At 44.5% G+C, this 144,179-nt stretch overlaps 2 protein-coding genes and 1 pseudogene across 6 annotated transcripts; 2 read left to right on the forward strand and 1 right to left on the reverse strand.

Annotated features, from left to right (window-relative positions):
- Positions 1–7,082: 7,082 nt before the first annotated feature.
- LOC141026101 (uncharacterized) lies at positions 7,083–37,858 on the forward strand (annotated as a pseudogene).
- Positions 37,859–38,605: 747 nt separating this feature from the next.
- Positions 38,606–40,332, forward strand: LOC109778744 (protein MODIFYING WALL LIGNIN-1). Its single transcript, XM_020337320.4, has 3 exons — positions 38,606–39,224; positions 39,347–39,558; positions 39,689–40,332. The coding sequence occupies exons 1-3, from the start codon at positions 39,108–39,110 to the stop codon at positions 39,996–39,998; spliced, it is 639 nt and encodes a 212-aa protein (XP_020192909.1). The 5' UTR covers positions 38,606–39,107; the 3' UTR covers positions 39,999–40,332.
- Positions 40,333–55,631: 15,299 nt separating this feature from the next.
- Positions 55,632–60,992, reverse strand: LOC109778743 (uncharacterized methyltransferase At1g78140, chloroplastic). Of its 5 annotated transcripts, XM_020337318.4 has the most exons (11): positions 60,572–60,992; positions 60,415–60,500; positions 60,201–60,338; positions 59,470–59,551; positions 58,924–59,114; positions 58,637–58,748; positions 57,965–58,072; positions 57,526–57,722; positions 57,380–57,427; positions 56,829–56,997; positions 55,632–56,391 (listed from the first exon to the last, which is right to left on the reverse strand). In XM_020337318.4, the coding sequence occupies exons 1-8, from the start codon at positions 60,803–60,805 to the stop codon at positions 57,582–57,584; spliced, it is 1,092 nt and encodes a 363-aa protein (XP_020192907.1). In that variant the 5' UTR covers positions 60,806–60,992; the 3' UTR covers positions 55,632–56,391; positions 56,829–56,997; positions 57,380–57,427; positions 57,526–57,581. The 5 variants fall into 5 exon arrangements, with proteins under 5 accessions (XP_020192907.1, XP_073358013.1, XP_073358015.1 ...); XM_073501912.1 differs by lacking the exon at positions 55,632–56,391 and having other exon boundaries at positions 56,449–56,997; XM_073501914.1 differs by lacking the exon at positions 55,632–56,391 and having other exon boundaries at positions 56,673–56,997; positions 58,311–58,748.
- Positions 60,993–144,179: the final 83,187 nt, after the last annotated feature.

Here is a 144,179-nt window from a genome sequence, read left to right on the forward strand (position 1 = left end):
CACCCGACCGCAGGACTGCTCCGTCTGACGAGGACCTTTCTCGGACTCCGGTCCATGAGCCTCCGGTCGCAGATCCTTCGTCCCACCAGACTCGGGTCGCCGATCCTTCGCCCCACGTGAGTCCGGTCCCAGAGTCTTCGTCCCAGAAGACTCCAGTCATGGGGTCTTCATCCCAGAAGACTCCGGTCACGGGGTCTTCTTCCCACGAGACTCCGGAGGCTAGTAGCCCGAAGGATGGTAGCGAGGACACCTTTTCAGATGATAGCTACAGCGACGACGAGCTGGTTGAGAAGGGCAAGAAGGTCTACAAGCGTGGCTGTACAAAGCTCCCGCCCGTGCCAACGACCCCCGACCAGAGGTGGTTGATTGCGCCTAAACGGTTGAAGTAAGTGCATTTACTATTTTTTAACCTTTTGCCTTCATGTTCCTTCAAATTAATATCTAATGCATTGGCCTTGTCATACTGCAGGGGCTAGGTACACCCCCGTGGTGTCCGCAGGCCCAACCAGGTCCTTGGTGTGCTTTGCCGGCAGCACTTCCCTGGGTGGGTCACGTTGCCCGGTGAGGGTTAGGTTGCACAGCTAGCACTGACCTTGGAGCTGTACTCGGTTACCCCGGCCCCGCTGGAGGAGAGGGTCGACGGTGTCTTGTGCGAGACGGTGGCCGACATTGTGTTCCGTCAGTTTTGGGTAATCTCTCCTTTACAGAATAAAAAATCAACACTACCTAGTGATTGTACTAATCAGTGTTGTCTTGTTTGATTGCAGACCTTCTACAGGGTTTCAGAGGGAGAGTAGGAGGCCGCGTGTATGGTTGTCGAAACTGAGTGCAAGCGCCTACTTCAGAACTTACGGCACGAGGCTCGGGTGTAGGCCGTTCGAGACTACTACGCCTTGAAGGGTATTAGGAGGGCCAAGAAGAAGTGTCGCGACAAGTTTCTGAGTAAGGAGAAGTACATGCAGGTAATTACCTATTCTTAAGGCCTTGAACTTAGTTTTCTTGATTTGATTCGTAGGCGTAGCACTGAAATTTCTCTTGACTCGCTTAGGTGCCCCCGAGATGGTGTGTGGATAAGATGGACTGTTGGGAGGCGTTGGTGGATGCGTGGTGCTCTCCCGAATGGCTAGTCGACCACCAAAGGGCCAAGGATAAGCGCGACCAATGGAAGATGTGCCACACCATCAAGGGAGCTCCAACCTGTTTGAGTACGGGGATAACTGGGTATGTGGTTTGCTACATGATTCATGCAATTTCATTCTTCATGCTAGCATTTATCCCTTCCTAAATGACTTAATATGCTTAGTTAGTTAAAAAAGGCATAACTACCTTGGATAGTTCATTTATGACATATATTTTTTTTGAATATTTACTGTGAGGCAAAGCCCCACAGCCCTTTATTAAAAAAAAGATCCACTGTACAAGTATAACAAACTATACAAGGAAGGAAAAGAAAAGGGGAAAGAGTCTACCTATTAGCTAACTAACTGTATTTACTTTACAACAAAGAATCAATCCAAGCCAAAAGTTTCGGCCTGTTACAATCCTTCACCCTGTGAGCAAGCAAGGAAATGTCATGGATGAAATTACACTTCCAAGCACTGAAAGTAGCTCTCTCAGCTCTGAAAATTCTGCCATTTCGCCGGATCCAAATATTCCAGGCTGCTGTGAGTATGACTTCAACGAAGAAAGGGTGTGTGAAGTTAGACCTGGCGTGCAGGAGACATTGCAGGATATCTGAACCTCCAGACCAATCAATACCCAAATAGTTCCAGATTCTACAGCTGAAAGTGCAGCGAAAAATAGATGTATCCTATTCTCATACGCCAACTCGCTGCAGATGAGGCAAAGATTATCATCCTGATTCGAACGACAGTGTCTCCTAACCAGCATATCCTTGGTGTTAAGTCTATCAAAGAACATAAGCCAGCCAAACACCTTGATCTTCATGGTGCATTTTCTTTGCCAAAGCCATTTGCAGGGTTGTATTGTAGGCAAGTGGGAGTGCATGATCCTGTAAAAACTTTTTGCCGTATACCCTCCTGATTGACCAGGCCATATCCAAACATCAGGGATGGTGGGGTCTCTGTCTAACTGCATGATCCAATTTTCCAATGTGTGCAACTCAGCAGCAGCTTCCTGAGAAAGAGGCAGATAAAACATGGAGAAGAGATCCTGGGATTGGAGAAATTCCCTCACAGAGATCCTGTCATTAATGACAAAAGAAAACAACCTTGGCAATCTCCAACAGAGGGGTCTAGCAGAGCCCCCAATGTGCCAGGAATTAGTCCAGAAAAGGGCAGAATCACCCATGTTGATGTGGACTGAAGCAATAGCAGTGTAAGCCTCATGCAGCTTCAGAATATCTCTCCACCAGAAAGATCCAACAGTAGCTGTTGCCTGTGGGACCCCGTGATCATAGTAACTATTCCATATGAGGGTCACCCAAGGAACATCAACCTTGTTATAGAATTTATGCAGATGCTTGAGAACCAGCCCTTGGTTCTGAATGTTCAGATTAATAATGCCTAAACCACCCTTATCTCTTGGCCTGCAAACGAGCTCCCAAGCAGCCAGGGACTGTTTTGGAACATCATTATTACCCCTCCAAAGACATTGCCTGAAGATCCTGTCCAGTTGCTTAATGATCCCCGCTGGGATATTGAGGGTACACAAAAAGTATATTGGCAGAGAGGTCAAGACAGAGGTGAGAAGCTGCAAACGAGAGCCTTGATTCAGCATAGAAGAGCTTGCAGTTAACCTCCTTTCAAGACTGTCAACTAAGGGCATGAGGTCAACGATCCTAGGCCTTGTAGTTCCCAATGGCAATCCAAGATAAGTAAATGGAAGTTGGCCAATTTTACAACCAAGAATAGCAGCAAGTCTGTCAGCCTCCTCATTAGGCATATTCAGTGGGATCATTGAGGATTTAGCAAAGTTGACCTTTAAACCAGTGGATTGTTGAAATGTAAGCAGCATATTCTTGAGGGCCACAAGCTCATCATCCTTAGCTGCAAGAAATAGGATCGTATCATCCGCATATTGAATGATGGGAAAATCCCTATCATGTGTCTGAAGAGGCAAAGAAAGTGTGCCAGACGCGAGCATTTGATTAACCACAGATTGCAACAGGTCGGCTGCGATGACGAACAACAGAGGAGAGAGTGGATCACCCTGCCTGACGCCACACTTACACAAGAATTGCTTTCCAGGAATGCCATTTAACAGCACAGACGACGAGCCTGTAGACAACAGTTGTTTAACCCAAAGAACCCATTTGTCATCAAAACCTTTATGCTGCAACATCTGAAGAATAACCTCATGCTCAACTGTGTCAAAGGCCTTAGCAAAGTCCAACTTAAGGATTACAATTGGGCGCTTGGATTGCTTACATTGATGAATATACTCAAAGCTCCAGGCCAGACAATCCTGAATCGACCGGCCCTTGAGGAACCCATATTGATTTTTGTGGATGCACTTGAGGATCACCCGCTGCAATCTGTTGGCCAGTAATTTTGTGAGGAATTTAAGACATGTGTTGGTGAGGGAAATCGGCCGGAAATCATCCGGCCCTTCTGGTGACATGATTTTGGGAATGAGCGTAATGAGTGAGGAGTTGATATTTTCCAACGAGAGTTTCCCCTCATAAAAAGCCCGAATCATCCTCAAGAAATCCCCCTCAATGATAGGCCAACAGCGCTTGACAAACATCCCATTAAAGCCATCTGGGCCAGGTGCTCGATCCGCCGGCAAATCCTTCAAAACTTTGTGTATTTCTTCATCAGAAAAAGGCAAGGATAACTCCTCCAGCCCCGGGATGGGTTGAATTAAATGATTCAAATCAAAGCCCATAGAGATCCCTTGGGCCCGGCCCATCCTAGATTTGAAAGAGGCCCACAGGATTCCCGCCATCTGAGCATGATCAGTCACTGGATCAAGCATGGAGCTGGTTTTGAGGCTGGAGATTGAGTTTCTCCTCATACGCTCAGAGGCCATGGCATGAAAAAAATTTGAATTCTCCTCACCAACCTTGATGTACCTAATAGTGCACCGCTGCTTCCAATATATGTAGTGAAGTTTTAACAGGTGTTCATAGTGTAACTTCACACATTTCCGGAAGTTGAATTCCGGCCGTGTTAAAGGTCGCACTTCCTCCAGCTGATCAAAGTGCAGAATCACCTTTGAACAATCAACAGTAAGCTTTTTGATGTACGATAATTTTTTGCTCCAAATTTTCAAATCGTACCGCAGTCGCTTAAATTTCCTAGTGATAACCGCTGAAGCAGAGAGATCAGAGAAAACAGGTGCATTCCAGGACTTGGAGACACAATCCATGAACCCCGGCATATCCAACCAGAAATTTTCAAACCGAAAAATCTTGGCCGCAGGAATGGTAGTGTCAATGGACACCACACAAGGCACGTGGTCAGAGGAAGTTCTGGCTAGTGTGGTAACCACGGTGTTTGGGTAGTGTGAGATCCAATCAGCAGTAGTGAAGAACCAGTCGAGTTGCTCAAGCAGGGGGTTCTGCTGCATATTAGACCAGGTAAAGCTCCGTCCCTTCAAGGGCAGCTCCAAAAGTCCCAGGTGACCAATTATTTCGTTGAATAGAAAGATATCATTGGTATCACCACCCGGAAGGTTTCGGTTGTCCAAAGATCTGATGAAATTGAAATCCCCCAACAAGAGCCAATTTTCATCCGGTGGAATTGGTAAGTGATAAAGCCAACTAACAAAATCATCCCTAGGCTGGCCCTCACATGGCCCATAGACAGTGGTTAGGGTCCATTTTTCAGAATTCTGTAACGACTGGAAAGAGACGATAACACCAAACCTCTGAATATCCACAAGCTGACCATGAAAGATCGAGGAATTCCAAACAACGAGGATCCCACCAGAGGCTCCAACAGAAGGGGAGAACACAAATTGATCAAACCGCCTAGGGCAAAAGGATCTAAGCGTACGGATATCGAAGCTCTCACATTTAGTTTCTTGCAGACAAATAACAGAACATCTGCTCTCCTCAATCTTGGCACGGAGATCATGTTGTCGAGCCTCAGAATTGAGCCCTCGCACATTCCAACAGAGCACATTCCAGTTGCGAAAATAGCAATTATCCATAAAAAAACAACGCAGGGATATAGTTGCAGATCCAGCTGCTTAACAGCATGGACATAAACGGACCACATGTTGCAATAACAGTAACCAATTGTTGCAGACAGGTACTGAAAACAAAAAAAGAGCGCAAAAGCAAAAGCGCCCAACTCGCCAGGAATCTTCGTGGGCCATCAAGCATCATGTGGACCATCACCTTCTGCAGCAGGATTGGGAGAAGCCATAAGCTTCTCCACTGATAACTCGGCTGGATCGATGCCCAAAGCCACTCCAATGGCCTGCAGCGTCGAAATAGGCGTCGGAGGTGGGAGAGGGAGCACGCTGGGCTCATCGTCAAGTCGAAGCTTCTTGGCCTTCAGGCGACGCTGGGGGGGCAGACCTCGGAGAAATTGCAGAGACGGGCTTCATGCCTGTCCTCTTGGCAGCACTGCGCGTCATGCGTCGAATGGTGAACTCGGGAGCTGGCTCCACAAGCGTGATGGAGCGGCGTGAGCATGCAGACTGACGTGGTCGCTTACCCAGCGTAGAAGGTGTAACCGAAGAAAACTGAAAGTCCTCTTGAGAAACCTGGTAAGTGGAACACGAGTGATCATCAGATGCCAACTCCTCAATGACCACCGAGGAGCTGGGTCCAGGGACGGAGACATCAGGCGGAGCAGAGAAAAGCTGATACTTCGCTTGCAGATCTGCAGACCCAAATTTGATTTGTAGCAACAGCGCAGAAGAACTAGGGAGGCAGGCTGGTATATCCTTGATGAAGAATTCAGGTAACAAAGTCTTGAAAGATCGCTCCCAGATCATGGCCGGCGGCAAAACTGGTCCATAAAAAACCCGGACCAAGCCAAGATGAATCGGCTCCACCTGCACAAGTGGTGGGGCTTGTAGAGGCTGTTGGACCTCAGCCATATCCTCATCGTCAGAAGAATCCGCAGATGGGTTCAGAATCATAGAATCCTGGTCTTGGACAGGTTGGACCTCTTGATGCTGCTGCTGATGGTCAGGCTGAACCTGCTCCTCCCACGGGCCCCATCCTGCTCCTTGCGGCACATTGTCAGCCCAGCCCGCCCCCTCATTCTGCCCTTGTGGAGGGCCCGGAGGAACAGCGTTCCATCCCAAAGCAGGGTATGGGGGCATTGCCCAAAATGGCTGCGGCACTTGAACTCCAGGCAACGGGTGGGGGTTCCCATTTAGAGGCATTGGGTCCTCATCTGCTGGGATCATGGCACCAGCGAATTCCCCTGACAGGATATAGCAACCAGCTGACCAAGAAACCATGACGTCGCCCCAATTGGCAAATTCCCGAAAGGTGACCGAACGAGGAACTAGCGCATTGTCGGGGAACGAGGCGCGGACCAAAGCTCGAACCTTGCGCCGGTCAGTACTATTCCAGTAATGAAACTGCCCAAAAGAGCCAACCATATCTGCAATGCACTGCGTATTCCTGTAGTCTAAAGGGATGCCGATGAACATCAACCACCCCGTCCGCTGACCATGAATAGCACGAAAACCTTCACCCTGATTATGCGGAATAAAACGGACGAAAAACTCGTTGCCATCATCATCAATCCCTAAGGGGAACGGAGGATGCAGAGTGAAAGAGCCTCAGACAACAGGATCTTCCATCTCAAACAGACCAACTCCCTGATACCAAGTCTGAGCAGAAAGAACTGGAACATGCATCACTTGAACTAGAAAATCAAGAACCTGCTGGCGACGGACCCCAACTAGCTCTGGAGGCAGGATTGGCTCCACAATGTCCACCATGTACTGCTCATGCGCTCGGGGCGGCGGGACGGCCGGCGTGTAGAAGGTGCGAGGTAGACGATCTGCTCCGCCATCTTCAATATCAAAGCCCGCAGGGATAAAGCGATGCGGGTCAATCTCATACACCGCCATTGAGGGCTGCAGAGCAGGAGCCGGACCAGAGCTGTTGTAAGCGTGGGCATGCTCGTGAGGGCGGTCCGGCGGCGATGGTGGCGGCGGAGAAACAGATGGGGTTTTCTCCGGAGGCGTTTGGTCTCGGGAAACTGGAGAGGCAGGGGGAGAATCCTCTGTTCGGTCCCGCTTCCCAAAACCCGGCGATGGGACTTTAGGCACCCAGACGGATAAGTCAGGCGGCTTGCCGGTGCAATTTTTTTTAACGTGTCCCGAACGAAAACAATTACGGCACCGGACCGGATTCGTGCATGTCTCTGATGTGTGGCGCATAGCCAAGCAATTCTGACAGTCCCAATAGCTCGCAGCCATCTCTTCAATCATAACATCAAAACTTTGCAGGTCTCGGATAATATCCTTAGGAGACGAAGCCCTAGAGGCCATAGGTGATGGGCTGCCACTCTCGTCATCTGACAAACATATGGGCTGCACCCTGGAGCCCAACTGAGGATTATGGCCTGGTAGAGGCGGTTGAGCGGGTACGGTAGAATCCAAACCTTCCAATGTGAAAACTAAACGGCCACCCGAAGTTCCAGGGTTTAAACGGGCAGGAGATAAACCCTCCGGGGAAGGCGGGATTGTTCCAAACTGAATCGCTAGCCTTGCCGGCGGTGGGGTGGTCGCCGGGGAAAGATCATCCGCATCCTCATGAGACGAGACACGGTAGCCCGCTGCTCGGACCGTGGCCACCTCATCGGTAGACGGGCCATAGCTATAGCCCTTACGCGCTGGGTACTGCATGAACGTTGCAAACGTAGCATGCTTCTGAGGAAGAGATCTGGCCGCGCGAGCACGGAGAGAAGACTTGGCCGGAGGAAATTGCATGGCCGCTAAACCAATACGAGCTCTCCTCTTAGAGGGGCTAACTAAAACCCATTCCTCTTGGCATTCAGATTGCCAAAGACGGAATTCCTTCTGCCAATCCGGGCCTCCATGACCCCAGAGGTGGAAAATACACTTGAACTGATCGCAGACAAAACTCCGCTGGTGCAGAATGAAAAAACCCACCTCCTTGCAAGAAACGTTGAAAGAGTAGACGCCATGGTGAAGAAAAGATACATTGAGGTGGGAGCAATATCCTCCGATGGCCGCTTCAAGAGCGAACCCCACAGTTTCCTCATCTAGCCGGAAGGTGTGTCGTGCAAAAGAGACAACCATAAGGAAATGGCCCGTGTCTTCAGATGGATGCACCGATCTGTTGAAGGTGCGTTGGATCTCAGACGCCAACTTCATCCCCGGGGAGAAATCCAATCCCAAGGAGAGCGCAGCGTGAACCGCCATGAGGAAGATGACAACCAGAGGCGAGAGGAAGAGACGCCGGGAAAGATGACCCGATCAGATGGCAAAACCCACGGAGGGATGTGGGGATCGCCGGCGATGTGGGATGGCTAGGGTTAGGGTGGCGGTGGGGAGGTGGGAGTAGCCATTCGGCATATTTAGCTCTAAAATGACATAATAACCTTTAGATAGCTCTATAAAATGACTTAATATGATTTAGTTAGTTAAAAAATGGCATAACTACCTTCGATAGCTCAATAACGACCTAAACTAATCTTAGCTAGTTCATTCATGACATAATTAGCTCTAAAATGACATAATAACCTTAGATAGCTCTATAGAATGCCTAAATGTGTTATAGTTAGCTAAAAAATGGCATAACTACCTTGGATAGCTCAATAATGACATAATTAGCATACTTTGGTCAAAAATGGCATAATAATCTTGGTTACCTCAAAAATGACCTAAACTTAGCTTATTTTCCTCAAAAATGACATAAAAACCTTTCTTAGCTCCAAAATGACCTATTTACATAGCAATATCATTCCTCATGCTAGCTTGAGCCCTTAACTAATATTTTGTTCCTCTCTCTCAGGCGCACCACCACAAGAAGCCTGTGCCAAGTCTGTTCGACCTCTATGGCATGGCCCATATGGCCCCGTACAAGAAGGCCAAGCCATTCACGGAGTCTGACCTGGATCATCCAGAGAGCTTCACCAACATCTCCTCCCACCACAAGCTTGTGAAGTACAGAGACGAGGGGAAGGCGAGGAAAGGGGAGGACTTTAACCCGAGCCAGGATCCTTTTGATACAGAGCTGGTGATGATATCTGGTGGCGGGAGGTCCCATGGCTCTCAAGCCATTGGTGATGGACTGATATGTTGTCCTAGGACTCTCCCGCAGATCAAGAAGCGCATGAGTAGCTCTGATCCTGAGATAACGCCTCGTGCACGGCCCGTAGAGCTCGCCATGGTGGTTAGTTATACTGACTCTCTCACCTTTCCTCCATTACATTGTGTGTGCGTCCGTCGATGATTACAATGCTAACGAGGAGTGCTGTGTTGCACGCATTGGTTGAGAAAGAGAGATTGAAGACCCAGGCGCTTTTGGAGGAGGCAAAAAGGGAGGCGGCGGAGAGGGAGAGGGAGATGGAGGAGAGGACGCCTAAGCTGTTGGAGGAGGATAGGAACCGGAATGAGGCGTCTAACCGGGCCCTATACGAGCTCATCGTGGTACGTTTCTCATGCTTATTAGCCCAATCATGCACGTAATGTTCGCATTACTAACTAATATGACTAACTCGTGAGAACCAAATGTGCAGACCATGTGCGAGAAAAATGGTCAGGCCCCTCCGCCGATGCCCCACATTGCTCCGGCGACCACGGTGAGTTTGATTTGAATGGTCCTTAGTTACTACTATTCACATTTCAGTTTGCATCATGCTAACGAGACATTATTGGAAATGATCTTTGGTTCAGCATGGCTCCCGACAAGCATCGACCAATCCTTCCGCGTCTGCCAATGTCGGAACCCCGACTGGTCCTTCACCTCCGTCTGCCACTGGCGCAGCCCTGACCATTCCTACACCTCCGTGATAACGGTATTTTTCTTCTTATTTAGCCTATTTAGTCCATTTTTGACATAATTTAGCCTATTTAGTCCACAAATGACATAATAAGATGAAGAAAATCAAGGAAGAGGAAGGAAAGAAGGAATAGGAAGAAGAATAAGAAGAAGCTTCTTCTTCTTTTTCTTCTTTTTCTTCTTCTTCTTCTTCTTCTTCTTCTTCTTCTTCTTCTTTTCCTCCTCTTACTTGTTTTTATTCGTAAATGGCATCATAACCTTGCTAACCTCATAAATGCCATATACTTAGCTTGTTATCCTCCAAAATGACACAATAAGCTTAGTTAGGTCAAAAATGGCATAATTTGCTACGTTAGCTCAAGAATGGCATTTTTCTTCTTATTTAGCCTATTTAGTCCATTTATGACATAATTTAGCCTATTTAGTCCACAAATGACATAATAAGATGAAGAAAATCAAGGAAGAGGAAGGAAAGAAGGAATAGGAAGAAAAGAAGAAGAAGAAGAAGAAGTAGAAGAAGAAGAAGTAGAACTTCTTCTTCTTATTCTTATTCTAGTCTTCTCCTTCTTCTTCTTCTTCTTCTTCTTCTTCTTTTCCTCCTCTTACTTGTTTTTATTCGTAAATGGCATCATAACCTTGCTAACCTCATAAATGTCATATACTTAGCTTGTTGTCCTCTAAAATGACACAATAAGCTTAGTTAGGTCAAAAATGGCATAATTTGCTACGTTAGTTCAAAAATGGCATTTTTCTTCTTATTTAGCCTATTTAGTCAATTTATGACATAATTTAGCCTATTTAGTCCACAAATGACATAATAAGATGAAGAAAATCAAGGAAGAGGAAGAAAAGAAGGAATAGGAAGAAAAGAAGAAGAAGAAGAAGAAGAAGTTCTTCTTCTTCTAGTCTTCTTCTCCTACTTCTTCTTCTTCTTCTTCTTCTTCTAGTTTTCCTCCTCTTCTTCTTCTTCTAACTTTCTTGTTTCCCATTTTGCAGATTTAATTGACTATATGGAAGCTTGCATGGATGGAGTGCTTGTTTCCCTGTTCTTCTTTTCGTTTGTATTGAAGAATAATGTGGAACTTATTATATGGATGCATGGAACAATGTGTCGGATGAACATTGTGATATTAGTGTAAGATGTATGGATGAAACTGTGTTTCTTATGTATGTATGTTGTCATGGATGGAGCTATGTGTTGGATACATCATATGTCTGCGGTGCCTGTGAAAAAATATATATGTATATCTGTGTGTGAATTCCAGTGAAATTAAATGGATATAAATAAAAACAGGGGATATATAGCCTCTATGCCGTCTGCTAGCGGACGGCAAAGAGCTTTGCCGTCTGCTAGCAGACGGCAAAGAGGACACGTGGCAGCTACCTGTAGAAACTAGGAACACTGGCTGCCTATTTGGTCAGTTTGCCGTCTGCTGGCGGACGGCAAAGACCTTTGAATCTTTGCCGTCTACTGGCAGAAGGCATAGCTGGCCACGTGGCAGCTTCCCAGTGCTGGCCTAACTGAGCTCTTTGTCGTCTGTCAGTGGACGACAAAGAGCTTTGACTCTGTGTCGTCCGCTGGCGGACGGCAAAGAGCGTCGTTAACCCCCTAACGGCTCTGACCCCACCCCACTGCCGTCCGTTGTCTTTGCCGTTTGCTGGCCTCAGATGGCGGACGACACAATCCTTTGTCATCCATTTCTAAGAAGCGAACGGCAAAGAAGGCCTTTGCTGGCACCTGTTCAGACGGACAGTTTGCCGTCTGCTGGCAGACGCCAAAGAAGTTTGCCGTCTGCCATGGCGGACGGCAAAGAAGCTGATTAATGCGTGGATGTTAGAGCGTGGATATATCTAGCTTCCACTTAGCAAACGCATTAGCTTTCAAAGGGGGCGGAGGCCCTAGGATTAATGTGTGGATGTTGCAAAGGTTGAGGTGAGTAAAAGGGTTCCACGGCATTGTACTTGGGAACTTGAGTACGAGCCGGAGATGCAAGAGGTTCTCTCGAGTCATCCGCATCATGAATGGCATTTGGATCAAATGAGTTTGATGCGGATGTCGATGGCTTTAAGCGAGCATCAATTTCCTCCTTGACCGAGGACCGAACTTCTTTCAACATAGAGGCTTTGAGGTCCGCAAACATTGAAAGAATATCGGCCGCGGTCAAAGGGGCAACCGGGTTAATAGGAGCGGCGGGAGCAACGACCGGGGCACCAAGTGCCTCGGGCGCGGCGGGGGGTAGGTTTTGACCATCCTCCGCAACGGGTGCGCCACCTCCCTCATTCCCTAGATCGACCATATCCGCTAAGGTTGTAAAACCTTATATTAGAGCACGAGGCTCTAGTACCAATTGAAAGGATCAATATGGTCGACTAGAGGGGGTGAATAGGAGACTACAAATTTTAATCTTTCTTGTCAATTTTAAGGCTTAGCGGATAAATAGGGTTCACTAGATAAGCAACTAGGTGAATGCAATCTATATGACAAGCAAGCTCCAAGCTAAATATGCCAGGCAACAATCTAAGTAGCAAGCCAACAAGCATATAAAGCAAAGTAAGGTGCGGGAAAGGATTGACCACAAGTGAGACGAGGACGCGGGTTTTATCCCAAGTTCACTCTTCCTTGGGGAAGAGCTACTCTCCGTTTGGAGCGGTGCCGGAGCCAAAGCTTGTGGAACACCACCAAAGGCTCACCTTAATATCCTTCGAGTCACCCCCAACGGATGAGCCTCGAATCACTCGGGGTTGGTCTTGAAGGCGACCACCACACCTTTACAAACTTCTCCGGAGCACACCGCAAGCAAGTAAGCTTCTGGAGGAACCTCTAACCGCCTAGGAGCCCAAACTCCAAGAGTAACAAGTCAATGGGAAAGAAATGTTGCGGGGAACGCGATTTGGTTTGGTCAAGATGTAGATCGGGTCTTGCTCTCCCAATCCCCAAAGTTTCAATAAGTTTGGGTGGAGGGATTGAGAGTATTGAGCAAAATGAGGTGTAGCAATGGTGAAGCTCAACAAGACATTAGGGTTAGGGATGGAGGAAGAAGAAGGGGGGATTTTATAGTGTTTGTCCCGGGGTGGCCGTTTCTGCCCGTTGGACCCCGTGCGCACGGGCTAAATCAGCCCCGTGCGCACGGGGTACTCAGAGATTTTCACATCACCCCGTGCGCACGGGGGTCCAGAGAGTTTACGCAGTACCCCATGTGGACGGGGGTCAAAAGACCCCTTGCGCACGGGGTGCCAAGAGAGTTACGCAGTACCCCGTGCGCACGGGGGTCCAAAGAACCCGTGCGCACGGGGTACCCAGTAACTTTCCATCATAAGCTTTCTGAGTACCACATGCACGCACACTAGGATTTTAGGTGGTAGGAATGGGTAGGCTAGTGTATATGGTTCGGCAATGGCATTCCCACACAACTTTCATCCACACAAACCCCTCTTAATAGTGCGGTCTTTCCTACGACTCGAAGCAAACCAAAAACTAAACCTTCGATTCGCCGGATGACCATGCCTTTGACCTTTTCTAATTGGGGGGTCGCACATCTCCATCATGAAGCACTTGGAACCAATATCCTGAGATAAACTTTAGTAACCAATACTAGTTCAACTAACCACATTGTCATCACACCAAAATATAGTATAAGTGCCACTTGCACTTTCAGCTAGTTTTCGTGATTTTCGCATTCTCAACCAAGCTTTGTTGGCTTTGCAAGCTTGATACTTATTATGAAACTGGACAACCTTCGTGCACAGGTTTTAAAGGGTGGGTATCACCCCTGAAGGAAAGATTGATGACACTGTTTTTACCATGGCTTGATTTACTGAATAAAGGTTTGGTGTGAACAGTGGGAAATGCTAGAAGCATTCATGTTGGGCGTGATAACTAGATCCCTCGACCTTTCGCATATAAGCCCATTATACTTCATGGGAGATGTTTAATTTGGTATGTGTCTAAATTGTTGAATGTGAATGGATCATGGAACCTTGATTTGCTACAGAGTTATTTTATGGCGGCGGATGTCTTAGAGATCCTGAAAATCCGAGCATCGCCGAGGCAGGAGGATGACACGCTGGCTTGGGGGCAAGGCAAGTTTGGGATCTTTGTTTGTTAAAAGTGCATATCAGCTTGTGTTTGAAGAAGCTCATAGAGGAAGAACGACATGCTCTAGCTCAGTGCCTTATGGACGTAGGACTTGCTGGAAACTTATATGGTCATGTAGTGTCCCGCCCACTATCCAAAACTTTGCTTGGAGCGTGGCAATAAACTCGCTTCCAACATGGCAGAATAAACACAGAAGGGGTCTTAAACTAGACGACATGTGCCCTATTTGTTCTACCGAAACAGAAGATAACTTCCATCCGCTATGTTGATGCCCTCTTGCTCGTGACCTTTGAAAAACTATGGTGAAACTGTGGAATTTACCTGACCTGGCCTCTATTTAGAACACTACAAAGGAATCGTTATTGCATGCCGTTGATCTACTGCCCAATATCGAGCGATGTAGGATGTTAATGACACTTTGGCGCTGCTGGCATGTTCACGACGAGTGGTGCATCAAAAGTATCCACCCCCTATGGATGCTTACAAAAGGTTCCTTATTAGCTACCTTGATTCTCTGATTGGCTTGCAACTGGATCTTTCTTCTGATTCTAGCAAAGGGAAAGACAATCCGGTTATACCATCACATGTGATACTAGTTGGGGTGGTGCCGCTCATGGCATACCCCTAAACCTGTTTGGGTTAAACTGGACATTGATGGCTCCTATACTACGGATGATACAGCCGGTGCAGGTATGTTGTTGAGAGATGACAAGGGAGGAATGCTTTTTTCATCATGCAGGGAGCTTTTCTCTTGTCGTGAAGCTTTGGAAGCTAAAGTTTGCACTTGTATGGAAGGTCTTCCCTTTGGTATCCAGAGAAGTGACTTGCCAGTTGAAATGGATGGCCTCCATCATTGCAGGCACGTTGATCTGTCACGAGAACTAGATAGACCGGTTTACTCTTCTCTTGTCAAAGAGATTAGACATTGTATCAGTCTTCATGAAACTTTTATTGTCCATATTAATCATACACAAAATAAGGTTAGTGATAACTTAGGTGAACTTGCTAGAACTGAGGGTGGAACTATGACTCTCCTAGTAGTCAACGTGACCTGAGTCACTGGCGGAGACCCCCGGTGGGCAAGGTATGGCAGCCGCCATACCTTGATTCTGGGCAAAAACAAATTTATACATACGAATGTATTGTCGATTATCTCGTTCCCTCGTTCGAGTGCAGCTAGAAAAAGGCTGCTGGCACATAGGCACGCCGCACGGACGAGTTAGGCCAGCACACACAAGCACGCACGAGTTGGGCCTGCTGGCACACACAGGAAGCGGTCAAGCTCGTTGATTCCATCGAGCGCCAACCCACACGCACGCGCAAGCGATGAACCCTAGTGCAGCGACAGCGGCTGGTCAGGTCGCGATCCCGACGGGCGACTGGCGACGGGATAGGCTACGGCGGAGGCGGGCATGGGGCTTAAACGGCGGCGGCGGCAAGCTCCAGCGACAGCAGCAAGGTTGCATTTGATGAGCTATGTCCTAAAAATGCCAAAATGACTTCCGGGACAATTCAAAAAGACCTTGTCACGGCTGATCTTTTTTTTTGTGTGGACATCTTCTATGCTGCTATAGATTCCATCACCACAGAGTTTGATCATCATTTTAATGAGGTATTGCTACTACCGGTAGCGATGACAACAATTGAAAGGGCCTTCTCATAATGAAAATCATCAAGACTGAGTTGCGCAGCAAGATGACAGATGGTTGGCTTAATGACTTGATGGTTTGTTATATTGAGCGAGAGATCTTCAAAAGTATTGATCTTGGTAAGATTTAGGAAGATTTTCAGAATGAGGGTAGGGCATTGCCATTGCCTGGGTCTTTGATACGTCTCCGTCGTATCTATAATTTTTGATTGTTCCATGCCAATATTATTCAACTTTCATATACTTTTGGCAACTTTTTATATTATTTTTGGGACTAACATATTGATCCAGTGCCCAGTGTCAGTTCCTGTTTGTTGCATGTTTTATGTTTCGCAGAAACCCAATATCAAACGGAGTCCAAACGGGATAAAACGGACGGAGAATTATTTTTGGAATATTTATGATTTTTGGGAAGTAAAATCAACGCGAGACGGTGCCCGAGGGGGCCACGAGGCAGGGGGCGCGCCCTGAACCCTCGTGGGCACCCCGTAAGGCGGTTGACGCTCTTCTTCGGCCGCAAGAAAGCTAATTTTTTGGGGGGGGGGGGAAATCACGGCGAAGATTTCAGTCCAATCGGAGTTACGGATCTCCGGATATAAAAGAAACGGTGAAAGGGCAGCAGGAGAACGCAGAAACAGAGAGAGACAGATCCAATCTCGGAGGGGCTCTCGCCCCTCCCATTCCATGGAGTCCAAGGACCAGAGGGGAAACCCTTCTCCCATCTAGGGAGGAGGTCAAGGAAGAAGAAGACAAAGGGGCCCCCTCTCCCCTTCTCTTCCGGTGGCGCCGGAATGCTGCCGTGGCCATCATCATCACCGCAATCTTCACCAACAACGTCACCGCCATCATCACCAACTCTTCCCCCCTCTATGCAGCGGTGTAACCTCTCTCTTACCCGCTGTAATCTCTACTTAAACATGGTACTCAACGCTATATATTATTTCCCAATGATGTATGGCTATCCCATGATGTTTGAGTAGATCCGGTTTGTCCTATGGGTTATTTGATGATCAAGATTGGTTTGAGTTGCATGTTTTATTATTGGTGCTGTCCTATGGTGCTCTCTGTGTTGCGCAAGCGTGGGAGATCCCCGCTGTAGGGTTTGCAATATGTTCATAATTTGCTTATGATGGGTGGCGTGAGTGACAGAAGCACAGACCCGAGTAAGTAGGTTGTTTGCGTATGGGATAAAGAGGACTTGATACTTTAATGCTATGGTTGGGTTTTACCTTAATGATCTTTAGTAGTTGCGGATGCTTGCTAGAGTTCCAATCATAAGTGCATATGATCCAAGTAGAGAAAATATGTTAGCTTATGCCTCTCCCTCATATAAAATTACAATAGTGATTACCGGTCTAGTTATCGATTGCCTAGGGACAAATAACTTTCTCGTGACAAAAAGCTCTCTACTAAAACTAATTTAGTTGTGTCTTTATCTAAACAACCCCTACTTTTTATTTATGTGCTCTTTATTATCTTGCAAACCTATCCAAAAACACCTACAAAGTACTTCTAGTTTCATACTTGTTCTAGGTAAAGTGAACGTTAAGCGTGCGTAGAGTTGTATCGGTGGTCGATAGAACTTGAGGGAATATTTGTTCTACCTTTAGCTCCTCGTTGGGTTCGACACTCTTACTTATCGAAAACTGTTGCGATCCCCTATACTTGTGGGTTATCAAGACCTTTTTCTGGCGCCGTTGCCGGGGAGCCATAGCGTGGGGTGAATATTCTCGTGTGTGCTTGTTTTGCTTTATCACTAAGTAATTTTTATTTGCTGTTCTTAGTTGTTCTCTATCTTTAGTTATGGATATGAAACACGAAATACCACAAAAAATAGGTGTACTTGCTGCTCATGGAGATGGGGAACCTCCTAAAACCTTCGATGCTCAATATGTGAAAAATATTATGTACCACTTTGATAATCCTAAGAAAACCTCATTCAATTATGTAATGGGAGACACATTAGATCAACGTGAATACTTTAGGGATTATCGCTTGACTCAAAAAGGGAAACTATTATGGGATCAAATTTATATGTTGAAGTGGTATGCTAGGCAACTATGCTTGAGATATGATTATACTTGTTGCTCTAGGATGAAGTCTCCACACCTTCCCTTTTCATGCAAATTTAATGATAATGAAACCTTGGCTTCTTATGCTAGGGGTATATATGATTACTATGATGTGGAACAAATAGAAGAATTAGTTGCTTTTATGGGTGCTTATGAAATTGAATCTATGTTCAAAGAGTTTGAAAATCTTTATGATGTTGTTTATAGACCTGAAAATTTAGCTATCCTTAAATATTGCTATGACAATTATGAATTCAACTCCGATATTGATGCATTTATTGAGAAAGTCTCCGTTGTCCAAGAAGAGACTAATATTTTGCAGGAGTCTATGGAAGAAGAAATTGATGAAATTGTGAGCTCATTGGATGAAAAAGATGACGAGGAGAGCGAAGAACAAAAGGAGGAAGAGCGGATTAGCTACCCGTGCCCACCTTCTAATGAGAGTAAATCTTCAACTCATACATTGTTTAATTTCCCTTCGTGCCTACCGAAGGATGATTGCTATGATGACTATTATGATCCCGTTGATTCTCTTGAAATATCCCTTTTTGATGATGCTTGCTATGCTTGTGGCCAAGATGCCAATATGAATTATGCGTATGGAGATGAACTTGCTATAGTTCCTTATGTTAAACATGAAATTGTTGCTATTGCACCCACGCATGATAGTCCTATTATCTTTTTGAATTCTCCCGACTACACTATATCGGAGAAGTTTGCCTTTATTAAGGATTATGTTGATGGGTTGCCTTTTTCCGTTGCACATGATGATTTTGATGAATATAATATGCATGTGCTTGCTGCTCCTACTTGCAATTATTATGAGAGAGGAACTATATCTCCGCCTCTCTATGTTTCCAACACGGAAAAATTGCAAGAAACTGTTTATACTATGCATTGGCCTTTACTATGTGTGCATGAGTTGTTCTTTTATGACATGCCGATGCATAGGAAGAGAGTTATACTTCGTCATTACTTGATATATGTTACTTTGTGCTCACTATTAAATGCCAAATCATTGCTAATTAAAATTGGCTTTGATATACCTTGGGGTCCGGGTGGATCCATTACTTGAGCACTATATGCCTAGCTTAATGGCTTTAAAAAAAGCGCTGCCAGGAAGACAACCCGGAAGTTTTAGAGAGTCATTTATTTCTCTTGAGTGCTTTTATATAGTTCAAAAACAAAAAAATAAAGAGGGGAACCCTAAACTTTTCAAAAAGAAAAGCGAAAGTGAGAAAGACGAGCATTGTTGAAGTGGGAGCTAGCCTTGAACTTGTTCATGCTCACGGAAACTTTGTGAATCTTGATTACAGAAACTTTTCAACAAAAATAATTATCCCCTTGTACAATTCCATTGTATTATAAAAATAATGTGCCAAGGTTTGCCTTTAGGATGTTTACAATGCTTGTTGGTTTGTGCGGTGCAGGACAGAAACTTTGGCTGTAGTGCGTGATTTTTAATTTTTTACTGGAATGTCAAATGGTTCTGATTCTTTTTGCACTGTCTTTCTATACAAATTTTTTATTTTTCCTAATTTGGAAGAATTCTTCAAGTATCAGAAGTATGGTGAATGTTCAGATTATTACAGACTGTTCTGTTTTAGACAGATTCTGTTTTTGATGCATAGTTTGCTTGTTTTGATGAAACTATCAATTTATATCAGTGGATTAAGCCATGAAAAAGTTATATTACAGTAGCTACAATGCCAAAAAAAAATGAATTTGTTTGCAACAGTACTTAGAGTAGTGATTTGCTTTATTATACTAACGGATCTTACCGAGTTTTCTGTTGAAGTTTTGTGTGGATGAAGTGTTCGATGATCGAGAAGGACTCGATATGAGGAGAAGGAGGAGAGGCAAGAGCTCAAGCTTGGGGATGCCCGAGGCACCCCAAGTAAATATTCAAGGAGACTCAAGCGTCTAAGCTTGGGAATGCCCCGGAAGGCATCCCCTCTTTCTTCAACAAGCATCGGTATGTTTTCGGATTTGTTTCATTCATGCGATATGTGCAAATCTTGGAGCGTCTTTTGCATTTAGTTTTCATTTTTCTTTTATGCACCATGCTGGTATGAGGTAGTCCTTGGTTGATTTATAGAATGCTCATTGCACTTCACTTATATTCTTTGAGTATGGCTTTATAGAATGCTTCATGTGCTTCACTTATATCATTTGAAGTTTGGATTGCCTGTTTCTCTTTACATAGAAAACCGCCATTTGTAGAATGCTCTTTTGCTTCACTTATATTTGTTAGAGCGTGGACATATATTTTGTAGAAAGAATTAAACTCTCTTGCTTCACTTATATCTATTCAGAGAGATGACAGGAATTGGTCATTCACATGGTTAGTCATAAAATCCTACATAAAACTTGTAGATCACTGAATATGATATGTTTGATTCCTTGCAATAGTTTTGCGATATAAAGATGTTGATATTAGAGTCATGCTAGTGGGTAGTTGTGGATTAGTAGAAATACTTGTGTTGAGGTTTGTGATTCCCGTAGCATGCACGTATGGTGAACCGTTATGTAACGAAGTTGGAGCATGAGGTATTTATTGATTGTCTTCCTTATGAGTGGCGGTCGGGGATGAGCGGTGGTCTTTTCCTACCAATCTATCCCCCTAGGGGCATGCGTAGTAGTACTTTGCTTCGAGGGCTAATAAACTTTTGCAATAAGTATATGAGTTCTTTATGACTAATGTGAGTCCACGGATTATACGCACTCTCACCCTTCCATCATTGCTAGCGTCTTCGGTACCGTGCATTGCCCTTTCTCACCTCGAGAGTTGGTGCAAACTTAGCCGGTGCATCCAAACCCCGTGATATGTTACGCTCTATCACACATAAGCCTCATTATATCTTCCTCAAAACAGCCACCATACCTACCTATTATGGCATTTCCATAGCCATTCCGAGATATATTGCCATGCAACTTCCATCATCATCATATACATGACTTGAGCATTTATTGTCATATTGCTTTGCATGATCGTAAGATAGCTAGCATGATGTTTTCATGGCTTGTCCGTTTTTTGATGTCGTTGCTATGCTAGATCTTTGCACATCCCGGTACACCGCCGGAGGCATTCATATAGAGTCATATCTTTGTTCTAGTATCGAGTTGTAATATTGAGTTGTAAGTAAATAAAAGTGTGATGATCATCATTATTAGAGCATTGCCCCAGTGAGGAAAGGATGATGGAGACTATGATTCCCCCACAAGTCGGGATGAGACTCCGGACAAAAAAAAAAGAGAAGGCCCAAAAAAAAGAGAAAAAAAAACAAAAAAATGAGAGAAAAAGAGAGAAGGGGCAATGTTACTATCCTTTTACCACACTTGTGCCTCAGAGTAGCACCATGTTCCTCATATGGAGAGTCTCTTGAGTTATCACTTTCATATACTAATGGGAATTTTTATTATAGAACTTGGCTTGTATATTCCAACGATGGGCTTCCTCAAATGCCCTAGGTCTTCATGAGCAAGCAAGTTGGATGCACACCCACTTAGTTTAAGTTGAGCTTCCATATACTTATAGCTCTAGTGCATCCGTTGCATGCCAATCCCTACTCCTCACATTGACATAAATTGATGGGCATCTCCATAGCCCGTTGATTAGCCGCGTCGATGTGAGACTTTCTCCTTTTTGTCTTCTCCACATAACCCCCATCATATTATTCTATTCCACCTATAGTGCTATGTCCATGGCTCACGCTCATGTATTGCGTGAGGGTTGAAAAAGCTGAAGCGCGTTAAAAAGTATGAACCAATTGCTCGGCTTGTCATCGGGGTTGTGCACGATGTGAATATTTTGTGTGGTGAAGATGGAGCATAGCCAGACTATATGATTTTGTAGGGATAACTTTCTTTGGCCATGTTATTTTGAAAAGACATGATTGCTTTATTAGTAGGCTTGAAGTATTATTGTTTTTATGTCAAATGATAGACTATTGCTTTGAATCACTCGTGTCTTAATATTCATGCCATGATTAGACATATGATCAAGATTCTGCTAGGTAGCATTCCACATAAAAAATTATCTTTTTTATCATTTACCTACTCCAGGACGAGCAGGAATTAAGCTTGGGGATGCTGATACGTCTCCGTCGTATCTATAATTTTTTATTGTTCCATGCCAATATTATTCAACTTTCATATACTTTTGGCAACTTTTTATATTATTTTTGGGACTAACATATTGATCTAGTGCCCAGTGCCAGTTCCTGTTTGTTGCATGTTTTATGTTCCGCAGAAACCCAATATCAAACGGAGTCCAAACGGGATAAAAACGGACGGAGAATTATTTTGGAATATTTATGATTTTTGGGAAGTAAAATCAACGCGAGACGGTGCCCGAGGGGGCCATGAGGCAGGGGGCGCGCCCTGGACCCTCGTGGGCACCCTGTAAGGCGGTTGACGCTCTTCTTCGGCCGCAAGAAAGCTATTTTTTGGGGAAAAATCACGCCGAAGATTTCAGTCCAATCGGAGTTACGGATCTCCGGATATAAAAGAAACAGTGAAAGGGCAGCAGGAGAACGCAGAAACAGAGAGAGACAGAGAGACAGATCCAATCTCGGAGGGGCTCTCGCCCCTCCCACGCCATGGAGGCCAAGGACCAGAGGGGAAACCCTTCTCCCATCTAGGGAGGAGGTCAAGGAAGAAGAAGACGAAGGGGCCCCCTCTCCCCTTCTCTTCCGGTGGCGCCGGAACGCTGCCGTGGCCATCATCATCACCGCAATCTTCACCAACAACTTCACCGCCATCATCACCAACTCTTCCCCCCTCTATGCAGCGGTGTAACCTCTCTCTTACCCGTTGTAATCTCTACTTAAACATGGTGCTCAACGCTATATATTATTTCCCAATGATGATGGCTATCCTATGATGTTTGAGTAGATCCGTTTTGTCCTATGGGTTATTTGATGATCAAGATTGGTTTGAGTTGCATGTTTTATTATTGGTGCTGTCCTATGGTGCTCTCCGTGTCGCGCAAGCATGAGAGATCCCCGCTGTAGGGTTTGCAATATGTTCATGATTTGCTTATGATGGGTGGCGTGAGTGACAGAAGCACATACCCGAGTGAAAGGATCGATATAGTTGACTAGAGGGGGGGTGAATAGGCAACTAACAATTTTTAGTTTTTCTTTACCAATTTAAACTTTGCATCAAAGTAGGTTGTCTAGATATGCAACTAAGTGAGCAACCTATATGATGCAATGACAACAAGCACACAAGCAAGCAAGGGATTTAACACAAGTAAGCTTGCGAAAGTAAAGGGACGAGATAACCAAGAGTGGAGCCGGTGAAGACGAGGATGTGTTACCGAAGTTCCTTCCTTTTGAGGGGAAGTACATCTCCGTTGGAGCGGTGTGGAGGCACAATGCTCCCCAAGAAGCCACTAGGGCCACCGTATTCTCCTCACGCCCTCACACAATGCGAGATGCCGTGATTCCACTATTGGTGCCCTTGAAGGCGGCGACCGGACCTTTACAAACAAGGTTGGGGCAATCTCCACAACTTAATTGGAGGCTCCCAACGACACCACAAAGCTTCACCACAATGGACTATGGCTCCGCGGTGACCTCAACCGTCTATGGTGCTCAAACACCCAAGAGTAACAAGATCCGCTAGGGATAAGTGGGTGGAATCAAATTTCTCTTGGTGGAAGTGTAGATCGGAGCCTTCTCAACCAATCCCGAGCAAATCAACAAGTTTGATTGGCTAGGGAGAGAGATCGGGTGAAAATGGAGCTTGGAGCAACAATGGAGCTTTTGGGGGAAGAGGTAGGTCAACTTTGGGGAAGAAGACCTCCTTATATAGTGGGGGGAACAATCCAACCGTTACCCCCCAAAACAGCCCCGCAGAGGGCGATACTATCGCAGGAGGCAGCGGCACTACCGCTGAGAACAGCGGTACTACCGCTCCCCCGGGCGGTACTACCGTGAAATTTGGAGGGCAGGAGAGAGACGGACCCGAGCGGTACTGCCGCGGTGGTAGGGCGGTACTACCGCTCATGAGCGGCACTACCGCTCATGAGCGGCACTGCCGCTCTACTGCCGCTGCAAAGTACCGCACAATCCGACACGAGAAATGATGCCTCGAGTCGACGCGGTAGGGGCCTGGTACCGCAGCGGTACTACTGCTGAGGACCCACCGGCGGTACTACCGCTGCGGAGCGGTACTGCCGCCTGTGACCCCTAAGCGGTACTACCGCTGGGACCAGACACAGCGCAAAGAAAGGGGAAAGAGATCTCCAATGAAGCGGAAAGGCTCAGAGGGTGTAAAGAGAATGTGTACGTGTTGATTCCACCCTAGCCTTACTAAAGCGGACCCCCTCTTGATAGTACGGTGACTCCTATGAAACTAGTCCACCAAAAAGAAGCGAAAGAGCTAGACCGTCTTGAATGACACTGCGAGGGGAAAGAAATCGTCTCGTGCCAAAGGATGAATCTCTGAAATGCTCAAAGCACACGATTAGTCCGCAAACATGTTGTCACCAATCACCAAAACTACATCTAGAGAGATATGCCTTAACAATCTCCCCCTTTTTGGTGGATTGATGACAACCAGGGATTTGCACAAGGATATATCATGAAAGTAAAGATACTTAGAACTACAAAATATAGACGGGCTCCCCCTGAATGTGTGCACCTAGTTAGTACTGCCTTTGGAATGTAGGACACACACATTAGGATCAACACTCCCCCTATATTTTATAGTTCAACAACCTAAGCATAGGATACATGAGAGCAGGTAATATAACAGGATAGACAAGCAACTCATAAGATACCAAAGTACTAGAAAGACATAGATAAAGATAAGGTAGCATATGTCTTACACCATATGTCTAGAACTTAGGTCTCACTGGCACACAACCAAACAATGCAAATGGCGAGAAAACACAACGACACTACAAAGAAAACGACGAAACGACGACACCATAAACCACACCATAAAGCACAAATCCCTAAGCTCTCTCCCCCTTTGGCATCGAGACACCAAAAGGGCAAAGAGCAACGCTATGGCTCCAGGTGAAAGCAAACTGAGGAGCTCTCTCATCACATCCTGGTAGGGTCATCTGCACTGCCATCCTCAGTCGGAAACTGCTCGGTGTCGGAATCGGTCCACGGACAGTGCTGCTGAATCCACTCCTCTTCCTCAGTGATCTGGCCCTCAGACCCACTGACAACGGTCACACCCAGCTGACGCATGAGCTCCTTGTGACGCCCCTGGCCTTCTTCTCAGCCACATGAGTCATGTACTAACCATGAGACTCCATGCAGAAAAGCTTCTTCATCTTGCGCTTGAGCTTCTTTGCCCAAGAGGGCTCTGTCCCAGAAGGCTCATAATCCTCATCGTCATCATCAGCCTCAGCCCCGTTCTCGGTCTCCATGTCAGCAGCAGTAGATGGACCCCCGGATTTAGGGGCTGGGGTGCCCCAATTGTCCTTCTTCCTCAGACGCTTGATCTCATGAGAAACCAATTCTCCAGTTTCCAGCATCACCTAGGAATAGACACGTGCCCAGGCCTTCTCAATGAGCAGCATGATGAACGGACCATAGATCGGGCACTTGCGCTCAGAAATGGCAGTGAGAAGTTCAGACCACATAACATGAGAAATGTCCAGGGACTCACCAGTGTTTGCTTCCTTCTTATGCTGGCAGAAGAGAAGCATATCCACGAGATAGGACTGGACCATATCCAGATTCCCGATGCGAGGAAAGAGGGTCTCTCGAAAGACACGATGAAGGATGTCCAGAAAGGTAGACAGCTCATAGGTTTCCTTCTTAGTCACAGGGTGAACCTTCACAGTGCAGTAGGGCCAGAGGGCTTGCTTGTGAGTGGAGTTGACATTGCGGTGAGGGCGAAAGCCGACAGGAGTCTCAAGCCCGTGATCTTCCACCTCAAGTAACTCCATGAAGGCCTTCCACTTGACAGACAGTAACTTGCCATTTGTCATCCAGGTCAGAGTCCTTTCTTCATCAGTGCCAAGATGGACAGTAGCATAGAATTGAGCCACCAAATCTGCATCAAAGTCCTTGTTGAACTGCATGATTCTGAGAATGTTGAGCTGAGCACACATCTGAAGAGCTTCACCAAAGTACTCAGGATCATTTTCCATGGCATCCATGTCGATGGAGCAAACATCAACATAGAGATTCTTCTTGGCCTTGATCACATCAAAGTAGATCGCAAACTGAAAGCGGTTCCAGAACGGGCGGTTGACCAAATTGGGTTCTTGGTCTTCCGCATAGGGCTTGCGGCGACGCCTTTCCCAGAACTCCTTGGCAGACAACTCAGTCACAGTCTTGCCCCTTGGCTTCGACCTATTGGCAGGTTTCTTCTGGAGTTGAGGCGGAGGTGCCGCACTTGAGGAAGCACCTGCTGACTCAGAGGTGCGGTAGCGCTTTGATGTTGCACGACCGGGGTTGACACGGCGGACTTGCTGCTCAGGATGTTCATCACGTGGAACCAAACACACGAACAGAAGAGCCAACACGAAAGAAAGAGCATAAGCCTCCAAACAAAATAACATGGATCAAACAGTGGTAGGAAAATGATGGAATCGGGCAAGCAGCGGTAGTACCGCTGGCCATAGGCGGCAGTACCGCACGAGCGGTAGTACCGCTCCAGTGGGAGCGGTAGTACCGCTCAAGACTGGGAAACGGCGGTTCCTACTGCCGTGGTCAGATCCGGCACTACCGGACTTCCAAATTCAAAAATACTCCTACCAAAACTTAATCCACACAGTCTAGACACCTTCTCCAAACTACTCAAGCCGGGATTTAGCCAAAAAATGAGAGATGCAACCACTATTGCCCCAAAAACGCTAGATCTGAGAACTAGACAAAAAGACAGAAGGAACGAGGGCAATACCGGCATCCATGGCAAGAGGACGAGGTGGGGATCGACTCCACCAAAGGGAATGGAGAGGGATGGACCGGAGACGGCGGCCCGCCGGAGCCCTCCCGCGGCGAGGCGACGCTGGAGAGAGGAAGAGGAACGAGGGGGCGGTGCGAATGGGTATGGGAGAGGAGAAACCTCCCCCTGCCCCGACATAACCCCCTGGTCCCGCCCCCCAACGGTAGTACCGCTCGGGTGGGCGGTAGTACCGCTTGTCAACATAAGCGGTAGTACCGCGCACCACCAGCGGTAGTACCGCCCAGCGAGATGCAACTACTAGACAAAAGGGCAAAGATAAAAAAGGAACGGAAAAAAACGGCAAGAAGAGGAGACTAAGACAAGGCAGAGAGAAAGAAAGGCAAGAGACAACGAGGACCAACCACAAGACACAGCCTCTCCAAGGAGAGGGCGGTGGCCGGAGCCACCTATGTTTGAGTCAATTGGTATGGCACCGCGAAGAATTATCCTTGGGCCCATGACCAAAACTCGTCTTTGAAGCACAAGTACCATAAAAAATGGCTAATGTGGAAGAGTTTATCAATTTATGCATAATAAGGGGAGGGAGAGTTCGTTAAGAGAACAACACTCCCCCTATGTCCATGCCTACACCTAAACAAGATAACAAGTTGAGTATGGTGGGGAGTGCAAGTGTTCAAGCATAATTGCTCGAATCAATGATATTTAGCTCATGCCTTAACTCGCGAAATCGTGCTTCATCCAACGGCTTTGTGAAAATATCTGCAAGGTTATCATGAGTGTTGACATAGTTGAGCTCGATCTCCCCTCTCCTAATATGATCCCGGATGAAGTGATACCGAATCTCAATATGCTTCGTCTTGAAGTGTTGCACCGGGTTGAGAGAAATCTTGATGGCACTTTCATTGTCACACCAAAGAGGCACTTTGTCACAAATGACACCGTAATCCTTTAAAGTTTGCCTCATCCATAAGAGTTGTGCACAACAACTGCCGGCCGCCACATACTCCGCTTCGGTGGACGAGAGAGACACACAACTTTGCTTTTTAGAAGACCAACTTACCAAAGAGCAACCAAGGAATCGGCACCCTCCGGAAGTGGACTTCCTATCCACTTTGTCTCCCGCCCAATCGGAGTCCGAATACCCTACAAGCTTGAAGTTTGCTCCTCTTGGGTACCATAAGCCAAAGTTTGGGGTATGAGCCAAATATCGAAAGATTCGCTTGACCGCCACAAAGTGGCTTTCCTTAGGTGCGGCTTGAAAACGTGCACAAATTCCCACACTCAACATGATATCCGGTCTAGATGCACAAAGGTAAAGTAAGGAACCAATCATGGAGCGATATACCTTTTGATCCACATCTTTACCATTGGGATCGATGTCAAGTTGGCACTTGGTGGGCCTTCGAGTGGACGCCGGCTTGACATCACTTAGCTTGAATCTCTTGAGCATGTCTTGAGTGTATTTGGCTTGGTTGATGAAGGTTCCTTCTCTTCTTTGCTTTACTTCGAAACCGAGAAAGAACTTCAACTCTCCCATGGAAGACATCTTGAACTTTGAGGTCATGAGTGCGGCAAATTCCTCATTGAAAGCTTTGTTAGGGGAACCAAAGATAATGTCATCAACATATAGTTGGCACACAAACAACTCCCCTTTGACCTTCTTAGTAAAAAGAGTGGGGTCGATTAGCCCAACTTCAAACCCACGATCTTGTAACAACTCGGTAAGGTGGTCATACCACGCACGTGGGGCTTGTTTAAGGCCATAGAGTGCCTTATCGAGTTGATACACATGATCGGGAAAGTAGGGATCCTCGAACCCGGGGGGTTGCTTGACATAAACCAACTCATTAATAGGACCATTAAGAAAAGCACTCTTCACATCCATTTGTTGCAACTTAAAGTTGTGATGAGAAGCATAAGCAATCAACAAACAAATAGATTCAAGGCGAGCAACGGGAGCAAAGGTTTCACCGTAGTCGATACCCTCGACTTGGGAGTAGCCTTGTGCCACCAATCGTGCCTTGTTGCGGATGATGGTCCCATGAGCATCTTGCTTGTTCTTGAATATCCACTTGGTTCCAATGACATTGTGGTTCCCCGTTGGCCTTGGCACTAATCTCCACACCTTGTTGTACTCGAAGTTGTTGAGTTCTTCATGCATGGCATTAAGCCAATCCGGATCTTCGAGTGCTTCATATACCTTTTGGGGTTCCACACAAGAGACAAACGTGTGATGTTCATAATAGTTTGCCAATTGTCTACGAGTGCTTACCCCCTTTTGAATGCTTCCAAGCACATTCTTCATGAGATGACCCTTGGTGGAGAGCTTGGAAGCAATCTTGGCGGCACGACGCTCCAATTCCTCCTCGGTGGTGAGTTGAGGAGCGGTCACTTGATCATCTTGAGCGCCGTCTTGAGCTTGTTCTTGATCTTGAACTTGCTCGGGGGAGAGAACTTGACCTTGGGCATCACTTGGTGTGTCACCACCATCTTGAGCATGATCTTGCCCTTGGTCTTGTTCATGAGGATGAGGGCCTTCACTTTGTTCTTGGAAGCGTGTGGGCCTTGGGTTGGTGATGGCTCCACTTGAGTGGAGCATTGTCCTTCTCCTTCGGCCACAAGGGGTTCCTCAATGGGTAGGATAAAACCAACACCCATTCTTCTTATGGCTTGAGGAGGAATTTCATCACCTACATCACAAGTGCCACTTTGCTCCACTTGGGAGCCGTTACTCTCATCAAACTCCACGTTACACGTCTCCTCAATAACTCCCGTAGATTTATTGAGGACACGGTAAGCATGAGAGTTTGTAGCATAACCAACAAATATGCCCTCATAAGCTCTAGCCTCAAATTTAGACAACCGAACACCTTTCTTGAGAATGAAACACTTACACCCGAACACCCGAAAGTACTTGAGGTTGGGCTTGTTACCGGTGAGTATCTCATATGGAGTCTTGTTCAAGCCCTTGCGGAGGTAGAGCCGATTGGATGCATGACACGCGGTGTTGATGGCTTCGGCCCAAAAGTTGTATGGAGACTTGAACTCCGCCATCATGGTCCTTGCGGCATCCATCAACGTCCGGTTCTTCCTCTCCGCAACACCATTTTGTTGAGGGGTGTAAGGTGCGGAATATTGATGCTTGATCCCCTCATCACTAAGAAACTCATCCAAGGTGTAGTTCTTGAACTCGGTTCCGTTGTCACTTCTTATTGTCAAGATCTTTGCATTGTGTTGACGTTGGGCTTCATTTGCAAAGTCAATGACCGTTTGTTGGGTCTCACTCTTCCTCTTGAAGAAATACACCCAAGTGTATCTTGAATAGTCATCCACAATCACCAAGCAATACTTTCTACCCCCAATACTATCAAAGGATGGAGGCCCAAAGAGATCCAAATGAAGGAGCTCCAAAGGCCTCTTCGAGTAAATGAGAGTCGTGGGAGGCTGAGCCTTCTCATGAAGCTTTCCTTCGATACAAGCACTGCAAGAACGATCTTTAGCAAAACTAACGTTCGTTAGTCCACGGACATGGTCCCCCTTGAGAAGACTTTGCAAAGATCTCATATTGACATGGGCTAACGGGCGATGCCAAAGCCATCCCACGTCAACTTTAGCCATTAGGCATGTCGCGGTCTTAGTGGGTCGCTCCGAAAAGTTAATCACATAGAGACCGTTCTCGACATGCCCAACAAAGGCTACTTTAAGAGTCTTGCTCCACAAGAGGGCCGCGGTATCAATATCAAAGAAGGTGGCAAAACCCATGATTGCAAGTTGACGAATGGAAAGTAAATTGTATGCAAGGGACTCAACAAGCATGACTTTCTCGATCGTGAGATCATGAGAAATGACAACTTTGCCGAGTCCCAATACCTTAGAAGACGAGGCATCACCCCACTCAACATTGGTGGGCATAGATGGAATCTTTTGCACGTCCACCACCAAGTCCTTGCTTCCGGTCATATGATTTGTAACTCCACTATCGAGCAACCATGATCCCCCACCGAAAGCAAACACCTACAAGAGATCAATGCTTGGTTTTAGGTACCTATTTTGTAATGGGTCCTTTGATGTTAGTAGCAAGGGTCTTAGGAACCCAAATAGACCATTCAATATACTCATGAGGAGAACCAACAAATTTGGCATAAACATGCCCATCACTAGCACGGCATAGCACATAAGAAGGATTAAAGTCGCCGGCTTTGTTGGAAGGGGTGGCATTGCCCTTCTTGACACCGCCACCCTTCGCATTGTTCTTCTTCTCCTTGGAAGCACCCTCTCCCTCCTTCACAAAAGTTTGCTTGAGAGGAGGAGGTCGTTTGGTCTTGTCATTCTTCTTCTTGTTCTTGGGCTTGGGTGCGAACCCAATCCCCTCCTTGGCCACAACTTCCTTTTGATTGCTCAAAAGGTCGTTGAGGTTCTTCTCACCTTGTATGCATGACACAAGGCCTTTCTCAAGTTGCTCCTTCAACTTAGCATTCTCCTCAACAAGATACACATGCTCACAACAAGGGTTAGTAGCATTTGCATTATCAATTAACACCATATGAGGAAAGGTGGCTTTCTCCTTAGTTAGCTTCACTTGGAGTTGATCATGAGACTCCTTGAGGCTAGCATGAACACCCTTCAAGACTTTGTGAGCCTTGTCGAGAATGTCAAACTCCTCTTTGAGTCTAGCAAGATCAACCCCAAGCTTTGCCTTCTCGGAGTTTAGCACACGAGACACAACAAGAGCATTATCAAGATCTTTCTTTAACTTAGCATGATCATCGTTGTATGACTCCTCAAGAGCCAAACGAAGACCACGCTCTTCGTCAAGAGCATTGGAAAGATCCGAAATCTCATCGGCATAGTCACGACTATGCCCCTCCATCTTAGAGATGGTATCTTCGTGAGCGTCGATCATGTCATTGGCTTCACCAAGTTGTTCCAAGAGAGCAACGAAGTGCTTCTTGAATTTACCCTTGAGTTTACCCATAAAGGTCTCAAACTCATTTTCCTCCACATTTGTCCCCTCATGTTCATCAATGCTATCCGTCGAAGAAGGATGATTAATGATGGTAGTTTTGATGTTGGGGGTTACCTTGTTGGTGGCTTTAGCCATGGGGCACTTGGCGGTGATGTTCTCATTGGGTGAGTCGAAGAGAGACATCCGTGGAGTCATCGCAATGGCAACGGAGGCCATGGCAACCGACTCACCATCTTCATCATCGTCATCATCCTCATTGTACTCTTCTTGTACCACCAATGCCTTGGGAGGAGTCTTCTTGGTGAAGTTGCTCTTGTTGGGGAACGACTTGGCCTTGTCCTTTCGGATGAGCTTGCCACCATTGTCTTCCCTCTTCTCGTAAGGGCACTCCGCAACAAAGTGGCTCACATTGCCACAATTGAAGCAAGTCCTCACTCGTTGCTTGCCCTTTGCGCCACTTGAATTGTTCTTGTTGAAGTTTGGCCTTGTGTTCTTCTTGCTCCAAAATTGCCTTGAAGCAAGAGCCATGTGTTCATGATAGGCATACTTCGTATCTTCGAGGTTGATCTCCTCTTCTTCCTCTTCATCCTCTTCCTCCATACTAACCTTGGCCTTTAGAGCAAGGTTGGGCTTCTTTACTCTTTGAGAGTGAAGAACCGCATTGTCGGCAGTCTTGTCCAAGATGCTCATAGCAACGAACTCATCCAACACTTCACTTGAGGACAAGGTGTGGAAGTCCGACCTTTGACGAATGACGGAGGACATGGCTTTGTGGTAGGGCATCATTGCCTTGAGGAATTTGCGCTTGATCCAATTGTCATCCGTGTCCTTACTTCCATGATCTCGGAGAGAGACCGCGAGTTTGGTTACTCTCCGAAAAAGCTCACGAGGTTCTTCATCTTCTTTCATTGCAAACTCATCGGCTTCATCTTGCACCACTTCATAGTTGGAACGTTGAATGCTTGCGCTTCCCCGATAGAGGGAAACAACTTGGAGCCAAGCATCTTTGGCCACGGTGTAGGGCCGGAGATGAGGAAGATCTTCGGGTGGGATTGCTTCTTGGATGATGAAGAGAGCATTATCGTTGAATTGATGATCCACGACTTCTCTAGGAGTGAAGTTACTTCGGTCATGCGGATAGAAACCTTCTTCAATGATTCTCCAAAGGTTAGTGTTCACATGATTTAAATGACGCTTAAAACGATAGACCCAAGAATCAAAATCTACATTCTTCTCAATCTTAGGGGTCGGGCCGGCATGATTCAAATGAGTGGAAGGGAGCGGTCCACCATAGACAAGTGGAGGTTCCACATGGGCAAAGATGCCGGTGCCATTTTTACCACTAGAAGAAGGAGCTTTCTCGCTAGTAGCTTCCCCCTTGTCGGAGGTAGCATCCGTCACCTTGTTGGCGGGATCACCCACTTTCAACGGTGCGGTGAAAAGTTTAAGCCCTTCTAAGAATTTATTAAACATGCTTTCGACCTCGGTAGTCATGGAGGTTTTCAATGTGTCCAACGCCACATTGAATTCCTCACGAGAGACCGCGGTTCCCCCATCTCCCGTAGACGAGACCGGATTCACACCGGAGTGCTCCTCCACACCGTCTACGACATCAACCATACTCCTCAGACGGTAATGTCCTTAATATAGAGACGAGGCTCTGATACCAATTGAAAGGATCAATATAGTTGACTAGAGGGGGGGTGAATAGGCAACTAACAATTTTTAGCCTTTCTTTACCAATTTAAACTTTGCATCAAAGTAGGTTGTCTAGATATGCAACTAAGTGAGCAACTTATATGATGCAATGACAACAAGCACACAAGCAAGCAAGGGATTTAACACAAGTAAGCTTGCGAAAGTAAAGGGACGAGATAACCAAGAGTGGAGCCGGTGAAGACGAGGATGTGTTACCGAAGTTCCTTCCTTTTGAGGGGAAGTACATCTCCGTTGGAGCGGTGTGGAGGCACAATGCTCCCCAAGAAGCCACTAGGGCCACCGTATTCTCCTCACGCCCTCACACAATGCGAGATGCCGTGATTCCACTATTGGTGCCCTTGAAGGCGGCGACCGGACCTTTACAAACAAGGTTGGGGCAATCTCCACAACTTAATTGGAGGCTCCCAACGACACCACAAAGCTTCACCACAATGGACTATGGCTCCGCGGTGACCTCAACCGTCTAGGGTGCTCAAACACCCAAGAGTAACAAGAGCCGCTAGGGATAAGTGGGGGGAATCAAATTTCTCTTGGTGGAAGTGTAGATCGGGGCCTTCTCAACCAATCCCGAGCAAATCAACAAGTTTGATTGGCTAGGGAGAGAGATCGGGCGAAAATGGAGCTTGGAGCAACAATGGAGCTTTTGGGGGAAGAGGTAGGTCAACTTTGGGGAAGAAGACCTCCTTATATAGTGGGGGGAACAATCCAACCGTTACCCCCCAAAACAGCCCCGCAGAGGGCGGTACTACCGCAGGAGGCAGCGACACTACCGCTGAGAACAGCGGTACTACCGCTCCCCCGGGCGGTACTACCGTGAAGTTTGGAGGGCAGGAGAGAGACGGACCCGAGCAGTACTGCCGCGGTGGTAGGGCGGTACTACCGCTCATGAGCGGCACTGCCGCTCTACTGCCGCTGCAAAGTACCGCACAATCCGACACGAGAAATGACGCCTCGAGTCGATGCGGTAGGGGCCTGGTACCGCAGCGGTACTACTGCTGAGGACCCACCGGCGGTACTACCGCTGCGGAGCGGTACTGCCGCCTGTGACCCCTAAGCGGTACTACCGCTGGGACCAGACACAGCCCAAAGAAAGGGGAAAGAGATCTCCAATGAAGCAGAAAGGCTCAGAGGGTGTAAAGAGGATGTGTACGTGTTGATTCCACCCTAGCCTTACTAAAGCGGACCCCCTCTTGATAGTACGGTGACTCCTACGAAACTAGTCCACCAAAAAGAAGCGAAAGAGCTACACCGTCTTGAATGACACTCCGAGGGGAAAGAAATCGTCTCGTGCCAAAGGATGAATCTCTGAAATGCTCAAAGCACACGATTAGTCCGCAAACATGTTGTCATCAATCACCAAAACTACATCTAGAGAGATATGCCTTAACACCGAGTAAGTAGGTTGTTTGCGTATGGGATAAAGAGGACTTGATATTTTAATGCTATGGTTGGGTTTTACCTTAATGATCTTTAGTAGTTGCGGATGCTTGCTAGAGTTCCAATCATAAGTGCATATGATCCAAGTAGAGAAAATATGTTAGCTTATGCCTCTCCCTCATATAAAATTGCAATAGTGATTACCGGTCTAGTTATCGATTGCCTAGGGACAAATAACTTTCTCGTGACAAAAAGCTCTCTACTAAAACTAATTTAGTTGTGTCTTTATCTAAACAGCCCCTACTTTTTATTTATGTGCTCTTTATTATCTTGCAAACCTATCCAAAAACACCTACAAAGTACTTCTAGTTTCATACTTGTTCTAGGTAAAGTGAACGTTAAGCGTGCGTAGAGTTGTATCGGTGGTCGATAGAACTCGAGGGAATATTTGTTCTACCTTTAGCTCCTCGTTGGGTTCGGCACTCTTACTTATCGAAAACTGTTGTGATCCCCTATACTTGTGGGTTATCAAGAGTCTTCTAGACGCCATTGAATGCTTCTTTATCGGTATGTTTTAGGTTGTTTTCCTATTGAAACATGCCTACATTTTCATTGTATTTGGATTTTTGTTTGTAATGTGTGTTGAATCTTCCGATTTGCATCAAAAGAATTCTTTCATTAAGACTTCGCCACACCTTATTTTTTTTCGTCCTCCGCCTCTGACCTGAGTAATATAATGTTTACCCCCCAAAAAGTATATAGGTTCCTAAAAAAAGAGTATAGGTTGATACGGTGACTCCGCTAGAGTCGCTCTGTGTGCAGCAGGCCATAAGCGACCGAGCCAGAAACACCCGATGTCGCTTCCTCGGTTTGATCATTGGCCGCGGCACGGGACCCTAGCCTAAGGCCAACTCCACCACGCGACCCTATCCTGTCTGCCCCCGTCCGTTTGGGGTAAAAGGGACAAACGAGACGGCCCAGCGCGCGGGCGCAAACGGACTTTTGTCCGCTTTGTGTCCGCTTTCGACCCATCCCCGGCCCAAGTTTGCGCCGGTTTTGGGGTGAAACGGACAGCGCGCGGACGGGCGGGACGCGCGCGCTTGTCCTCCCCTGGCCCGCTTGTCGGTGGGAGAAACCAACCCCCCCCCTCCACGCCCATTTGGCGCCATTTCCCCCAAACCCTCCCACGTCCCTCCCGCCGCCCCCTCTCTCCCCCGTCCATGGTCGATGCCCCGCCGAGTTCCGGCGGCCTGGCCGTCGACCCGCCCGCAAAGGTGAAGAAGAAGGCGCCAAGGAAGCCGCGGTCGGAGTGCATGCCGGAGGAGATCGCCAAGTTGGACGCGGAATCGGCGAAGAGGAGGGAACGGAGAGCGATCGTCAAGGTCAATGCCGCCGCGGCCAAGTTCGCCGCCCAGCGCGATGAGCTGGAGGCCGCGCGGCGCAAGGCCGCTGCCGACGAGAAGGAGGACCTCGTCAACAAAGCGCACGCCATCCTCATGCTTGGCATGGGCCGTCCGGCCGGGTTCCCTGCATCGGCCGTTGGCCCGGCGAGCACAAGCTCGTCGGTCGCCCGGCCTACGCACTGCCAGTCGCCGACGTCGCGCACCTTGCCCATGTCGCCCGGCTTTCCTCCGCCAAGGCACGACGGCCAGAACCGTTTCTCGGGGTTGCCGGACGTGGGCTTGTTCGCGCCGTCCACACCGCGCCCCGCGGCCGTCATCGACCTCAACGTCACGCCTGGGTCCAGCAGCGGCGGCCGGCCGTCCGTCGAGATGCAAAGAAAGCAGGCACGAGCACCATGCCCCCCCCCCCCGCGTCTTGTTTGACGGAATGCCAACCCCAACGCCAACGATCGACGACCCCTTCCACAACCAGTACATGGAGGACGTGGTCTTCGAGGGTGGGCATGGCCGTGCCTACGACCCCGAGGAGACCCAAAGTCAGGATGGCCGCGCCCAGTACGTCCCCGATGAAGAGGCCGACGACCGTGCTGACTACGACCATGGTGACTCGTGGCATGAAGGTGATACCTCTATGTCGAAGGTGATGGTGATGATGAAGAAGAAGAAGGTAATGACGTTGATATTAGTGGCGCGCCATTGTTCATCGACGAGCTCACCCAAAGAGCGGAAGCACAAAAGAAGAGGAAGAGCATTCGCACGGGTTCATATACACAAGATGAGGACAAGTTGATTTGCCAAGCTTGGACGGAGATTAGCCAAGATCCGAGGACCGGCGTGCAACAAAAGGGCATTGTTTTTTGGACGAGAGTCCACAAAACATTCCATGAAAGGAAGATGTTTGAGCCCTACCAAATTACAAGCAACCGTGGCATCGGCTCGATTCAAAAGAGATGGTTGTTCATCCAACAAGAGTGCAACAAGTATTGCGCCGCATTTGAGAGCGTTGAAGCACGGCCCGTGAGTGGTCTCGGCGTTGGGGACATGGTATGCTCTCCTCTTCCTAGCCCTTTCCTTGCTACAACCATGAGACTTCGGCCGTGTATATGTTTGCATGTTCACTTGTTGTTGATCATGTGATGTAGGCATTTCAATCTTTGGAGGCATTCAAGGCCCGGCACAATGACAAGCCATTCACTCTTACGCATTGTTGGACGATCATCAACAATTGCCCTAAGTTCAAGGACCAATACCGTGAACTACAAAGGAAGAGAGGCAAGAAGACGGCCAAGTTCGCCGGAGGTGGAGATGGCGAGGCGTTGAAGAGGCCGAGGGGCAAGACCAACTCCAAGGTTGACGACATACGTGATGCCTCATCCATGGCCTTGCATGAGACTTTGCATGGCATGATGTCCCAAAAGGATGTGAGGGACGAGAAGAAGCGGCAAAGCAAGGACGAGCAAATGAAGCAATACCTAGACCTTCAAAGACAGAAGCTTGAGATGGAGGAGGCGGCCAAGCGGAGGAAGATCGACATGGAGGAGACGGCCCGGCAAAGGCAGCTCGACATGGAGGAGGCGGCCCGGCAAAGGCAGCTCGACATCGAGGCCGACAACGTCAAGGCCAGGCAGAGGCAGCTCGACATCGAGGCCACCAATGTCGCCACCAAAGCGAAGGAGGTGGTCCTTGCGATCATGAGCGTGGACTTGTCGAAGATGAGCGAGAAGACGAGGGCCTGGTTCGAGGCCAGGTAGAAGGAGATGCTCGACGGCGAAGGCCTGAACTAGGTCGTCCGATCGGCGTCGGCCGTTCTTTTTTGGAGGCTGGCATGGGTGCCGCCCGCCCGCTGGGCCGCTGGCAGTGTGCCGGCGAGAAAAACATTCATTCTGGAGGCCGGCTGTGTTGCCGGCCGCTGGCTGTGTTGCCGGCGAGGACAACTATTCATTTTGGAGGCTGGCTGTGTTGCCGGCCGCTGGCTGATGCCGGCGATGGACGTGTAGGCCGCTGGCTCTGTTGCCGGCGTGATGAACCGGGACTGCTGGATTAGGGCTTTGGCATTTGAAACGTTGCTTTTAGTTTTTTAAATAGACGCGGACAGGATGGGGCAAATGGATGCGGCCGCGCGCTGGGCGCACGGCCACCGCATTCCAAGACACGCCCGGACACGACCCCAAATCCCTACCCAAATGGACAGGCCGGACAAAATGGACGTCCGTTTGGGTCGCGCGGTGGAGTTGGCCTAACCGTCCAACCTGCCTCGCCGGGAAAGATCCATTCCGCGCAGCGCCCGCCACCCGGCGTCCCCGTCGCGGCGAACACGCGAAGCCAGAGACAGTCGAGTGCAAAGTCGCGCGGCACGACAGCGAAGGTAGAGGATTACCATGGATCCTGTCCTCCCGTGCGGGGCGTCTCTCTCTAGATTTTCGTCTTTTGGATCTTTCTCACGCACAAGCAGCGATCTAGTTACCCGGCCGTTTGGGTGGCGTGATCACGACACGACTGGTTATCACGCATGCATGTAAACAACCGCAAGTGGGCTGCGGGCGTAGGCCGACTAGGACAAGCCACTACGGTGCGTGCGTGTGCGTATGATTCGTTCCGTGCAGGCTTTCGGCTTTCCTAAGCTCCCACCTCCCCAAGCAAGCCCACTATCCGGTTTTGACCAAACCGTTCGCCGCCGGGTCAGTTCGTCCGCCCATCAACATGGGACCCGAGCCTCCTCTCCTGCCAATTCCTTCCTAGCCAGCCACCACGCGGCCACAAGGCTTTACCTAGGCAGCGGTCCACACGGGTGGACGAATCCATGCGTTTTTCAACGGTTTGTTTAGCGGAGCACCCGGTCTCCCTCCTCCGCCTCTGCCTGCTTCCGTCGTCTCCCGCCGCCACCAACCGTGTCTGATTGGTCGTTGGTCGCATAATTCGCCAGTATATATGTCACGAATCATTGTGGCTGAATTCCCGGAAGGGAAAGCGAGGTAGCCGTGAATTGGGCACGCAGCAGCTCGGGTTTCAGCTCCAGCTCGAGCTCGTCCCGTGATGATGGAGAAGGGGGGCAGAGGGCTGTCCTGCCGGGCCGCGGTCTGCGGCATCGTCGTCCTGCTCTGCGCCACCGCCTTCTCCTGCTCCCTCGCCGCCGAGTTCCGCAGAGTCAAGGTCAGGCCTCCGCTCCTGCTCTCTTTGTCGCGCTCGTCGTGTTGCAATTGCAATTGCAATTGGCGAGAGGCTCCGGTTCCCGGATTGGATCTGAATCGCCTTCCTGCCGGTTGCTCGATCAGGACGGGGACATGAAGCTGGACGGCAGCCTCTGCTCCCTGCCCAGGAGCTCCGCCTTCGAATTGGGCGTCGCGGCCATCGCCTTCCTCTCCGTCGCGCAGCTCGTCGGCACCACCGCGGCGGCGACCACCATGTGCGCCTCCAGCTCAAAGCCCGGCAAGCCCGTCGCCACCGGAGGCCGCGTCGCGCCCGTCGCGCTCCTGGCCCTCTCATGGTACGTGCGGTTACGGTGTAATACGACCATGGTGGCAACATAAATACGCGCCGAAGCACCACATGAGAATTCCGTGCGGCCGAGCCAAATCGCTGACGAGACGGTGGCGTGCGTGCGTGCGTGCGTGCAGGGTGTGCTTCGCGCTGGCCGTGATCCTGCTGGCGACGGCGGCGAGCATGAACAGCGGGCAGCGCTACGGCCGGGGGTGGATGGACGGCGACTGCTACGTCGCCAGGAACGGCGTGTTCGGCGGCGCCGCCGCCCTGGTCGTCGTCACGGCGCTCCTCATCCTCGGCCTCACCTTCGCCACCAAAACCGCGGCGGCCGGCTCGAGCACGACGGCGTGCGCCAGACGAGACGCCGCCTGCACAACTACCATCCGTGTCGACGCGGCAACAGGCGCGAGCCCGGGACAGCCGGGCGGGCGATCCAAGCAATGATCGGTGCTGGCATCGGCAGATCGATCGGACACGAGGGCGGGCCGGGCCAACCGGTGGAGAGGTCGATGACACGCTTCGCTGTTCGTCCCGCAAAGGCCAAGCCGAGTGGGAGCATCTTCTTCTCCTTTTGGTCTCGGGTGGGGCATCTTGGTAGGCTGGCAAAGCTGAGAAAGGCGATCTCGGGAGTACTGCTGGTGGGTTGGATGGGAGGGACACAGTACATAGAATTACTGACACATTTACTGACGTGGCCGTGCAAAGTGTAAATGACATTACCGAACTGGTAAGAAGGAAAGATCCTCAAGGATCGTACAGAACAGAGCAGAAATTACACTGATTTGTGCTCCACTCCCATTTTGGGCACTAAGGGCATCTCCAAAGCAACCGCAAATTTCATGCCGCGTCCGTCCGTGAACACAGGTGTGGGAGGACGACATTCAACGCCACTCGCATATATTTTGACAACAATTCAAACTAAGCGGACGAAATTCAATCAAACATGATGGATCTCATCTTAAAATGACGGATGTCATTACATTCACATCAACTAAGCGGAGATCGTCCGACTAGATCTAAATGGTAGCAGGTGCCCGTTCCACATGTTCGGCCATGAACCAAGAGAATTGAAGCTTCACCGTCTTCAATTCCGCCTCAGCGTTCTTCAGCTCCGCCTCCGTAACCTCCTCCTCCGGAGGCCCGGAAAGTGAAGCTGTCCACCTCCACATCGTCGCCAAGCGACTAATCGGCCGGCAATGTTGAGCCCACCAAGCTTGGCGTCGACGGGAGGGGAGGAGCGACGGCCTTGTGGGACCAGAGCAGCGGCGACCTACCGTGCACTACTCTTCCTCACTGCCGGCGGCGCCCGCGGACGTGCCGGCTTCGTGGTCGTCGCGGTGGGGCGCAGACTCGACGATGTCCTTCTCCTCCTCGTCGGTCTCGCCGAACACCGCCTCGCCCGCCTCGTCATCGCACTCCTTGTCGGTAGCCGCACCTTCGCCACCCGCTGCCGGTACCACCAACGGGCGAGGCGGATCTTGCAGGCGGAGCGATAGGACTCGAGCAACGCCTCCTGCTCCGCCACGTCTGCGTCCGGCGTGACCGCTCTGCCGGCGGCGAGCTGCTCCTCCGCCTGCAGATGCTCCTGGAGGAGGTGTAGGTGGCGCCGGCCTGCGCCTCCCGGAACTGCTCCTCCCGCACCATGTCCAAGTAATGGGCACGGGTCTCGCCGATGGTCATGGTGCAATGCACCGACGAGGGTTGCACAAAGGAGGAGGTTGGTGGCGCCGGTTCATCGTCGGCAGCGTCCTCCAGCCAGCCAGCTGGCAGCAATGGCAGCCATCTCCTTCTTCTGGTCCGACGACAGCCCGTCCCAGAGAGTTTTGTCGGGGAAGGGATCCATGGTGGGAGTGCAGAGAGGGATCAGAGGTGGATGACAGCGGCTATGGCCAGGGCACCAGTTTTTATAGCAATGGTGGGCGGCAGAGGGACGGACGGGTGGCGTCGGAGGAGTCCGCTCGGCAACCGCGTGCCATCAATGTGGCAGCAGACGAACGGACAGGCTGCGTCGTGTCGTTTGAACGCGCGACAGTTGCCTGCACAGGGAAGCGGCGCGGGCGGCGCTCTCTCGGCCGGCGCGCCGCCTCAATGTCAGCGCCAGTGGGAGATCGCGTCTGCTCTGGCCGGGCATGAATGCGGGCGCTGACGGTCTGAAGCGGCGCTGACCAAATACGCACGGGAGGGGCAGGGGTTTTGGTGGGCCAGGGCGGTGAGAAGCGGGCTTGGGATCAGTCCGGACTCCCGCAAAGCCCCCCACGTTTGTCTTTGATTTTCGGGAGAAATCGCGTCCGGACCGCTTCGTGGACCGATACAGGCCCGCGTTGGATGGCTTCCGTTGTCCGGACAGCGCGGTCCAGAGCATGCGGGAGGTTTGCGGGGCGGCGTTGGAGATGCCCTAAGAGCATCTACAGCCGTGGGTTGCAGGCCCTTAAACATCCACGGACGCACCTGGACGCGCCCGCGGACAGTGACCGAACGGACCTTAAATTTTACCATTTGCAACCATATACCTTATTTTCAAAACATCTATTACATGCACGGACATGCACGACGATCATCCCGCCCGTCTTGGGCCTGCTGGACTATCAAAACACACCAAAAATTGCTCATACTTAAGATTTTCACATCTGTATTAGTCCCACCTCGCCGTGTGACGAGCTCGTCGACCAGTTTAAATTGCTGGGTCTTCTCTTCTGACATCATTGCATCATTTGTTAAGAAGATAGACTGTCACTATGAATCTTCTATGCTTATCACATAGAAGATTCATAGTCATGTTCTATCTCCTTAACAAAGGAAACATTCATGTCAGTACTGCTTTTTGTGAATCACAATGTGTCGATAAAAATTGATGAACAAAATAAAATTCACTGTCATTGTAGTAGGGGTATCAACGTATATGAATGATACGAACTTGACACTAGATGAACAAGCATCAGTTGATGAAATGCAATCTAGTGTCAAGTTATCTCATTCACACAACGAGAATTGATAGACCTACACAATAACAGAGAAATTTGCCATCATCCACCGGCGCGGCTATTTAAGACGGTCCGTGTATGCTTCGCGCGGCGATGTGGGACTAAAATTTGGGTGCAGCGATGAGAAAGGAAGGAGCTTTTGTCGCTGCAAGTGGAACTCTACGACCTGCCGCGGGGTCAGCGAAAGCGCACGGACACGCTGAGGCACCCCCATATCCGCCTGAAAGATCGTGGATGTCGCCTAGAGGGTGGGGGTGAATAGGCGCTTTAAAATAATTACGGTTGAGGCTTGAACAAATGCGGAATAAATCTAGCGGTTAATTTGTCAAGAACAAAACCTACAACAACTAGGCTCACCTATGTGCACCAACAACTTATGCTAAGCAAGAAAAACTACTTAGGTGATAGCAAGATATATGACAAGAAACAATATGGCTATCACAAAGTAAAGTGCATAAGTAAAGGGCTCGGGTAAGAGATAATCGAGGCACGCGGAGACGACGATGTATCCCGAAGTTCACACCCTTGCGAATGCTAATCTCTGTTTGGAGCGGTGTGGAGGCACAATGCTCCCCAAGAAGCCACTAGGGCCACCGTAATCTCCTCACGCCCTCGCACAATGCAAGATGCCGTGATTCCACTAAGGGACCCTTGAGGGCGGTCACCGAACCCGTACAAATGGCAACCCTTGGGGCGGTCACCGAACCCGTACACTTTGGCAACCCTTGGGGGCGGTCACCAGAACCCGTCAAATTGCTCGGGGCGATCTCCACAACCTAATTGGAGACCCCGACGCTTGCCCGGAGCTTTACACCACAATGATTGAGCTCCGAACACCACCAACCGTCTAGGGCGCCCAAGCACCCAAGAGGAACAAGCTCAAGGGTACCAAGCACCCAAGAGTAATAAGCTTCTCAACTTGTAACTTCCACGTATCACCATGGAGAACTCAAACCGATGCACCAAATGCAATGGCAAGGGCACACGGAGTGCCCAAGTCCTTCTCTCTCAAATCCCACCGAAGCAACTAATGCTAGAGAGGAAAATGAGAGGAAGAACAAGAAGGAGAACACCAAAAACTCCAAGATCTAGATCCAAGGGGTTCCCCTCACATAGAGGAGAAAGTGATTGGTGGAAATGTGGATCTAGATCTCCTCTCTCTTTTCCCTCAAAAACTAGCAAGAATCCATGGAGGGATTGAGAGTTAGCAAGCTCGAAGAAGGTCAATAATGGGGAAGAACACGAGCTCAAAGGATAAGGTTCATTGGGGAAGAAGACCCCCTTTTATAGGTGGGGAAAAATCCAGCCGTTATGGTCACAGCCCGCACCGAGCGGTACTACCGCTCCAAGGAGCGGTACTACCGCTAGGGGTAGCGGTACTACTGCTAAGGGTAGCGGTACTACTGCTTGCGAGCGGTACTAAAAAATTACATCCGTGCCTACCACCGCTGGACTTGTGACGAGTTTTTGGTCCCGAGCGGAAGTAGCCACGGAAGTAGCCGCGGTAGTACCGCTCCCAAGAGCGGTAGTAAAAAATTACATCCGCTCCTGTCCGCGGTAGTACCGCTGCAGTCTTTTCAGAACACCAAAACTGACACAACTTCTGCAAACGGGCTCCGAATTCGACGAAACCAAGTTTGTTGGAAAGCTAGCGACAAGGGCTAACACAATCTTGATAGAAATACCAATAAGAAGCAAATGAGAAAAGTCCCAAGAGAAAATGGTGAGAACCCTTCCTCGGATAAGACCGGTAAAACCTCCAACATCGAAAACATCATAGAAGATGCATGCAAACTCCGTTTTCGATGAACTCAAGCTTGTCATCAAGATGACCATAAGCTCTAAGACTCACAAAGAGAACCAAAAAAGAACCAAGAAACATGTTGCAAGGATGCAATGGTTTGAGCTCTCGACGAACGATACGATCAAGCTACTCACTTGAGAGCCCCCATTGATAGTACGGCTATCGATCCTATAACCCGGTCTCCCAACTACCACCATGAGACCGGTAAAATAGAAAAACTATCAAGGGCAAACCTTTGCCTTGCACATGGTCCACTTGAGCTAGATGATGACGATCTTGACTCCCTCAAGTTGGACCACCTTTCTTGATTGCGTTGGCTCGATGAAGACTAGATGATTACTCCCCATAGTCCACTATGGGTGAGCCACTCTTCGGCACATCTTCACAAGTCCATTGTCACCACAATGGACGGAAAGCTTCAAGCACTTGATCTCTTCGTGATGCTCCACTTGAACTTGCACACGGCAATCTTGATGACGATCACCACTTGATGTCATCCTCTCCATGGAGTGAGTGATATCTTCCTCTTGACGCAAGCCCATGAACACGTACCTAACCCCACATAGAACTCTCACATAGACCATGGGTTAGTACACAAAGCACAATGGACAATGCTTACCATACCATGGGATCACTTGATCCCTCTCGGTACATCTTCTACGCTTTGTGAGTTGATCAACTTGATTCACTCTTGACTTAGTCTTGATCAACCTAGAATCTTTCCAACTCTCTTCATTTGAATGATGTCTTGAAGGTAAACATGAATGATCACACAATCTTCTTCTTCAAGACATGCTTGCAATAAGCTCAACTCTCACATGACCAATCTTTGGATAATTCCTTAATAGCACCTTGGTCAACACAAACTCTCTTTGAAACCAACACATGTACTCCAAGAAAAGCCTATGGACAAAACCTTCAAATATAACTCAAGGCAACCATTAGTCCATAGAGATTGTCGTCAATTACCAAAACCAAACATGGGGGCACCACATGTTCTTTCAATCTCCCCCATTTTGGTAATTGATGACAATCACTTTCAAGAGAGTTTATATAAGGAATTATGCATCACCATGCAATGCAACAACCAATGATGCATGAGTAAGAGATGCAAATGCTTAGGAACAAAACCAAAGCAAGAGGAGAGAATTCTCTAAACTTCTCCACAAAACTCTCTGAAACTTCTCCCCCATTGGCATCGATTGCCAAAATGGGAGAAAAGCTTAGAAGGCCAATATAAATTGTGTTCGTCCATAATTTGTGTATTTCTCAACAAGAGAGTGGAATGCAATACACAAGTTTGACGGTAAATACTAGGAGGAAAACAAACTATATTTAGGCCCAAAGTTTACAAAAGAAAGATATGCCACAAAGACATAAGAAAGAGAGAAACAAGCAAACAAGCAATCAAAAGATACCAATTGAAGCAAGCAATCAACGGATATCAATTGAGACAACTAGACCAATGATCCTATGTGCCACATGAATGAAATAAATTATGATATGAGCAAAGGAGTGTTCTAGAGAAACTAGAGAAGCTCCCCATGATTTGTGCACAATTTAGTTTTGTAACTGGATACAACGAGCACAAAATAGGATCGTCACTCCCCCAAGATCAATAGAACCTCACGACAAGTGCAAGAGAGCAACAGAGTGTTCTAAAGACACTAGTGAAGCTCTCCATGATTTGTGCACTTCTTACAATATTTGCATTAGGATACCGAGTGCACAAAATAGGATCATCACTCCCCGAAAATCAATAGAAACTCACAACAAGTGCAAGTGAGCATATAGGAAACAAAGCCTAGCACTTGCAACAAACAAATGGTTGAGCAACATATAAAAGAGGCAACTTAACAGTAGGCTCAACCAAAATGATGTGTGTGAGTCATGGCAAAGCACTTGAGAAGACTAATGTATGAATGAGCATTAAGCATCAACATAGTCTTGGATAGTGGAGATACAAGGTGCATGACATGTCCTCCCCACACACACCAAGCAAAAGGGTTCACAAGCACACTAAAAATGCAAAATGAATAACCAACACTTGTGACAACCCATGGTGAAGATAGAAGATGAAAGCCTCATCAAGACGAGGGATACCAATTAAGATGGCAAAAGCCTCGTAGAGATAAGCATGAGGAAAATAATCTTCACCACACAGGAGTGCATCAAGATGCAACGAGATAAGACATGCACTCAAGGCAAAAGCTTTCATGGAGCCACCAAATAAATAACAAGAAAGACAAGGTGGACGTGAAAAAAAGGATATCATCTAGAGATGTAATTTCTCTCAAGTGTATAAGGTTCTAGGTAGACGAGATCATGATGATATATATATCTACAAAGAAGGATGTACACCCGAAATAGTTACAACACGAAGGAACAAGATATCCAAAAGAAAGTCATAGATATACCAATAAGATATTTGCTTGGAAGCATAGCACATGGCTAGATATGGTCTTATTGTACATAAATGAATTCCTACCACACAACCATCAAAGACATCACAACTAGCAACAAGAGATCATTGTTGGGATGCTTTGAGAAAGGAAACAAGTATCACAAGAGAGAATGAATAACATGCCATGATACAACCTACACAAGGTTGATGCAAGAAATGTGTGCATGAAGTATATGAAGATACTTGTTACCGAGTTAACATTGGAAGGATGTAGTAGATACCAATTGAAGGTACAAAGTAGTTCATTGATCATCCTAGCTTGACTCAAAAAAGCACATGGTGACAACACCTTCCTTGTGAGTGAGCCGAGCATCCAATGCATCTCCAATTGTTCCTAGAACAACAACACAAACAAAATGGTACCCAAACTCATTGGGACCAAAGAGTTAGAAACACCAACAATGCATAGGACAAACTCCACATAAATATGTGCATATAGATATGGAAATGAAATTCATGCACATCTCATCCAATTTGAGACTTGGTGGAGTTTCCCCTATATATTGGGTCAAAGAGAGAAAGCATGCCACGGAAACTACATGAAGTTAATATGCATGCTCAAGAATTTCAAGAACCGATACCAAAATACAAGGAAATACCAAGTGTAAAGAATACCAAATGGAGAAATCATCACTTGGAAGATATCATTAAAAGATACATCAAGGAATGAGATATCCATTGGAACCCACAAAATGATATCAAACTCCCAAAAGAGAGGATGGTTCCAAACAAACCAAGCTCTCTACAAAGTTTCATGATGGCACAAGTACCAAAAAGAAACGGCTTGCCGTCCACCAACACACACTTAAAATGGATCACAAGTTTAGTGTTTTATAGAAAATAGGATAGCTCCCCCACGAGTTGTGCATTATAGAGAATTTGCATTTGAATACAAAATGCACAAGGTAGGATCACTACGTTCACTATATCAAGGAAAACACTAGACAAGATCAAGAAAACAACAAGATCCTCAAGTGGCACGGAAGGCAATGGGAGTTGACACAAACTTGGCAAGAGATAAGGCAAATAAAAAGCAAACGCCAACGTGAAGATGATCAATAATTTCTACCACACATAAGTGAGTACCAATTGTCAAAAGACAAGAAGTATTTGGAAATAATTCCCGGTGGTAGATAGCAAGGATATCCGACATCATCTTCACACCAAACACAAGCAAATTGCAACTTGTAGAGCTAACATGCCACGTAGGAACAAGATAATTTACAATATCAATTCTAGGTGACAATATCTCAAATGTACACATTTTCTAGGCTAGTAATATACATAGCATATTACTCCCCCATAATGTGATACCAATTAAAGAAAACTTAACAAGAGGCAAAAAGAGGATCCAACAAGAGATAATTAATGGACTATTTAGAATTTGAATTTCTCATGAGAAGACATACCAAATAGTGACTAGATAAGCTTGCAATATCAATACTAGGTGGTATTCCTCATGTAAACACATTTATGGGACCGTGAGGTGCACAAAGCACATCACTCCCCCAAAATGGGATGTTCCATTAATCTCTCACAAGAGCCAACTAACATACAAACAAGATGCGCAAAGGCTCAACGCACTACACACACGTACATGATGTGCAAACCAACACACACATACTTGATTACTCAAGATAAGAAAATTGGAGGCACAACATATACAACCACATGCAAGGAACAAAACCAAAACATGCAAAGGGGCAAGTAACTTTCGATGTAAACAATTTAAGTACAAGTTACCAGAAGGAGGCACATTGGATCTAGAATAGAAACTTGATAACCCAATTGACTTGGCTTGAGACAATAAGAATGATGAAGTCCCCTTAAATCTTCATAATGTAGCCAAGTCTCCAATGCCCTCCAACAACACCTATTGATCAAGTTTGAGCTAGTTGGTCCCCAACCAAGTTGGGTCCTAAGAGGTTAGTCACAATAGGCTTGGCTACCCAAATGGTTCTTTTCTTGACACCACTTTGAGCACCAACAAATTTGGCAAACACATGGCCAACATTATCCTTCCCAAGAGAATAGATATCATCAATAATAATTAGGTTGGATAAGTTACCACTAGTGCATGAAGAGGCGAGGTGACCTTTCTCACGACATAAGTAGCAACGTCTACTCTTCACTTTTTTCTCACTTGATTTCTCAACTTGAGAAGCATTAGCTTGAGGATTCTTGGGAAGAGGACTTTCTTCAACTTGTGGTTGAGCATGAGATCGAACTTGTGGATGCTTCCCTTGTTGCTTGTCACTAATGGCCTTCTTCTTCAATGGGCAAGATCTAACATGATGCCCTTCTACTTTGCACTTGAAGCAAACAACCTTGGCTGAATTCTTGACTTGTTCTTGGCCCTTCTTTTTGTTCATCTTGGACTTCTTCTTCTTGTTGGAGTTGAATCCAAGTCCACCTTTGTCATTGGGGGATTTTTGCACTCTCAAGATGTTGTTGAGTGTAAATTTCCCTTCATGACTCTTTTCCAAGTCTTTCTTCAAAGAAGTGACTTGGGCCTTGAGCTCTTTGATTTCCTCTACATGGTTAGTCTCAACACAAGCACTAGAGGAAGTATAAGCTTCATCGTTAGAGCAACAAGGCAAGGAAAGAAATTCATCACAAGATGTACCAACGTTATGCATGAATGAATCGCGAGGACTAGCACAAGGCAATATAGCATTTTGACTAAAAGTAGTGCTAGTGTCCACATGAGGCTCACTAGATGTTACCTTAGCAATCATGGCCTCATGAGCTATCTTTAGCACATTATGGGATACTAGAAGATCATCATGAGAGCTTGAGAGCTTTTCATGGCTTTCTTCCAATTTCCCATAATTGCTAGATAGCAACTCAAGTTGAGCCCGTAGCTCAACGTTCTCCTTTAAAATGGATGCTTCACAAGAAATAGAGTTAGTAGCACAAGCATCATCATTAACAACAAAAGGAGAAGGCAACTTGGCAAGCTCTTTTAAATAAGAAGCTTCAAGTTGAGCATGAGACTCGGTGAGTTTGATGAGCTCACCCTTGATGACCCTTGAGCCATTTTCGAGGTGCTCAAAATCCTTAAGGAGTCTAGCATGAGCAACTTCAAGCTTAGCATTTTTAGTTTAAAAAACATTGGCCACCTCAAGATCTCTATCATGAGATTCCTTCACTCTAGATAACTCCTCAAGAGATTCTTTGGTGGTTTGTTCAAGTTCAAGAGCTTGAGAGAGGTCCGCAATCTCATTAGCGTAATCACGCTCATGACCTTCCATTTTATCAATGGTGACCTCATGCTCCTCAAGACGAGATTCCAACTCATCAATATATTTCTTGCCCTCAATAGCAATAGACATGATTTCCATGAAGTTGGAACGAGCAATTTTATTCTTAAGAAGAGCTTTAAAAATTATTTCCCCCTTAACTTTTAAGGAGGCAACATCATCATTCTCTTCATCATAATCGACATCATCATCACTCTTGCCATCATCAATATTATCACAAGATATATTGGGATTCAAAGTGGGAGATACCTTTGAAGCCTTGGCCATCAGGCAAAAAGCAATAGATGATGATGTGGGATCCCTTGAAGCATCATTCAAGACCACATCTTGTTCCCTGGAGTGTTGGGTTTCCTCTACATTGTTAGCACAACAACTCGAGGAAATACATGCATTTTTATCATGCCAACAAGACATAGCAAGCATATCATCATGAGATTTAGTCAAGCAATTTGTACATGATATGCAAGGACTATCAACACAAGCATGTGAAACATTTGGAGTGCTCGAAGTGCTAGAGTCCAAAGATGAAGCATCGCAACAAGAAAGTGATGAAGGATTATCAAAACTAAGCCCACTATCATCATTGCAATGAACACCACTACTCACCATGTCTTTACCTTGTGGCAAACCACATGTAGTTGAAGTAGAAAAAGTTGAGAACACAACACGACCGGAGGTGGAGGGAGAACAATCATCCCCACAAAACTTGGACACGCCATATTTATCTTGAAGCTTTGTCCACAACTCATGAGCATCCCGGAAAGGCATGAGTTGAAATATAACTACATTGCTCAAAGCATCGAAAAGCATATTAGAAGCTTGAGCATTGAGATAAGAGTTTTTCTCATCCTCTAAAGATAATCTTTGGGGATCTTTTGGAGGAGAAAAACCCATATCTACAATTCGCTCTAAATTTGGGTCCATGACCCTAAAGAGATTAAGCATGCGAATTACCCAAACATCAAAATTTGTGCCATCGAAACTAAGTGTGTCACAGAATCCTAATCCCCTAGTCGACATCTTTACTCTCTAGGCGGTTAAGCCTAACAAAGAGAGACGATGCTCTGATACCAATTGAAAGATCGTGGATGTCGCCTAGAGGGGGGGTGAATAGGCGCTTTAAAATAATTACGGTTGAGGCTTGAACAAATGCGGAATAAACCTAGCGGTTAATTTGTCAAGCACAAAACCTACAACAACTAGGCTCACCTATGTGCACCAACAACTTATGCTAAGCAAGAAAAACTACTTAGGTGATAGCAAGATATATGACAAGAAACAATATGGCTATCACAAAGTAAAGTGCATAAGTAAAGGGCTCGGGTAAGAGATAACCGAGGCACGTGGAGACGATGATGTATCCCGAAGTTCACACCCTTGCGGATGCAAATCTCCGTTTGGAGCGGTGTGGAGGCACAATGCTCCCCAAGAAGACACTAGGGCCACCGTAATCTCCTCACGCCCTCGCACAATGCAAGATGTCGTGATTCCACTAAGGGCCCTTGAGGGCGGTCACCGAACCCGTACAAATGGCAACCCTTGGGGGCGGTCACCGAACCCGTACACTTTGGCAACCCTTGGGGGCGGTCACCGGAACCCGTCAAATTGCTCGGGGCGATCTCCACAACCTAATTGGAGACCCCGACGCTTCCTCGGAGCTTTACACCACAATGATTGAGCTCCGAACACCACCAACCGTCTAGGACGCCCAAGCACCCAAGAGGAACAAGCTCAAGGGTACCAAGCACCCAAGAGTAATAAGCTTCTCAACTTGTAACTTCCACGTATCACCGTGGAGAACTCAAACCGATGCACCAAATGCAATGGCAAGGGCACACGGAGTGCCCAAGTCCTTCTCTCTCAAATCCCACCTAATGCTAGGGAGGAAAATGAGAGGAAGAATAAGAAGGAGAACACCAAGAACTCCAAGATCTAGATCCAAGGGGTTCCCCTCACATAGAGGAGAAAGTGATTGGTGGAAATGTGGATCTAGATCTCCTCTCTCTTTTCCCTCAAAAACTAGCAAGAATCCATGAAGGGATTGAGAGTTAGCAAGCTCGAAGAAGGTCAACAATGGGGGAAGAACACGAGCTCAAAGGATAAGGTTCATTGGGGAAGAAGACCCCCTTTTATAGGTGGGGAAAATCCAACCGTTATGGTCACAGCCCGCACCGAGCGGTACTACCGCTCCAAGGAGCGGTACTACCGCTAGGGGTAGCGGTACTACTGCTTGCGAGCGGTACTAAAAAATTACATCCGTGCCTACCACCGCTGGACTTGTGACGAGTTTTTGGTCCCGAGCGGAAGTAGCCACGGAAGTAGCCACGGTAGTACTGCTCCAAGCGGTAGTACCGCTCCCAAGAGCGGTAGTAAAAAATTACATCCGCTCCTGTCCGCGGTAGTACCGCTGCAGCCTTTTCAGAACACCAAAACTGACACAACTTCTGCAAACGGACTCCGAATTCGACGAATCCAAGTTTGTTGGAAAGCTAGCGACAAGGGCTAACACAATCTTGATAGAAATACCAATAAGAAGCAAATGAGAAAAGGCCCAAAAGAAAATGGTGAGAACCCTTCCTCGGATAAGACCGGTAAAACCTCCAACATCGAAAACATCATAGAAGACGCATGCAAACTCCGTTTTCGATGAACTCAAGCTTGTCATCAAGATGACCATAAGCTCTAAGACTCACAAAGAGAACCAAAAAAGAACCAAGAAACATGATGCAAGGATGCAATGGTTTGAGCTCTCGACGAACGGTACGATCAAGCTACTCACTTGAGAGCCCCCCTTGATAGTACGGCTATCGATCCTATAACCTGGTCTCCCAACTACCACCATGAGACCGGTAAAATAGAAAACCTATCAAGGGCAAACCTTTGCCTTGCACATGGTCCACTTGAGCTAGGTGATGACGATCTTGACTCCCTCAAGTTGGATCACCTTTCTTGATTGCGTTGGCTCGATGAAGACTAGATGATTACTCCCCCATAGTCCACTATGGGTGAGCCACTCTTCGGCACATCTTCACAAGTCCATTGTTACCACAATGGATGGAAAGCTTCAAGCACTTGATCTCTTCGTGATGCTCCACTTGAACTTGCACACGGCAATCTTGATGACGATCACCACTTGATGTCATCCTCTCCATGGGTTGAGTGATATCTTCCTCTTGATGCAAGCCCATGAACACGTACCTAACCCCACATAGAACTCTCACATAGACCATGGGTTAGTACACAAAGCACAATGGACAATGCTTACCATACCATGGGATCACTTGATCCCTCTCGGTACATCTTCTACGCTTTGTGAGTTGATCAACTTGATTCACTCTTGACTTAGTCTTGATCAACCTAGAATCTTTCCAACTCTCTTCATTTGGATGATGTCTTGAAGGTAAACATGAATGATCACACAATCTTCTTCTTCAAGACATGCTTGCAATAAGCTCAACTCTCACATGACCAATCTTTGGATAATTCCTCAATAGCACCTTGGTCAACACAAACTCTCTTTGAAACCAACACATGTACTCCAAGAAAAGCCTATGGGCAAAACCTTCAAATATAACTCAAGGCAACCATTAGTCCATAGAGATTGTCGTCAATTACCAAAACCAAACATGGGGGCACCACATGTTCTTTCACCGCCCATATTTGGACTGGATATAAGGGGTGCCGGTCAGCCCGGGCGTTTGAGCCTCGTTTGGGGAGCCCGTCTAGGTCAATTTTTCGTGACCGGTCAGTGAGCGAGCCGTCCGCCCGGGCGTATGTGGCGAGTTTGGGGCGTCCATCTATAGATGCTCTGAGGGCATCTCCGACGTTGACCCATAAACGTGGACAGAAAAGACCAACCCGCAGACACGGATGCCAGGGTCCGTCATCCAAAGCTAGCTACTATATGTCCGATGAGGGAGGGGCGATGACGGTGCACAGCTTCGGCCCGCTCCATTGCTTTTAGTCGTCACTAGGTAGTCTACGGATCTGGATCTGGTATTCTTTGCACTAGTCTACGGATCTGGATCTGGTATTCTTTGCACTACCTTGACAATTGATGAATAGATTAAAAGTTTTCCTCGCAAGTTTTTAAATACGTCTCATACATAGCAGCGCCGAATCATACTAGCGTCGGACACATCATCGGCCCATCACAACCAAAAAGAGGTAAGTATGTTTAATGTTTACATGCCCGGTCACAAAAGAATATCAATCTGGCAGTCCGTCAATCTGAGCCTCCACGATCAATCCGTCGTCGCCATCGTGTAGCCCGCCTCCGCCTCCGTGTCGGCCTCCTCCCCCGCCTTTTCTGCCGCCTCCATCTCCTCCTGCTCTGTCCTCTCTAACTCATCGTTCTACTGCTGCAACATTTTGAAACCAACGGCTTACATGATGCTTCTTGCGTCGTCATTCAAATCCGCCATCTTCAAGGTCAAAATCTTTGCGTCCTCCGCAGCGCCTGGGATCTTCACCTTCTTCTCTTCATGCATGGCCTTCTTCACTTCGATCATGGCCCTCTTCTCTTTGAGTTTGAACTTCTTCTCGGTCGCCTTCTCAACAAGTCAAACATTTCCACCTTTTTTCCTCCTTTGGCATCAGAGCGCTTAACGTATGCCTCCTCCTTCTTCATCAAGATGTCTTTGAACCTCTCCGTCATCTTGGTCGCCGCACCTTCTCGCTTCATCCTCTCCTCCTCCAACTTCTTTCCTTGTAACCCTCTTCTAACCTTTGTGGTTCTTTTGTTGGGTCGGTTGAGTTACCAGTTTCTTCCTAGGCACCTTGGCTCGCGGTCTTGATAATGTATAGGTTACACTTGGATTGTCCATTCAACTTCAACCAACAATGCATGACGGTGAAGTTTTTCTTCTCCAACTTCTTGAACACACTACACCCACCGCCACATCTGCCACCAGTACCCCCTCCGCCGGTATTCTGCTTCTTGAGTGTTTCCGCCTTTGCAACCTCCGCTTTGACGCAAGGTTTTTTGCCTTGTCGCCGAGTTGATATTCCGGGCGAGCGTGGTGCTCGAATCCTCCACCACCACCATCTCTGACAGGGTCTCCTCCGGGTCCATGCGCGATGGCGGGAGGGAAGAAGAGACGGGGGAAAGGGGCGGGAACTGGGTGGAGAGTGGCGGGATGGAAGAAGAGAGTGGAGAATTTTTACTACGGAAACAGTGCGGCCAACTACAAAAGCACGGGCTCCGCCTTAGTTTCGGGTGGGCCTGGGTGTCGGAGTGCGACGTGGCTCGTGTCTAGACTGCGGCAAAGCTCGTTCGGGTTTGGTTCCGTTTTGCGGGAAAATTGTGGTCCGGACTGCTCTGCGGACCGATGGGGTCGACATTGGATGGCTCATGGGGTCCAGACAGTTCCGCCCGCACGGGTACGGGCGGTTTGAGGGCCGTCGTTCTCTGCTTGTTTTTTTTCGCAAGTGTGTTCTCTGCTTGCTAGAGCATCTATAGCCGGACTTTGCAAATCCGCCCCTAAATGCCCGTGCATCGGGAACGTCCGTGGACAAGGCCGGATGGCCCCTTAAATGTGTTGCTAGACAACTACACTTCTCAAATTCAAATCCTCAAATCCATGCAATCCATGCACGTCGATCATATAACACAAATTCATCACAATTCAAGAATGCAACAAAGCAAAATAAATCACATTTTAACAATCTGGGCATGACAAAAAAAATCTACTTCGGACCACAGCTGGCCAACATGATGGATCACTTGTCAGACACCAACCGGACTGCCTGCTCTACCGTGGCCTCCATCAAGGTCTCTTGCTCTACCATGGCCGCTACCCGGGTCGTACGTTGTTACCTTCGCCGGTCTCACCGTCTCATACTGCTTACGATCATTAGTCTTCTTTTTCTTCCACATAAGCCACTTCTTTGTTTGCTCATCCAAGAGGCTTGCATCCATCAACATTATCTTCAAATACTCCGTATCTCGATCCAATGTCATAGCAAATATTACGAACAAAGAGGGAAAATGGAACAAAATTTATACCAATCCTGCTAGGACATTCCGTTGAACAGGACGGGGGGCAGCCCGGATGCCGGCACTGCCCTGCTCGTCCGCGCTCGTTGGAGTTGCGGCGAGTTGCACACAACGTAGTCTGCCCCGCGTTTCCGTTGCCCAATCGGTCGCGGATCAAGGTCGGTCACGGGCGGAGTGGACAACGGCTACATTGTCGGCGGCAAGATGGACGGGCGCACGACGACTGGGAGCAGCGGAGGGGATACATCATCCCCAAGGTCCAATATCTCCTTGGCCGGAATTCCGTTCGCCGCCACTTCCCTCTCGTGTTGCTTCCTTTGCCGCTCCCTACAGGCGTTTTCAAACCCGAACAAGTTTTTAGGTTTTTTTTTCTCACTTCTCCCCTTTCTTGTTTTATTACTTTTATTTAAATTATGAAATGGGTAAAATATTATATTCAAATTTAAAATACATTGATTAGGTGTTCAAAAAAAAGTTCATGTAGTGTTACAAAACTATTTGCACAACTTTTAAAAAATGTTTGTGGCAATTAAAAAAATTCACGTGTTTCAATAAAATGTAATTGACATTTTGAAAAATGTTTATACAATGTAAAACAAATCGTCCAATTTTTAAGAAACATTTCATACCATTCAAAAAAGTGTACGTTGCAATTAAAAAGATGTTCACGAGTGTTACAAATATGTTCATGGCATTTAAAAAAAATGTTTATACAATGTAAAAAAGTGTTTGCATAGTAAAGAAATATATTTTGTATTACTCACGTTTTCATCCAGCCCATCCAACCCTATGCATGTAGATACTCCTCTTGTGTATGGGCCTCGATGGGCCGTTTTCAAGTACCAGGGCCATGGCATAGGACTTGGACAGTTACCACATAAATTTTACGGTTTCTCATCTCTAAAAGTACTTGCAAAGCACATTGATAACTACCTGAAAAACAAAAAAAAAGCACATTGATAACTTACATTTCGGACGGTCCAGTCGTCTTCGAGATTTCAACAAACTTGAGTCTACAAATATTTTAGGAGTGCCCAAACCAAGGGGTCTCAAAGGTGAGGTCAGGAACCGAGAAATCTCTCGAGGTTCCTACCTCAGCACAAACTCTCCATTAAGACAGTCCTACATCTCTGCTAGGCGATCAACGCTCTTGAATCAAATCAATACAAGAATGCACAAAATTTACAGGTTAAGGACCTCCGCTGCTTTACATGAAGATTTTTTCTTGAACTTTTACATAAATAATGCTATAATCAATCTCACTATGACGTCAGTGAAGTAAAATGTACGCTTTCACTATTCACATCGCACATACCTTGAGCAAAACTATCAGTGCTGACAGAAAGGGTGGCTCACGAGGAACCTGCAACAAAAACTCTACATTTAGAATGAGAGAGAGGGAAGATAAACTGAGGTACAATTCATTTAAGTCGATTATCAAACGATGTATTCACGACTTACAATGCATAATCAAGGAGCTATGCGATAATGTTCCAGGTGACTCTGTAGTTATTTAACTAGCTTGCTTTAGTAGCAGAGAACATTATATAGAATCCATTTCTGACAAATGTAAAATTAACCAGCCCACATGCTCTACAAAGATCTTCAAGCTCCAGCTCTGATAAGAAGGTATTATTGCCCGTGATTTGATCAATGTACTGCAAGATTGTTCAAAGAGATAAGTTTGTGACGGAACATAGTTGAGCAAAGTGAATCTGTAAATAGCAGTATCAAATTCTCTGAAGCTTAATCTTCCTTCTGCCAATATGGAGGTATCAAACCATTAAACAATCAATTCTAAATACCTACCATGGTTCATGGTTGTGAAAATAATAAGCTGTAATGTCCCTATAAAGAGAACTATTTGTGGGTTACTAGGGAGTCGGGAACTCAGGATTACCGGGCGTCCAATCCTCAGTAATGGGATAACTGGTGGAAGAACATCTGCTATGAAAGTAGAACCGACAAAAATACCCCCAGGGCGAAGGACTCGACTGATTTCTGCAACCTACAAAAATACCATAATATTTTAGGACTTTTATCCTTTTGGCCTACGTAGAGCGGTAGCGACTAGCATAAAGTTTATGCTGCAAAACTATGGATACAGATAAAGAAGCTTGTTGATGCAAACTTACTTAAATATACACAGAAAGGCAATAACATAAGCTACAAATTTTTAGGAAAGTGAAACATTGTTCTCCATTAAGTTCATGAGGCAAAGCTTAATATTCTTTTCCAGAAAGCACCTTAAAAGGATTTCTTGCATCTTGCTTCTTGTATCGTTTCCCTGTGTGTGTGATAGCGGACATGTGCATATCCCCATCGTGATCATAGTGCTATGCTCATTTCCAATGATCTTTATAACTGAAGCACGCAAACTAGCATATGTTCATGTGTATTTTGATTGCACAGTAGAATGTGGAGCAACCAAGATGGTAGGGCACTATAAAAAATATATAATCAAGGAACAACTGAGGCACAAAAGCAGGTCAACTTCTTTGAATATTAAGAGACACTTAAGGAGGAATAGTATTTTACAGAAATAAATTTTACTATCCAGTAGGACCCTTACAGCACAAGCTGGGGATGGCCAACAATGAATTGCAGCACCTGCATGCAGAGCATCAATTGAGCCACTCACAAAAGGGAGTCTGGATATATCAGCTCTCACCAATGCTAATCGCCTGAAACAACAGGAAAAAAAAACAATGGAGTGCTGCATTCAACATTAGAAAAAAAAATTAATCACAGGAAAAAGCTATAAAGGAGATGAATGACAGCTCAGATCATTAATCGTGTGTGACAAAGGAGTTACAGAAAGAAAGAAAACTTGAACATCAGGAGAACTGTAAACCATACTCATCTGAAATGTTTTCCTGCTTGATGAATTCCTTGCATTGCTTCAACATATTCTCTGAGAAATCTAGTGCCACAACAAGGCAATATAGTTCGCTTTTAACAAATAATCTTGAAAATAACCCACTCCCACAGCTTGCATCAATTATAATCCCTCCACTTGTTGGCTTCAAATAATCTTTAGCCATCTCAAACTGTAGTTGTATTGTAATGTTTTTAGAAATTTGAGTAAATATAATTGTAAGCACAAATGATACATAATGCTTAAATATGTGCATAAGCAAATTGGATCTGAGTAGAGCTCAGACTTAGGCTAATAAACTAGTCTGCGACTTGTTTGTAAGGGTCTATGACCATATTTCTCACAATATTTATTTGGTTGGAGCTTGCTAACCTGTAACCACACAAGAGTATCTATTAACAGATTGCTCTGTAGGCACCAATTTTCTCTCTCATAGAGTAAGAAAAGGAGTCAGTTAGATAATTTGTACAGTATATAATGATGATTGTGAACGATTATTTCATCAAATGATAGTCGAGCAACGTGACCTCTTTCTCTAAGCCTGGGAAACCACCCCATATGAAATTTTGGCGCCATCCTCTCTCATAAAGAAATGATACCAGTTGGGTCCTGTTCAAATAATCATTCGTAAGGAATAGTCTGAATAAAACTAATAATTAACAAATACACTGCTGTATTCATCGTCCCAAATCCCCAGAATCACTAACAACTTGCAAACCTATATTGAATCATTCCCAATGGTCCAAGAAAGACACCTTTCATCACACAACGTCCGGCTAGTCCAACATGTTCAAGGTTTCATGGCCACCGAGTTTTCTTGCAGTGCATGTTATACAGTCCTACTCCCTCCGTTCCTAAATATAAGTCTTTCTAGAGATTTCAACAAGTGACTACATACGAAGCAAAATGGATGAATCTACACTCTAAAATATGTCTACATACATCCGTATGTTGTATTCCATTTGAAATGTCTAAAAAGACTTATATTTAGGAACGGAGGGAGTAGATTCTAAGACGTGCTTTCTGAGGTTAATTGGTCTATAGATAATAGCTAATTCGTTGTTACTCTGAAAGAACTGAGACAGAATGATTAACTTCATTATGCCCATGGCATAATTCAAAAAGATGGCCATATCTGCCAGCCTCTTTTTTATTTATTTAAGCAATGTTTTCCAAGCAACGTGCCAGCCTTTTATATTGCCCTGTGTCCATCTACCATCATGAACTTGCCTAATTTTGAAAGAATAACACATTTTACCTGAAAAGCTCAGTTGCAGCAGGCATGGTCTCGGAGTACTCAGTAGAACCAACTGCCACAGTCAGATCCCAGTAATCATCCTTAGAGTACAATTTCTTGCAAGTAGAACATTCAAGGCTAGAATCGGATTTGGATGGCCTGAAAAGGAACCGACGAACAATCGCTCAGTAGCACCCTGGAATGCCGCTAGCACGCAAATGGAAAGACCACTTACGCTGACTGATGATCTATCGAGCTTACGAGCGGGTAATAGCAGATTGGGCAGGCGAGTTTGCTCAGCTCCGCTTCCACCAAAGATTCCTGCACATGGAACTAAGGAAGGCCGGCCTGCAACTTGCTCGATGGAATGCGCCAACGGGGCGAACACTCACCGCAGCGGCCTCGTCGGAGTCGGGCGCCCCGGTGCTGGAGGCGGGGGAGGCGCTGGCATGCAGGGCAGAGCGCGGGAGCATCTTCCCGGAGGCGGAGGCGGAGGCGGAGGCGGTGACTCCTAATGCGCCTCGTGCAGGCGCCGCGAGGCAGGCGACAAGACAACGGCGCCTGCCAAAGCCGCGCGGCGCAACGACTGCGGCAGCGGAGATGGCCGCGCTGCGGATTGCCGCCATCGTCGAGTCCAGGCGCGGATGCGTGGGAGAGGAGGTAAAAAATGAAATGAAATTGGAAACAGCAGGAGGAGCGTGCGGCGCGCCGTGCTCTCACGCAGGCAACTGTGCGTTCTCAATGTGTGTACGTGATTCGTAAGCATATCGACTGAATCTGGGCAGTTGGCCGGGTGGGCGCCCAGTGACCACCGGAAGAGGCAACCAATTTTTAAACGAAATATGTATGTGGCACGCCAGAGTTTTTCTGCAATTTTTTTTTTGAAAGACAGCAGGAGAGCTGCTGTGATTCCATTGTAGAAGATTATGATTGCACGATGTATTGCTCTTCGTGCATAGACACGTATATATGATGTACAAAGATGGGCCACGGACCTCAACTATACAAGGGACTAGAAGGCGGGCCCAATACAGAATATGCACATAACACATATACTCAACACCCCCCTGCAGTCGAGGCGGCACCGTGGCTGATGCAAAGACTGGACCGGAACTCCTCAAATGACGGCGTAGGCAAGCCCTTGGTCATGATATCGGCAAATTGTTGGGAAGTAGGGAAGTGCAAAACGCGAATATGGCCAAGGGCCACCTGTTCCCGAACAAAATGAATATCCAACTCAATATGCTTGGTCCGTCGATGATGCACCGGGTTAGCGGAGAGGTAGACCGCCGAGACGTTGTCGCAGTAGACCACCGTGGCACGGTCAACAGGGCAAGAGAGCTCCTGAAGCAGTTGGCGAAGCCACGAACACTCGGCGACGGCGTTGGCCACCGCACGATACTCAGCCTCGGCACTGGAACGAGAGACCATAGGCTGCCGCTTGGACGACCACGAGATGAGTGAGGGTCAAAGATAGACACAATAGCCCGAAGTGGAGCGACGAGTGTCAGGGCAGCCCACCCAGTCTGCATCGGAGTAGGCAGTGAGGGCGGTGTCGGCGGAGGCGTGAAGCGTGACGCCAAGATCCATAGTGCCACAGATATAGCGGAGAATCCGCTTAACGGCAGCCCAGTGAACATCTCGAAGAGCATGCATATGAAGACACACCTGCTGCACGGCATATTGGATCTCCGGTCGAGTCAGAGTGAGGTACTGGAGAGCACCAACGATAGACCGATAGAATGCAGCATCCGAAGCAGGAGAACCATCCGTGACAGAAAGCTTGGCCTTCGTATCAACAGGCGTAGCGGCGGGCTTGCAGTTTAGCATGCCGGCGCGCTCGAGGAGCTCGTGAGCGTACTTCGCTGATGAAGGAAGAAGCCATCCGGACGGCGCACCACCTCGACACCGAGGAAGTAGTGCAAAGGACCCAAGTCCTTGATGGCGAACTCAGCGCGAAGACGAGCCATGAGCTGACCGAGGAGACCAGCCGTACATGCCGTCAGGATGATGTCGTCGACATAGAGCAGCAAGTAGGCCGTGTCAGAGCCCTGATGATAGACGAAGAGCGAGGCGTCCGAGCGGGTAGAGCGAAACCCAAGCTGGTGGAGAAACGCCGCGATGCGCTGGTACCAAGTGCGCGGAGCCTGCTTGAGTCCGTACAAGGACCGTGAAAGCAGGCACACGTGGTCAGGAAGCGCCGGGTCAACAAACCCGGTGGGCTGCTGGCAGAAGACCTGCTCCTCGAGGTGACCATGGAGGAAGGCGTTGGAGACGTCCATCTGGTGCACCGGCCAAGCACGGGAGACCGCAAGGTGGAGAACCGTGCGTATCGTGCCGGGCTTGACGACCGGAACGAAGGTGTCGGTGAAGTCGATGCCAGCACGCTATCGGAAGCCACGAACGACCCAGCGCGCTTTGTAGCGATCAAGGGTACCATCAGGACGGAGCTTGTGTTTAAAGACCCACTTCCCGGTAATCACGTTGGCGTGCCGGGGACGAGGAACAAGCTGCCACGTCCGGTTGCGCAACAGGGCGTCAAACTCCTCTTGCATCGCAGCCATCCAGAGCGGGTCACGAAGAGCGGCTCGAACGGAGGACGGCAACGGCGACAGCTCAGAGGTGGACACTGCATGGACGTAGTCATCCGAGGCATAGCGCGAGCTCGGGCGAAAAACGCTCGTACGAGCGCGGGTGACCGGACCTGCCACAGGCGCCGAGGGGGGCGGGAGCGCCGGTGGCGCTGGGGGTACCGGGGGCGCCGGGGGGGCCGCGGGCGCCGACGTCGGGGGCACCGGGGGGGCGCGGGCACCAAGGTCGCGGGCGCCAACGTCGGGGGCGCCAAGGGCGCCAGTGCCGCGGCTGTAGGAGGCGCCGCATGCGGGGGCACGCCTCAAAGCCAGGGGCGGGCCAAGAGAGGCGCGCGAGCGCCCTGGGAGAGGCGTCGAGGAGCCCGCGTCACCAGTGGCGGGAGGAACAGCCGGGGGTACCTGGTGAAACGGAAACACATGCTCATCAAAGTAAACGTGCCGGGAAGTGAACACACGATGGGAGACGGGATCGTAGCACCGATATCCCTTGGAGTTGGAGGGGTAGCCGATGAAGATGCAAGCGACAGATCGAGGTGCAAGCTTGTGAGAAGCAGTGTCGGCAGTGCTAGGATAGCAAAGGCACCCAAAAATACGCAAGTCGTCATAAGACGTGGCGTACCAAAGAGAAGATGGTGAGGTGCGTAGTTCCACCGTGGGCGGCAGGGTCTAATGTTAAGAAGAAGTGATGCAGTGGCGAGTGCGTCCGGCCAAAAACGAGGCGGCACGTTTGCATGAAACAGGAGCGTGCGAACGCAGTCATTCAGAGTGCGAAGGACGCGTTCGGCTCGACCGTTCTGCTGTGAAGTGTACGGGCATGTGAGGCGGAAAACTGTGCCGTGATGCAACAAAAAGGTGCGGAAAGCGAGGTTGTCGAACTCTTTTCCGTTGTCCGTCTGAAGCGCAAGGACGGGACACCCAAACTGCGTGCGGACATAGGAGTAAAAGGCCGTCAAGGTAGAGAGTGCATCCGACTTTCTGCGCAAAGAAAAAGTCCACACATAATGAGAATAATCATCAAGAATGACCAGATAATATAAATAACCCGAGTTACTGGGAACCGGAGAAGTCCACACATCGCTATGAATCAACTGAAAAGGAAAAGAAGCAATGGTGGTGGAATTAGTAAACGGCAGGCGAACATGTTTGCCGACTCGACAGGTATGACAAGTGTGATCCTCTATCGTATTGCAACTGAAACTGAAACTCCTAAGAATGTGACGAAGTGTGACGGGGTTGGGATGACCCAAGCGAGCGTGCCAGAGATCGACGCTAGCGGAGAGAGCAACCAGTGCGGTGGTGGTGGATGAAGGCGAGTGCACCGGATAGAGCTCGTCAGGGCTGTCACATCGGTGAAGTATCATCCTGGTGCGAGCGTCTTTGACACAAAAACCAAGCTCATCAAATTCAACGGTAACAGGATTTTCACGAGTGAAACAACGAACGGAAATGAGATTCTTAATAAGATGAGGTGACACAAGTATGTTAGACAAAGATAAAGGAGTAGAAGTAGAAGGAAAAGAAGTGTGCCCAACATGTGTGATAGGAAGTGTGGAACCGTCACCGACAATGATGCGGCGGTCGGTGGAGACAGGAGTGAAGGAGGCAAGGTTATCAGGATGAGCAAACATGTGAGCCGTAGCACCGGTGTCCATGTACCAATCACCACCTCCAGTGTAGTTGTTCGGCGTAGGAGCGGCATGCAGCCCGGTGAGGAGCACCGGGTCCCAGGGCGCCGACGGCAGGGCCGGCGAGGGGGACGGAGACGCCATGGGGAAGCCGTAGTCGCCGCTCAACGGCGGCGGTGGGTACGCTCCATACAGCCCCGGCTGCAACCGCGTTGCCAGGTAGGGCGGATGGCCTGCCAGAAAAACCTGCGGGCCCGCTAACGGATGCTGCAGGTACTGGGCGCCATCTAGCTGCTGCCCAGCGGGCGAGTGCTGACCCGCAAACGACCCCCACCAGTATCCGGGAGACTCGTACGCGGACGGAGCCCCGTACGTGGGAACGGGCGCGTAGGGGGCCGCGCCGGAGGACACCGGCGGCGGGGCGACGACGGACACGCCGTAGGTGGTGGCCGCGCCGTACGGCGGCGGGGCTGCGCCGTAGGGCGCCGGCGACGGAGCCACGCCAGAGGGTGCCGGCGGCGGGACGACAGAGGCGGCGGCGGACGGGCCGGTTGACGCCATCGCTGGTCCAACGGCGGCGACTTGCGCGGCGGCTAGGAGTGGATCGCGTGGCGGCGGCAGCTCGGGCATGCAGCAGCAGATCAAGCGATGCGGCTTCTGCAGGCAGGCGGCGGGGCTACACGGCTGGAGAAGCGCGTGGCTGACGGGCGGGCCGGCGGTGGATGCTAGCGGGACGGGAGGCTGGGTATGGCAGCAGCGATGCGAGGCGAGGTTTGATACGAGGCTAGCTAGCTAGCGATCGGGGCGAGGCTTGATTCTATGCGAGGCTAGCTAGCTAGCGAACCAAGGCAAGGCTTGATGCGATGTGAGGCTTGCGAGGCTAGCTAGCGATCGGGATGCGGCTGGAGTAGCACGCGAGCGGCAGCCAGCGCGGAGGAGCGCAAGCGGCGGCGGCTAGGCGGCGGCGGCGACAGCGGAAGACTAGGGTTAGAACCTAAAAACTGATACCATGTAGAAGATTATGATTGCACGATGTATTGCTCTTCGTGCATAGGCATGTATATATGATGTACAAAGGTGGGCCACGGACCTCAACTATACAAGGGACTAGGAGGTGGGCCCAATACACAATATGCACATAACACATATACTCAACATCCATTAAGAAGAAGAAAGGCTGATGACTGCAAAATGACCGGACTGTTCTGATGCCGTCCACTTTGAATCCGACGCGCGTCGTCAGTGCTGGGTAGTTCCATCCCGTCGACTGGTTGGTTCGCACGCGAGCGTTTGCAGGAAGTCGATGACGTGTGGGCCATGGCAAACGGGTGTGTGAAGCGTCGCCCACTCCACTCTCACCCCTTACCCCCCACACACACATTCAAGGTGTTCGAGAATTGGTAACCTCGCCTCTCCATTCGCAGTTCTCTCTCTGCTTCTCTCTGCTCCCCTCCCCCTGCTCTGGATCAACGGTGCTCGACGGATTTCATTCCCTGTTGATTGACGACGATCGTTGGTGAGTTTTGTCGGTGAGACCCATTTCGTCTCCTCCGCATCTGCCCCCAATCTGTCGCTCATTACCTGTGTTAAATTGGTCGTTCTTAATGGTTTTTCATTGGATTGGTCGTGTCATATTTGTTTCACAACTGAGGGAGGCATCCTATGGCGCTAAATCGATGTTGGATTTGCTGCTTGTTGCCCCCTATTTCGCAACGTCCGTTTACTTTGTGATTTTGCCGTTATGATTTTATGGGTTGCAGGAGGGATAGTTGCAGGCATTGTGACCAATCCCCAGTGTCCTCTGTTTCCATGTTGATTCTAGGGTTTCTCGAGTGTTTATTTTGTTCGATTCGTTAGTTGAAGTGGAATCCTCCTAGTAAAACAATGTTTTTAATCCAAAAGAACATGTGTAATCCCCTGCTGTTCACAACATTTTGGTAGTTAATTGGTAGATCATGTCATGATGTTTATCATGTTTGTTGTTCTAAAACTATCAGGGGGATTGGGGTTGTTGTATTCGTAACGAATTTTTGCTTATGCTAAATTCTATGGCCAGGTATGTCCAGATAATGTTTTTTTGTGACTTACCAGCTTTGCTATGTACAAATCACCATGCCTAGTGTACGCAATGTAAACTATTGGTGAAAAGGATGACCACAAGTGATGGAGATGAATACGTAATTCCAAGTTAACACTCTTAGGGGAGTTCTAATATTCGCTGGAGAGGGAGAGGTAAACGGATTCACTCATGACGACGAATGTGTCATCTAAGTCTCCAAGTGCCTTGACCAACGACTTTACAAGGACACTTTACTAGGGGCAGCTCTTATGGTGAACAAAAAACCTCAAACAAGTCCAATGCCAACTCCACAACTTGGAAGCTCTTGGGAGTCACCATTGCTCCTAAGGTTCCCCACAAACACAAGAGTGACAAATCACACGACAAACATTCGGGGGGGGGGGGGTTAATACTGGTTTGGTGGAACTGTAGATATAGGTTTCCTCTTTATGAAATGTACTTTTGACTGGGAAGAGAGGGTGGAGTGGAAGGATGGAGATAGTCAACAATGGTAGTGATGAGATATAGTCGAACACCATGCTTTCGGGGAGAAGGGCGAGTATTTATATTGTCATAAAAATCTACCTGTTATGCATGTTTTCTACCAAACCCTGAGGTTCCTCGGTCCTTAATCTCCAAATTTTATCGGAGAATTGCTCCAAGTTTAGTTTAACATATTCAACAGAGTTTGGAGCAACTTCAGATCAAGTCTACAGGTTACAAGATGAAAACATGGTCTTGTGAAACCCATTTTGGTATTTGTCGGCGGGGGGGGGGGGGGGGGGGCGATGACCCCCTGGTAGGCTTAAGGAGACATTCCAACGTTTCAAAACATTCGGGACGGCTCAACTCCCTCAAACCGGTCGGCCGGCTCTCCCCACTTGAGGCCGACTGCGCGGGACAGGTCGCCCAGGCCGGCTGGCTGCAGCCAGCGGGGCCAGCGCCTGTCAAGTCCAATCATACCAGGTATAGGGGCAGGGTGCCCTCTATGTCGTGGGGGCGTGGCTACAGTGCCGCAGGCACCACTGACCGTGATGGCCGACGTCAGGGCGGTCCGACACTATAGAAGCGTCGTGCCACCCATCCCGTGACGCCATGGCCTACGGGCTACAGTACCAAGCAGCCGACGGGCTCCACGGCCGACGGGACCTGTTAGCCAGCGGACCCCACGATCAACAGGACTGATGTCTACTACACAACTTGTTCTTGTAGACTCGTGTTGGGCCTCCAAGCGCAGAGTTTTGTAGGACAGTAACAAATTTCCCTCAAGTGGATGACCTAAGGTTTATCAATCCGTGGGAGGCGTAAGATGAAGATGGTCTCTCTCAAACAACCCTGCAATCAAATAATAAAAAGTCTCTTATGTCCCCAACACACCAAATACAATGGAAATTTGTATAGGTGCACTAGTTCGGCGAAGAGATGGTGATAGAAGTGTGGTAATGATAGTCGATATTGATTTTTTTAATAGGAACAATAAAAAAACAGCAAGGTAGCAATTGATAAAACGGAGCACAACCAGTATTGCAATGCTTGAAAATGAGGCCTAGGGTCCGTACTTTCACTAGTGTGATCTCTTAACCATGCTAATATAATTGGATCATATAACCATCCCTCAACGTGCGATGAAGAATCACTCCAAAGTTCCTATCTAGCGGAGAACATAAGAAGAAACTGTTTGTAGGGTACGAAACCACCTCAAAGCTATTCTTTTCGATCGATCTATCCAAGAGTTCGTACTAAAATAAGACCAAATAATTTCAGATTCATAATACTCAATCCAACACAAAGAACTTCAAAGAGTGCCCCAAGATTTCTACCGGAGAAACAAATACAAGAACGTGCATCAGCCCCTATGCATAGATTACCCCAATGTCACCTCGGGAATCCGCGAGTTGAGTGCCAACATATATCAAGTGAATCAATACGATACCCCATTGTCACCACGGGTATCCATAGCAAGACATACATAAAGTGTTCTCAAATCCATAAAAGTATTCAATCCGATAAAACGAAATCTCAAAGGGAAAACTCAATTCATCACAACAAGATAGAGACGGGAAAACACCATATGATCCGACTATATTAACAGCTTGCGATACATCAAGATCGTGACATCTCAAGAACACGAGAGAGAGAGATTAAACACATAGCTACTGGTACAAACCCTCAGCCCCAAGGGTGGATGATGACACACAAGTATAGGGGGTCAATTGTAGCTCTTTTCGATAAGTAAGAGTGTCGAACCCAACGAGGAGCAGAAGGAAATGACAAGTAGTTTTCAGTAAGGTAATGTCTGCAAGTGCTAAAACTGTAAGTAGCGAGTAGTTTGATAGCAAGATAATTTGTAACGAGCAACTAACGATAATTTTAACAAGTATGCAGCAAGGTAGCCCAATCCTTTCGAGGCAAAGGACAGGCCAAAACGGTCTCTTATGATAAGCAAAGCGTTCTTGAGGGTACACGGGGATTTCATCTAGTTACTTTCATCATGTTGGTGATTTGTGTTCGCTACTTTGATAATTTGATATGTGGGTGGACCGGTGCTTAGGTGTTGTTCTTACTTGAACAAACCTCCTACTTATGATTAACCCTCCCGCAAGCATCCGCAACTATGAGAAAAGTATTAAGGATAAATCCTAACCATAGCATTAAACTCTAGTATCCAAGCGGTTCCTTACGGAATAGTGCATAAACTGGGGTTTAAGTTTCTGTCACTCTCGCAACCCACCATCTATTTACTACTCCACAATGCATTCCCTTAGGCCCAAATATGGCGAAGTGTCATGTAGTCGAGATTCACATGACACCACTAAGGGAATCACAACATACATACCATCAAAATATCGAATACATATCAAATTCACATGATTACTTGCAACATGATTTATCCCGTAACCTCAAGAACAATAGTAACTACTCACAATCAACAAACATGCTCATGATCAGAGGGGTATTAATATGCATAATGGATCTGAACATATAATCTTCCGCCAAATAAACCATATAGTAATCAACACTACTAGTCACCCCCTAGCAACAATCTATAGTTCCGGTAACAAGATTGAATACAAGAGATGAACTAGGGTTTGAGATGAGATGGTGCTGGTGAAGATGTTGATGGAGATTTCCCTCCCCAAGATGGGAGAGTTGTTGGTGACGATGATTTCCCCCTCCGGGAGGGAAGTTCCCCCGGCGGAATCGCTCCGCTGGAGGGCAAAAGTGCTCCTGCCCAAGTTCCACCTCGAGGCGGCGGCGCTCCGTCCCGAAAGTATTTTTCTGATTTTTTTCTAGGTCAAAAGCACTTGTATACCAGAAGATGGGCACCGAAGGTGGGCCGAGGAGGGCACAGTACACCAGGGCGCGCCAGGGGGGCTGGCGCGCCCAAGTGGGTTGCGCTCACCTGGTGGTCCCCCTCTGGTGTTTATTGGCTCCAATAATTATTAAATATTCCAAAAAAATTCTCGTGGAGTTTCAGCTCATTTGTAGTTGTGCAGAATAGGTGGCCTGACGTAGCTTTTTCAGGTCCAGATTTCCAGCTGCCAGAATTCTCCCTCTTGGTGTGTACCTTGCAAATTATGAGAGAAAAGGCATTAGAATTACTCCAAAAGGCATTATTATGGATAAAAACATTATAAATAACAGTAAGAAACACATGATGCAAAATGGACGTATCAACTCCCCCAAGCTTAGACCTCGCTTGTCCTCAAGCAAAAACCGAAATCGAAAAACATGTCCACATGCTTTGAGAGAGAGGTGTCGATAAAAACAAAATACGGACATAGAAGCATCATGTTGATTATTATAACAACAACGAAATTAAATATAGGAATTTTATAATAGAACTTTTATCATACGCTTCTAATGAATAAGTAATAGTTCATCACACAATCGAAGTATAAAGCAAAAACTCTATTAGAAACCAACAAACTATGTTCTCAGTCAACTTAGCAACTACAATCCATCATCTTTTCAGGAAGGGTCATGTATCGGAGCCTCTAGGGAAGTCCACATACTCAACCATCATATAGTCTTTTATGATTGCTAAAACTCACCTTGTACACATGAGCAAAACGTTTCAACCGGACACATAGAAAGATAGGGGCTTATAGTTTCGCCTCCCAACATGCTCACCTCAAGGGTGATGTCAACAATAATAACTCATGCTATCTATATTCAACTGGACATATGTGCCTGGATCTTTCCTCACCACATGATGCTTGCCAAAAGAGAAAAATAAAAGGAAAACTTTGACTCTTTGCATAAAAGTAAATACATAAAAGTAAAAGATAGGCCCTTCGCAGAGGTTGCCATGCGCTTATTTGTTTGCATGCTCAACTCCTTAGTGCAAAAGAACGCCACGTTACATTGCCCCTTAAGATGACAACCTTTATTATGCAGTCTGTCGCTTTTATTCTTTGTCATCCAAGTCTGTGCAACGCTCAATTTTCTCTTACACTAAAAGATCTCACATATTTAGAAGCAATTTTTATTGCCTTTTTGCACCGATGACAACTTACTTGAGGGATCTTGTTCAATCCCTAGGTAGGTATGGTGGACACTTGAAAAAGATTTGGGTTTAAGGGTTTTTGGATGCACAAGTAGTATCTCTACTTAGTGCGGAATTTTTGGCTAGCAAAGATAGGGGCAAGCATCACATGTTAAAGGATCCATGACAATATGACTTCTGTGTGAATATAAACATACATAAACCATTACATTGTCTTCCTTGTCCAACGTCAACAATTTTGGCATATAATATTTTGATGAGGGCTCACAATCACAGAAGATTTCTAGGATAGTATATTTATATGTGAATCTTCCCCTCCCTTATTAATTCTTTCATGAGTTGCATCACTGACCAATGCTATGTTTGTCAATCTCTATTAAAATTTTCTTACTTGTACTTTTCCTTATGTGGTGCTACACCCACCATAGGATTAGTATATGATCTTATTGATTTATTTCCTTTCTTTTATTTCCTTTCTTTCTCTTTTTCTTTTTCTTTATTTACAACATGAAAGTAAAGAAAGTAAAAACTCGAACTAACTTTATTATACAACTTGCACATGATAATGATGATAGATCACTAAGCAAACTCTCAAAGAAGAAGAGATCGAACTAAACTTTATTCTTCTAAGCAAAAGATTGAACTAGAATAAGTAAAAGCAAAAAGATAGTGAGGTGATACGATATCGGGGGACCTCCCCCAAGCTTGGCGGAAGCCAAGGGGAGTGCCCATACCCGATACTCAATTCTCCTTTGGTGGTGTCCGTAGGCTCCTACCGCTTCATCTCGATCTTCATCAGCCAAGTATCTTCTTCCATGTGGTTGGAGGAGCAGAAAGACATGATGCCTAGCTTGATAAATCTGACCAGAAACAACAAGAAAAGAGAAGAGAGGATTTTCTCCGTGATACGGTGGTTAACAGGTTAGGGAAGTGTATATAGAATTTTTATCTTGCGGGACAAGTAGAAGGAAGAAAAACTGAGTACGGGAGGTGTCCCAGGTGGGCACAACCCACCTGGGCGTGCCAGGGGGGCATGGCGCGCCCTGATGTATTGTGCCCAACAGGGAGCGCTTCCTGGAGGTTTCTTTATTCCCAAAATTCTACAATATTCCAAAACTGACAGAAAATATTTTTGCAGATTTTTCGGATTCTGTTTACTTACCGTATCACATACCTCCTTATTTTGATGATTCTGGAGTGTTCCGGGAGGACTCTTTTATGTGTTCTTCCGGTGTCAAAGTTTGGATAATATTGCTTTCAACACTAATAGGCGTACCTGAAATATAATGCTTTATTCGTTGCCCATTGACAACCTTCGGGTTAGTGCCTTCATAATTATTTATTTTGATGGCTCCAGACCGGTAAACCTCCTCGATGACATAGGGGCCTTCCCATTTGGAGAGGAGTTTACCTGCAAAGAATTTAAAATGAGAATTGTACAAAAGAACATATTCTCCAACTTTAAACTCATGTTTTTGAATTCTTTTGTCATGCCATCTTTTAACTTTTTCTTTGAATAACTTTGCATTTTCATATGCTTGGGTTCTCCATTCATCTAGTGAGCTAATATCAAATAACCTCTTTTCACCAGCAAGTTTGAAATCATAGTTAAGTTCTTTAACTGCCCAATAAGCTTTATGTTCTAACTCAAGAGGTAAATGACAAGCTTTTCCATAAACCATTTTATAAGGAGACATACCCATAGGATTTTTATATGCTATTCTATAAGCCCAAAGTGCATTGTCTAACTTCTTAGACCAATTCTTCCTGGACCTATTGACAGTCTTTTGCAAAATTAATTTTATTTCTCTATTGCTAAGCTCAACTTGACCACTAGACTGAGGATAATAAGGTGATGCAATTCTATGGTTAACATCATACTTAGCAAGCATCTTACGAAAAGCACCATGAATAAAGTGTGAACCACCATCAGTCATTAAATATCTAGAGACTCCAAACCTTGGGAAAATAACTTCTTAAGCATTTTAATAGAGGTGTTGTGATCAGCACTACTAGTTGGGATAGCTTCTACCCATTTAGTAACATAATCAACAGCAACCAAAATATGTGTATACCCATTAGAAGAAGGAAAAGGTCCCATGTAATCAAATCCCCAAACATCAAATGGTTCAACATCGAGAGAATAATTCATAGGAATTTATTGACGCTTAACAATATTACCTATTCTTTGGCATTCATCACAAGATGAGACATACTTACGAGCATCCTTGAAAAGAGTAGGCCAATAAAATCCAGATTGCAACACCTTATGAGCAGTTCTATCTCCAGCATGATGCCCTCCATAAGGTTCGGAGTGACATTTCCGTAGGATTTGTCCCTGTTCATGCTCAGGTACACAACGTCTAATAATACCATCTACTCCTTCTTTATAAAGATGTGGGTCATCCCAAAAGTAATGTCTTAAATCATAGAAGAATTTTTTCTTTTGTTGGTAAGTAAAGTTAGGTGGCAAGTATTTAGTAAAAATATAATTAGCATAGTCAGCATACCAAGGAGTACTATTAGCAACATTTATTGGAGCTAACTGCTCATCAGGAAAACTATCATCAATAGGTAGTGGGTCATCAAGCACATTTTCAAGCCTAGACAAGTTATCAGCTACGGGGTTCTCAGCTCCTTTTCTATCAATAATATGTAAATCAAATTCTTGTAACAAGAGAACCCAACGAATAAGTCTAGATTTAACATCTTTCTTTTCCATAAGATATTTAATAGTAGCATGGTCTGTGTGAATAGTTACTTTAGAATCAACAATATAAGGTCTAAACTGATCACAAGCAAACACCACTTCTAAGAATTCTTTTTCAGTTGTAGCATAATTTCTTTGAGCACTCTCTAGAGTTTTACTAGCATAATGAATAACATTCAATTTCTTATCAACTCTTTGTCCTAGAACAACACCCACAGCATAATCACTAGCATCACACATAATTTCAAAAGGCAAGTTCCAATCAGGTGGTTGGACAATAGGTGCAGTAATTAAAGCTTTCTTGAGTGTTTCAAAGGCTTCAAGACAATCGTCGTAAAAAACAAAAGGAATATCCTTTTGCAAAAGATTAGTGAGAGGCCTAGAAATTTTGGAGAATTCTTTAATAAACCTCCTATAGAAACCAGCATGACCTAGGAAACTACGAATACCTTTGATGTCCTTAGGGCATGGCATTTTCTCAATTGCATCAACCTTAGCTTGGTCCACTTCAATACCTTTTTCAGACATTTTATGACCCAAGACAATGCCTTCGTTAACCATAAAGTGGCACTTTTCCCAATCCAAGACAAGATTTGTTTGTTCACATCTCTGCAAAACTCGATCAAGATTGCTTAAACAATCATCAAAAGACTTCCAATAAACAGAGAAGTCATCCATGAAAACCTCAACAATCTTTTCAAAAAAGTCAGAGAATATAGACATCATGCATCTTTGAAAGGTAGCAGGTGCATTACATAAACCAAAAGGCATAAGTAAAAGTAGTCTTTTCTTGATCAGGTTGAGAAATAGGTATTTGTGAAAAACCAGGATATCCATCAAGGAAGCAAAAGTGTGTGTGCTTAGATAATCTTTCAAGCATTTGATCAATAAAAGGCAGAGGATAATGATCTTTTCTAGTAGCTTTATTTAATTTTCTAAAATCAATTACCATTCTATAGCCTGTAACAATTCTTTGTGGAATAAGTTCATTCTTATCACTAGGAACAACAGTAATACCTCCCTTCTCAGGGACACAATGAACAGGACTTGCCCATCTACTATCAGCTATAGGATAGATTATACCTGCTTCCAGAAGTTTTAATATTTCCGTTCTTACCACCTCTTTCATCTTTGGATTTAACCGACGTTGGTGATCAACAACTGGTTTAGCATCAGGTTCCATATTAATTTTGTGCTGACATAGAGTGGGACTAATGCCCTTTAAATCATCAAGAGTATATCCAATAGCAGCTCGGTGCTTCCTTAGAACTTTCAATAATCTTTCTTCTTCATGTTCTGAAAGGTTAGCACTAATAATAACAGGATATATCTTCTTTTCATCAAGATAAGCATATTTCAAAGTGTCTGGCAATTGTTTTAATTCAACACATGATCACCTTTAGGTGGAGTTGGACCTCCTAGAGTTTCAATAGGCAAATTGTGTTTAAGCAGAGGACGTTGTTCAAACAAAATCTTATCTATTTCATTTCTTTCATGCATATGTAAATCATTTTCATGGTCTAGCAAGTATTGCTCTAAAGGATCAGTAGGTGGCACAGCAATAGAAGCAAGACCAATGAATTAATCCTTACCAGGCAATTCTTTTTCATGATGATTTATACTAAAGTTGGAAAAATTAAACTCATGAGACTCATCACCAAAACTAACACCCATAGTTTGTTTCTGGCAATCTATCCTAACATTAACTGTGTTCAAGAAAGGTCTACCAAAGATAATGGGACAGAAGTCATCTTGTGGGGAACCAAGGACAAGAAAATCAGTAGGATATTTTTACCTTCCCACACAAGACTTCAACATCTCTAACAATCCCAATTGGTGATATGGTGTCTCTATTGGCAAGCTTAATAGTAACATCTATGTTTTCTAACTCAACAGGTGCTATGTCTTCCCTAATTTCTTGATATAGCTTGCGAGGAATAACACTCACACTAGTAGCCATGTCACATAAACCATGATAACAGTGATCTCCTATTTTAACTGAGATGACAGGCAGGCCAACTACTGGTCTATTTTTACCCCTTTTTTCAGGTTTGGCAATTCTAGCAGCTTCTTCACAGAAGTAGATAACATGCCCATCCACATCTTCTTGTAAGAGATCTTTAACCATAGCAATATTTGGTTCAACTCTAATTTGTTCATCTGGTTTAGGTGTTCTAACATAGCTTTTGTTAACCACAGTTGAAACTTTAGCGTGTTCCTTTATCCTAACAGGAAAAGGTGGTTTCTCAATATAAGCAGTAGGAACAACTGGATCAACATTATAAAGTATAGTTTCTTCTTTAACGGGTACTGGTTCTTTAATTTCATCTTTACTAGGTGGGTGATATTTAAACCACTTCTCTTGAGGGAGTTCAGCATGAGTAGCAAATGATTCACAAAAGGAGGCTACTATCTCAGAGTCAAATCCATATTTAGTGCTAAACCTTTGAAAAGCATCGGTATCCATAAAAGATTTAACACAATCATATTTAAGCTTTATACCTGACACTTTACCTTCGTCGAGTTCCCAATCTTCAGATTTGCGTTTAATTCTTTCCAAAAGATCCCACCAGAATTCAATAGTTTTCTTCATAAAAGAACTAGCACAAGAAGTATCCAGCATGGTTTGATCATTACGAGAAAGCCGAGCATAAAAATTCTAAATAATAATTTCTCTCGAGAGCTCATGATTGGGGCATTAATATAACATTGACTTGATCCTCCCCCAAGCTAGAGCGATACTTTCTCCTTCACGAGGCCAAAAATTATATATATAATTCCGATCACGATGAACTAGATGCATAGGATATTTTTTTGGTGAAACTCCAATTTTAAACGGTTCCAATTCCATGATCCAATATCATCGCATAGCCTATACCATGCCAATGCTTTTCTGTTCAAATATAAAGGCAAAACCTTTTTCATATAAACTCATCCCTGGGTAAACCTGCAAGCTTAAACAATCCACAAATTTGTTCTACATGTATCAAGTGCATATCAGGATGTTCGGTTCCATCTCCTGCATAAGGATTAGCTAGCAGTTGTTCTATCATACCCGAAGGAATTTCATATTCAATATTTTCAGTAGGTGCAGTAGGTTGAGGAGCAATTAATTGTGGTTCCGGACAGGGTGAAGATACCCCGAACAAAACCCTCAAAGGATTGTTTTCCATAGTAACAAGTGACAATAAATTTCAGCACACTATATAAATGTTTCCTTACCGAATTCCACTTGCCAAAGGCGCTTCACTCCCCGGCAACGGCGCCAGAAAATAGCCTTGATTAACCACAAGTATAGGGGGTCAATTGTGGCTCTTTTCGATAAGAGTGTCGAACCCAACGAGGAGCAGAAGGAAATAACAAGTAGTTTTCAGTAAGGTAATGTCTGGAAGTGCGAAAATTGTAAGTAGCGAGTACTTTGATAGCAAGATAATTTGTAACGAGCAAGTAACGATAATTGTAACAAGTACGCAGCAAGGTAGCCCAATCCTTTTGAGGCAAAGGTCAGGCCAAAACGGTCTCTTATGATAAGCAAAGCGTTCTTGAGGGTACACGGGAATTTCATCTAGTGCCTTTCATCATGTTGGTTTGATTTGTGTTCGCTACTTTGATAATTTGATATGTGGGTGGACCGGCGCTTAGGCGCTGTTCTTACTTGAACAAACCTCCTACTTATGATTAACCCTCCCGCAAGCATCCGCAACTATGAGAAAAGTATTAAGGATAAATCCTAACCATAACATTAAACTCTAGGATCCAATCAGTCCCTTACGGAATAGTGCATAAACTGGGGTTTAAGTTTCTGTCACTCTCGCAACCCACCATCTATTTACTACTCCACAATGCATTCTCTTAGGCCCAAATATGGTGAAGTGTCATGTAGTCGACATTCACATGACACCACTAAGGGAATCACAACATACATACCATCAAAATATCGAACACATATCAAATTCACATGATTACTTGCAACATGCTTTATCCTGTGACCTCAAGAACAAAAGTAACTACTCACAATCAACAAACATGCTCATGATTAGAGGGGTATTAATTGTTGGGGAACGTGGTAATTTCAAAAAAATCCTATGCACACGCAAGATCATGGTGATGCATAGCAACGAGAGGGGAGAGTATTGTCTACGTACCCTTGTAGACCGTAAGCGGAAGCGTTTATCAACGCGGTTGATGTAGTCGTACACCTTCACGATCCGTCCCGATCAAGTACCGAACGTACGGCACCTCCGCATTCAGCACACGTTCAGCTCGATGACGTCCTCGCCTTCTCGATCTAGCAAGAGGGGCGAAGTAGTAGATGAGTTCCGGCAGCACGATGGCGTGGTGACGGTGTTGGTGAAGAACAATCTCCGCACGGCTTCGCCTAAGCACTACGAAAACTATGACGGAGGATAAACTAGAGGGGACGGGGTTGCCGGCACATGGCTTGGTGTTTCTTGATGTGTCTTGGGTGCTAGCCCTACCCCTCTATTTATATGTTGAGCCTTGGGGTCGAAACTTGGAGTAAAAGCCTCCACAAAGTCGGTTTCACCCGAAAGGCAAGAGTCCTTCTCGGACTCCAGGGCCAAACGCCAGGGTTCCCGGCGTCTGGACCCAGACGCCAGGGACCCTGGCGTCTGGCCCCTGGACTCCGCAAAACTTCCTGTTGCGCTTTCCAAAAACCTCGTGGGCTTTCCCCTTTGGCCCAGATAAAGTGTTCTCGTGCCCAAACATTTCGGGAAACATCCAGAACCCCTTCCGGTGAATTCCGGAACCCTTCTAGAGACCAAACACTATTATCCCATATATCAAACTTTATATCCGGACCATTCCGGAGTTCCTCGTCATGTCCATGATCTTATCCGGAACTCCGAACAACATTCGGTTACCAACATACATAACTCATAAATACTATATCATCAACGAACATTAAGCGTGCGGACCCTACACATGACCGAGACACTTCTCTGGTCAATAACCAATAGCGGAACCTGGATGCCCATATTGGCTCCTACATATTCTACGAAGATCTTTATCGGTCGAACCGCATAATAATATACGTTGTTCCCTTTGTCATCGGTATGTTACTTGCCCGAGATTCGATCGTCGGTATCTCAATACCTAGTTCAATCTCGTTACCGGCAAGTCTCTTTACTCGTTCCGTAATACATCATCCCGCAACTAACTCACTAGTTGCAATGCTTGCAAGGCTTAAGTGATGTGCATTACCGAGTGGGCCCAGAGATACCTCTCCGACAATCGGAGTGACAAATCCTAATCTCGAAATACGCCAACCCAACAAGTACCTTCGGAGACACCTGTAGAGCACCTTTATAATCACCCAGTTACGTTGTGATGTTTGGTAGCACACAAAGTGTTCCTCCGGTAAACGGGAGTTGCATAATCTCATAGTCATAGGAACATGTATAAGTCATGAAGAAAGCAATAGCAACATACTAAATGATCAAGTGCTAAGCTAACGGAATGGGTCAAGTCAATCACATCATTCTCCTAATGATGTGATCCCGTTAATCAAATGACAACTCTTTGTCTATGGCTAGGAAACATAACCATCTTTGATCAACGAGCTAGTCAAGTAGAGGCATACTAGTGACACTCTGTTTGTCTATGTATTCACACATGTATCATGTTTCCGGTTAATACAATTCTAGCATGAATAATAAACATTTATCATGATATAAGGAAATAAATAATAACTTTATTATTGCCTCTAGGGCATATTTCCTTCAGTCTCCCACTTGCACTAGAGTCAATAATCTAGTTCACATCGCCATGTGATTTAACACCAATAGTTCACATCACCATGTGATTAACACCCATAGTTCACATCGTCATGTGACCAACACCCAAAGGGTTTAGTAGAGTCAATAATCTAGTTCACATCGCTATGTGATTAACACCCAAAGAGTACTAAGGTGTGATCATGTTTTGCTTGTGAGAGAAGTTTAGTCAACGGGTCTGCAATATTCAGATCCGTATGTATTTTGCAAATTTCTATGTCAACAATGCTCTGCATGGAGCTACTCTAGCTAATTGATCCCACTTTAAATATGTATCCAGATTGATACTTAGAGTTATCTGGATCAGTGTCAAAACTTGCATCAACGTAACCCTTTACGACGAACCTTTTGTCACCTCCATAATCGTGAAACATATCCTTATTCCACTAAGGATAATTTTGACCGTTGTCCAGTGATCTACTCCTAGATCACTATTGTACTCCCTTGCTAAACTCAGTGTAGGGTATACAATAGATCTGGTACACAGCATGGCATACTTTTATAGAACCTATGGCTGAGGCATAGGGAATGACTTTCATTCTCTTTCTATCTTCTGCCGTGGTCGGGCTTTGAGTCTTACTCAATTTCACACCTTGTAACACAGGCAAGAACTCTTTCTTTGACTGTTCCATTTTGAACTACTTCAAAATCTTGTCAGGGTATGTACACATTGAAAAAACTCATCAAGCGTCTTGATCTATCTCTATAGATCTTGATGCTCAATATGTAAGCAGCTTCACCGAGGTCTTTCTTTGAAAAACTCCTTTCAAATACTCCTTTATGCTTTCCAGAAAATTCTACATATTTCCGATTAACAATATGTCATTCACATATATTTATCAGAAATGTTGTAGTGCTCCCACTCACTTTCTTGTAAATACAGGCTTCACCGCAAGTCTGTATTAAACTATATGCTTTGATCAACTCATCAAAGCGTATATTCCAACTTCGAGATGCTTGCACCAGTCCATAGATGGATCGCTGGAGCTTGCACTTTTTGTTAGTACCTTTAGGATCGACAAAATCTTCTGGTTGCATCATATACAACTCTTCTTTATGAAATCCATTAAGGAATGTAGTTTTGACATCCATTTGCCAGATTTCATAAAATGTGGCAATTTGCTAACATGATTCGGACAGACTTAAGCATTGCTACGAGTGAGAAAATCTCAGCTTGAACTTTGTCAAAACCTTTTTCGACAAGTCTAGCTTTGTAGATAGTAACACTACTATCAGCGTCCGTCTTCCTCTTGAAGATCCATTTATTTTCTATGGCTTGCCGATCATCGGGCAAGTCAATCAAAGTCAACACTTTGTTCTCATACATGGGTCCCATCTCAGATTTCTTGGCCTCAAGCCATTTTGCGGAATCTGGGCTCATCATCGCTTCCTCATAGTTCTGTTGGGAATCGTAGCATAATTTTTAAAATTTCCTACGCTCACCAAGATGCATCTATGGAGTCTACTAGCAACGAGGGGAAAGGAGTGCATCTACATACCCTTGTAGATCGCGAGCGGAAGCGTTCCAATGAACGTGGATGACGGAGTCGTACTCGCCGTGATCCAAATCACCGATGACCGAGTGCCGAACGGACGGCACCTCCGCGTTCAACACACGTACGGTGCAGCGACGTCTCCTCCTTCTTGATCCAGCAAGGGGGAAGGAGAGGTCGATGGAGATCCAGCAGCACGATGGCGTGGTGGTGGATGTAGCGGGTCTCCGGCAGGGCTTCGCCGAGCTTCTGCGAGAGAGAGAGAGGTGTTGCAGGGGAGGAGGGAGCCGCCCAAGGCTGTAGGTTGCTGCCCTCCCTCCCCCCTTTATATAGGCCCCTGGGGGGGTGCGCCAGCCCTGGGAGATGGGATCTCCAAGGGGGGCGGCGGCCAAGGGGGGAAGGGGTTGCCTTGCCCCCCAAGGCAAGGGGGAACTCCCCCTAGGGTTCCCAACCCTAGGCGCATGGGGGGAGGCCCAAGGGGGGCGCCCCAGCCCACTAAGGGCTGGTTCCCTTCCACTTTCAGCCCACGGGGCCCTCCGGGATAGGTGGCCCCACCCGGTGGACCCCCGGGACCCTTCCGGTGGTCCCGGTACAATACCGGTAACCCCCGAAACTTTCCCGGTGGCCGAAACTGGACTTCCTATATATAATTCTTCACCTCCGGACCATTCCGGAACCTCTCGTGACGTCCGGGATCTCATCCGGGACTCCGAACAACTTTCGGGTTTCCGCATACATATATCTCTACAACCCTAGCGTCACCGAACCTTAAGTGTGTAGACCCTACGGGTTCGGGAGACATGCAGACATGACCGAGACGCCTCTCCGGTCAATAACCAACAACGGGATCTGGATACCCATGTTGGCTCCCACATGTTCCACGATGATCTCATCGGATGAACCACGGTGTCGAGGATTCAATCAATCCCGTATACAATTCCCTTTGTCAATCGGTATGTTACTTGCCCGAGATTCGATCGTCGGTATCCCAATACCTTGTTCAATCTCGTTACCGGCAAGTCTCTTTACTCGTACCGCAATGCATGATCCCGTGACTAACGCCTTAGTCACATTGAGCTCATTATGATGATGCATTACCGAGTGGGCCCAGAGATACCTCTCCGTCACACGGAGTGACAAATCCCAGTCTCGATCCGTGCCAACCCAACAGACACTTTCGGAGATACCCGTAGTGCACCTTTATAGTCACCCAGTTACGTTGTGACGTTTGGCACACCCAAAGCACTCTTACGGTATCCGGGAGTTGCACGATCTCATGGTCTAAGGAAAAGATACTTGACATTGGAAAAGCTCTAGCAAACGAAAATACACGATCTTTTATGCTATGCTTAGGATTGGGTCTTGTCCATCACATCATTCTCCTAATGATGTGATCCCGTTATCAATGACATCCAATGTCCATAGTCAGGAAACCATGACTATCTGTTGATCAACGAGCTAGTCAACTAGAGGCTTACTAGGGACATGTTGTGGTCTATGTATTCACACATGTATTACGATTTTCGGACAATACAATTATAGCATGAATAATGGACGATATATCATGAACAAAGAAATATAATAATAACCTTTTATTATTGCCTCTAGGGCATATTTCCAACAGTCTCCCACTTGCACTAGAGTCAATAATCTAGTTACATTGTGATGAATCGAACACCCATTGCGTCCTGGTGTTGATCATGTTTTGCCCTAGGGAGAGGTTTAGTCAACGGATCTGCTACATTCAGGTCCGTGTGTACTTTACAAATATCTATGTCTCCATTTTGAACACTTTCACGAATGGAGTTGAAGCGACGCTTGATATGCCTGGTCTTCCTGTGAAACCTGGGCTCCTTCGCAAGGGCAATAGCTCCAGTGTTGTCACAGAAGAGAGTCATTGGGCCCGACGCATTGGGAATCACCCCTAGGTCGGTAATGAACTCCTTCATCCAGACTGCTTCCTGTGCTGCCTCCGAGGCTGCCATGTACTCCGCTTCACATGTAGATCCCGCCACGACGCTTTGCTTGCAACTGCACCAGCTTACTGCTCCTCCATTCAATATATACACGTATCCGGTCTGTGACTTCGAGTCATCCAGATCTGTGTCGAAGCTAGCGTCGACGTAACCCTTTACGACGAGCTCTTCGTCACCTCCATAAACGAGAAACATATCCCTAGTCCTCTTCAGATACTTCAGGATATTCTTGACTGCTGTCCAGTGTTCCTTGCCGGGATTACTTTGGTACCTTCCTACCAAACTTACGGCAAGGTTTACATCAGGTCTGGTACACAGCATGGCATACATAATAGACCCTATGGCCGAGGCATAGGGGATGACACTCATCTCTTCTATATCTTCTGCCGTGGTCGGGCATTGAGCCGTGCTCAATTGCACACCTTGCAATACAGGCAAGAACCCCTTCTTGGACTGATCCATACTGAACTTCTTCAATATCTTGTCAAGGTATGTACTCTGTGAAAGACCAATGAGGCGTCTTGATCTATCTCTATAGATCTTGATGCCTAATATATAAGCAGCTTCTCCAAGGTCCTTCATTGAAAAACACTTATTCAAATAGGCCTTTATACTTTCCAAGAATTCTATATCATTTCCCATCAATAGTATGTCATCCACATATAATATGAGAAATGCTACAAAGCTCCCACTCACTTTCTTGTAAACACAGGCTTCTCCATAAGTCTGTGTAAACCCAAACGCTTTGATCATCTCATCAAAGCGAATGTTCCAACTCCGAGATGCTTGCACCAGCCCATAAATTGAGCGCTGGAGCTTGCATACTTTGTTAGCATTCTTAGGATCGACAAAACCTTCCGGCTGCATCATATACAACTCTTCCTTAAGGAAGCCGTTAAGGAATGCCGTTTTGACGTCCATCTGCCATATCTCATAATCATAGTATGCGGCAATTGCTAACATGATTCGGACGGACTTCAGCTTCGCTACGGGTGAGAAAGTCTCATCGTAGTCAACCCCTTGAACTTGTCGATAACCCTTAGCGACAAGTCGAGCTTTGTAGATGGTCACATTACCATCCGCGTCCGTCTTCTTCTTAAAGATCCATTTGTTTTCTATGGCTCGCCGCTCATCGGGCAAGTCAGTCAAAGTCCATACTTTGTTTTCATACATGGATTCTATCTCGGATTTCATGGCTTCTAGCCATTTGTCGGAATCCGGGCCCGCCATCGCTTCTTCATAGTTCGAAGGTTCACCGTTGTCTAACAACATGATTTCCAGGACAGGGTTGCCGTACCACTCTGGTGCGGAACGTGTCCTTGTGGACCTACGAAGTTCAGTAGTAACTTGATCCGAAGCTTCATGATCATCATCATTAACTTCCTCCCCAGTCGGTGTAGGCACCACAGGAACATTTTCCCGCGCTGCGCTACTTTCCGGTTCGGAAGGGGTGACTATCACCTCATCAAGTTCCACTTTCCTCCCACTCAATTCTTTCGAGAGAAACTCCTTCTCTAGAAAGGACCCGTTCTTGGCAACGAAGATCTTGCCTTCGGATCTGAGGTAGAAGGTATACCCAATAGTTTCCTTAGGGTATCCTATGAAGACGCATTTTTCCGATTTGGGTTCGAGCTTTTCAGGTTGAAGTTTCTTGACATAAGCATCGCATCCCTAAATTTTTAGAAACGACAGCTTAGGTTTCTTCCCAAACCATAATTCATACGGTGTCGTCTCAATGGATTTCGACGGTGCCCTATTTAAAGTGAATGCGGCAGTCTCTAAAGCATAACCCCAAAATGAGAGCGGTAAATCGGTAAGAGACATCATAGGTCGCACCATATCCAATAGAGTGCGATTACGACGTTCGGACACACCATTTCTTTGAGGTGTTCCAGGCGGCGTGAGTTGTGAAACTATTCCACATTTCCTTAAGTGTGCACCAAACTCGTGACTTAAATATTCTCCACCACGATCTGATCGTAAGAATTTTATTTTCCTGTCACGTTGATTCTCAAATTCACTCTGAAATTCCTTGAACTTTTCAAAGGTTTCAGACTTGTGTTTCATTAGGTAGACATACCCAAATCTACTTAAATCATCAGTGAGAGTGAGAACATAACGATATCCTCCGCGAGCCTCAACACTCATTGGACCGCACAGATCGGTATGTATGATTTCCAATAAGTTGGTTGCTCGCTCCATTGTTCCGGAGAACGGAGTCTTGGTCATCTTACCCATGAGGCATGGTTCGCACGTGTCAAATGATTCGTAATCAAGAGACTCCAAAAGTCCATCTGCATGGAGCTTCTTCATGCGCTTGACACCAATGTGACCAAGGCGGCAGTGCCACAAGTATGTGGGACTATCGTTATCAACTTTACATCTTTTGGTATTCACACTATGAACATGTGTAACATCACGTTCGAGATTCATCAAAAATAAACCATTGACCAGCGGGGCATGACCATAAAACATATCTCTCAAATAAATAGAACAACCATTATTCTCAGATTTAAATGAGTAGCCATCTCGAATTAAACGAGATCCAGATACAATGTTCATGCTCAAAGCTGGCACTAAATAACAATTATTGAGGTTTAAAACTAATCCCGTAGGGAGATGCAGAGGTAGCGTGCCGACGGCGATCACATCGACCTTGGAACCATTCCCGACGCGCATCATCACCTCGTCCTTTGCCAGTCTCCGTTTATTCCGTAGTTCCTGCTTTGAGTTACAAATATGAGCAACCGCACCGGTATCAAATACCCAGGAGCTACTACGAGTACTGGTAAGGTACACATCAATTACATGTATATCACATATACCTTTGGTGTTGCCGGCCTTCTTCCTGTCCGCTAAGTATTTGGGGCGGTTCCGCTTCCAGTGACCACTTCCCTTGCAATAAAAGCACTCAGTTTCAGGCTTGGGTCCATTCTTCGACTTCTTCCCAGTAAATGGTTTACCGAGCGCGGCAACTCCCTTGCCGTCCTTCTTGAAGTTCTTCTTACCCTTGCCCTTCTTGAACTTAGTGGTTTTATTCACCATCAACACTTGATGTTCTTTTCTGATCTCTACCTCAGCTGATTTCAGCATTGAATATACCTCAGGAATGGTCTTTTCCATCCCCTGCATATTGAAGTTCATCACAAAGCTCTTGTAGCTTGGTGGAAGCGACTGGAGGATTCTGTCAATGACCGCGTCATCCGGGAGATTGACTCCCAGCTGAGACAAGCGGTTATGCAACCCAGACATTCTGAGTATGTGCTCACTAAGAGAACTGTTCTCCTCCATTTTACAGCTGAAGAACTTGTCGGAGACATCATATCTCTCGACCCGGGCATGAGCTTGAAAAACCAGTTTCAGCTCCTCGAACATCTCGTATGCTCCATGTTTCTCAAAACGCTTTTGGAGACCCGGTTCTAAGCTGTAAAGCATGCCGCACTGAACGAGGGAGTAATCATCAGCACGTGATTGCCAAGCGTTCATAACGTCTTGGTTCTCTGGGATTGGTGCTTCACCTAGCGGTGCTTCTAAGACATAATCTTTCTTGGCTACTACGAGGATGATCCTCAGGTTCCGGACCCAGTCCGTATAGTTGCTGCCATCATCTTTCAGCTTGGTTTTCTCTAGGAACGCGTTGAAATTGAGGACAACGTTGGCCATTTGATCTACAAGACATAGTGTAAAGATTTTAGACTAAGTTCATGATAATTGAGTTCATCTAATCAAATTATTTAATGAACTCCCACTCAGATAGACATCCCTCTCGTCATCTAAGTGAAACATGATCCGAGTTTAACTAGGCCGTGTCCGATCATCACGTGAGACGAACTAGTCAAAATCGGTGAACATCTCCATGTTGATCGTATCTTCTATACGACTCATGCTCGACCTTTCGGTCCTCCGTGTTCCGAGGCCATGTCTGTACATGCTAGGCTCGTCAAGTCAACCTAAGTGTATTGCGTGTGTTCCGAGGCCATGTCTGTACATGCTAGGCTCGTCAACACCCGTTGTATTCGAACGTTAGAATCTATCACACCCGATCATCACGTGGTGCTTCGAAACAACGAACCTTCGCAACGGTGCACAGTTAGGGTGAACACTTTCTTGAAATTATTATAAGGGATCATCTTACTTACTACCGTCGTTCTAAGCAAATAAGATGCAAAAACATGATAAACATCACATGCAATCAAATAGTGACATGATATGGCCAATATCATTATGCTCCTTTGATCTCCATCTTCGGGGCACCATGATCATCTTCGTCACTGGCATGACACCATGATCTCCATCATTGTGTCTTCATGAAGTCGTCACGCCAACGATTACTTCTACTTCTATGGCTAACGCGTTTAGCAACAAAGTAAAGTAATTTACATGGCGTTATTCAATGACACGCAGGTCATGCAAAATAATAATGACAACTCCTATGGCTCCTGCCGGTTGTCATACTCATCGACATGCAAGTCGTGATTCCTATTACAAGAATATGATCAATCTCATACATCACATATATCATTCATCACATCTTCTGGCCATATCACATCACATAACACATGCTGCAATTCCCTTTGTCAATCGGTATGTTACTTGCCCGAGATTCGATCGTCGGTATCCCAATACCTTGTTCAATCTCGTTACCGGCAAGTCTCTTTACTCATACCGCAATGCATGATCCCGTGACTAACGCCTTAGTCACATTGAGCTCATTATGATGATGCATTACCGAGTGGGCCCAGAGATACCTCTCCGTCACACGGAGTGACAAATCCCAGTCTCGATCCGTGCCAACCCAACAGACACTTTCGGAGATACCCGTAGTGCACCTTTATAGTCACCCAGTTACGTTGTGACGTTTGGCACACCCAAAGCACTCTTACGGTATCCGGGAGTTGCACGATCTCATGGTCTAAGGAAAAGATACTTGACATTGGAAAAGCTCTAGCAAACGAAACTACACGATCTTTTATGCTATGCTTAGGATTGGGTCTTGTCCATCACATCATTCTCCTAATGATGTGATCCCGTTATCAATGACATCCAATGTCCATAGTCAGGAAACCATGACTATCTGTTGATCAACGAGCTAGTCAACTAGAGGCTTACTAGGGACATGTTGTGGTCTATGTATTCACACATGTATTACGATTTCCGGACAATACAATTATAGCATGAATAATGGACGATTATCATGAACAAAGAAATATAATAATAACCTTTTATTATTGCCTCTAGGGCATATTTCCAACAAGTTCGTAGGTTCGTCATGGTCAAGTAATATGACCTCCAGAAACAGGATTACCGTAACACTCTGGTGCGGATCTTTCTTTGGTTGACCTATGAGGTTCGATAGTAACTTGATCTGAAGTTTCATGATCATCATCATTAACTTCCTCACTAATTGGTGTAGGTGTCACAGGAACCGGTTTCTGTGATGAACTACTTTCCAATAAGGGAGCAGGTACAGTTACCTCATCAAGTTCTACTTTCCTCCCACTCACTTCTTTCGAGAGAAACTCCTTCTCTAGAAAGGATCCATTCTCAGCAACGAATATCTTGCCTTCGGGTATGTGATAGAAGGTGTACCCAACAGTTTCCTTTGGGTATCCTATGAAGATTTACTTCTCCCATTTGGGTTCGAGCTTATCATGTTGAAACTTTTTCACGTAAGCATCGCAATCCCAAACTTTAAGAAACGACAGCTTAGGTTTCTCGCCAAACCACAGTTCATACGGTGTCATCTCCACGGATTTAGATGGTGCCCTACTTAACGTGAATGCAACTGTCTCTAATGCATAACCTCAAAACGATAGTGGTAGATCGGTAAGAGACATCATAGATCGCACCATATCTAATAAAGTATGGTTACGACGTTCGGACACACCATTACACTATGGTGTTCCAGGTGGCGTGAGTAGTGAAACTATTTCACATTGTTTTAACTGAAGGCCAAACTCGTAACTCAAATATTTTACCTCTGCGATCATATCGTAGAAACTTTTATTTTTGTTACGATGATTCTCCACTTCACTCTGAAATTCTTTGAACTTTTCAAATGTTTCAGACTTCTGTTTCATCAAGTAGATATACCCATATCTGCTCAAATCATCTGTGAAGGTTAGAAAATAACGATACCCGCCGCGAGCCTCAACACTCATCGGATCACATACATCAGTATGTATTATTTCCAATAAGTCAGTTGCTCGCTCCATTGTTCCGGAGAACAGCGTTTTAGTCATCTTGCCCAAGAGGCATGGTTCGCAAGCATCAAGTGATTCATAATCAAGTGATTCCAAAAGCCCATCAGCATGGAGTTTCTTCATGCGCTTTACACCAATATGACCTAAACGGCAGTGCCACAAATAAGTTGCACTATCATTATTAACTTTGCATCTTTTGGCTTCAATATTATGAATATGTGTATCACTACGATCGAGATCCAACAAACCATTTTCATTGGGTGTATGACCATAGAAGGTTTTATTCATGTAAACAGAACAACAATTATTCTCTAACTTAAATGAATAACCGTATTGCAATAAACATGATCAAATCATATTCATGCTCAACGCAAACACTAAATAACACTTATTTAGGTTTAACACTAATCCCGAAAGTATAGGGAGTGTGTGATGATCATCATATCAATTCTTGGAACTACTTACAACACACATCGTCACCTCGCCCTTTACTAGTTTCTGTTTATTCTACAACTCCCGTTTCGAGTTACTACTCTTAGCAACTGAACTAGTATCAAATACCGCGGGGTTGCTATAAACACTAGTAAAGTACACATCAATAACATGTATATCAAATATACCTTTGTTCACTTTGCCATCCTTCTTATCCGCTAAATACTTGGGGCAGTTCCGCTTCCAGTGACCAGTCCCTTTGCAGTAGAAGCACTTAGTCTCAGGCTTAGGTCCAGACTTGGGCTTCTTCACTTGAGCAGCAACTTGCTTGCCGTTCTTCTTGAAGTTCCCCTTCTTTCCTTTGCCCTTTTCTTGAAACTAGTGGTCTTGTTAACCATCAACACTTGGTGCTTTTCTTGATTTCCACCTTCGTCTATTTCAGCATCACGAAGAGCTTGGGAATCGTTTCCGTTATCCCTTGCATATTATAGTTCATCATGAAGTTCTAGTAACTTGGTGATGGTGACTAGAGAATTCTGTCAATCACTATTTATTTGGAAGATTAACTCCCACTTGATTCAACCGATTGTAGTACCCAGACAATCTGAGCACATGCTCACTGCTTGAGCTATTCTCCTCCATCTTATTGGCAAAGTACTGTCAGAGGTCTCATACCTCTCGACATGGGCATGAGTATGAAATACCAATTTCAACTCTTGGAACATCTTATATGCTCCGTGGTGTTCAAAACATTTTTGAAGTCCCGGTTCTAAGCCGTAAAGCACGGTGTACTAAACTATCAAGTAGTAATCATACCGAGCTTTTGTCAAAATGTTCATAACGTCTGCATCTGCTCCTGCAATAGTTCTGTCACCTAGCGGTGCATCAAGGACATAATACTTCTGTGCAGCAATGAGGTTAATCCTCACATCACGGACCAAGTATGCATCATTGCTACTAACATCTTTCAACTTAGTTTTCTCTAGGAACATATCAAAAATAAAACAGGGGAGCAAAACGCGAGCAATTGATCTACAACATAGATATGCTAATAATACCAGGACTAAGTTCATGATAAATTAAAGTTCAATTAATCATATTACTTAAGAACTCCCACTTAGATAGACATCCCTCTAATCATCTAAGTGATCACGTGATCCAATTCAACTAAACCATGTCCGATCATCACGTGAGATGGAGTAGTTTTCAATGGTGAACATCACTATGTTGATCATATCTACTATATGATTCACGCTCGACCTTTCGGTCTTAGTGTTCCGAGGCCATATCTGCATATGCTAGGCTCGTCAAGTTTAACGTGAATATTCCGCGTGTGCAACTGTTTTGCACCCATTGTATTTGAACGTAGAGCCTATCACACCCGATCATCACGTGGTGTCTCAGCACAAAGAACTTTCGCAATGGTGCATACTCAGGGAGAACACTTTTATCTTGAAATTTAGTGAGAGATCATCTTATAATGCTACTGTCAATCAAAGCAAGATAAGATGCATAAAAGATAAACATCACATGCAATCAATATAAGTGATATGATATGGCCATCATCATCTTGTGCTTGTGATCTCCATCTCCGAAGCACCGTCATGATCACCATCGTCACCGGTGCGACACCTTGATCTCCATCGTAGCATCGTTGTCGTCTCGCCAACTATTGCTTCTATGACTATCGCCACCGCTTAGTGATAAAGTAAAGCAATTACAGGGCGATTGCATTGCATACAATAAAGCGACAACCATATGGCTCCTGCCAGTTGCTGATAACTCGGTTACAAAACATGATCATCTCATACAATAAAATATAGCATCATGCCTTGACCATATCACATCACAACATGCCCTGCAAAAACAAGTTAGGCGTCCTCTACTTTGTTGTTGCAAGTTTTACGTGGCTGCTACGGGCTGAGCAAGAACCGTTCTTACCTACGCATCAAAACCACAACGATAGTTCGTCAAGTTAGTGCTGTTTTAACCTTCTCAAGGACCGGGCGTAGCCACACTCGGTTCAATGAAAGTTGGAGAAACTGACACCCGCCAGCCACCTGTGTGCAAAGCACGTCGGTAGAACCAGTCTCGCGTAAGCGTACGCATAATGTCGATCCGGGCCGCTTCATCGAACAATACCGCCGAACCAAAGTGTGACATGCTGGTAAGCAGTATGACTTGTATCGCCCACAACTCACTTGTGTTCTACTCGTGCATATAACATCAACGCATAAAACCAGGCTCGGATGCCACTTTTGGGGAACGTAGTAATTTCAAAAAAATTCCTACGCACACGCAAGATCATGGTGATGCATAGCAACGAGAGGGGAGAGTATTGTCTACGTACCCTTGTAGACCGTAAGCGGAAGCGTTTATCAACGCGGTTGATGTAGTCGTACACCTTCACGATCCGTCCCGATCAAGTACTGAACGTACGGCACCTCCGCGTTCAGCACATGTTCAGCTCGATGACATCCTCGCCTTCTCGATCCAGCAAGAGGGGCGAAGTAGTAGATGAGTTCCGGCAGCACGACGGCGTGGTGATGGTATTGGTGAAGAACAATCTCCGCAGGGCTCCGCCTAAGCACTACGAAAACTATGACGGAGGATAAACTAGAGGGGACGGGGTTGCTGGCACACGGCTTGGTGTTTCTTGATGTGTCTTGGGTGCTAACCCTACCCCTCTATTTATTTGTTGAGCCTTGGGGTCGAAACTTGGAGTAAAAGCCTCCACAAAGTCGGTTTCACCCGAAAGGCAGAGTCCTTCTCGGACTCCAGGGCCAGACGCCAGGGTTCCCGGCGTTTGGACCCAGACGCCAGGGGCGTCTGGCCCCTGGACTCCGCAAAACTTCCTTTTGCGCTTTACAAAAACCTCATGGGCTTTCCCCTTTGGCCCAGATAAAGTGTTCTCGTGCCCAAACATTTTGGGAAACATCCGGAACCCCTTTCGGTGAATTCCGGAACCCTTCCGGAGACCAAACACTATTATCCCATATATCAAACTCTATCTCCGGACCATTTCGGAGTTCCTCGTCATGTCCATGATCTTCTCCAGAACTCCAAACAACATTCGATTACCAACATACATAACTCATAAATACTATATCGTCAACGAACGTTAAGCGTGCGGACCCTACGGGTTCGAGAACTATGTAGACATGACCGAGACACTTCTCTGGTCAATAACCAATAGCGGAACCTGGATGCCCATATTGGCTCCTACATATTCTACGAAGATCTTTATCGGTCGAACTGCATAACAATATACGTTGTTCCCTTTGTCATCGCTATGTTACTTGCCCGAGATTCGATCGTCGGTATCTCAATACCTAGTTCAATCTCGTTACCGGCAAGTCTCTTTACTCGTTCCGTAATACATCATCCCGCAACTAACTCATTAGTTGCCATGCTCGCAAGGCTTAAGTGATGTGCATTATTGAGTGGGCCCAGAGATACCTCTCCGACAATCGGAGTGACAAATCCTAATCTCAAAATACGCCAACCCAACAAGTACCTTCGGAGACACCTGTAGAGCACCTTTATAATCACCCAGTTACGTTGTGACGTTTGGTAGCACACAAAGTGTTCCTCCGGTAAACGGGAGTTGCATAATCTCATAGTCATAGGAACATGTATAAGTCATGAAGAAAGCAATAGCAACATACTAAACGATCAAGTGCTAAGCTAACGGAATGGGTCAAGTCACTCACATCATTCTCCTAATGATGTGATCCCGTTAATCAAATGACAACTCTTTGTCTATGGCTAGGAAACATAACCATCTTTGATCAACGAGCTAGTCAAGTAGAGGCATACTAGTGACACTCTGTTTGTCTATGTATTCACACATGTATCATGTTTCCGGTTAATACAATTCTAGCATGAATAATAAACATTTATCATGATATAAGGAAATAAATAATAACTTTATTATTGCCTCTAGGGAATATTTCCTTCATTAATATGCATAATGGATATGAACATATAATCTTCCACCAAATAAACCATATAGTAATCAACTACAAGATGTAATCAACACTAATAGTCATCCCCTAGCAACAATCTATAGTTCCGGTAACAAGATTGAATACAAGAGATGAACTAGGGTTTGAGATGAGATGGTGCTGGTGAAGATGTTGATGGAGATTGCCCTCCCCAAGATGGGAGAGTTGTTGGTGATGATGATGATGATGATTTCCCCATCCGGGAGGGAACTTCCCCCGGCGGAATCGCTCTGCCGGAGGGCAAAAGTGCTCCTGCCCAAGTTCTGCCTCTAGGCGGCGGCGCTCCATCCCGGAAGTATTTTTCTGATTTTTTTTCTAGGTCAAAAGCACTTATATACCAGAAAATGGGCACCGGAGGTGTGCTGAGGAGGGCACAATACACCAGGGCGCGCCAGGGGGGCCTGGCGCGCCCAGGTGGGTTGTGCCCACCTGGTGGCCCCCTCTGGTGTTTATTAGCTCCAATAATTCTTAAATATTCCAAAAACAATCCTCATGGAGTTTCAGCTCATTTGGAGTTGTGCAAAATAGGTGGCCTGACGTAGCTTTTTCAGGTCCAGATTTCTAGCTGCCAGAATTTTCCCTCTTGGTGTGTACCTTGCAAATTATGAGAGAAAAGGCATTAGAATTACTCCAAAAGGCATTATTATGGATAAAAACATTATAAATAACAGTAAGAAAACATGATGCAAAATGGACGTATCAGTGGACTACTCCCTCCTCATCGTGGTGGTCGTCGGGATGATGAAGATGGCCACCGGTGATGATTCCCCCTCTGGCGGAGAGCCGGAACGGGGTCTAGATTGGTTTTTTGTGGCTACATAGCCTTGCGGCGGCGGAACTTCTGATCTAGGGTTACCCCCAGGGTTTTTGGAATATTTGGGAATTTATAGGGCAAAGAGGGGGTGCGGGAGGCCACCGAGGTGGGCACGACTGGGCCCCCAGGCGTGCCCTAGTGGGTTGTGCCCCCCTCGGGGCACCCCCCAGGTGCTGCTCTGGCCCACTGGATGTCTTCTGGTCCATAAAAAATCCACACAAAATTTCGCGGTGTTTGGACTCCGTTTGATATTGATTTCCTGTGATGTAAAAAACAAGCAAAAAACAGCAACTGGCATTGGGCACTGGGTCAATAGGTTAGTCCCAAAAAATGATATAAAGTTGCTATAAAATGATTGTAAATTGGAGAATGGTAATATAAAAGCATGAATACTTCATAAATTATAGATACGTTGGAGACGTATCAGCATCCCCAAGCTTAATTCCTACTCGTCCCCGAGTTGGTAAATATAAAAGAACTAATTTATGAAGTGTGAATGCTAGCAAAGTGTATAAGTTTGATCAATGATAATTTTAATCACTTTTCCTAGCATCATAACAGCAATTCTTTCTTATAAAAAACTTCTCGTGTTAAAGTAGCAACCAATTCACATGTTAAGGTTCAAACAATGAATCTCTTGAAACTCAACAACCTGTGTTCTTAGTCACCAAACAATTGCAATTCAACTTATTCGACAGAGTCTAAGTAAGAGCTCCACATACTCAGCCATCATATAATCTTCTATGATTGCTAACACTCACCGCTTGCACATGAGCAAAACATTTCAACCGGACACATAGAAAGATAGGGGCTTATAATTTCGCCTCCCAACGTATTCACCTCAATGGTGATGTCAACAATAATAACTCATGCTACCCATATCCAACTGGATATATGTGCCTAGATCTTTCCTCACCATATGATGCTTGCCAAAAGAGAAAAATAAAAAGGAATAGAGAGAAAAACTTTGAATCTTGCATGAAAGTAAATACTTAAAAGTAAAAAGGTAGGCCCTTTGCAGAGGGAAGCAGAGGTTGCGATGCGATTTTTGTTTGTATGCTCAACCCCTTAGTGCAAAATAACGTCACGTTATATGCAGTCTGTCGCTTTTATTCGCCTCCCAACGTTATATGCAGTCAATCTTTCTTATGCAGTCTGTCGCTTTTATTCTTTGCCATCACAAGTTCGTACAAAGCTCAATTTTCTCTTACACTAAATGATCTAACACTTTTAGAAGAAATTTTTATTGCCTTATTGCACCGATGACAACTTGCTTGAAGGATCTTACTCAATCCTTAGGTAGGCATGGTGGACTCTTGAAAATAAGATTTGGGTTTAAGGGTTTTTGGATGCACAAGTAGTATCTCTACTTGGTGCGGAATTTTTGGCTAGCAAAGATGGGGGCAAGCACCACATGTTGAAGGATCTATGACAATATAACTTCTATGTGAATATGAACAAACATAAATCATTACGTTGTCTTCCTTGTCCAACGTCAACAATTTTGGCATATAATATTTTGACGGGGTCTCACAATCACAAAATATTTCCAAGATAGTGTATTTGCATGTGAAAGTTCTCTTCCTTCTACTAATCATTCATGAATTGCTTGATGACCAATATTGTGATTGTCAAGCTTCAAAAGATTTCACTTTCTAAACCCAATGTGAAGCTACCACTAGGCATGATATGAAACATATAATTTCAACTTCATGATATTCAATTCATTCAACAATTTACTCATAGCATAAGTGAAGCACAAGAGTAAATGACAAGCTACTCTGAAAAGATATAAGTGAAGATCAAGCGAGTAGTTAAGTAAATGGGCAGCTATTTGAGGACTCTCTCTTGTTTAAAACCTTTCAAATCTAAGTACTTTATTAAAACAGCAAGAAAAACAAAACAAAATGACATTCCAAGCACAACTCATGTGAAGAAGCAAAAAGTTAGGCTCAACCGTTACTAACCGGTAATTGTTGATGAAGAAAGGTGGGATGCCTACCAGGGCATCCCCAAGCTTAGATGCTTGAGACTTCTTGAAATATTATCTTGGGATGCCTTGGGCATCCCCAAGCTTGAGCTTTTGTGTCTCCTTAATTCCTTTGATATCACGGTTTCCCTAAATCTTAAAAACTTCATCCACACAAAACTCAACAAGAACTCGTGAGATAAGTTAGTATAAACGAATGCAAAAACCTTATCATTCTCTACTATATCAAATTACTAAAATTATTACTCAACATTGCATACTAAATGCCTCTGCACATTTAATACTCCTATCCTCAAATAGAATCATTAAACAAGCAAACAATGCAAACATAACAGCAATCTGCCAAAACAGTACAGTCTGTAAAGAATGCAAGAGTGTCAATACTTCTTTAACTCCAAAAATTATGAAAATTTACCACACTATAGAAAATTTGTCAGAGCTTACTGTGCAAAAAGTTTCGAAATTTTATCACATTCTGACTTTTCTAGGGAATTTTTGCAACAGCGGTAAACTTTCTGTTTTGAAAAAGCAACATGTTTACTTGCAAAATAAGCATGGTGAAGGCTATCCTTGACATTTTTATTGAAAAGAAAGATGCAAAAAAATTATTCTAAATAACAAAAAGCAAATCCTAACAAAATAAAATGACGCTCCAAGCAAAACTCATATCATGTGATGAATAAAAATGTAACTCCAAGTAAGGTTATCGATAATGTTGGAGACGGAAGAGGGGATGCCGAAGGCATCCCCAAGTTTAGTTGCTTGGATATTCCTTGAATATTACCTTGGGGTGCCTTGGGAATCCCCAAGCTTAGGGTCTTGTCACTCCTTATTCTCCTCATATCGATATCTCACCCAAAACTTGAAAACTTCAATCACACAAAACTTAACGGAACTTCGTGAGATAGGTTATTATGATAAAGAGCAAAACCATTTCACTTTGGTACTGTCAAAGACAAGATTCATAATTGTTTCCACACAATGCCTACTGTAGCATATCATTTCCACAATTTATATTGAGAAATATAAGCCATAGAAACTAGAAAACAAGCAAACTATGCATTGAAAACAGAATCAGTCAAAAATAGAACAGTCTGTAATGATCTGGACAACTACCATGCTTCTACTACTCCAAAAATTCTGAAAAATTAACAACGTAGAAAATTTGTATACCAATCATCTGTAAAAAATCAGAATTTTATCGCGTTCTAGTGAATTTAAACAATTTTGTTTCTGGAAGAAAAAGTTTCTGTTTTTGCACAAAATCAAGTCAACTATCATCCACACTATCCCAAAGACTTTACTTGGCACTTTGTTGAAACAAAGGCTATAAAACATGATTACTATAGTAGCTTAATCATGTGAACACACAAAAACAGTAGGTAGAAGTTTTGGGTTGTCTCCCAACAAGCGCTTTTCTTTAATGCCTTTTAGCTAGGCATGATGATTTCAATGATGCTCGCATAGAAGATAAGAATTGAAACACAAAGAGAGCATCATGAAGCACATGGCAAGCACATTTAAGTCTAACCCACTTCCTATGAATAGGGATTTTGTGATCAAACAATTTATGGGAACAAGAATATACTAGCATAGGAAGGCAAAACAAGAACAACTTCAAGATTTTCAACACATAGAGAGGAAACTTGATATTATTGCAATTCCTACAAGCATAAGTTCCTCCCTCATAATAATTTTCAGTAGCATCATGAAGAAATTCAACAATATAACCATCACATAAAGCATTCTTTCCATGACACAAAAGCATAGAAAACTTATTACTCTCCACATAAGCAAATTTCTTGTCATCAATAGTAGTGGGAGCAAACTCAACAAAATAACTATCATGAGAGTGAAAATTAAAATCATGATGACAAGTTTCATGGTTATCATTATTCTTTATAGCATACATGTCATCACCATAATCATCATAGATATCAACTTTGTTATCATAGTCAATTGAAGCCTCATCCAAAATGGTGGATTCATCACTAAATAAAGTCATGACCTCTCCAAATCCACTTTCATCATTATAATCATCATAAGTAGGAGGCATGCAATCATTATAACAAATTTGCACATCAAATCGTGGGGGACTAAAAATATCATCTTCATCAAACATAGCATCCCCAAGCTTATGGCTTTGCATATCATTAGCATCATCGATATTCAAAGAATTCATACCAACAATATTGCAATCATGCTCATCATTTATGCCAAACATTTTATTGAATTCTTCTTCTATCAATTGAGCACAATTTTCCTTTTGATCATTTTCACGAAAGACATTATAAAGATGAATAATATGATGCAACCTCAATTCCATTTTTTTGTAGTTTTCTTTTTATAAACCAAACTAGTGATAAAACAAGAAACTAAAAGATTCGATTGCAAGATCTAAAGATATACCTTCATGCACTCACCTCCCCGACAACGGTGCCAGAAAAGAGCTTGATGTCTACTACACAACTTGTTCTTGTAGACTCGTGTTGGGCCTCCAAGCGCAGAGTTTTGTAGGACAGTAGCAAATTTCCCTCAAGTGGATGACCTAAGGTTTATGAATCCGTGGGAGGCGTAGGATGAAGATGGTCTCTCTCAAACAACCCTGCAACCAAATAATAAAATCTCTTGTGTCCCCAACACACCAAATACAATGGAAATTTGTATAGGTGCACTAGTTCGGTGAAGAGATGGTGATAAAAGTGTAGTAACGATAATAAATATTGATTTTTGTAATAGGAACAATAAAAAAACAGCAAGCTAGCAATTGATAAAACGGAGCACAAACGGTATTGCAATGCTTGAAAATGAGGCCTAGGGTCCATACTTTCACTAGTGCAATCATTCAACAATGCTAATATAATTGGATCATATAACCATCCCTCAACGTGCGATGAAGAATCACTCCAAAGTTCCTATCTAGCGGAGAACATAAGAAGAAATTGTTTGTAGGGTACGAAACCGCGTCGAAGCTATTCTTTCCGATCGATCTATCCAAGATTTCATACTAAAATAACACCAAATAATTTCAGATTCATAATACTCAATCCAACACAAAGAACTTCAAAGAGTGCCCCAAGATTTCTACCACAGAAACAAAGACAAGAACGTGCATCAACCCCTATGCATAGATTACCCCGATGTCACCTCGGGAATCCGCGAGTTGAGTGCCAAAACATATATCAAGTGAATCAATACGATACCCCATTGTCACCACGGGTATTCATAGCAAGACATACATAAAGTGTTCTCAAATCCATAAAAGTATTCAATCCGATAAAACGAAATCTCAAAGGGAAAAATCAATTCATCACAGTAAGATAGAGACGGGAAAACACCATATGATCCGACTATATTAACAAAGCTTGCGATACATCAAGATCATGACATCTCAAGAACATGAGAGAGATTGATATTAAACACGTAGCTTCTGGTACAAACCCTCAGCCCCGAGGGTGGACTACACCCTCCTCATCGTGGTGGCCGTCGGGATGATGAAGATGGCCACCGGTGATGATTCCCCCCTCCGGCGGAGTGCCGGAATGGGGTCTAGATTGGTTTTTCGTGGCTACAGAGTCTTGCGGAGGCGAAACTTCCGATCTAGGGTTACCCCCAGGGTTTTTGGAATATTTGGGAATTTATAGGGCAAAAAGGGGGTGCGGGAGGCCACCGAGGTGGGCACAACCCACCTGGGCGCGCCTGGGCCCCCAGGCGCACCTTGGTGGGTTATGCCCCCCTCAGGGCACCCCCCAGGTACTGCTCTGGCCCACTGGATGTCTTCTGGTCCATAAAAAATCCATAAAAAGTTTCGCGGTGTTTGGACTCCGTTTGATATTGATTTCGTGCGATGTAAAAAACAAGCGAAAAACAGCAAGTGGCACTGGGCACTGGATCAATAGGTTAGTCCTAAAAAATGATATAAAGTTGCTATAAAATGATTGTAAAACATCTAAGAATATTAATATAATAGCATGAATACTTCATAAATTATAGATACGTTGTTGGAGACGTATCAAGGACCCAGCAGCTGGCAGGTCCCACTGGAGGCTGGAGGCTGGAGACGCTGGCGGTAGGGGACCACCCCTCTTTCTTAGACATATTGTAACTTGGGAGGCCCAAGTATAAGGCCTGGAGTCCTTCAAGAGGACGGAGGATCATTCACTCCACCCCCCCCCACACACACACTCAAGGGAGAGAGCAGAGCCTAGAGCCCTCTTCTTCCTCCTCTGATATAGCTCCAGGAGCAACCTTGTACACCATGAGTCCATCATTGAGATCCTTGCAGGAGTAGGGGTGTTACCTCCATACGAGGGCCCTAAACCTGGGTACATCGCTCTGTCTGTCAGTGCTTGTGCCTAATCCCGCATCCGGACACCGTCGGTGCTCATCGGTCCCTAACCACACGAGATAAGTTACCCATGGCATCTATCATGCAAATACCACGACAGTTGGCACCCACCGTGGGGCTGCACGCGGCGCCGACCGGAGTCATGTTTCAGACGGGACCTTTCACTACCTCCGGCGAGCGCGGCGCGCATGGCCTGGTCATCAGGTTCAGAGCACTCGACTGTGTCAATGACAACTCGGTGCGCTTCGTAGATGCCGCTTTCCCTGTGGGCGGTTCCATCATCCCTTTCGGCGACCACCGCGTCTATGCCGCGGTCGTCTCCGACGAGTACCCTCATGAGGTGCTCACCTTCACCGACACGCCACTTGCTAGTGGCTACGACATCTCCCACGACATCGCAGACCTTTGCACCTGCGTGGAGGTGCTATCCACCGGCTCCAGCACCGGCGTTGCAGCGACTGCCCGCGCCTGCCAGGAGAACCCGTTGTCCAACGGTGCAGAACCTGCGCGCACCCGTCGCGCTCGGCACTGAGCCCAACGATGCCGCGACCGAGCTCGAGGAGACGCGCAAGTGCCTCCTCAACGAGGCCACGGGGCTTGCCACCAGGCAGCGCTAGATGGAGTCCGTGCATGCTACGCGAGTACAACACCGCCCACGGCTTCACCCTTGCCGGCGGCGGGCCCAGACGACTAGAGGAGGTGCAGTGATGTCTACTACGCAACCTTCTTCTTGTAGACATTGTTGGGCCTCCAAGTGCAGAGGTTTGTAGGACAGTAGCAAATTTCCCTCAGGTGGATGACCTAAGGTTTATCAATCCGTGGGAGGTGTAGGATGAAGATGGTCTCTCTCAAACAACCCTGCAACCAAATAACAAAGAGTCTCTTGTGTCCCCAACACACCCAATACAATGGTAAATTGTATAGGTGCACTAGTTCAGCGAAGAGATGGTGATAAAAGTGCAATAGGGATGGTAGATATAGGTTTTTGTAATCTGAAAATATAAAAACAGCAAGGTAACTAATGATAAAAGTGAGCGTAAACGGTATTGCAATGCGTTGAAACAAGGCCTAGGGTTCATACTTTCACTAGTGCAAGTTCTCTCAACAATAATAACACAATTGGATCATATAACTATCCCTCAACGTGCAACAAAGAGTCACTCCAAAGCCACTAATAGCGGAGAACAAACGAAGAGATTATGGTAGGGTACGAAACCACCTCAAAGTTATCCTTTCTGATCGATCTATTCAAGAGTCCATAGTAAAATAACACGAAGCTATTCTTTCCGTTCAATCTATCCTAGAGTTCATACTAGAATAACACCTTAAGACATAAATCAACCAAAACCCTAATGTCACCTAGATACTCCAATGTCACCTCAAGTATCCGTGGGCATGATTATACGATATGCATCACACAATCTCAGATTCATCTATTCAACCAACACAAAGTACTTCAAAGAGTGCCCCAAAGTTTCTATCGGAGAGTAAAGACGAAAACGTGTGCCAACCTCTATGCATAAGTTCAACTGAACCCGCAAGTTGATCACCAAAACATACATCAAGTGAATCACGTGATATCCCATTGTCACCACAGATAAGCACATGCAAGACATACATCAAGTGTTCTCAAATCCTTAAAGACTCAATCCGATAAGATAACTTCAAAAGGAAAAATCAATCCATTACGAGAGAGTAGAGGGGGAGAAACATCATAAGATCCAACTATAATAGCAAAGCTCGCGATACATCAAGATCGTGCCAAATCAAGAACACGAGAGAGAGAGAGAGAGAGAGAGATCAAACACATAGCTACTGGTACATACCCTCAGCCCAAGGGTGAACTACTCCCTCCTCGTCATGGAGAGCGTCGGGATGATGAAGATGGCCACCAGAGAGGGATTCCCCCCTCTGGTAGGGTGCCGGAACGGGTCTAGATTGGTTTTCGGTGGCTACAGAGGCTTGCGGCGGCAGAACTCCCGATCTAGGTTATGTTCTGGGGGTTTCTGTATATATAAGAGCTTTTGGCGTCGGGAACAAGTCAGGGGATCTCCAGGCTGTCCACGAGGTAGGGGCGCGCCCAGGGGGGTGGGCGCGCCTCCCACCCTCGTGGGCAGCCCGGGACTCTTCTGGCCCAACTCTTTTACTCCATGGCCTTCTTCTGGTCCAAAAATAAGCTCCGTCAAGTTTCAGGTCAATTGGACTCCGTTTGGTTTTCCTTTTCTGCGATACTCAAAAACAAGGAAAAAATAGAAACTGGCACTGGGCTCTAGGTTAATAGGTTGGTCCCAAAAATCATATAAAATATCATATAAATGCATATAAAACATCCTAGAAGGATAATATAATAGCATCAATACTTCATAAATTATAGATACGTTGGAGACGTATCATGCAACATCGAGGCAGGGCCGTCGGCCAGATGCTGGGCGTGAACCGGCCCACCTACAGCTCCCCCATCAAGAACATGAGGGCAGCGGAGGCGGCCGCAGCCGAGCTGGAGCACCTGGATGGCGAGGAGCTACAGCAGCAGTAGCAGTGCGTCAGCAACCTTCTAGCCGTTGCGAATCAACAACAGGCGCAGTCGGTGCCGCCTCAGCACCCGACCGCTTCTGACTCGGGAACGCCTCTGATACGTCTCCAACGTATCTATAATTTTTTTTATTGTTCCATGCTATTAAAGTATCAATTTTGGATGTTTTATATACATTTACAAGCAACTTTATATCATTTTTTGGGACTAACCTATTAACCTAGTGCCCAATGCCAGTTCATGTTTTTTGCTTGTTTTTGGTTTCGCAGAATATATGTACCAAACGAAGTCCAAATGCCATGAAACTTTCTGGAGATTTTTTTCTGGACATAAGGAACACTAGAAGCTTCGGGAGAAGACCAGAAGGTGGAGCATGGGCCCACCACCCACCAGGGCACGCCCAGGGGGGTAGGCGCGCCCTGATGGGTGGTGGGGCCCCTAAGGCTCCATGTGATCTACCTCCGCCTTTATAAATACTATAAAATCCCAAAACCCTCAGGGAGTCCACGAAATACTTTTTCCGCCGCCGCAAGTTCCAGAACCACGAGATCCAATCTAGAGGCCTTTTTCGGCACTCCACCGGAGGGGGCAACGATCATGGAGGGCTTCTTCATCATCCTTGTTGCCCCTTTGATGATACGTGAGTAGTTTACCATAGACCTACGGGTCCATAGTTAGTAGCTAGATGGCTTCTTCTCTCTCGATGTTCTTCAATACAATGTTTTGCTTGATGTTCTTTGAGATCTATTCAATGTAATTCTTTTTGCTATGTGTTTGTTGAGATCCGATGAATTAAGTTTATGATCAGATCTATCCATGAATATTATTTGGGTTTTCTCTGAACTCTTTTATGCATAATTAATATAGCCTCGTATATCTTCTCCGATTTATTGGTTTAGTTTGGCCAACAAGATTGATTTATCTTGCCATGGGAAGAGGTGCTTTGTGATGGGTTCGATCTTGCGGTGCTCAATCCCAGTGACAGAAGGGGACATGACACGTATGTATCGTTGCCAATAAGGGTAAAAAGACGAGGTTTATTCATAGTGAGTTTATTTTGTCTACATCATGTCATCTTGCCTAATGCATTACTCCGTTTTTCCATGAACTTAATATACTAGATGCATGTTGGATAGCGGTCGATGTGTGGAGTAATGATGTCGCTTGAAGCTATGTCGGTATTTCCCCAAAGAGGAAGGGTTGAGGCAGCACAACTACGGTAGGCATTTCCCTCAGTTATGAAACCAATGCATCAATCTAGTAGGAGAACCAATTAAGCAATACTATGTAAACAGTACCTTCACACAAAGAACAAATACTTGCAACCCGACGCTTATGAGGGGTTGTCAATCCCTTTTAGGTAACGGCGTTAGAAATTGGCAAGTTGACGGGATAATAATTGTGATAGATTGGATAAATAGCTCTCGATAGAACACAAAATAAAAGATGCAAATAAAAAGTGCAGCAAGGTATTTTTGGGTTTTTGGAATAATAGATCTGAAAATAAAAGTGGCAAATAATAGATCGGAAAGCAAATATGATAAAGAATAGACCCGGGGGGCATAGATTTCACTAGTGGCTTCTCTCAAGAAATATCACACGATGGGTAAACAAATTACTGTTGGGCAATTGATAGAACATCGAATAATTATGACGATATCCCAAGGCAATGATCAATATATAGGCATCACGCCCAAGATTAGTAGACCGACTCATGCCTTCATCTATTACTATTACTCCACACATTGACCGCTATCCAGCATGCATCTAGTGTATTAAAGTCATGGAGAAACGGAGTAATGCAATAAGAACGATGACATGATGTAGACGAGATCTAATCATGTAGGAATATCCTCCATCTTGTTATCCTTAATAGCAATGATACATGTGTGTCTTTCTGCTCCTTCTGTCACTGGGAAAGACCACCGCACGATCAAACCCATCACAAAGCACCTCTTCCCATGGCAAGAAAAATCGATCTAGTTGGCCTAACTAAACCAAAGATTTGAATAAGAAATACGAGGCTATAAATAATCATGCATATAAGAGATCAAAAGGAGACTCAAATAATATTCATGGATATAGATTTGATCATAAAATCAAAGTTCATCGGATCCCAGCAAACACACCACAAAAAAGAGTTACATCAAATAGATCTCCAAGAGACCATTGTATTGAGAATCAAAAGAAAGAGAGTAAGCCATCTAGCTACTGCCTACGGACCCGTAGGTCTATGGTGGACTACTCCCGCATCACCGGAGAGGCACCAATGAGGATGATGAACCCCTCTGTGATGGTGTTTAGATTGGATCTCGTGGTTCTGGAACTTGCGGTGGCTGGAATTGTGTTTCGTCGACTCCCCTAGGGTTTCTGGAATATTTAGGAATTTATAGGGCGAAGAGGCGATGCAGGGGGGCTCCATGGGGGGCACTGATGTCTACTACAGAACCTTCTTCTTGTAGACGTTGTTGGGCCTCCAAGTGCAGAGGTTTGTAGGACAGTAGCAAATTTCCCTCAAGTGGATGACCTAAGGTTTATCAATCTGTGGGAGGCGTAGGATGAAGATGGTCTCTCTCAAACAACCCTGCAACCAAATAACAAAGAGTCTCTTGTGTCCCCAACACACCCAATACAATGGTAAATTGTATAGGTGCACTAGTTCGTGTTGGGGAACGTAGTAATTTCAAAAAAATTCCTACGCACACGCAAGATCATGGTGATGCATAGCAACGAGAGGGGAGAGTATTGTCCACGTACCCTCGTAGACCGAAAGTGGAAGCGTTAACACAACGCGGTTGATGTAGTCGTACGTCTTCACGATCCGACCGATCAAGTACCGAACGTACAGCACCTCCGAGTTAGTACACGTTCAGCTCAATGACGTCCCTCGAACTCCGATCCAGCCGAGTGTTGAGGGAGAGTTTCGTCAGCACGACGGCGTGGTGACAATGATGATGTTCTACCGACGCAGGGCTTCGCCTAAGCACCGCTACGATATTATCGAGGTGTAATATGGTGGAGGGGGGCACCGCACACGGCTAAGAGATCAATGATCAATTGTTGTGTCTATGGGGTGCCCCCCTGCCCCCGTATATAAAGGAGCAAGGGGGAGGCCGCCGGCCAAGGAGGAGGGCGCGCCAAGGGGGGAGTCCTACTCCCACCGGGAGTAGGACTCCTCCTTTCCTTGTTGGAATAGGAGAAGGGAAGGGAGAAGGAAAAAGAAGGAAGGGGGCACCCCCCCTCCCTAGTCCAATTCGGACTAGTCCATGGGGAGGGGTGCGGCCACCCTTTGGGGCCTTTCTCTCCTTTCCCGTATGGCCCATTAAGGCCCAATACGAATTCCCGTAACTCTCCGGTACTCCGAAAAATACCTGAATCACTCGGAACCTTTCCGAAGTCCGAATATAGTCGTCCAATATATCGATCTTTATGTCTCGGCCATTTCGAGACTCCTCGTCATGTCCCCGATCTCATCCGGGACTCCGAACTCCTTCGGTACATCAAAACACATAAACTCATAATATAACCGTCATCGTAACGTTAAGCGTGCAGACCCTACGGGTTCGAGAACTATGTAGACATGACCGAGACACCTCTCTGGTCAATAACCAATAGCGGAACCTGGATGCTCATATTGACTCCCACATATTCTACGAAGATCTTTATCGGTCAGACCGCATAACAACATACGTTGTTCCCTTTGTCATCGGTATGTTACTTGCCCGAGATTCGATCGTCGGTATCTCGATACCTAGTTCAATCTCGTTACCGGCAAGTCTCTTTACTCGTTCCGTAATACATCATCCCGCAACTAACTCATTAGTCACAATGCTTGCAAGGCTTATAGTGATGTGTATTACTGAGTGGGCCCAGAGATACCTCTCCGACAATCGGAGTGACAAATCCTAATCTTGAAATACGTCAACCCAACAAGTACCTTTGGAGACACCTGTAGAGCACCTTTATAATCACCCAGTTACGTTGTGACGTTTGGTAGCACACAAAGTGTTCCTCCGGTAAACGGGAGTTGCATAATCTCATAGTCGTAGGAACATGTATAAGTCATGAAGAAAGCAATAGCAACATACTAAACGATCGAATGCTAAGCTAACGGAATGGGTCAAGTCAATCACATCATTCTCCTAATGATGTGATCCCGTTAATCAAATGACAACTCATGTCTATGGCTAGGAAACATAACCATCTTTGATCAACGAGCTAGTCAAGTAGAGGCATACTACTGACACTCTGTTTGTCTATGTATTCACACATGTATTATGTTTCCGGTTAATACAATTCTAGCATTAATAATAAACATTTATCATGATATAAGGAAATAAATAATAACTTTATTATTGCCTCTAGGGCATATTTCCTTCAGTCTCCCACTTGCACTAGAGTCAATAATCTAGTTCACATCGCCATGTGATTTAACATCAGTAGTTCACATCACCATGTGATTAACACCCATAGTTCACATCGTCATGTGACCAACACCCAAAGGGTTTACTAGAGTCAGTAATCTAGTTCACATCGCTTATGTGATTAACACCCAAAGAGTACTAAGGTGTGATCATGTTTTGCTTGTGAGATAATTTTAGTCAACGGGTCTGTCACATTCAGATCCGTAAGTATTTTGCAAATTTCTATGTCTACAATGCTCTGCCCGGAGCTACTCTAGCTAATTGCTCCCTCTTTCAATATGTATCTAGATCGAGACTTAGACTCATCCAGATCTGTGTCAAAACTTGCATCGACGTAACCCTTTACGACGAACCTCTTGTCACTTCCATAATCGAGAAACATATCCTTATTCCAGTAAGGATAATTTTGACCGCTGTCCAGTGATCTACTCCTAGATCACTATTGTATTCCCTTGCCAAAATCAGTGTAGGGTATACAATAGATCTGGTACACAGCATGGCATACTTTATAGAACCTATGGCCGAGGCATAGGGAATGACTTTCATTCTTTTTCTATCTTCTGCCGTGGTCAGGCTTTGAGTCTTACTCAATTTCACACCTTGTAACACAGGCAAGAAACTCTTTCTTTGACTGTTCCATTTTGAACCACTTCAAAATCTTGTTAAAGGTATGTACTCATTGAAAAAACTTATCAAGCGTCTTGATCTATCTCTATAGATCTTGATGCTCAATATGTAAGCAGCTTCACCGAGGTCTTTCTTTGAAAAACTCCTTTCAAACACTCCTTTATGATTTGCAGAATAATTCTACATTATTTTCGATCAACAATATGTCATTCACATATACTTATCAGAAATGCTGTAGTGCTCCCACTCACTTTCTTGTAAATACAGGCTTCACCGCAAGTCTGTATAAAACTATATGCTTTGATCAACTTATCAAAGCGTATATTCCAACTCCGAGATGCTTGCACCAGTCCATAGATGGATCGCTGGAGCTTGCATATTTTGTTAGCACCTTTAGGATTGACAAAACCTTCTGATTGCATCATATACAACTCTTCTTTAATAAATCCATTAAGGAATGCAGTTTTGTTTATCCATTTGCCAGATTTCATAAAATGCGGCAATTGCTAACATGATTCGGACAGACTTAAGCATAGATACGAGTGAGAAACTCTCATCGTAGTCAACACCTTAAACTTGTCGAAAACCTTTTGCGACAATTCTAGCTTTGTAGATAGTAACACTACTATCAGCGTCCGTCTTCCTCTTGAAGATCCATTTAATCTCAATGGCTCGCCAATCATTGGGCAAGTCAATCAAAGTCCATACTTTGTTCTCATACATGGATCTCATCTCAGATTTCATGGCCTCAAGCCATTTTGCGGAATCTGGGCTCACCATCGCTTCTTCATAGTTCGTAGGTTCGTCATGGTCTAGTAACATAACCTCCAGAATAGGATTACCGTACCACTCTGGTGCGGATCTTACTCTGTTGACCTACGAGGTTCAGTAATAACTTGATCTGAAGTTTCATGATCATTATCATTAACTTCCTCACTAATTGGTGTAGGTGTCGCAGAAACTGGTTTCTGTGATGATCTACTTTCCAATAAGGGAGCAAGTACAGTTACCTCATCAAGTTCTACTTTCCTCCCACTCACTTCTTTCGAGAGAAACTCGTTCTCTAGAAAGGATCCATTCTTAGCAACGAATGTCCTGCCTTAGGATCTGTGACAGAAGGTGTACCCAACAGTCTCCTTTGGGTATCCTATGAAGACACATTTCTCCGATTTAGGTTCGAGCTTATCAGGTTGAAGTTTCTTCACATAAGCACGCAACCCCAAACTTTAAGATACGACAATTTTGGTTTCTTGCCAAACCATAGTTCATAAGGCGTCGTCTCAACGGATTTTGATGGTACCCTATTTAACGTGAATGCAGTTGTCTCTAATGCATAATCCCAAACAATAGTGGTAGATCGGTAAGAGACATCATATATCGCACCATATCTAATAAAGTACGATTACGACGTTCGGACACACCAGTACGTTGTGGTGTTCCGGGTGGCGTGAGTTGCGAAACTATTCCGCATTGTTTCAAATGTAGGCCAAACTCGTAACTCAAATATTCTCCTCCACGATCAGATCGTAGAAACTTTATTTTCTTGTTACGATGATTTTCCGCTTCACTCTGAAATTATATGAACTTTTCAAATGTTTCAGACTTCTATTTCATTAAGTAGATATACCCATATCTGCTCAAATCATCTGTGAAGGTCAGAAAATAATGATACCTGCTACGAGCCTCAATATTCATCGGACCACATACATCTGTATGTATGATTTCCAACAAATCTGTTGCTCTCTCCATAGTTCCGGAGAACGGCATTTTAGTCATCTTGCCCATGAGGCACGGTTCGCAAGCATCAAGTGATTCATAATCAAGTGATTCCAAAATCCCATCAGTATGGAGTTTCTTCATGCGCTTTACACCAATATGACCTAAACGGCAGGGCCACAAATAAGTTGCACTATCATTATTAACTTTGCATCTTTTGGCTTCATTATTATGAATATGTGTATCACTACGATCGAGATCCAACAAACCATTTTATTGGGTGTATGACCATAGAAGGTTTTATTCATGTAAACAGAACAACAATTATTCTCTAATTTAACTGAATAACCGTATTGCAACAAACATGATCAAATCATATTCATGCTCAACGCAAACACCAAATAACACTTATTTAGTTTCAACACTAATCCCGAAAGTATAGGGAGTGTGCGATGATGATCATATCAATCTTGGAACTACTTCCAACACACATCGTCACCTCGCCTTTTACTAGTCTCTGTTTATTCTGCAACTCCTGTTTCGAGTTACTACTCTTAGCAACTGAACCAGTATCAAATACCGAGGGGTTGCTACAAACACTAGTAAAGTACACATCAATAACATGTATATCCAATATACCTTTGTTCACTTTGCCATCCTTCTTATCCACCAAATAGTTGGGGTAGTTCCGCTTCCAGTGACCAGTCTCTTTGCAGTAGAAGCACTTAGTCTCAGGCTTAGGACCAGACTTAGGCTTCTTCACTTGAGCAGCAACTTGCTTGCCGTTCTTCTTGAAGTTCCCCTTCTTCCCTTTGCCCTTTTCTTGAAACTAGTGGTCTCGTCAACCATCAACACTTGATGTTTTTCTTGATTTCTACCTTCGTCGATTTCAGCATCACGAAGAGCTCGGGAATTACTTTCGTCATCCCTTGCATACTATAGTTCATCACGAAGTTCTACTAACTTGGTGATGGTGACTAGAGAATTCTGTGAATCACTATTTTATCTGAAAGATTAACTCCCACTTGATTCAAGCGATTGTAGTACCCAGACAATCTGAGCACATGCTCACTGCTTGAGCTATTCTCCTCCATCTTTTAGCTATAGAACTTGTTGGAGACTTCATATCTCTCAACTCGGGTATTTGCTTGAAATATTAACTTCAACTCCTGGAACATCTCATATGGTCCATGACGTTCAAAACGTCTTTGAAGTCCCGATTCTAAGCCGTTAAGCATGGTGCACTAAACTATCAAGTAGTCATCATACTGAGCTAGCCAAACGTTCATAACGTCTGCATCTGCTCCTGTAATAGGTCTGTCACCTAGCGGTGCATTAAGGACATAATTCTTCTGTGCAGCAATGAGGATAATCCTCAGATCACGGATCCAATCCGCATCTTTGCTACTAACATCTTTCAACATAATTTTTCTCTAGGAACATATCAAAAATAAACACAGGGAAGCAACAACGCGAGCTATTAATCTACAACATAATTTGCAAAATACTATCAGGACTAAGTTCATGATAAATTTAAGTTCAATTAATCATATTACTTAAGAACTCCCACTTAGATAGACATCCCTCTAATCCTCTAAGTGATCACGTGATCCATATCAACTAAACCATGTCCGATCATCACGTGAGATGGAGTAGTTTCAATGGTGAACATCACTATGTTGATCATATCTACTATATGATTCACGCTCGACCTTTCGGTCTCCGTGTTCTGAGGCCATATCTGCATATGCTAGGCTCGTCAAGTTTAACCTGAGTATTCCGCGTGTGCAACTGTTTTGCACCCGTTGTATTTGAACGTTGAGCCTATCACACCCGATCATCACGTGGTGTCTCAGCACGAAGAACTTTCGCAACGGTGCATACTCAGGGAGAACACTTTTATCTTTGAAATTTTAGTGAGAGATCATCTTATAATGCTACCGTCAATCAAAGCAAGATAAGATGCATAAAAGATAAACATCACATGCAATAAATATAAGTGATATGATATGGCCATCATCATCTTGTGCTTGTGATCTCCATCTCCGAAGCACCGTCATGATCACCATCGTCACCGGCGCGACGCCTTGATCTCCATCGTAGCATCGTTGTCGTCTCGCCAACTATTGCTTTTACGACTATCGCTACCGCTTAGTGATAAAGTAAAACAATTACATGGCGATTGCATTTCATACAATAAAGCAACAACCATATGGCTCCTGCCAGTTGCCGATAACTCGGTTACAAAACATGATCATCTCATACAATAAAATATAGCATCATGTCTTCATCATATCACATCACAACATGCCCTGCAAAAACAAGTTAGACGTCCTCTACTTTGTTGTTGCAAGTTTTACGTGGCTGCTACGGGCTTAGCAAGAACCGTTCTTACCTACGCATCAAAACCACAACAATAGTTTGTCAAGTTGGTGCTGTTTTAACCTTCGCAAGGACCGGGCATAGCCACACTCGGTTCAACTAAAGTGAGAGAGACAGACACCCGCCAGTCACCTTTAAGCAACGAGTGCTCGCAACGGTGAAACCAGTCTCGCGTAAGCGTACGCGTAATGTCGGTCCGGGCCACTTCATCTCACAATACCGCCGAACCAAAGTATGACATGCTGGTAAGCAGTATGACTTATATCGCCCACAACTCACTTGTGTTCTACTCGTGCATATAACATCAACGCATAAAACCTAGCTCTGATGCCACTGTTGGGGAACGTAGTAATTTCAAAAAATTTCCTACGCACACGCAAGATCATGGTGATGCATAGCAACGAGAGGGGAGAGTGTTGTCCACGTACCCACGTAGACCGAAAGCGGAAGCGTTAACACAACGCGGTTGATGTAGTCGTACGTCTTCACGATCTGACCGATCAAGTACCGAACGTACGGCACCTCCGAGTTCAGCACACGTTCAGCTCGATGACGTCCGTCGAACTCCGATCCAGCCGAGTGTTGAGGGAGAGTTTCGTCAGCACGACGGCGTGGTGACAATGATGATGTTCTACCGACGCAGGGCTTCGCCTAAGCACCGCTACGATATTATCGAGGTGTAATATGGTGGAGGGGGGCACCGCACACGGCTAAGAGATCAATGATCAATTGTTGTGTCTATGGGGTGCCCCCCTGCCCCCGTATATAAAGGAGCAAGGGGGAGGCCGCCGGCCAAGGAGGAGGGCGCGCCAAGGGGGGAGTCCTACTCCCACCGGGAGTAGGACTCCTCCTTTCCTTGTTGGAATAGGAGAAGGGAAGGGAGAAGGAAAAAGAAGGAAGGGGGCACCCCCCCTCCCTAGTCCAATTCGGACTAGTCCATGGGGAGGGGTGCGGCCACCCTTTGGGGCCTTTCTCTCCTTTCCCGTATGGCCCATTAAGGCCCAATACGAATTCCCGTAACTCTCCGGTACTCCGAAAAATACCTGAATCACTCGGAACCTTTCCGAAGTCCGAATATAGTCGTCCAATATATCGATCTTTATGTCTCGGCCATTTCGAGACTCCTCGTCATGTCCCCGATCTCATCCGGGACTCCGAACTCCTTCGGTACATCAAAACACATAAACTCATAATATAACCGTCATCGTAACGTTAAGCGTGCAGACCCTACGGGTTCGAGAACTATGTAGACATGACCGAGACACCTCTCTGGTCAATAACCAATAGCGGAACCTGGATGCTCATATTGACTCCCACATATTCTACGAAGATCTTTATCGGTCAGACCGCATAACAACATACGTTGTTCCCTTTGTCATCGGTATGTTACTTGCCCGAGATTCGATCGTCGGTATCTCGATACCTAGTTCAATCTCGTTACCGGCAAGTCTCTTTACTCGTTCCGTAATACATCATCCCGCAACTAACTCATTAGTCACAATGCTTGCAAGGCTTATAGTGATGTGTATTACTGAGTGGGCCCAGAGATACCTCTCCGACAATCGGAGTGACAAATCCTAATCTTGAAATACGTCAACCCAACAAGTACCTTTGGAGACACCTGTAGAGCACCTTTATAATCACCCAGTTACGTTGTGACGTTTGGTAGCACACAAAGTGTTCCTCCGGTAAACGGGAGTTGCATAATCTCATAGTCGTAGGAACATGTATAAGTCATGAAGAAAGCAATAGCAACATACTAAACGATCGAATGCTAAGCTAACGGAATGGGTCAAGTCAATCACATCATTCTCCTAATGATGTGATCCCGTTAATCAAATGACAACTCATGTCTATGGCTAGGAAACATAACCATCTTTGATCAACGAGCTAGTCAAGTAGAGGCATACTACTGACACTCTGTTTGTCTATGTATTCACACATGTATTATGTTTCCGGTTAATACAATTCTAGCATGAATAATAAACATTTATCATGATATAAGGAAATAAATAATAACTTTATTATTGCCTCTAGGGCATATTTCCTTCAGTTCGGCGAAGAGATGGTGATACAAGTGCAATATGGATGATAGATATAGGTTTTTGTAATCTGAAAATATAAAAACAGCAAGGTAGCAAGTGGTAAAAGTGAGCGTAAACAGTATTGCAATGCTAGGAAACAAGGCCTAGGGTTCATACTTTCACTAGTGCAAATTCTCTCAACAATAATAACATAATTGGATCATATAACTATCCCTCAACATGCAACAAAGAGTCACTCCAAAGTCACTAATAGCGAAGAACAAACGAAGAGATTACGGTAGGGTACGAAACCACCTCAAAGTTATTCCTTCCGATCAATCCATTGGGCTATTCCTATAAGTGTCACAAACAGCCCTAGAGTTCGTAGTAAAATAACACCTTAAGACACACATCAACCAAAACCCTAATGTCACCTAGATACTCCAATGTCACCTCAAGTATCCGTGGGTATGATTATACGATATGCATCACACAATCTCAGATTCATCTATTCAACCAACACATAGAACCTCAAAGAGTGCCCCAAAGTTTCTACCGGAGAATCAAGACGAAAACGTGTGCCAACCCCTATGCATAGGTTCATGGGCGGAACCCGCAAGTTGATCACCAAAACATACATCAAGTGGATCAATAGAATACCCCATTGTCACCACGGGTATCCCACGCAAGACATACATCAAGTGTTCTCAAATCATTAGAAGACTCAATCCGATAAGATAACTTCAAAGGGGAAACTCAATCCATTACAAGAGAGTAGAGGGGGAGAAACATCATAAGATCCAACTACAATAGCAAAGCTCGCGATACATCAAGATTGTATCACCTCAAGAACATGAGGGAGAGAGAGAGATCAAACACATAGCTACTGGTACATACCCTCAGCCCCGAGGGTGAACTTCTCCCTCCTCGTCATGGAGAGCGCCGGGATGATGAAGATGGCCACTGGTGAGGGATCCCCCCTCCGGCAGGGTGCCGGAATAGGGTCCCGATTGGTTTTTGGTGGCTACAGAGGCTTGCGGCGACGGAACTCCCGATCTCTTCTGTTCCCCGAAGGTTTTAGGGTATTGGTATATATAGGAGGAATAAATACGTCAGGGGAGCCACAAGGGGCCCACGAGGGTGGAGGGCGCGCCCAAGGGGGGTGGGCGCGCCCCCCTGCCTCGTGCCTTCCTCGTTGATCCCTGACGTGCACTCCAAGTTTTCTGGATGGCTTCCGTTCCAAAAATAACTCTCCCGAAGGTTTCATTCCGTTTGGACTCCGTTTGATATTCCTTTTCTGCGAAACACTGAAACAAGGGGAAAACAGAAACTGGCACTGGGCTCTGGGTTAATAGGTTAGTCCCAAAAATAATATAAAAGTGTTTAATAAAGCCCATAAACATCCAAAATAGATAATATAATAGCATGGAACAATCAAAAATTATAGATACGTTGGAGACGTATCAGCATCCCCAAGCTTAATTCCTGCTCGTCCTCGAGTAGGTAAATGATAAAAACAGAATTTTTGATGTGGAATGCTACCTAACATATTTATCAATGTAATCTTCTTTATTGTGGCAAGAATATTCAGATCCATAAGATTCAAGACAAAATTTTAATATTGACATAAAAATAGTAATACTTCAAGCATACTAACAAAGCAATTATGTCCTCTCAAAATAACATGGCCAAAGAAAGTTCGTCCCTACAAAATCATATAGTTTAGTCATGCTCCATTTTCGTCACACAAGAATGCTCTCATCATGCACAACCCCGATGACAAGCCAAGCAATTGTTTCATACTTTATCAATCTCAAACTTTTTCAACCTTCACGCAATACATGAGCGTGAGCCATGGATATAGCACTATGGGTGGAATAGAATATAATGATGGGGGTTATGTGGAGAAGACAAAAAGGAGAAAGTCTCACATCAACGCGACTAATCAACGGGCTATGGAGATGCCCATCAATTGATGTTAATGCAAGGAGTAGGGATTGCCATGCAACGGATGCACTAGAGCTATAAATGTATGAAAGCCCAACAAAAGAAACTAAGTGGGTGTGCATCCAACTTGCTTGCTCACGAAGACCTAGGGCATTTGAGGAAGCCCGTTGTTGGAATATACAAGCCAAGTTCTATAATGAAAAGTTCCCACTAGTATATGAAAGTGACAAAACAAGAGACTCTCTATCATGAATATTATAGTGCTACTTTGAAGCACAAGTGTGGTAAAAGGATAGTAACATTGTCCCTTCTCTCTTTTTCTCTCTCTTTTTTTTGGGCCTTCTTCTTTTTTTTATGGCCTTTCTCTCTTTTTTTTTGATCTTTTTTATTTTTATTTTTTTCCTCACTTGGGACAATGCTCTAGAAAATGATGATCATCACACTTCTATTTATTTACAACTCAATGATTACAACTCGATACTAGAACAAAGTATGACTCTATATGAATGCCTCCGGCAGTGTACCGGGATATGCAATGAATCAAGAGTGACACGTACGAAAGAATTATGAATGGTGGCTTTGCCACAAATACTATGTCAACTACATGATCATGCAAAGCAATATGACAATGATGAATGTGTCATGATAAACGGAACGGTGGTAAGTTGCATGGCAATATATCTCGGAATGGCTATGGAAATGCCATGATAGGTAGGTATGGTGGCTGTTTTGAGGAAGATATAAGGAGGCTTATGTGTGAAAGAGCGTATCATATCACGGGGTTTGGATGTACCGGCGAAGTTTGCACCAACTCTCAATGTGAGAAAGGGCAATGCACGGTACCGAAGAGGCTAGCAATGATGGAAGGGTGAGAGTGCGTATAATCCATGGACTCAACATTAGTCATAAAGAACTCACATACTTATTGCAAAAATCTACAAGTCATCAAAAACCAAGCACTACGCGCATGCTCCTAGGGGGATAGATTGGTAGGAAAAGACCATCGCTCGTCCCCGACCGCCACTCATAAGGAGGACACTCAAAGAACACCTCATGTTTCAAATTTGTTACATAATGTTTACCATACGTGCATGCTACGGGACTTGCAAACTTCAACACAAGTATTTCTCAATTTCACAACTACTCAACTAGCACAAGTTTAATATCACTATCTCCATATCTCAAAACAATCATCAAGTATCAAACTTCTCTTAGTATTCAATGCACTTTATATGAAAGTTTTTATTATACCCATCTTGGATGCCCATCATATTTGGACTAGTTTCATAACCTAAGAAAATTACCATGCTGTTTAGGACTCTCAGAATAATATAAGTGAAGCATGAGAGTTCATCTATTTCTTCAAAATAAAACTACCACCATGCTCTAAAAGATATAAGTGAAGCACTAGAGCAAACAACAAACTACTCCGAAAGATATACGTGAAGATCAATGAGTAGTCGAATAATTATGCAACTATGTTAAGACTATCCCATTTTAATAATTTCAGATATTGATACTTTATTCAAACAGAAAGCAAAACAAAATAAAATGACATGACGCTCCAAGCAAAACACATATCATGTGGTTAATAAAAATATAGCTCCAAGTAAAGTTACCGATGAACGAAGACGAAAGAGGGGATGCCATTCGGGGCATCCCCAAGCTTAGGCTCTTGGTTGTCCTTGAATATTACCTTGGGGTGCCTTGGGCATCCCCAATCTTAGGCTCTTGCCACTCCTTATTCCGTAGTCCATCGAATCTTTACCCAAAACTTGAAAACTTCACAACACAAAACTTAACAGAAAACTCGTAAGCTCCGTTAGTATAAGAAAATAAATCACCACTTAGGTACTGTAATGAACTTATTATTTATTTATATTGGTGTAATATCTACTGTATTCCAACTTATCTATGGTTCATACCCTCCGATACTACTCATAGATTCATCAAAATAAGCAAACAACACATAGAAAACAGAATCTGTCAAAAACAGAACAGTCTGTAGTAATCTGTATCAAACGTATACTTATGTAACTCCAAAAATTCTAAAATAAACTGGTGGACCTGAGGAATTTGTCTAGTAATCATCTGCAAAAAGAATCAACTAAATATCACTCTCCAGTAAAAAGTTGAAGCAAATCTCGTGAGCGCTAAAGTTTCTGTTTTTTACAGCATGATCATAAAGACTTCACCCCAAGTCTTCCCAAAGGTTCTACTTGGCACAAACACTAATTAAAACACAACCACATCTAAACAGAAGCTAGATGGATTATTTATTCCTAAACAGAACCAAAAAGCAAGAAACTAAAATAAAATTGGGTTGCCTCCCAACAAGCGCTATCGTTTAACGCCCCTAGCTAGGCATGATGATTTCAATGATGCTCACAAAAAGATAAGAATTGAAACATAAAGAGAGCATCATGAAGAATATGACTAGCACATTTAAGTCTAAGCCACTTCCTATGCATAGGGATTTTGTGAGCAAACAACTTATGGTAACAATAATCAACTAGCATAGGAAGGCAAAACAAGCATAACTTCAAAACTTTAAGCACATAGAGAGGAAACTTGATATTATTGCAATTCCTACAAGCATATATTCCTCCCTCATAAAAACTTTCAGTAGCATCATGAATGAATTCAACAATATAACCAGCAACTAAAGCATTCTTTTCATGATCTACTTGCATAGAAATTTTATTACTCTCCACATAAGCAAATTTATTCTCATCAACAATAGTGGGAGCAAACTCACCAAAATAACTATCATGTGATTGAAAATTAAGATCAAGATGACAAGTTTCATGGTTATCATTATTCTTTAAAGCATACGTGTCATCACGATAATCATCATAGATAGGAGGCATGCTTTCATCATAGTAAATTTTCTCATCAAAACTTGGGGGACTAAACATATCATCTTCATCAAACATAGCATCCCCAAGCTTGTGGCTTTGCATATCATTAGCATCATGGGTATTCAAACAATTCATACTAACAACATTGCAATCATGCTCATCATTCACATATTTTATGCCAAGCATTCTATGTAATTCTTCTTCTAGTACTTGAGCACAATTTTCCTTCCCATCATTTTCACGAAAGACATTAAAAAGATGAAGCATATGAGGCACCCTTAATTCCATTTTTTTTGTAGTTTTGTTTTATAAACTAAACTAGTGATAAAACAAGAAACTAAAATATTCGATTGTAACATCTAAAGATATATGCTACCTCTTGAGCACTGTGTTGGTTTTCCCTTGAAGAGGAAAGGGTGATGCAGCAAAGTAGCGTAAGTATTTCCCTCGGTTTTTGAGAACCAAGGTATCAATCCAGTAGGAGGCTACGCGCGAGTCCCTCGCACCTACACAAACAAATAAATCCTCGCAACCAACGCGATAAGGGGTTGTCAATCCCTACGCGGTCACTTACGAGAGTGAGATCTGATAGATATGATAGGATAATATTTTTGGTATTTTTATGATAAAGATGCAAAGTAAAATAGAAAGCAATGAAACTAACTAAGTGTTGAAAGATTAATATGATGGAAAATAGACCCGGGGGCCATAGGTTTCACTAGTGGCTTCTCTCAAGAGCATAAGTATTTACTATGGGTGAACAAATTACTATTGAGCAATTGACAGAATTGAGCATAGTTATGAGAATATCTAGGTATGATCATGTATATAGGAATCACGTCCGAGACAAGTAGACCGACTCCTGCCTGCATCTACTACTATTACTCCACACATCGACCGCTATCCAGCATGCATCTAGAGTATTAAGTTCATAAGAACAGAGTAACGCTTTAAGCAAGATGACATGATGTAGAGGGATAAACTCATGCAATATGATATAAACCCCATCTTGTTATCCTCGATGGCAACAATACAATACGTGCCTTGCTGCCCCTACTGTCACTGGGAAAGGACACCGCGAGATTGAACCAAAAGCTAAGCACTTCTCCCGTTGCAAGAAAGATCAATCTAGTTGGCCAAACCAAACTGATAATTCGAAGAGACTTGCAAAGATAACCAATCATACATAAAAGAATTCAGAAGATTCAAATATTGTTCATAGATAAACTTGATCATAAACCCACAATTCATCGGTCTCAACAAACACACCGCAAAATAAGATTACATCGAATAGATCTCCACGAGAGAGGGGGAGAACATTGTATTGAGATCCAAAAAGAGAGAAGAAGCTATCTAGCTAATAACTATGGACCCGAAGGTCTGAGGTAAACTACTCACACATCATCGGAGAGGCTATGGTGTTGATGTAGAAGCCCTCCGTGATCGATACCCCCTCCGGCAGAGCTCCAGAACAGGCCCCAAGATGGGATCTCGTGGGTACAGAAGGTTGCGGCGGTGGAATTAGGTTTTTGGCTCCGTATCTGGTAGTTTGGGGGTACGTAGGTATATATAGGAGGAAGGAGTACGTCGGTGGAGCAACAGGGGGCCCACGAGGGTGGAGGGCGCGCTTGGGGGGGGGGGGGGTAGGCGCGACCCCCTACCTCATGCCCTCCTGGTTGATGTCTTGACGTAGGGTCCAAGTCCTCTGGATCACGTTCGTTCCGAAAGTCACGTTCCCGAAGGTTTCATTCTGTTTGGACTCCGTTTGATATTCTTTTTCTGCAGAACTCTGAAATAGGCAAAAAACAGCAATTCTGGGCTAGGCCTCCGGTTAATAGGTTAGTCCCAAAAATAATGTAAAAGTGTATAATAAAGCCCAATAATGTCCAAAACAGAATATAATATAGCATGGAACAATCAAAAATTATAGATACGTTGGAGACGTATCAAGCATCCCCAAGCTTAATTCCTGCTCGTCCTCGAGTAGGTAAATGATAAAAACAGAATGTTTGATGTGGAATGCTACTTGGCATAATTTCAATCTAATTCTTCTTATTGTGGCATGAATGTTTAGATTTGATATGATTCAAGATAAAAGTTTAATGTTGACATAAAAACAATAATACTTCAAGCATACTAACTAAGCAATTGTGTCTTATCAAAATAACATAGCCAAAGCAAGTTATCCCTACAAAATCATATAGTCTGGCTATGCTCCATCTTCCCCACACAAAATATTCATATCATGTACGACCCCGGTTTTGGCCAAGCATTTGGTTCATAATTTTAACGCGCTTCAGCCTTTTCAACTCTTACGCAGTACATGAGCGCAAGCCATGGATATAGCACTATGGTGGAATAAGGTATCATGGTATGGGTTATGTGGGAAGACAAAAAAGGAGAAAGTTTCACATCAACGAGGCTAATCAACGGGCTATGGAGATGCCCATCAATTGATGTTAATGCGAGGAGTAGGGATTGCCATGCAACGGATGCACTAGAGCTATAAGTGTATGAAATCTCAAAAAGAAACTAAGTGGGTGTGCATCCAACTTGCTTGCTCACGAAGACCTCGGGCATTTGAGGAAGCCCATCATTGGAATATACAAGCCAAGTTCTATAATGAAATTTCCCACTAGTATATGAAAGTGACAAAATGAGAGACTCTCTATTATGAAGATCACGGTGCTACTTTGAAGCACAAGTGTGGTAAAAGGATAGTAACATTGTCCCTTCTCTCTTTTTCTCTCATCATTTTTTTATTTGGGCCTTTTCTCTCCTTTTTTTATGGCCTCTTTTTTTTAGTCCGGAGTCTCATCCCGACTTGTGGGGGAATCATAGTCTCCATCATCCTTTCCTCACTTGGGACAATGCTCTAATAATGATGATCATCACACTTTTATTTACTTACAACTCATGAATTACAACTCAATACTTAGAACAAAATATGAATCTATATGAATACCTCCGGCGGTGTACCGGGATATGCAATGAATCAAGAGCGGCATGTATGAAAGAATTATGAACGGTGGCTTTGCCACAAATACAATGTCAACTACATGATCATGCGAAGCAATATGACAATAATGGAGTATGTCATGATAAATGAAACGGTGGAAAGTTGCATGGCAATGTATCTCGGAATGGCTATGGAAATGCCATGATAGGTAGGTATGGTGGCTGTTTTGAGGAGGATATAAGGAGGTTTATGTGTGATAGAGCATATCATATCACGGGGTTTGGATGCACCGGCGAAGTTTGCACCAACTCTCAAGGTGAGAAAGGGCAATGCGCGGTACCGAAGAGGCTAGAAAATTGCGGAAAGGTAAGTGTGTGTATAATCCATGGACTAAAATTAGTCATAAAGAACTCATATACTTATTGCAAAAATTTATTAGCCCTCGAAGCAAAGTACTACTACGCATGCTCCTAGGGGAAGGGTTGGTAGGAGTTAACCACCGCGCGATCCCGACCGCCACACAAAGGAAGACAATCAACAAATACTTCATGCTCCGACTTCGTTACATAATGGTTCACCATACGTGCATGCTACGGGAATCACAAACTCCAACACATGTTTTTTTCAATTCCACATTTACTCAACTAGCACAACTATGATATTACTACCTTTATATCTCAAAACAATTATCAAGCATCAAGTTTCTCATGATATTAATTAAAGCAAATTGCATGCTATTTTAAGACTCTCAAAATAATCTAAGTGAAGCATGAGAGATCAACAGTTTCTATAAAACAAATCCACCACCGTGCTCTAAAAGATATAAGTGAAGCACTAGAGCAAAAACTATATAGCTAAAAAATATAAGTGAAGCACATAGAGTATTCTAATAGATTCCGAATCAAGTGTGACTCTCTCAAAAAGGTGTGTACAGCAAGGATGATTGTGTCAAACTAAAAAGCAAAGACTCAAATCATACAAGACGCTCCAAGCAAAACACATATCATGTGGTGAATAAAAATATATCTCCAAGTAAAGTTACCGATGGAAGTAGACGAAAGAGGGGATGCCTTCCGGGGCATCCCCAAGCTTTGGCTTTTTGGTGTCCTTAGATTATCTTGGGGGTGCCATGGGCATCCCCAAGCTTAGGCTCTTGCCACTCCTTGTTCCATAATCCATCAAATCTTTTACCCAAAACTTGAAAACTTCACAACACAAAACTCAATAGAAAATCTCGTGAGCTCCGTTAGCGAAAGAAAACAAAAGACCACTTCAAGGTACTGTAATGAACTCATTATTTATTTATATTGGTGTTAAACCTACTGTATTCCAACTTCTCTATGGTTTATAAACTATTTTACTAGCCATAGATTCATCAAAATAAGCAAACAACACACGAAAAACAGAATCTGTCAAAAACAGAACAGTCTGTAGTAATCTGTAACTAACGCAAACTTCTGGAACTCCAAAAATACAGACAAAATAGGAAGACCTAGAAAATTTGTTTATTTATCATAAGCAATTGGAATCAATATTTTATCACGTTCTGGTGATTTTTAACAATTATTTTTGTGAACAGAAAGTTTCTGGAATTTTCTGCAAGATCAAATAACTATCATCCAAGAAGATCCTATAGGTTAAACTTGGCACAAACACTAATTAAAACATAAAAACACATCTAACCAGAGGTTAGATCAAATATTTATTCCTAAACAGAAGCAAAAAGCAAAAAACAAAAAAATAAAATTGGGTTGCCTCCCAACAAGCGCTATCGTTTAACGCCCCTAGCTAGGCATAAAAGCAAGGATAGATCTAGGTATTGCCATCTTTGGTGGGCAATCCATAAGTGGCTCTCATAATAGATTCATATGGTAGTTTTATTTTCTTCCTAGGGAAGTGTTCCATGCCTTTCTTTAATGGAAATTGGAATCTAATATTCCCTTCCTTCATATCAATAATTGCACCAATCGTTCTAAGGAAAGGTCTACCAAGAATAATAGGACATGAAGGATTGCAATCTATATCAAGAACAATAAATCTATGGGCACATAGTTCCTATTTGCAACAATAAGAACATCATTAATTCTTCCCATAGGTTTCTTAATAGTGGAATTCGCAAGGTGCAAGTTTAAAGAGCAATCATCAAAATCATGGAAACCTAACAAATCGCACAAAGTTTCGGGAATAGTGGAAACACTAGCACCCAAATCACACAAAGCATAGCATTCATGATCTTTAATCTTAATTTTAATAGTAGGTTCCCACTCATCATAAAGTTTTCTAGGGATAGAAACTTTCAACTCAAGTTTTTCTTCATAAGATTGCATCAAAGCATCAACGATATGTTTGGTAAAAGCTTTATTTTGACTATAAGCATGAGGAGAATTTAGCACGGATTGCAACAAGGAAATACAATCTATCAAAGAGCAATTATCATAATTAAATTCCTTGAAATCCAAAATAGTGGGTTCATTAACATCTAATGTTTTGATTTCTTCAATCCCACTTTTATCAATTTTAGCATCAAGATCTAAAAACTCCGAATTTTTGGAACGTCTTCTAGGTAAAGGTGGATCATATTCAGTCCCATGATTATCAAGATTCATATTGCAAAACAAAGATTTAATAGGGGACACATCAATAACTTTTAGATCTTCATCTTTATTTTCAAAGAAATTAGAAGAACACGCTTTCACAAAGCAATCTTTCTTAGCACGCATCCTAGCGGTTCTTTCTTTGCACTCATCAATGGAAATTCTCATGGCTTTGAGAGACTCATTGATATCATGCTTAGGAGGAATAGATCTAAGTTTTAAAGAATCAACATCAAGAGAAATTCTATCAACGTTCCTAGCCAATTCATCAACTTTAAGCAATTTCTCTTCAAGCAAAGCATTGAAATTCTTTTGCGAATTCATAAACTCTTTAACACTAGTCTCAAATTCAGAGGGCATCTTATTAAAATTTCCATAAGAATTGTTATGGGAATTACCATAATTATTAGAGGAATTGCTAGGATAAGGCCTAGGATTAAAGTTTCCTCTATATGCGTTGTTACCAAAATTATTCCTTCCAACAAAATTCACATCCATAGATTCATTATTATTCTCAATCAAAGTAGACAAAGGCATATCATTAGGATCAGAAGAAACACTCTTAGTAGCAAATAATTTCATAAGTTCATCCATCTTTCCACTCAAAACATTAATTTCTTCTATCGCATGCACTTTTTTATTAGTAGATGTTTCAGTGTGCCATTGAGAATAATTAACCATAATATTATCTTGGAGTTTAGTAGCTTCTCCTAAAGTGATTTCCATAAAAGTGCCTCCCGCGGCCGAATCTAAAAGATTTCTAGAAGCCAAATTCAGTCCGGCATAAATTTTTTGTATAATCATCCACAAATTCAAACCATGTGTAGGGCAATTACGTATCATTAATTTTATCCTCTCCCAAGCTTGTGCAACATGTTCATGATCAAGTTGCTTAAAATACATAATATCGTTTCTAAGAGAGATGATCTTAGCGGGAGGAAAATACTTAGAGATAAAAGCATCTTTGCACTTATTCCAAGAATCAATACTATTTTTAGGCAAAGATGAAAACCAAGCTTTAGCACGATCTCTAAGCGAAAAAGGAAATAGCTTCAACTTAACAATATCATTGTCCACATCTTTCTTCTTTTGCATATCGCACAAATCAACGAAGCTATTTAGATGGGTAGCGGCATCTTCACTAGGAAGGCCGGCGAATTGATCTTTCATGACAAGATTCAATAAATCAGTATTGATTTCGCAAGATTCAGTATCGGTAAGAGGAGCAATCGGAGTGCTAAGGAAATCATTGTTGTTGGTATTGGTAAAGTCACATAATTTGGTATTATCTTGAGCCATCGTGACAAGCAAACAATCCAACACGCGAGCAAACGAAAAGCAAGCGAAAAAGAGGCGAACGGAAAAGAGAGGGCGAATAAAATGGCATGGGTGAAGTGGGGGAGAGGAAAACGAGAGGCAAATGGCAAATAATGTAATGCGGGAGATAAGGGTTTGTGATGGGTACTTGGTATGTTGACTTTTGCGTAGACCTCCCCGGCAACGGCGCCAGAAATCCTTCTTGCTACCTCTTGAGCATTGCGTTGGTTTTCCCTTGAAGAGGAAAGGGTGATGCAGCAAAGTAGCGTAAGTATTTCCCTCAGTTTTTGAGAACCAAGGTATCAATCCAGTAGGAGGCTACGCGCAAGTCCCTCGCACCTACACAAACAAATAAATCCTCGCAACCGACGCGATAAGGGGTTGTCAATCCCTACACGGTCACTTACAAGAGTGAGATCTGATAGATATGATAGGATAATATTTTTGGTATTTTTATGATAAAGATGCAAAGTAAAATAGAAAGCAATGAAAATAACTAAGTGTTGAAAGATTAATATGATGGAAAATAGACCCGGGGGCCATAGGTTTCACTAGTGGCTTCTCTCAAGAGCATAAGTATTTACGGTGGGTGAACAAATTACTGTTGAGCAATTGACAGAATTGAGCATAGTTATGAGAATATCTAGGTATGATCATGTATATAGGAATCACGTCCGAGACAAGTAGACCGACTCCTACCTGCATCTACTACTATTACTCCACACATCGACCGCTATCCAGCATGCATCTAGAGTATTAAGTTCATAAGAACAGAGTAACGCTTTAAGCAAGATGACATGATGTAGAGGGATGAACTCATGCAATATGATATAAACCCCATCTTGTTATCCTCGATGGCAACAATACAATACATGCCTTGCTGCCCCTACTGTCACTGGGAAAGGACACCGCAAGATTGAACCCAAAGCTAAGCACTTCTCCCATTGCAAGAAAGATCAATCTAGTAGGCCAAACCAAACTGATAATTCGAAGAGACTTGCAAAGATAACCAATCATACATAAAAGAATTCAGAAGATTCAAATATTGTTCATAGATAAACTTGATCATAAACCCACAATTCATCGGTCTCAACAAACACACCGCAAAAGAAGATTACATCGAATAGATCTCCACGAGAGAGGGGGAGAACATTGTATTGAGATCCAAAAAGAGAGAAGAAGCCATCTAGCTAATTACTATGGACCCGAAGGTCTGAGGTAAACTACTCACACATCATCGGAGAGGCTATGGTGTTGATGTAGAAGCCCTCCGTGATCGATACCCCCTCCGGCGGAGCTTCAGAACAGGCCCCAAGATGGGATCTCGTGGGTACAGAAGGTTGCGGCGGTGGAATTAGGTTTTTGGCTCCGTATCTGGTAGTTTGGGGGTACGTAGGTATATATAGGAGGAAGGAGTACGTCGGTGGAGCAACAGGGGGCCCACGAGGGTGGAGGGCGCGCCTGGGGCTGGGGTAGGCGCGACCCCCTACCTCATGCCCTCCCGGTTGATGTCTTGACGTAGGGTCCAAGTCCTCTGGATCACGTTCGTTCCGAAAATCACGTTCTCAAAGGTTTCATTCCGTTTGGACTCCGTTTGATATTCTTTTTCCGCGAAACTCTGAAATAGGCAAAAAACAACAATTCTGGGCTGGGCTCCGGTTAATAGGTTAGTCCCAAAAATAATATAGAAGTGTATAATAAAGCCCAATAATGTCCAAAACAAAATATAATATAGCATGGAACAATCAAAAATTATAGATACGTTGGAGACGTATCAATATACCTTCAAGCACTCACCTCCCCGGCAACGGCGCCAAAAAAGAGCTTAGCTGACGGGGTGTGAGTGCCGCTTACCTAGCCTCCCCGGCAACGGCGCCAGAAAAGAGCTTGATGTCTACTACACAACCTTCTTCTTGTAGACGTTGTTGGGCCTCCAAGTGCAGAGGTTTGTAGGAGAGTAGCAAATTTCCCTCAAGTGGATGACGTCAGGTTTATCAATCCGTGGGAGGCATAGGATGAAGATGGTCTCTCTCAAACAACCCTACAACCAAATAACAAAGAGTCTCTTGTGTCCCCAACACACCCAATACAATGGTAAATTGTATAGGTGCACTAGTTCGGCGAAGAGATGGTGATACAAGTGCAATATGGATGATAGATATAGGTTTTTGTAATCTGAAAATATAAAAACAGCAAGGTAGCAAGTGGTAAAAGTGAGCGTAAACGGTATTGCAATGCTAGGAAACAAGGCCTAGGGTTCATAATTTCACTAGTGCAAGTTCTCTCAACAATAATAACATAATTGGATCATATAACTATCCCTCAACATGCAACAAAGAGTCACTCCAAAGTCACTAATAGCGGAGAACAAACGAAGAGATCATGGTAGGGTACGAAACCACCTCAAAGTTATACTTTCTGATCAATCCATTGGGCTATTCCTATAAGTGTCACAAACAGCCCTAGAGTTCGTAGTAAAATAACACCTTAAGACACACATCAACCAAAACCCTAATGTCACCTAGATACTCCAATGTCACCTCAAGTATCCGTGGGTATGATTATACGATATGCATCACACAATCTCAGATTCATCTATTCAACCAACACATAGAACCCCAAAGAGTACCCCAAAGTTTCTACCGGAGAATCAAGACGAAAACGTGTGCCAACCCCTATGCATAGGTTCATGGGCGGAACCCGCAAGTTGATCACCAAAACATACATCAAGTGGATCAATAGAATACCCCATTGTCACCACGGGTATCCCACGCAAGACATACATCAAGTGTTCTCAAATCACTAAAAGACTCAATCCGATAAGATAACTTCAAAGGGGAAACTCAATCCATTACAAGAGAGTAGAGGGGGAGAAACATCATAAGATCCAACTACAATAGCAAAGCTCGCGATACATCAAGATCGTATCACCTCAAGAACACGAGAGAGAGAGAGAGAGGTCAAACACATAGCTACTGGTACATACCCTCAGCCCCGAGGGTGAACTACTCCCTCCTCGTCATGGAGAGCGCCGGGATGATGAAGATTGCCACCGGTGAGGGATCCTCCCTCCGGCAGGGTGCCGGAACAGGGTCCTGATTGGTTTTTGGTGGCTATAGAGGCTTGCGACGGCGGAACTCCCGATCTCTTCTGTTCCCTGAAGGTTTTAGGGTATATTGGTATATATAGGAGGAAGAAATACGTCAGGGGAGCCACGAGGGGCCCACGAGGGTGGAGGGCGTGCCCAGGGGGTGGGCGCCCCCCCCTGCCTCGTGCCTTCCTCGTTGATCCCCTGACGTGCACTCCAAGTTGGATGGCTTCCGTTCCAAAAACAACTCTCCCGAAGGTTTCATTCCGTTTGGACTCCGTTTGATATTCCTTTTCTGCGAAACACTGAAACAAGGGAAGAACAGAAACTGGCACTGGGCTCTGGGTTAATAGGTTAGTCCCAAAAATAATATAAAAGTGTTTAATAAAGCCCATAAACATCCAAAACAGATAATATAATAGCATGGAACAATCAAAAATTATAGATACGTTGGAGACGTATCAGGCACAACCCATCTGGGCGTGCCCTAGTGGGTTGTGCCCACCATGGGCCTCCCCTCTGGTACTTTCTTGGCCCACTGGGTGTCTTCTAGTCCAGAAAAAATCTCCAAAAAGTTTCGTTGCGTTTGGACTCCGTTTGGTACTGATATTCCGTGAAGTAAAAGACAAGCAAAAAAACAGCAACTGGCACTGGGCACTATGTCAATAGGTTAGTCCCAAAAATGATATAAAGTTGCTACAAATGATGGTAAAACATCCAAGAATGATAATATAACAGCATGGAACAATAAAAAATTATAGATACGTTGGAGACATATCAAGTAATAGCAGTAGATGCAGAATCGTTTTGGTCTACTAATCTTGGACGTGATGCCTATGTATGATCATTGCCTTGGATATCGTCATAATTATTTGCTTTTCTATCAATTGCTCAACAGTAATTTGTTTAATCGCCGTATGCTATTTTCTCGAGAGAAGCCTCTAGTGAAAACTATGGCCCCCCGGGTCTACATGTATCGCGCGCGCGACAGCAACGGGCACTTTTCAAAGAGAGGCAACCCAACCGACTACATCTCACATGGGGGATCGATCGATCGGCTTCAGTAAGTAGCAGTAGTGATCGATCTTTCAGGTTCAGTTAGCAGCAGCAGCGAAGGAATCGGTTGGGTTCAGTTAGCAGCGAAGGAACCGCTTGGGTGCAGTTAGCAGCGAAGGGATCGATCGTTTGGCTTCAGTATGTAGTGGTATCGACCGCTTGTGTTCAGTACATAGCTAGCAGTGCGATCGCTCGGGTTCAATAAGCGAACGTGATGTAGGGTGGAACCCTAGGGCTGATCTTTCACGATTTGGAGGGGGATTCCTGAAGAACACGAAGAACACGAGAGGGAAAACAAGAGGAACCACTCAAATTGACTTGATCCAATCACACATGTGCTAGATCCAATCACACAAAGAGAGATACAAAGGTCCAAATGCAACAAAGGGGGATACAAGAGGTAAATAGTTCATCTCCTTGAAGGAGGTCTTGAATCCTCGAAGGATCTTCCCACAAGGGGGTCTTGAATCCCTGGGGATCTTCTCACATTGTGGTCTTGAACTCCATGGGAGTGGTAGTCTCTCTCTCTCTCAATCTCAAGAGTAGAGGTAGGTAGGAGCAAAGCTCACATACAAATGAGCTATCATATTTTCTAACCCTAGAAAGGAGGTGGAGGTGGTCTATTTATAGTCTAAGCCATGAAGGGGTAAGTGGGGGAGGGATACAAGGCCCAAGGACCGTGGCTGCGCACAGGTAGGTACCGGATGTACGGTCGGTGTCGGATGTCCGACGACTCGTGAGGAACCAGACGTCCGGTGTATGTCGGACGTCCAACGATTCAGCTCGGTTGAGGTGGCGTCGGATTTACGAACAGTGTCGGTCGTCCGGTCGCTCGAGGTTGTCAGATATCCGGTGTCGTGTCGGTCGTCCGGTCGCTGTAGAGTGTCGGACGTCCGGTGTCTTCCAGTTGTCCGGCCGTTGTAGACTCCACAGCTCCGTCTTCTTCTGCCTTCACTTCCACGCTTCCCTCGCGGATGGTGTAGTTGTACACTTGTGTTCGCACTTCTCCTCGTAGTCCGTAGTGTTCCGACAATACCTATGCATGCACACGAGAGGAATGTCAAGTAGTATACCATCCTCCAAGGGGTCAAGTGAGCACGTGTAAAGGAGATGATTCACCTTTATGTGTGTGAAGTAGACGTCGCACGTGTCACTTGCCAAACAGGCTCTTGACATGGTGATGTCCGTAGGATGCTCCGCATCATCCCCCCCCCCTTGGGAAAGATTCGACCTTGGATCAAAAACCAGATCACCATGGGAAAGAGATGGCGTCGCCATGTAGAAGTGGACGATCACCAAGTACTCATCATCTTGAAGCTCGAAATGGGCACTCTCCAATTTCGCACCGTCTCGTGATTCCTTCAAAAGGAGCAAAGACAACAAACACTTGGAAAAACAAATGTGGTTAGCGTTAGTGCAAAACCAAACATTCAAGCGGTGAGTCACCCAACAAGTGTCATCATCAAGCATAGCATATTGTGTGACAAAGGATTGTGACATGGCATGTAAGCATATGAACTGAGCACAAGCAAGGTCATCATGGAAACAAGCATGTAAATGTGAGGTAGCGATGCAAATATGTTGGACAAGAGAACAGGCATCTACCTAAAGGTCATAGCAAACATGGGCAAAGCGCTCAAATGAAAGGTCTATGGTAGGCATACGAATCATTCACAACACCAAATGAAATGAAGTGTCTAAACACATGGATCAAGTGCAAGACAAACCAAGCATAACATGCATAGGGTGTAGTGAAGATAGTATGGGACTCAACACAATAGAAAGAGCAATTGTTTATCATGCGTGAGGCAATCAAGGCAAGCATGTAGCAATCAATGGGACATGACATATGTGAAGTGATGACATTTTTGCAACCAAACATATGATAGTAACAAGTTATCCAAGAATTGGATGCAACACACAAGGCATATATATCATGAAGCATGGAAATGTTAAAATGGCAAGTCGAAGCAAGATCTCTATCATGTGCGCAATCAAGTGGTCCAAGATGGCCAATAAGTCTCATGGTGCAAGCAACACAATTAGTATGATCCATAATATCCATGCTCAAGAAAGATGTCACCTTGAAAGTGTGTCCTTGTGCATTCTTCACAATGCCGAAGTGCAAGCAAATGCGGTGTAGAAGCGAGTCGTGGTAGAATGTATGAGGCTTGCTCTAAAGAGCTCGAATGATCAACTCACGTGAAGTGGAAGTCGACACGAAGTCCAAGTATCCTACACATGCACACAACAAAACAAAGAACGTATGCGCGTGGTAGAAAAATGATGCGGCTTGAACTACGTCGGTATTTCCCCAAAGAGAGGAAGGGATGATGTAGCACAACTTCGGTAGGTATTTCCCTCAGTGATGAGACCAAGGTTATCGAACCAGTAGGAGAACCACGCAACACCACGTAAACAACTCCTACACACAAAGAACAAATACTTGCAACCCGACGTAAGAGAGGGGTTGTCAATCCCTCACGGGTAAAAAGATAGGTAAAATTGTAGTAGATTGGATAAATAGATCTCGCGGGAACGCGAGATAAAATAAATAAATAAAAATTGCAGCAAGGTATTTTTGGATTAATAGATCTGAAAATAAAAGCAAATAAAAATAGACCGTGGAGGCAAATATAATAAAGAAGAGACCCGGGGGCCGTAGATTTCACTAGTGGCTTCTCTTGAGAAAAAATAGCATACGATGGGTAAACAAATTACTGTTTGGAAATTGATAGAACTTCAAATAATCATGACGATATCCAGGCAATGATCATTATATAGGCATCACGTACAAGATTACTAGACCGACTCCTACCTGCATCTACTACTATTACTCCACGCATCGACCGCTATCCAGCATGCATCTAGTGTATTAAGTTCATGGAGAAATGGAGTAATGCAATAAGAACGATGACATGATGTAGACGAGATCTATTCATGTAGGAATATCCCCCATCTTGTTATCCTTAATAGCAACGATACATACATGTCGGTTCCCCTTCTGTCGCTGGGATCAAGCACCGTAAGATCGAACCCATCACAAAGCACCTCTTCCCATTGCAAGATAAATAGATCAAGTTGGCGAAACAAAACCCAAATATCGGAGAAGAAATACGAGGCTATAAGTAATCATGCATATAAGAGATCAAAAGACTCAAATAACTTTCATGGATAAAAACATAGATCTGATCATAAACTCAAAGTTCATCGCATCCCAACAAACACACTGCAAAAAAGAGTTACATCAAATAGATCTCCAAGAGACCATTGTATTGAGAATCAAAAGAGAGAGAGATAGAGAGAGAGAGAGAGAGAGGAAGCCATCTAGCTACTAACTACGGACCCGTAGGTCTACAATGAACTACTCACGCATCATCGGAGAGGCACCAATAAGGATGATGAACCCCTCCGTGATGGTGTCTAGATTGGATCTGGTGGTTCTGGAACTTGCGGCGGCTGGAATTGATTTCCGTTGACTCCCCTAGGGTTTCTAGAATATTGGGGTATTTATAGAGCAAAGAGGCGGTGCAGGAGGCCACCAAGGTGGGCACAACCCACCTGGGCGCGCCTGGGCCCCCAGGCACGCCCTGGTGGGTTGTGCTCCCCTCGGAGCACCCCTCAAGTACTTTCTTGGCCCATCTGGTGTCTTTTGGTCCAGAAAAAATCCACAAAAAGTTTCGCTGCGTCTGGACTCCATTTGGTATTGATTTCCTGCGAAGTAAAAAACAAGCAAAAAACAGCAACTGGCACTGGGCACTATGTCAATAGGTTAGTCCCAAAAAATGATATAAAATGATTGTAAAACATCCAAGAATGATAATATAACAACATGGAACAATAAAAAAATTATAGATACGTTGGAGACATATCAATAAACACATCATCCATCATGATGGTTCTCTTCTCTTGCACATAACCATTAGGAGCACAAGTGCATGAATAATATGATGCAACAATGGCTATATGGTGCAAAGAGGTAAGAAAAGCATGCTTCACAAGGAATATGTCAAAATCTCCAAATATATGCGAGAATGCTACGGGGGCAATCTCATTAGCAAGACTAAAAGCATTGTTGCACTCAATACATGTCAAATTATCTAGCATGAGGGAGGCAACACATGGAGCTATATGACAAGAAGCAATAACAATCATGTGCAAAGAATGTGGATGGTTGTCATCAACCGCATGAAACGAGCAAGTATGAATCATCGGTGATGCAACAAGGCAAGCAATCACAGTAATCTCGTGCAAAAGTGGAGTGAAGATGCAACACACTAGAGGAAATCATGGCAATCATGTATGTGTGCAAATAATAGGCATAGAAAATGTACATGACATATCGCAAGCACGAACACAAAGAAATATCAAAGTATCATCATAGGGATGGGGCACAAATGGAACATGGCAATAACAAGCAATATCTCCACCAAGCTTGCAAATACACATACAAGTAGTAGAATCAATCATCATGTGTAATGCAAAGCATGGGTCACCAAAGCATGTCAAAGGCATAGGAGTGAGCATATATCATGCAAAGTGAACATGGCAATATGGGAAAATGGTACATAATGGACAATAACCCATAACCATGTGAGGGCCATGTAGAAGAGATGCGCAAAGTTGTTGCACAACGGGAATGGTGTGAAATACAATCCACGTGATCTCAAGTCATCGTTGCTCTCTAGAGCTCGTTTTGTCAACTCATGGGATTGTGAGGTTGACAAGTATTCATGGGTACCTACACAAAAGATACATAAACCAAAGAAAGTGTGTGCGCGATAAATGTGCACATCATCCATCATGATGTGTATGTGCACGTGTGAGTTAGCACAAGATAAGCACCGCTCAAAGAAATTTGATGCACGATAGAGAAATATGTCATCCATCATGAAAGAATAGTTGTTATGCATGACACGACGGGGAAACAAATTGAGAATGCAAATATATGGCACATCAATAGCATGTTTATTCATGGGGAGCATATGGTGCACACAAGTATTGGGATCATGCAATGGATGGGATGGGTCAAAATCTCCTAAAATGTATGAGGAAACTATGGGGGTCTCCTCATGAGCAGTATCGGAAACATCATATGTAGAAAATGAACAACATCCAAAGGAATGCATATCCGAAGCTAGGTGGTCATGGCATGGCATATGAGATAAATGATGCAAAGGGAGCATATCAATATCATCACAAGAGAAACAAATGCCAATAACCATGGGCTTGTCATCTATGCCATACGTGCAAATTGGGTTTATTCTAATGGCATATGCATAGTTACTACGAAGAGATTGCAAATATGACATATGGTTGATCTCAGGCATAGCATATGACAAGTCAAGCGGATTGTCAAACATGATGTGACCGATAGAATTATCACAAGCAATCCTATGTAACATGGCATCACAACTAATAGACTCCACATGGCAATCATCAAACTCATCATAAATGGGTAAATTATTGCATGGGGAAATCATACTAGCATGAAGCATGGCAATAGGGGGATCAACATCATGCAAGCAATCAATGTCCACTAGTGGGACTAGAGCATCACCTTCACCTATGTTACCGTTCTCATTCCACTCAAGTGGTGTAGGTGAGGTGGTAAAGACCAAATGGTGGTCTTCTTCATCGTGATGGAACCATGTGGGGGGTACATCATATTCCACCATGGCCATCGTCTTGTCCAAAGGAAGGACGAAGTCATCGAGAATCGGTGCGTCATCATATATGGGACCTAGCACCAAATGAGAAGACACAATTAAGGTAGAGGTTAAGTCGTTAGAGTTCAGAATGTCCTCACATGACCTATCAACTATCATACTCTCTCTATGTGGTGGCTCACTCACTCCCTCAAAATAGGTGCACTCAAAGTCACATATGGTGGAGTCACTCATCTCACTCAAGTGGTGGGGGTTGTGGCTCTCCTCACATGGGAATTGGGGCAACTCATCATATATGGGGCTAGTGGCGAACTTGCTCTCACTCTCAATATGGTGGCACAAGTCACTCAAGTCATCATACGTAGCCGTCGTCGAAGGGAAAATCCCGTGCTCAACCATCTCATCACCGTCGATGTGGATGAAGGCCGAAGATGGCACGTAATCACTCTCGCCTCCAAAGATGGAAGCATCATCCTTGCTCGCCACCTTGTCGCTCGCCTCCAAAGCATGTTCCTTGATTGGCTCCATAGTCGTAGTCGTCGCCGCACCGTCTTGAAAAAGAGTCGAAGTAGACTCGGCACCATCAATGCCACAAAGAGGTATGGCGGTGAAGTAGAACTTGGGATCGTCGTCTTGGAGCTCGTCGGGCTTGGACATCTTGGTGGTACTATCCTCATGCTCGTTGTTGTGGAGCTTGGTCATCGCAAAGTGTGCTTGGGGTGGAGAAGCCTTGGCCTTCATGAGTTCTTGTTCCGCCTTGAGAGCACCAATGTAGCGGTCGTCGAGGGACTTGTAGTTCTGGAGGAAGATAGTCTTGGAGATGTCGTTGTTCAATCCCATCATGAAATGGAACTTCATCCAAATGGGGTCGTCCACGCCGGCTCCTTGCAAGGCTTTCTTCATATCCTTGAAGTACTCGTCGAGGAACTTGGATCCTTGTATGGTGTTCTCCAATTGGCGTAGAAGATGTTCCGTGTAGGTGGAAGGCACAAACTCTCGCCACATAGCTTTCTTCATCTTGGGCCAAGTCATGGTGAAGCTTGTCGAAGGTCTATGAAGCCACCATGTCGACGCGTAGTCGTAGAAGTTACTTGTGGTGCACTTCACTTGGTCTTCGGAACGGACTTGATGTAGCTTGAGGTAGTCGTCCATGTTGCGCTCCCACTCGAGATACTCCTCGGGGTCGTGAGTCTCATAGAAAGGAAGCTCGTGGTCGGTGTCGAGGTCGTAGTAGCTCATGGAAGTCGCAGACTTGAGCTTGGGGAGCTTCTCTTGAGCATAGTCTTGAGGTGCTTGTAGGCGAAGATGTCGCATGTCCAAAGGCAAAGATGACTTGAAGGTGCTTGGCAAGATGCCAATGTAGATGGTGAAGTCATTGAGCGGTTGTTGGTGTTGAGCTCTTGACCTTCACGTACTCGTCGGTGAGTGTGTCGATGTCGATGTGACCTTGCCGGAGATGGTAGCTCGGAAGCATGTGCACTAGTGCGTCTTCTCGAAGATGAGGGAGACCGCTTGTAGGCCTTGATGAGGGATTTAAGCTCCTCCATTTGAGCATCCATCTTAGCGTCGAAGAAGTTTTTCGTGGCGTCGAACTTGTCATTTTTGTTGTAGACCGAAGGAGGTGTGCTTTGCCTATCCATCACAAGACTCGAGCAAATGTGAGTGGGAGAAAGAGAAGAGCTAGACCAATGTACCTTATCCAATGTTGAAGATGGATCAATGATCACTCAATAATGTATCAAGGAAATAGCACAATTGGTACCGGATCTTGTCAATTCTCACACCTACACAAGTAAAGCTTTTGGTGGAGCTTGGTGAGGATAGTGGCACAAAAATTTGATACAAATTGTTAGCAAGAGTCAATAATGTTAAAAGAGATTCACAAATTCGCAAGTGAAACAAGTAGACCAATAGCAATGAGTGGCACACGGAAACACACACACGGATAGATAGATGGGGTCGTGCAACCAAGGAACGAGCTCAAAATGTGGAATCCATGGAAAATGCTCCTGTTGTACAACTCTAGAGAGATGCTAGCACGATTGCTCAATAGGCGGATATGACACTTGTGCACAACCTATAAGAGACAAAAATGCAACAACTTCTATCCCAAGTATGCTATGTATATATGATTCCCGGTGTTTCGCACACGATGATCCAAGATGATCAATATTGTAGTATGATATGCAATGTGGCGATGCCATGGCTATTTCTTACAAGCTCTTTTGTTCACTCTTTTTCTTTGCTTAAAAGCTTATTCTTTTTTTATGGCCACTTATGCGAAATGCACAGGCCAAGATAGCAATTGTGTATATGCTGGAACAATCTTGTGACACAAGAGATGATATGATGATACCAATATGATATGGTATGTATGCAATGGAAGGTGTAGATCGATGATCACTAATGTGCACAAGTAACGTTGTCGGCAATACTCAATGGCTAGTCTCGATAGGCAAGTGACGCAAAAATGGGCTAGGGGTTATCAATACAATGGCAAGAAGAATGTACAATGATGGGATACCATGATGCCAAGATGATAGAGGGTACCGTTCTTGCATACTGTTGCTGGTGTCAAAATGGTGAAGTGGTCAGTGTTGAATCCTTGTCGAAGTTGAGTGGCGATGTTGTCAATGTCGAACCGTTCTTAGTTAGCCGAAACACCCTAGGAAACGAAAAAACCACAACTCAAAATCGCCAAAGGCAAATGTCAAATGGTGGTAGCGGAAAGCGGTGGTGGTTTTGTGGAAGCTCAATGGGATTGCCGAAGTGCAATGATGGGTTTTGGAGTAGGCAATGCGGAAGTGGAGGTGGGTTATGTGAGTCGAAGATGGGTTCACCATCCCTAAGTAGCCGAAACACCTTAGGAGACACAACCCACAACTCAAACAAGCTCAAACAAAATTGGGTTAAGTTGGGGTGGCGGAAATGTATGGTGGGGAAGGTTAAGCGGAAGTTATGATGGTGGTTGATGAAGAAGTAACCATCCCTAAGTAGCCTAAACACCTTAGGAGACTCAAATCACTACTCAAGCAACCACTAATGCTATGGGCAACAAAAGGGTTAGGTTGCAGAAGTCGGTGGTGATAATACAGATGATGTGGTGAAGGCCCTAGGGAAAGATGCCAAAGTTCCAAAAAAATTATGGAGTCAAATGATGTTGGAAGTATTTTTGTGGGATGGGGGATGTCAATAGCTTCAAAATAAGCTAAAGAACGTCAAAATCCGAGTCCGGATGAATTAGTTATGGCCGAAACAAAATTTAGCCGAACGTCCGAGAATTGTCGGATGTCCGGTGGTCGGAAATCCAAGGTTTCAGCTCTGGTTCGGGGGTCAGATTTCCGGTAAGTACCGGCCGTCCGGTGGTTCCTGGGGCCCCGGACGTCCGAGAAAATGTCGGTCGTACGGTGGGTCTGGGTCAACGCGAGATTTCAGATCGGGGACGCGATTTTGGGAGGAAATTGGGGATTTGGGGGTCCAAATTGATGAGATTTCGTAGATGGAAAGTGGGGAAACTTGAGGAGATGCTAGATCCACTTGAAACCAAGCAAATCTATGGATCAAATCCAACAAAACATCATCAAACCAACAAATCACAAAAATTGGGGCTATTTTTGTGGGGATTTTCGAAATTTAGGATGAAAAACAACAAAATCAAGCTAGAAAACGGGGGGGTAGGGTCTCCAAATTCGTGATCAACCTGGCTCTGATAACTAGATGATGCAAGGTGGAACCCTAGGGGCCAATCTTTCACGATTTGAAGGGGGACTCCCGATGAACACGAAGAAAACGAGAGGAAACACTCAAATTGACTTGATCCAATCACACATGTGCTAGATCCAATCACACAAAGAGAGATATAAAGGTCCAAATGCAACAAAGGGGGATACAAGAGGTAACTAGTTCATCTCCTTGAAGGAGGTCTTGAATCCTTGGAGGATCTCCCCACAAGGGGGTCTTGAATCCCTCGGGGTCTTCTCACATGGAGGCCTTGAACTCCATGGGAGTGGTAATCTCGCTCTCTCTCTCTCTCTCAAGAGTAGAGGTAGGTAGGAGCAAAGCTCACATACAAATGAGCTATCATATTTGCTAACCCTAGAAAGGAGGTGGAGGTGGTCTATTTATAGTCTAAGCCACAAAGGGGTAAGTGGGAGAGGGATACAAGGCCCAAGGCCCGCGGCTGCGCACAGGCAGGTACCGGATGTCCGGTCGGTGTTGGACGTCCGACGGCTCATGAGGGAGCAGGCGTCCGGTGCAGGTTGGACGTCCAACGATTCGGCTCGGTTGAGGTGGCGTCGGATTTTCGGAGAGTGTCGATCGTCCGATCGCTGGAGGTTGTCGGACGTCCGGTGTCGCGTTGGTCGTCCGGTCGCTGTAGAGTGTCAGATGTCCGTTGTCTTCCGGTCGTCCAGCCGCTGTAAACTCCGCAGCTCCGTCTTCTTCCGTCTTCGCTTCCACGCTTCCCTCGCGGATGGTGTAGTCGTACATTTGCGTTCGCACTCCTCCTCATCGTCCGTAGCATTCTGACAATACCTATGCATGCACACGAGAGGAATGGCAAGTAGTATACCATCCTCGAGCAAGGCGGGCCGGCCTAGTTTGTTGCGCATGTTGTATGTTCGTTTATAACAATCTTTTTCTTTTCTTTCCTTTCTGTTTATTTTTTATTTTGTTTTGAGTTTTTCTATGGTTCTTTTTTCTTTTTCTCAAAGAAGTTCCATTTTAAAAATTGAGCATTTAAAAAATTGTTTGGAATTTCAAACAACGTTCGCATTTTATTATTTGTTACTATATTTCAAATAATGATTGTGTTTCCATTTTTTGTTTGAAATTTTAAAAAATGTCAAAAAAAATCCCAAGTATTAAAAATATTCTGAATTAATATTTTTTTAATTTTACTCTCTTCTTTCCAATATATGTGCCATTTGAACTAAAACCACGATACTTATTATGGAACAAAGGGTGTACTTTTTTAACTAGATGATTCTTCACGCGTTGTTGCGGAAACACTAAGAGACATATAGCTATGAAAGATTCTTACTACATCTTAACATTTATTTTGTTAACTTGGCAACTTAATGTTTCAAGGAATTTTAAAAAATGAATAAATTATATTTTCTAATAAAAACAATTAAGGTCAAATTGTTAGAATAATATTTGGTATTTTTTATTTCCATAAATGTATCTCCAAAAGTCTTGTAGCATTGTAGAGTTTTTAAAGAAAAAAAAGCTCTACTACCTACGAATAGTCAACACACCACCCAATGCTTTTATGCGCATATTGCCTTCCTCAATTCAGTTTTTTGTTCTTTAATCCATCCTAACGAACAATATCTACCATCAATCCAGTCAATTTCCTGTACCACATGGCACACTTGGTAAGGTGGGAGGCTGCATGTTGAGAGAATTGCTTGTTGGGATGAGCTTTTCAAGAATATAGGATACACGATGAACAATTTTAATACATCATAAACAATTCTTTAATATATGATGATTTTTTAACACACACTAAACATTTTTGTAATATACATTGAACATTTATTTAATACACATTGAAAATTTGTCTAATATATAGTGAATTTGTTTTAATATAAAATGAACATTTTTTTGGTATACATTGGACTTTGTTTTTAGTTCATAATAAAGAATGTTTCAAATTTATATTTTTTACTTTTAATACTGGTTTTTCAATTCATGAATATATTAGAAGTATGAGAACATTTTAAAAATTTGTGAACATTTTACTAGAAAATGGAAGATAATTTCTTTTTGAAAATACATGGACACTACTAAGTTCATGTTTTTTTCAAAACAATCCCGAACATTTTCTATTAGAAATATATTTCAAGAATGATGTAAAATAAATTAAAAAATCATAGTGCCAGAATTCAGCCGGTCCATTGGCGCTCGCTTCATTCGTCGCTGCACATTTCTTGAAATTTTAGTACTTTTAGAAATTAAAATAAATAAAAAGAAAATAAATAATTAAAAATGAAAGCGAATGAAAACAAACACCTGAGTTGGGCCGAACCATGGGAACTCACTTACAGTGTCCCTGCACCAATGGGCGTGGAACAGAAGGGCCCCCTTTAGCGCCAGGGTGCTACTATATCTTGCCTTGTGCGAGGCAGTAGCTTACCTTGCCTGAAGGCAGCCAGTTCGCCGCCAGCCCAGTAGCACTGACATTATATTGACATCCCAAACGGTATTTTCTTTTATTTAGTTTTTTCTGCATAAATTGTATATATGTATATATGTATATTTTTATTTTACCCCTTATACTTTTCTTTTTACCGAATATTTATAAAAAAATTAATCATGTATTTGAAAATATTAAATGTTCAGTAAAAATATTTTGCCATCCACAAAAATGTACAATGTGTACGAAAAATGTAGTCATCAAAACATACATTTGTCAAAAAAGTTTATCATGTATTTGAACTAAACATGTATAAAAACATTTCAGGTCTATCTGAAAAATGAAGATCGTGTATTAATAAAGTCCAACATCAAAACATAAATTTTGAAAAATATTGACCGTGCATAAATAAAGGTATTCATATATTAATTTTTTTGTTAAACATGCATAAAATTTTGTTCCTGGCATATACGTAAGATGTCCAGCGGGTGTGATAGAATGCAGTCATCAAGCATAAATTAAAAAAATGTTAATTGTGTATTTAAAAACTGGTGCTGATGCATAGGGAATATGTACAGTGTATATGAAAAAAATGTAAAATGTGTATGAAAAAATGTACTAATCAAACACATATATTTAAAAAATATTAATCATGTATTTTAAAAATATGAAACATGTGTAAAAACTGTTGCTGATGTATACGGAATATGTATAGTGTGTATGAAAGATAAGTCTACATAAAAAATATTTTTATACTTTTTATAACATATATAAAAACGGTTAAAAATGCATCAAAATAATATTCGACGAGTATAAAAAAATACGTATAACGTGTATGGATTTGTTTCCTCATGGATATGAAAAATATAAAATGTGCGTGACAAAAATAGGCATGTGTTAAGAAATACCGAGAAAGAAGCAAGAAAACAAAACAAACTCAAAGAAAAAAAATAAAACAAAGATAGAGCTTCAAATAAAAATTAAAGAATCATAGAAAATATGGAGTGGAAATAAAAAGGAAATGAATAAGAAATATAAAATAAAATAAAAACTGAAGGACATAAAACAAACCAAAAATGAACCGAAGGCATAGAAAAAACTAAATAAATATGTAACAACGTAACCTGTGAAAAAAGGGACTACTGTGGTAAGGCGGCTCTGTACTGTAACGTGAGGCAATGCTTGAGGCGAGGCCGAAGCTTCACTTGCTACAAGCAAGATATAGCATTTACTTAGCCTCAAAGGGCGCGACCATATCTCGCGTATTGCGAGTCAGTAGCTCGCCTCCTTGGCAACTATATCTCGTATGAAGTGAGACGGTAGCAACTCTCGCTTCAAGAGTCTACAGTAATGGGCCGGCTCACTCGCACACGCTGAAAAGAAAATGGAGCAAGGGGAATCCGAATACTGATCTCCTCGCTCAGACAGAGCGTGGCTAGCCTTGGCTAGCATCGGGTTCATGATAGAGAATTAGGTTGGGAATAATTAAGTCGTAACGAGTCGTGTCTTCAGAGTTTCTTCTCTGGTTTTTCCAGGGGTTTCTTCATAATGTTTTCTTTTGTAATTTCACTGATGTATCTCCGTTTTTTCTCTATTTTCATTGTGTATTTTCCTTTCTTCTTTTTGCTTTGTTTCTTTCTCGGTTTTCACAGGTTTATATTTTTCTTTTTTCTTTTTTCGGTTTCGTTTCTTGTTTTCATCTATGTTTTTTTCATTGTTTTTCCTTTTGTTTCTTATTTCTTCTTGGTTTTTTTGTTTTTCTTTCTGTTTTTATATTTTCTCTTATGTTTCTTTTGGTTTTCACTTTATATATTTCGTTTATGTTAAGACCATTTTTCTAATACATGTTTAACATTTTTTCTATATATTTTTTTGTCAATGCCTGATTAATAGTTTTCAAATACAAGATTAACATTTTTAATACATGATCAACATTTGTTCTATACACATTTAGCATTTTTTAAACACTTCATCAACATTTCTACAAATGCTATAAATGATCAATTTTTTCGTCATTTCTTAATACTTGGCCAACATTTTTTCTATAAACATTTAACATTTTCTAATTTCTTGATTAACATTTTTGAAATAATTGATTAACATTTCTATAC

The sequence above is a fragment of the Aegilops tauschii genome, chromosome 6, assembly GCF_002575655.3.
Source record: "Aegilops tauschii subsp. strangulata cultivar AL8/78 chromosome 6, Aet v6.0, whole genome shotgun sequence".
Classification (NCBI taxonomy): domain Eukaryota; kingdom Viridiplantae; phylum Streptophyta; class Magnoliopsida; order Poales; family Poaceae; genus Aegilops; species Aegilops tauschii.

Bases quoted from the DNA above. Each gene is read 5' to 3' on its own strand.
- LOC109778743 (XM_020337318.4), bottom strand. From the start codon at position 60,805: ATGGCGGCAATCCGCAGCGCGGCCATCTCCGCTGCCGCAGTCGTTGCG. The intron at 59,115-59,469 runs GTCACGTTGCTC...ATACAACTACAG, and splicing joins TCCCAGGCTTAGAGAAAGAG to TTTGAGATGGCTAAAGATTA. The intron at 58,073-58,636 runs GTAAGGGTCCTA...GTATTTTTGTAG, and splicing joins GGCCATCCCCAGCTTGTGCT to GTTGCAGAAATCAGTCGAGT.
- LOC109778744 (XM_020337320.4), top strand. From the start codon at position 39,108: ATGATGGAGAAGGGGGGCAGAGGGCTGTCCTGCCGGGCCGCGGTCTGC. The intron at 39,225-39,346 runs GTCAGGCCTCCG...TTGCTCGATCAG, and splicing joins CCGAGTTCCGCAGAGTCAAG to GACGGGGACATGAAGCTGGA. The intron at 39,559-39,688 runs GTACGTGCGGTT...GCGTGCGTGCAG, and splicing joins GCGCTCCTGGCCCTCTCATG to GGTGTGCTTCGCGCTGGCCG.